Here is a 144,179-nt window from a genome sequence, read left to right on the forward strand (position 1 = left end):
GTGATTTCGGCTTAAGGCATCCGCAACCACATTAGCCTTTCCGGGTGATAATCAATGACGAGCTCATAATCTTTTAACAACTCGAGCCATCGCCTTTGTCGCAGATTTAAGTCTCTTTGGGTCATCAAATATTTGAGACTTTTGTGATCCGAATACGCATGGCACTTCTCACCAAAGAAGTAATGTCGCCATATCTTTAAGGCGAATACGATGGCAGCCAATTCGAGATCATGGGTCGGATAATTTTTCTCATGTGGCTTTAATTGTCTCGACGCATAGGCCACAACTCACCCTTCTTGCATCAATACGTAACCCAACCCAAGTAGGGATGCGTCACTATAAATGACAAACTCTTTGCCCGATTCGAGTTGCACTAGGATTGGGGCTTCAGTCAAATAAGTTTTCAGTTGATCGAAACTCTTCTGACATTTTTCCGTCCATTCGAACTTAACATCCTTTTGGAGTAGCTTCGTCATTGGCGTGGTTATCGTTGAGAAACCTTTTACAAATCGTCGGTAATAAGCGGCAAGCCCAAAAGCTCCGAACCTCGTAATATTTCTGAGGCTTCCAATTAAGTATGGCTGAAATTTTATTCGGTCGACTCGAATACCCGATCTGAGATATCACATAACCCAAGAAGCTAACCTCCTCAACCGAACTCACACTTCTTGAACTTAGCATATAGCGCTTATCCGTAAAATTCGCAACACTATCCTCAAGTGTTCAGCGTGTTCGGTCTTATTTTACGAATAGACCAAAATGTCATCAATGAAGACAACTACGAACCGATCCAGATATGGTCTGAAGATCCGATTCATCAAATCCATAAATACCGCAGGGGCATTAGTAAGCCCAAACGGCATCACTAGGAACTCGTAGTGACCATATCTCGTTCTGAAGGCAGTCTTGGGTACGTCCGAATCTCGAATTTGCAACTGATAATAGCCCGATCTCAGATCTATTTTTGAAAACACTGAGGCTCCCTTCAGTTGATCGAACAAATCATCGATACGCGGTAACGGATATTTGTTCTTTATCGTCGCTTTATTAAGCTGACGATAGTCGATGCACAGCCTCATGGTTCCATCCTTCTTTTTCACAAACAACACTGGCGCACCCCAAGGCGAAAAACTCGGGCGAGCAAAACCTCTATCCATCAATTCTTGCAACTGAGCTTTCAACTCCTTTAATTCCGTTGGTGCCATACGATACGGAGCTATCGAAATTGGAATGGTACCAGGTACCAATTCGATACCAAACTCTATTTCCGAGCGGTGGCAAACCGGCAATTCTTGAGGAAAACATCCGGTATTCACAAACCAGCGCGCAGATTCGGGTTTCTTTTCGACTCCTTGTCATCGAGCACATACGCAAGGTACGCCGCACCCTTTTCTTACATATTTCGGGCCAACATTGCGATATTACGGTGGCAACCCCTTTAAGTCCGTAGACTCAACCCGAATTATCTCGTTATTCGCGCACCTCAGATTGATAGTCTTGCTTTTGCAATTTACAACCGCATCGTGCATGGTCAACCAATCCAGCCCAAGAATAACGTCGAATTCGTCGAACGGAAAAAGCATCAAGTCCGCCGGAAAACAAGAACCTCGAAACACTAGGGGACTTTTCTTACACACCTTGTTGACAAGCACGTAATGACCCAAGGGGTTTGACACCCGAATTACAAACTCAGTAGACTCAATAGGCAAAGTCTTACTGGATGCTAAGGTTTCGCATATATAAGAATGAGTAGAACCAGGGTCAATCAAAGCAATCACATTAGTGTCGATTAGCTCTCACGCCCTCTGTCAATCTATTGATCAGCCTTGGACTATGAAATTGTCTCTTCCCTCACCATTTTCGGATACTACCTCGTGACTGAGCCCAAACAAGTTAGACTGTCTCTCCAATATAGTCCTAGACGGGTTAGAATCGTTAGGCCTAGAAGGAGCTGTCTGTTCGGTCTAGACCACCTGTTCATTATCACTGGTCTATGGTCTGAATATTTGACCCAATATTCTCCTTGCTACTAGTACCCCGTTCACCCGATTATTTTTAAAGGCTACTTTAGCAAGTTTTTGAGAAATGATTTTAAAAAGTGTTTTAGAAAAATGATTTTAAAATTACTTTTAAAAAGTTTGGTTATAAGATTTGAGTATTTAGTATTCTTTGTAAAAATATGCTTTTGAGAAATAAAATGTCTATTTTAGACATGGTATTATCGAGTAATAAATATGTATTTAAATAATGTTCAAATTAGTTAATATTATTATATTTTAGTAATAATATAAAAATAATTTATTATAACTTTTGTTAATATTTTAATATATGAAATATAAATTTTAAATATTTTAAGTAATAAATATTAATTATTTATAAAATTTAATTAGAATATATAAACTATACTTTAAATAATTAAACGTAACCATTAAATATTTGTAATTAGATATTAAGAAATTTGTATTATTTTTAAAAAATTATTTTAATTAATAATTTTAACACATTTGTAATTAAGCATCAAGAAAAAAAAGTACCATGTTTTTGGAAAGGTGAAAAAGTAATTAAGTACCAAAAGTTCTTTTGGTGAAAGAAAAGTTAAAAATTTAGCTTCTCCTCTTTAAAATTACTTTTTAAAATAAATTTTGAAAAGCTAAAAATTTTAACTAAAATTAGTTTGTTTAGCACAGCTTTTCTTTAAAAGTACTTTTCAAGCTAAGAGTGTTTTTTTTAAGCAATACTAAATAAGGCTTAGCACTTTTGGGATTAAAAAAAAAATACTTTTTTGCCAATTTTTTTAGTTTGAAAAGCACATTTTCTCTCATAAAAAGCCTCTTAGTTAGCAATGGTTTTATCCCAAAAAAGCTACTTAAAAGCAATGTTAAATTGACACCTCCTGCGAGAATATTACCTTCTATAGCAGCAATATTCCCTAACGGTATTACCTCCTTATTTATCTTCCTTATCTACCAACCAAGATATCAAATGGAGATTTTGAAGAACTGCCAATATCTATAATTACCTCTTTGCCCCTGACAATTTCCTTTTTTGATTTCTTTGGCTCCTCCCGTAACCTACATCTAAGAGCCAAAGGACAAGTTTTCCGGAGACGGCTCTGCAGTTGTAGAGACTGTTTCACCACCTTCTTCATCTGGAGAAGGCTCTTTTATCCACTATCCATCATTGAGATGTCCATAAAAACACAAATCACTTGTAAACTCTCGTATTCCACAATTGGAGAACACCATGCATGAGATTAGTGGTTTATTTTTGTTTGAATAAAATCTAAAAGATTGCCAATTAATTCTTTTATGGCACATACTTAATGATTTCTTTTATTTAATTAATAATATCATTTCATACCTTTTAGAAAATATATTTATTTCATACAACAATATTTACTTTTAATGTTGATTCACAACTAAGTGAGTGAAAATAAAATTTATATAACAAATATATTTACAAAATAAATGAGGCTTTGGTTGATATGGTATATTACAATTATTAAAATTTATAATGTTTTAAATTTCCAAATCTCAATGTGTATTTTTTTTAGGATAATGTCATATTTGATATTTATATTTTAACAGAATGTCTAATGTCGTACCTATATTTTAAAAATGTCTAATGTGACACTTTTTTTTTGAATAAATTCACTGATTATATTGAAACAAGGCCAAAACAAATTTAAGCCAATCAACATACAAAGTCTAATGCAAGAAACGGAAAAACAAAAAAACCAAAGCAACCCAACACAAAACAAAATATCCCCAAAGTCGAAAAAACAAAAACTAAAAAACCAGAATAACCCGATATCACTTAGTCTACTTGATCTCATAGCTTAGACCATGTAGGGTAAGGTTTTCACGGTAGATTGTACTGATTTCGGGTTCATATTTACCTAAATGACTTCTTAGTGTCGTCAATCCTAGGGTCTAATGTGGCACTTGAACTATCAATTTGTGTATTATTTGATATTTGTACTTTCATAAAATGTCCAATGCAGTACTTATACTTTAAAATTGTCCAATATGGTATCTAAACTAATAAATCTATGGAGTTAACACCCTTAGTAAATGCTAAACTAAAGAATGAAAATTCAACACATGATTTTTTTCTTCAAATTATTAATTTCACGTGGATATTACAACATTATGTGAAAAGGTAAATAAAACAAAAATGAAATAGAATTAAATTAAATTAAAAACAAATAACCAAACCTAAACAACATAAGTTTAACTTAAAAACATCAATTTTAACTCAAAATTTCTTTGATGTTTAAAACCTTAATTTTGAAATTTTTTAAAATTTTATACAAGCCAAAATTTCTCAAAATTTACCTTTCTTGCTTGACTTATTAAGCTTGAATGGGAGGTTGAATAACTTGATTTCAACTAGCATTTCCTTTTTTTTTTTAAATCTTTTCACATAATATTATATTTTTTATGTGGAATTGATGATTTGGAAAAAAAATCTACGTATAAACTTTCTTTGGTTAGTCTAGTGTAACGACCCGATAGTCAGGGATGTCGGAAAGTGTATTTCTGAGACTCCGTTACCGTAAATTGGACTCATAAACATTTATTAAAAATATTTACGAAGCTAGTTGTGTAGTTAATTAGATTTTGGTTAGGTGAATTTGTATGAATTAAGAGTAATTAGGTATAAATACTAAATTGCATAAAGGGTGAAAGTTGAAGTATAGATTAAAAATTAAAGGGACTAAAGAAGCAATTATGTCATTTTTCTTAAATAAGGCCGGATAAGTAAAAATATATGTAAATTTAATATATTATAATAAAATATATTTACTTAACATTTAAGTATATATATATATTATAATAATATATTAATGTATGATAAATCAGATAAATAAAGAATGAATAAATAAAGAAAAGAGAAGGAAAAATAGAAACGAAACAGAAAGAAAAGAAAAAAGGAAGGAGAAAGACAAGGCGGGGTTTCAAAGTTCCAAGTTTAATTGGCTAGTTAATTTAGTCTATTTTTCTTGTAATTTTTATATTTTTGGAATCCCGATATTAAAATATTACTTGACCCATGTCAAAATTTTAGAAATTATTGAGTTTTTAAGTGTTGTCTATATTGAATAAATTTAGTATTAGGGATTAATTGATAGATTTTAAGCTAGAAATGAAAAAGGATTAAATTGTAGAACAAATAGTTAATTTTGTGTAATAGGGACTAAATTGTGGAAATTTTGAAATTTAGGAATTTAAGTGAAAATAGGGAGTTAAATTTAGTTTAAAGTGCAATTTGTATGAAAATATAAGATTAATTGTGAAGAATAAAAATTATTCTCGGTTTAGGGACTAAATTGAAACTTAAGCAAATATGGAATAAAAATTGAACTATTAATTATGAGATTGAATGTTGTATTGATGAATTTTACTTGTTTTAATTCCGTAGCTAACTTTGTACCGGAATCCTCGACTAAAAAGGGAAAGATAAAGTCGACGAGGAATAGCTCGGAATTTTCTGTTTGTATTTCTATAATCCGAACCTAGTTACTAATTGTTGTATTTTGATTTAATCTTTATGGTATGTGGTAGAGGTGAGTATTTGGCATTTTTGTAACTGCACAAATTTCAGTGGTGTCGGAACAATGATTCAAAATCACTAAATCTGACATGTGAGATTAGTAATTTAGAATTTAATAAGTAAAAGTTTAGGTGTGATTTTAGAAATATTTTTGAATTGGTGAATTTTTGGGAATTAAAAGAAATTATTAGGTCAAATGAAATAAAAAACAAGGTATCGAGACCTCGAATTCATAAACCGAGCCATAAATATTTTTATAAATATTTATGGAGTGTTAATAAGATAGTATTAAAGTTTCGTTAGAAAATTTTAACATTTCGGTAATCAATTAAATAAAAAGGACTAAATTGAATAAGATGTAAAATTATGAGAAGTGATTAAATGGATTAAATAATAAATAAGAGAGACTTAAATATAAATTTGACCCAAAATAATATGGGCTGGACGGTTGGGTAGAAAATCAGCAAAGAAATAGTGTGAACAAGTCGTAAAATTGGAAAGGAGTAAAAATTATTAGGTTAAAAAAATGGGTGTAATTGGAAAATCTAGAGAATTCATCAATTTTCTTCATCTTCATCAGCTAAAAACACTATTAGAGAGCCTTTGAGAAGCTGGTTTTTATATTTACAGCATGTAAGTTCAAATCTTGACTATTTATTGTAATTTTTATGATTTCGGGACTTTTACAACTAAATCTTACTATTTAATCCATTAGTTTTTGATTTTATGAAAGATTTTAAAAGTTGTCATGAATAAGTGCTGGAATTTTATGATGATTTAGCATGGAATTGAAGCTTTAATTTTATTTTGTGATGATTTTATGGAGATAATTAAATAGAAATTGATTTTTAGGACCTAATTGTGAAAGTTGTTGAAATTTAGGTTTTGTGTTGAAATTTTGAATGTCAAAGGCTGTAAAGTAGTTTATAATGTCTAGATAAAGTATTATTTGAGAAGAATTAGTTCTATTGATGAATAAATTGAGCAGGGACCAAATTATAAAAATTAAAAAGTTTAGGGGTAAAAGAGTAATTTTGAGAATTAAAGGGCATAAAGTATGAAATAGAGTAAAATTTTGATAAATGCTAATAATTTAATGATCTCATAATTATAGATCAAGAACTCGAAGCGAATCGTAGAAAGGAGAAATTGTAAGGATAGTCCCTAAATTTTTACGACTTTTGCAAATTAGCCCAGGTAAGTTCATATGGTTAAAGTTAATATTTTGTTACAAAAATTTCATAAATGCTATGGTATATTATTGCATATGAATGATATTAAATTATGATAATTGTGAAATAATGTTTGGGTAAAAGTACAAATTAGGTGGAATGACGGATTTGAGTACTTTCGTTCAGTGGTTAAGATAAATTGACGGAAAAGACCATGGTTGTACCATGGCAACATGTGATATGTGTTTTCCGTATAAGACCATAGATAGGCTATGGCATCGGTGTGATGTGATTATGTGCTTCTGTGTAAGTCTATATTTAGGATATGACATCAGTGTGATATGTGACCCGTGTAAGACCATGGCCGGGCTATGGCTATGTGACTATGTGCAAAACCATAGTTTTACTATGGCATTCTGAAAACGAAGTACTCAATTCCAAAATCATTCCCTAATTTGATTAAGAAAGGTAAATCATAAATGAGCTTAAAAGATTAAAATTAGTTATTAAGTGACATTAAATTCAATCAAGTGAACTTATCACTGAATTTGTGATTGACAGGAGAACTTAGTGAAATTTTATATTATATGATTTTTATAAAATGTTCGGTAAGATTTATTTTCTATGCTTATGAGCTTACTAAGGTTCTATAAGCTTACTTGTGTATGTTTATTGTTCTTGTAGTTTGACGTATATACATTCGAAGGATCGGATCTACATCGATGATCACACTATACAGATTTACTTCGGTAGATTTTGTTAAGCAATTTTTTGATTTATATGGCATGTATAGGGGTTGAAATGATAATGTAATAGAATGAATGATTATGTATGCAAAGTAAATTAAATCGGATAATTGTGTTAGATAATGAAATATACATACTTTGGTTTGAAATGGTTGTTTGGTTGGACTTAATTAGTATATATATAAATGTGATTTTGTGCAGGAATATAGTATGAAGGTGAGAAAAGTGGTCTTAAATGGCCTATTTTCGTTCACACGGACAAACACACGGGCGTGTGTCTAGGCCGTGTGTGACACACGGCCTGTTATATGGGCATATGTTAAGGCCGCGTGTCCCCTGCATCTTTAAAATGAGAAACAAAATGTCCAGGATTCAACACATGGCCTAGCACACGGGCGTGTGGCTTGGCCGTGTGGCACACATAGGCTCCAACATGGCCGTGTGATATGGCTGTGTGAAGTCTGCACCTAAATGAGAAATTTTAATTACCACACAGCCTAGCAACATGGGCATGTGCTCAGGCCGTGTGACTTAAGTTTCTTCATGGATGCAAGTTAGAGAGGTACATGCCCCAGAGACACGGCCATGTGGGCTACATGGCTACGTCATACGGGCGTTTGACCCCTTTTACATGAAAATTTTTCTAAGTTTTCTAAAAAGTTTTCGAAATTCTCGGTTTAGTCATGAATAATTTCCAATACATGTTTTGAGCCTCGAAGGCTCATAATAGTGACAATATGTATGTTTTTGGAAAGTTTTAAATTTGAGTGGAAATTATTGTCTCAATTTTGAATGTTTGCTTGTAAATAAGTCCGGCAACGCCTCGTACCCTATTCCGGTGTTGAATACAGGTAAGAGGTGTTACAATTTTGATATTGAATTGAATTAAAGTTGATGGAAATTGATTGAATTGGTATATATATTATGATTGTATTGATTATTTGAATTGAATTGAATTCATATGTATAAGTGATTATATATATAAAAAAAATTGATACTGGATATTGGTTTATTTTGAAATTTGAAATTAAACCCTATTAACTGTATCGAGTTGAGTCGAATATAGATGACATGCCATAGGATTGGAAGAGTTCAGGGATTTCTTCGACTTCGAGTCAATGAGGCACTGGGTGCCAATTTACTTTGGTTTAACCGATGAGACATTAGGTGTTAATTTACTACTTCGGATTTATTCGATGAGACACTGGGTGTCAATTTATTACTTCGAATTATACAATGAGGCACTGGGTGCCAAACTGGTGTGTTTGGTTGGATCTGTGTATCTGTCCGAGTCTGAGTCGTGTTAATATGGGTAAATGAATAATAAAATTTTATAATTGATATTGAAATGGCACGGTATGAGAAATGGAAGTGGAATAGTGAATTGAAAATAGAATGTGAAATATGTTGCAAATATATGGAATATACGAGTTATATACTCATGAAATGAATATGGAATGGATAATGCAATTGTATAATGAAATGTGAAATAAATTGTGAAAAGCTATTTATATAGTAAGTATGAGAATTGAGACATTTGTGAAACAAATAAAATATGATATGGTTGTTGTAAAAAAATTATATATTAATATGTGTTTATATTTCAATTGTATATTTGTAATTTCTTATACTTAAATATTCGGATTATAGAAATACCACTAAGTTTTTACTTAGCATACAGTTTTGTTTTCCATACACAGATTAGGTACAATGATTTTGAAGAGTTGTAATTGAGGTTGTGAGCATCTATCTCATCACATCTCTAAGTGCCAAAAGGGTATATTTCAAAATTTTGATTAGAATGGCATGTACTTAGGAAGACCAAATGTGTTCCAAGTAGTAGGGACTAAAATATAAGTTATAAAAATTTACTTTTTTTTAATGTTCAAATATATTAGTGATTAGCCAAAATCACTTTGGCACCAAATGTAATATTCCTATATCAGGTTCCTTGGGCCAAACCGGGTATAACGGTGTTACATTTAGCATTTACTATAATCTAGGTGTCATAATAATACACAGATTGATAGTTTAAGTACCACATTGGACATTTTACGAAAGTATAGGTATCAAATGATACACAAATTGATAATTCAGGTACCACATTGAATAGTTTTAAAGTATAAATACTACATTTGAGATTTTTAAAAGTACAAGTACCAAATAATAAACAAATTCATAGTTCATGTACCACATTTAACGTTTTCAAATTACATATATCACATTAAATATTTTATAAAAGTACATGTACCAAATGTTACATAACCCTTTTATTTATTATTTTTTTAAACAATGGTTGGACATCTTTATTGAAGCAATAAAGCAATGTTTTATAAATGGAAATAAAAATTAAAAAAATAAAAACCCTAAGACTTAAAAGGAAAACATCAAAAGGAAAATATAAGTTCCCGCCGCAGTTAAGCTTTCATTGTCTAAAAACTAGAACATATACTAAGAAACTAAAAAGCTCCCAAACTCACCTCTGTCCACATCTGTTGTTAGTTGTAGACTATGGCAGAAGCATCTGACAACAAACAAGCAGATGGTAAGTACCCTATTTGTTGAGATCCATTCCAATCCTTCATCTCCCGCCACCATCACCCTCAAGCCTGACCTATTCATCACATCACCTCTGTCAACACTTTTCGCCGTTTGTTTTCTTCAAAAAGATCACGAACGGGGCCCCCTTTGTTGACTAGTATCTTGTCAAAGAGAAGATCTATACGCATCAATCAGTTGTCTCGTGCAAACCAACATTTTCACATAGATACGTATAAAGCTCTTTTGATACCACACATCTCTCGTGATAAATGAATGATGAGAGACCCCGACTCCGGCAAGATCCACCACTATCTGTTCACCCCCAATTTGCCATTGTTCTTCTCCAAGACAATAGCATCTAATCTGTGTCCATTCCTAGATCCAGTAGCAACATCCTCACAATTTGAAGTCCATCTGATCCACCACGACGCTTACCGATAAGGCTTCTCCTATAACCGATCCCCCTATCGTCCAACGTTGCCTCTCGCCAGCTTGTTCCTTGCTCGATTTCCTCTTCCCTCTCGTCGGAATTGATATACCACTCGTCAACTTTCCCACCCTCTATGGACAGCACCGCCAAAACCACCACCATAACCACTCAACAAATTGTTGAACCACAGCTTTTCCCTCTTTCTCTTAAACGTTTGGATAACTGAAAAAACTAACTCAAATTATTATGTTACAGAAGCATACAAAATTGTGCATAAAAGCAAACAAAGACGTTGTAAGAAAACTTGTCCTTTCATGAACGAAACAAAAACGAAAAGAACTATAAGTAAACGGCGGTTAACGACACCGGTAAAGACTTTTTAAGCTTGTCTCTGCCACTTTTATTTTCTATTAAGAGCTTTATATATTGTTTCTATAAATAATAAATCAATTCAAATTTTAGAACAAACCTTAAAAAAAGGTTAAAAATCTCAAAACATTTTAAAGCCGTCAATTAGCCAAAAAGAAATTGAAAAATTAAAATTTGTCTGTCTTTTTTCACCACAGTTTCTCCTTCCCTTTCTCTCCTCCGTGAAGGAGCCCTAGATTTTCTCGGCCTATCTCGCTTTTTCCTTCGCTTTCTCGGGAAAAAATGGTAGTTACTCTTCTCCTGAACTCTTTTTTTACTTCACTATTTTTGAATTATTCAATCTTTTTCTTTCAATTTCTTTTGATATTTTTTAAATAATTTTTGATCTTACTAATTAGGTAAATTTTCATGAAATTAGATTCAATACTACTCCAATAAAGAGTTCTATTACGTCTTGTTTAGTTCGCTTGATCTATTTTAAATGTTCGATTTGATCTTCAGACTAACCGTTTGACTGGTTCGTGTTTTATTTTCAAGCATTGAATTTTTTTCTTTTAATTTCTTATTGCGGTTTGATCATTTCGCATTTTCTATTTACTTTATACATAAATTTTGCCCTATTCATATTTAAGACTACAAATATATGATAAAACTTAGAAAGATTAAGTATATTTATGTCTAACACATACTGTATTCGACTCTTACCTTCAAGTCCAAGTAATATTTATAAGGTTTGTTAAGCTAATGGGAAAATACATTTTGCTTATACTTCTAAACGATGTAATTCACTCTATTAAACAGATAAGATTACATTTTCATGTCAAAATATGATTTAGCTGTGTTACTTGGAGGCAATTGTCAGAGTATATTAAGTTGTTTCTAAGTTTCCTTTTTCATAGGAGAGTTTTTGGAGAGCCATATTCCATCTTTATCTAAGTATGTGTTTGATACGAGTTTCAAATGGTATTACTTCATGAAAAATGAAGAGTATGATAAATATAGTTTTACATTTCATTAAGGCTTAATTATAAAAATGGCCCTCAAACTATACCATTTTTCCCACTTTTTTTTCCTTAAAAGTGGTACCTAAATGTCAATTTCGTCTCATTGTACCCAAAAAGTCAGCGTCCAGTAAGAGTGTGCCATGTGGCATGTTTTTACTAGTTGATATTGTGTTTTTGGGTAGAATGAAACTAAATTGATAATTTAGGCATCACTTTTTGCAAAAAAATTAAGTACCCAAATAGAAAAAGAGATATAGTTTGATGGTTAATTTTGCTTTTAATTCTTCCGTTAATTGTGATATGTAAATATTGTCACTGGCTCATTCTTAGTGATTTGGAAGCTCTTTTATAATACTCGATCTTTGAGTAGTTTTCTGGCTAACTTTTAGTTGGTTTAGTTGATTTATAGAGATTTTTGTGCATGTTTTGCGGGCAAATGCAGCTTCAGGAATGGCCGTGCATGATAATTGCAAGCTGAAGTTGTTAGAATTGAAAGCTAAACGGACTTATCGCTTCATAGTTTTCAAGATTGAGGAAAAGCAGAAGAAAGTTATTGTGGAAAAGTTCGGCGAACCTACCAATAGCTATGAGCCTTTCACCACTAGCCTTCCGGTTGATGAGTGTCGATATGCAGTCTACGACTTTGATTTTGTGACTGATGAGAACTGCCAGAAGAGTAGAATTATCTTCATTGCCTGGAAACATGAAGTGTCAATGAAATTGTTATCTTTGTTAACTGTTCCGGTCATCAATTGCTCTTGCTCATCTATTTGTTTTATGTAATGAAGGTCTCCAGACACATTAAAAGTAAGAAGCAAGATGATTTATGCAAGCTCGAATGATTAGTTCAAAAGGGAGTTGGACGGCATCCAGGTAGAGTTGCAAGCTACTGATCCGACCGAGATGGGTCTTGATGTCACAAGGAGCCGTGCCACTTAAAATGTAATATGTATAGCAATTTGGAACTTGCTTTGATATTTGATTATTGTTCCTCAGTTTATACTCTTTAGTCCTGTGTTTAGATTTATTATATATGTGGGTTCATATTAGGGTCAGTGTTGTCAGCGAATACCTTCGTTCGATGTATTTATATTAGTGTAAAGTTGGTTAACTTTATTTGATTTTACAATCTTGAATAATATTTTGACAACTTGACCATCAGATTTAACAATATGACTTTTTTAGTTAGTATTTAGCTTTTAAATTATTTTTTCACTTTGGTATTTATTTTTCTTTTCTTTTTTAAAGTATTCTTTCACTATAATTTTTTTTTGGTGATAAAAAAGATACAAGGAAAAAGCTTAGACCCTCAAAAGAGGATCTTCAAACAATCTTAAGTCTATTCTTTTATTACGAACAGACTTAGCCAGACTATCAGCAATTATGTTTTCTTCTCAGGAAATATATTGAATTTTCCACTACTCCATCTTCCTTAAGATAAGGTGAATTTTCTGAACTAAGGCAGAGTTGGAGCTCTCCGAAGAATCATCCAAAATTGCATTAATAGCTTCAGTGCTATCAGTTTGAATTAAGATCTTCTCGAAACGCCTATCCAAAATAAGATTCAGCCCATCTAGAATTCCCGGAGAGCTCTACCTCCAAAACAGTGCATTTACCCAAATATTTAGCGAACCCAATGATCCACTCACCATTATGATCTCTCACACAACCACCATCAGCGGCAAAGTCTTCATCAAATCTGTTTCGCCAATTATGATATGAGAACTGTGAAGTGGACGAATACTGTTTCGCCCAGCTGTAAGAGATTTTAATAATTTCATCAACACTCCAAGTAATACCTTGGAAAATAAACAGGTTTTGGTTCTTCCAAATACGCCACATGGTAATCCTAAAGAGAAAAGGCCAATCTATTCCATCCAGAGAAGTAAGATGGCTCTGAAGATTACTCCTCATCCAATCGGAAAAAGATCTAAAATGGAAACCAGAAAGGTTTTGTTGCGGAATAAGCTTGTCCCAAATGAGTCTGGCAGCATTACAATCTCTGAGTATGTGCATAAAATCTTCATAATCATGACCACAAAAGCTACAGGCACTACTACTCCCAAAGCCACGCCTTACCCTCTTAGAGTTTATTCAGAGATGGTGCTTTAGAGCCAACCAAATGAAGAAGCGAATCCGATGTGGGCCATGGAACTTCCTAGGTATTTTCCAGATCTGATCTTTTACATTGAAAGTGTCTTCACGAACCTTATCGTAAACGCTTTTGAGGGAGAAGTAACCAGTCGAGGTAGCGCCCCAAATAATTCAGTCAGGACCTGACAAATGATGGGGTGGTGAAACGCTTATTATTTTGTTGATAATCTCCTCCAGAACCCAAGGCCTGAAAAGATCTATATTCTAAGAACTATCACCTGCAACCATACTATTAAGGGAACAATTAAGAGAGGGGTTAGCAGAATAAGGAATAAACTTAAATAGGGGGCCACAATTAGGAACCCAAGGATCCTGCCAGTACTTGATGCTGCTTCCATCTCCATCTGACCAGATTAAGTTTTCACGAATTAAGGGTCATACCTTAGAGATGGATCTCTATAAGAAGGAACACGTATTCCTTAATAAGTCATCAGGTAAACCACTAAGGACTCTGTATTTAGAACAAAGCACCTAAATCCAAAAGGTATTAATATTAGAAATGATGTTAAAACTAACCTTCATCATGAAAGAAGTATTATGGTCTTTCAACTGTCTGAGACCAAGATCTCCGTGAGGCTTGGGTTGGCACACCGAATCCCAACTAATCAAGGCCATCTTTAAGCTTCCATTATGTGTTCCTCAGACAAATTTCTGAACAATGCACTCGATCTCATTACAAATACCTTTAGAAACTATCATAGTCTATATAAAGTAACTAGGAATCAAGAGAAGAACATATTTTGCCAAAGTAACCCTTCCAGCTAAAGAAAGCTGACTGGCATCCCAACTAGATAATTTATTACGAACCCTTTCCACCACGAAATTCAGAGTACTATTAGTGACTTTGTCATGTAGAAGTGGAACTCCATAGTAATGTCCCAAATTAGTAACTTTTTGAAAACCAAAGAAATCATTAATATGTTTCCCCAAGTTATCATCAACATCTTTAGAGAAAAATATATTAGTCTTTTGTGAATTAATTCGATACCCCGAATAATTGTAGAACTCATCTAAAATACTTTTGATGACTTGAACTTGGTTTTCATCCGCATGGGTGAAAAGTATCAAGTCACTGGCAAAGAAAATGTAAGATAACGGTGGGCCACCACGGGACAGCCTAATAGAAGACCAATTGCCAACATCAATAGCCTTACGAATACTAAGACCCAACCACTCCATGCAAAGAATAAAGAAATAAGGAAATATAGGACATCCCTGATGAACGCCTCTAATTGGTCAAAATTTGTGGGTAGGGACACCATTCCACAAGACCTACATAGCAGACATAATAACATTATGTAAAAAAATAGGAATACCTGTAGCATGGAGCGATGCCTTAATGAAATCTCATCGTACTCGATCAAAGGCCTTTTTCAGGTCTATTTTGATGGCAATCCACTTCCTGTTATTCTACGTACCCCTCATCGAATGAATAACCTCTTGAGCAATGATGATGTTATCAGTGATATTCCGTCCTACAACAAAACCAATTTGCTCGGGAGCAAGGAGCCTCAGGAAAACCACTTTAAATCTATTGGCAATGATCTTCATGGCTAGCTTATAAAGGATAGAACATAAGCTAATTGGCCAGAACTGAGAGAACTCCACGGGGTTTTGGGTTTTAGGGATAAGCACAATTAGAGAATTAGTCAAGTCTGAATTAATGCTTTTTCCGTTGAAGACTTCTTTGACCAAAAGTGCATATTGAAGTGCCAACATGATCCCACTGACTCCGATGAAACAAGGCATGGAAACTGTCACTCATTGGAGCCTTTAAGGATGCTATATCAAAAAGAGCTGATTTAATTTCCTCATCCAATACTTGTCTATTAAGAAAATTAAAATATTCATCTTTAAGGCGCGAGAAAGCAACAGATGGAAAATCTTACCTAGGCCCAGGATGCTCGCCATATAGATTAGAGTAGAAATTAACCGCTCCAAGCCTCAATTGATCATCATCCATTATCCACTCTCCCAAGCCATTTTTCAAAGCAATAATTCTATTTTATTTGCGTTTTCTAAGCGTTCGTGAGTTAAAGAATTTTGTGTTACGGTCTCCCAAAACCAACCAATCACATTGTGCTTTTTGCATCCAAAGGATTTCTTCATGGTGAAGTACATTCTCCAATTCCTCCCTCACATCCATATCTACTTGCTTAAGAAACATCGAGTTAGTTTTATCTCGATACGCTCTAGTTTATGAGTCAAGAGCTTTTTACGAGCGGAAATATGACCATAAACCTCTTTATTCCAAATCTTAACCTGGCCAGTGAACTTAAAATGCAGGGACAACATGCTTACAAACATCCTTTAATTCTCTTTAACAAAATTTGAAAAATATGAATATTCAATCCAACCAGCTAAAAATCTGAATGGACGTCCTTTCAATGAAGGAACCTTGGGTAAAAGAGATAATTTAAGAGGTCTGTGATCAGATTTGAGCCGAGGTAAGTGAGTAACCAATGAGTTCAGAAAATTTGCGTTCCAAGCAATATTGCAAATGGTTCTGTCCAATCGCTCAACAATCCCCCCTCTTTGCCAAGTGAACTGAGACCCTTAAAAACCTAAATCTTGAAGTTGGCTGGAATCCATTAAATTACCAAAGAAATGACACATTTTGCTTAAAACACGTCTGCCATTTTTCTCACTAGGTGAGAGGATGGCATTAAAGTCATCAATCGCCACCCACGGGATTTCTTTCATAGGAATAAAGCTTTGTAAAGCCTCCCATAAATGCCTCCTCTTCTGACTATTAGGATTGCCATACATGAAGGAGACTAAAAAAGGCTGCCGAAGGGAGCTATCAGAAACTTTGGCTAAAACAAATTGGGGGTGACTTTGGAGCACCTCTATGTTAACTGAATCCTTCCACCCAATCCGAATACCTCCTAAAAAACCGACCGCTTTCACATGATGAGAATTATTAAAGTCAAGCTTGGCAATAACCAAATATGTTTTCTCACCACTGACCCTAGTTTCTAGGAGACTGATCAAATCTGGTCTATGCTCCCGATTGTATTCTTGGAAGACTCTAACAAATTTAAAACTCGCACAACCCTGAAAATTCCAAGAAAATATAGTAAAATTCATAAAAATTAAAAATGAGAAAAAGAACTAACCTCATGGGGGCTATCAGTAACTCAAACACTGCCAGCTTTAACTTTAGATTTATCTGAAGAAATTCCAGCTTGCACATTAATGAGCTCTGCCATAGAACCCATAGCTTTAGGGAGAGAGACTCGTTAACTACTGGCACGTTTAAATTTCCCTCAACGTCCACGAATAGATTTAATTAAATATTTTATACTATGACCATTTCCTTTCCTGTTTTCGACAACATATCCTTTAGGAATATTTGGAGAGTTTACACGCACCTTTGATTTAGATTTAATATCTAATTTCTCTTGAAAAGTAACAGTCGTATGTTTTTTAGGATCAAGTGCATTCGAAATGGGACCAATTTTAGCCTCTTCGAATGTGGGATTGACATGAAGAGAGGTGGCCAAATCTTTGGGAGAAGAAATAAAAGCTGTTAGGTCTTTATTCACAAAGCCTGCTACAGCCTCCAAATCCAAACTGCTTACATTTGATGTCTGGCCCAAATTCTGGTGTGGTCTAAAGCATTCCAACGGAGACCCTGCTTCTTTATGTAGAAGGCCCAGAGCTGGATTAAGCCCAATACTAGCAGATGCCAGAACATGACCACTATGCATAGGGTCTAACACCAAATTGGACCCAGCACTGTCAGGCATCTGATCAGCAACACATGTTAAAACATAGGCTTCCGCTCCCAGGACCTGTCTTGCGCCATTTCTTTCTAGGGGCCTAGAGTTTTGGCGAGGCCGAAAATCACCAACAAGGTCCAACAAACTTTTTCCCCTATTTTCTTCAGCCATCGGTCTAGACCCTAGCCCCATGCTTTTGCCTTTTAATTTTTTAATAATATACCCTAGTGAAAACCTAGCCACTCCAATATTTTTAGAAGACGCCTCCAAATCCGGTATTAAGGGCTTAAAATCCATGGAATATAATGTTTCAAATCTGGGACATCCCAAGTTTCTTTCCATAATTTTGCTTTTTACCAACGAAATGGATCTTATTTGCACCTTGACTTGTGCTCAACCATCATCCAAGGGCCGAAGGCATCACCCACCGCCGACAGCGCAACCCCCGTCCTCGCCGGAGCAGTTTCAGTTCTCAAAGAGCCCGTGGGGTCTCCCTCTCCTTCATGACCGCTTCAACTTGTTAAAGAAGAAGGGCAAAAATTCTTAAAGTGCCCATATTTACCATACAAGAAACATACCTCGAGTAAGGGCTCGAATTCCACTTGTTGCAGTCGTCCATTAACAAGAACTTGAGAGGTAAGGGGTTTTTCTAAGTCTACAAAAATAGCCATTCTGGTGAATTGCCCTCTTTCTTTGTTATCAGTTTTGATGTCGAGTTTAACAACTTCTCCGACCAAGCTACTGATCTCCTCTAAGATCTTCTTTTGGTACAAGAATCCCGACAAACCTAGAAAGCGGATCCAAGCCAACACACCGTAGGGAAAGGGTCTTGAAGGGTAAAAATCCACAGTCCACAGTTGAACTGTGAGATAGTGCCCAAACACTGTCCAAGGGTCCAGAGGCTGGTAATTCGATTAAACAGAGCACCATAACCCATATTGCACCCAATCAACTTGACCGCCACAGTGAGTTCCATTCTTTTGATCAGAATTTTATTGGTACGATCTGAGAAATCAATGGTAGGTATACCATTGAGATTGGATCTACAAATATCACCCTCAACGAATTTTAAATCGATATTAGCGTCGCCATCTAAAGAGTTCGAAACCGAACCACCCAAAAGTTTGTCTTTCCATGAAACTCTGCTTGCTGGGGATGAGTCAACCGCCATGTTTGCCAAGGAGTTGTTATTTCTATCTTTAAATCAGAGCTTTTTGGTAGTAGAGTCTTCCCCTATTCCAATCTGGTCATGCCCTATTCCAATCTGGTCATGGGACAGAGATTCACTGTAAATTTTAATCCAAAAGTTAATGTTATTTTTCATGTCATCAATGATGAAATTGTTGACTATGACTGTTTGTTGAGTAAATGTTGATTGGTGGTGATGTTGACTATTGGTCGGTCCGTTGTCTAAATTGATAGGTGAATTTTCAATTTAATTTTCTTTTTGATGAATTACAAGTTAAAATTCGAACAACAAATACGACTAGCGCGACTCAAATCCAGGCACACTTGAGGCGGTGAATAATTTAATTTTTTGTATTTTTTATTTATAAAACAAGGTACATCCATATTTTAGAAAAATAAATAGTTTTGAATAAATTATCATTTTAACAAGTGGCATTGTTGTTTGATTTGACACAAGCTTTTATCTATAATCACTCAATCATGAAATCGAAATAAAAACATGATTAAATGTATATTCTCTTAAAGATTACAAAAATAATAGTACAATTGTTTTAAAACTCAAATGGCTTTAGTTGAATTATTCTTAGTCATTATATTTTTAAATTTGAATTTCAGTATTAATGCAAACGACAATTGTTGAATCTATTAACTGATTTTTGTGAGTAATATATAGAAATAATAAATTAACATAGCATTACACATTCAATAATATGTTCAACGCATCAAATTTTGAAAACAACATAACTTCATTTAATGAATTAAAATAGTTACCAGTTAGTCAAGACTAAAGTTTTTAAATTCTAAAAGTACAAAGATGGAAAATTACCAAATTAAAGTACATAAGCTAAATTCATAACTTATGCAAAGTATAGGGCCTGATAGCACAATTTAACCTAAAATTTATCACTCAACCAAACCTTAAATTTAGAAAATTCTATATAAAAATTCTTCAAAATAAAATCTCAAAAATATTTTTTGAAGATTTAACACATATGAAAAATAAAGAAAATTATAATTCAAGAGATTCCAATAACAGATTAAGAAATAGAATAAACCACAAAAAAAATAGATAATTATATGCTTCCTTAGTGTTTGGCCCCCATTTATTTTGTGTTTTCCTTGCTTTTTTTTTAACATTATAAGACAATGGTCAAATTTTAGTTTTGATCCCTATATTGTGTTGAAACTTGAGATGTAATCTATATACTTTATTTTTTTTATACATAATTTAGTCCATTTACTTTTATAATGTTATCATTTAGTCTGAAGAGTTAATATTGTAAACTATTTCAATCAAAATGTTGACGTCAAGTTTTTTAAGAACAATATTCCAACAACAAAAATTATCTACAATCCAACTAGCTAAGGATATTTCGTATGGGAGGAATATTGACTAGGTAGATAAGGGTACGATGAAAATCGCCTTAGATATGCTAGTGGGGCAAAAAATCGATATGAAGCCTATTGAGTCATCAAAGGAGCTACGACCTAAAAGAGGGGTAGGTTGTGTATCAAACTCTAAAGGAAAAGTAGTGATGCAAATTGGACAGTTGGAGCAAATAAATGCTATGAGCGAGGTGCATCTCAAACACTTTGGTAGTGTTTTACATTTTAACTTATCTTTAGCTTGGAAAAGACATAAGGGTCATTTTAGAGATCTGAAGTGGGTAAGCTAAGGACTTACGAACCAGAGTTAGTAACAAAACACAAGGTGAACTTAATCTTCAATGTGGGTATGCCTAAGCCTATTTATGTAGATCAAGAGGATCCCAAATGGAGCAAGTCACAATGAGGGCAAGTAAGAGCAGTGACCTCTTATGATCGAAATGTACAAGAGAGAAATACAGTTCGAGTTAAGTGACGACAAAGACATAAGCCAAAGTAAATGTTCCGATGTGCGAAACTACCCAATAGAGAGACTAGTTGGGAATCAGTCGAGACATCAAGACTATTCCAAGATAATTCAAACCAGTGTCATTCTGAGGATACTGTAAGAGCATTGCGAGAATGGATGAGGGAGATTGTCATGAGCCACGGATCAAAGCCTGTGACCAATGCGCATGCAACGTCTCATGGAGGTCAACAGATGAAATTGGGCTCATTCGACCCACTTGAACTGGCTAGATTTGTGGAACATATGTAAAAACCATCTACTTGGATCCTGGTTAAGTTGAAACACTCTAGTAAATTGTATTTTATCAGGATAGTCATCGTAAAATCCTAAAGGATAAACATGTATAGAATTTAAATCCCTTGAGAACTAATCTTAGCCGTTGATGTAAATCGATATGTACCGTTGGGCCTGGGAGAGCTCAACTATAAATAGAGATTTTCCCCTTTATTTATAATCACTTCATTCTTTCTGAGTTAATATATTGAGAGCATTTACTCAAATACTTTATGTGCACTTTCTTTTTGTGGCTTTCTTTGTTTGTAGCTTCTTCTTTTTCAGAGTTTGCTTCCGCTTTACTTCGGTGCCTTAGAGAATTTCTGCAAGAATTCTCAATTTTCAAGAATTAGGTTTACTTAGGCAAATTTGAAGCAAAAAAAAAAAAAATTGCCTAAGGCCACATGGATTGTGAGATGAAAGGTCTAGCTACGTGACACTTTTTTGATGTAATATCAGTCTAGTCAGTCACATTTATATCTCTATTTTCTAGGAATCATCTATTTGGATGCTCAAGACAAAACATCTCTCCAATTGGACTTGATAGACGACATATTAGTCTTTCAATCAGTTTTCTTATTTTAGATTAAACTAAGGACATGTTTAGGTTCTTCTAATAATATAAGTTGTCTTTCTGTATTACGATCCCACTACGTAATACCGCTTAATATTAGTTAAACATTAGATAAGCATTGAGCTAATATTTGCTTCTATTTTTCTTTGTATGCAAAAAATATACAAAGGTTATTGATGTAACTAATGGATATTATTATGAAACCAATTTGTTCAAAAAATACAAGTGTACATAGATAAAAATACTATGCTTAGGACACCAGATGTAACAGTCTGTTTTTAGTCAAATCGGAACAATGGTTTCGAGACCACAAATATAAAGTTGAAATAATTATTTTATTATTATTTTAATGTTTACAGCATGATTGAATGATTGTGTGAAAGTTTCGTTTAGAAATTTTATCGTTTGGGTATTTAATTTGACAAAAAGAACTAAATCGCGTAATGTGTAAAACTTGAGTTCTAATACCTAAAGGTGTCAAATAGTTATATAACTTAGAAGTAGAGGTTCTTGGGTGGTAATTAGACCATTTTTAAGATAATGGATGGTAGTAGCTTGGTTTTTGGTGTAAATAATAAGTATTTTTAAGGTTAAATGTGTAAATTGATTATTAAAGGTAAATTAAAGTAAACAAATTATATTTTTGTTTCATTCATCTTTTACAACCGAAAAACACAACCTAAATAGCCATGGGAGAAGCTTTAAATTCGGCCAAAGTATTTTTGCTCAAATAAGTATGGTTTTTGTCCCGTTTTTAATGATTTCTATGTTTTTGAGATTGTTGCAACTAGGTCTAGCTAGCCCAGGGACTAATTTGCAAAACTGTTAAAGATTTAGAAAGTTTACATTGATGAATAAGCATGTGTTTTGATGATTGATGATAGATTATGAATATTTAATGATAGTTATACAAAGTTTTGTTAAGTGATTTTTGGTAAAAATGCAAATTAGGGATTAAATTATGAAATGTGAAAACTTTGTAGTTAAAATGTGAAATAAATGAAAAATATGGGCTACTAGGGACCTCTTTGTAATTTTTCTAGTATGGGTTATGGTTGAATTTCATTAATTTGTGTTTTAAAGAAATAAAGATTAAATTGTAAAAAATGTAAAACATTAGGGGAAAATGTGTAAAAATGCCTTAAAGTGAATTTTGGATTAAATTGAATAGAGTGATGATTAAATAAGCTGAATTTGATATTATATAGATCAAGAAAAGTGAAATACAGACTTAAATCAGGGAAAGAACAATGTCTCGGATTAGTTGACTCGTGTCGTCGTTTTTACATCTAAGGTAAGTTTGTATGTAATAATTTTCATTGTAAATATATTTTAAATGCTTTGGTATTGCATAAACTGTGAATACGAGACTATGTATATATTCGACAATGATTCAGCATTAGAAATCCTGGTTGAACCTTAGGAATAGATTTGAATACTAGTGACATGTCATTAGGGGATTATTGTGATTATGTGATCCAGGTGCTGGTCCTGTACATCCTACCGGTGGCTGAGTATACCGGCATGTGTTGCGGTTACTTGACAGCTTGTGTGAGCAGCACCATGTAGCTACATCTCGACTGACAGCTTGTGTGAGGTGGCCAGTTGATAGCTCTAGTGTGAGCCGTATATATGATATGAGATTTAGTTGGCTTCGGGCCATGATATTGGTACTTAGGTGCAAGTTTCCCATGTATCTGATAGTATTCAGAATGGTTCAACGGGTAAATAGAAAATGTGGTTGTGTATGAGATTGATACGAGATGGTATAGGTATGTACATGAACCATTCAAGCTTAAATCGAAGAAGTTGCAAAGTTCATATATAATATTGTGATTGAAATGTGAAAGGTTTGTTAGTTAAATAAACTACATGTTGATATGTTTAAATTGATGATTTGTATATTTATGATAAGATTGAGTTTATTTCATACGAGCTTACTAAGCTATATAGCTTACTTTGTTTAATTTTCCATATTTTACAGTGACTTTAAAGCTAGCTCAGACTCAGGGATCGTTGGAGACATCGTCCACTATCCTACTATTACTTGGTACCTTTTGAGCTTATGTTTTGGGTATATGGCATGTATAGAGACTTGGTCATTTTGGTATATTTGGTAATGTATTGTGCCATTTGAAATGACTTGTAAATGTTTATATTTTGGTTTGTATATATAGCCATGAGTGATGGCTTATTTTGGGTTATTTTGGTATGTTTGAATCATATATATATATATATATATATATGCGTATGTGGCTTGTGTGATGTTTTGAAAGTTGGACATGTGATGCTTGTGGATAGTTTGCATAATAGATATTTAATAGCCAAATTTTGATTGATTAACATGCTTGAGAAAACAGATCAAATGATGCATGCTGATAATGGTCATATTGATGAAATGAGGAAGTAAAGTTTGGTACAAATAGTATAGCATATTTTGGTGATTTGTGTATATGTAAAATGGAAGTATAAAATGTGCATGATTTACGTTTGAATTGGCTGGTTTAAATGCCTATTGATGCTATGTATTGGTGCATTTGAGTTTGATGTAGGTGAGCATAAGTTTGGGTGGAAAAATGGCTTGGTAAATAGCCTATTTTTGTCCACATGGGCAGAGATATGGGCGTGTGTCTCAGCCATGTGTGACACACGGTTATGTTACACAGTTGTGTGTCCCTGGTGTTGAAATTGAAATCAAGTCAGTATGCTCCACACGACTTCACACACGGGCATGTGACTTGGCCATGTGGCATAAGTCAGTATACTCTACAGGTTTGGCACGACCTAGCACATGGTCTGGCACACGGGTGTGTATGGCCATTTTTAAGGCACACGGGCTAGCTACACGGGTGTGTGTGTTGACCGTGTGACCTAAGTCAGAGAGTTACACGGGGTCGGACACGGGCTGGGACACGGCCATGTGCATCCATTTCGAATGTCCACAAGGCCTGTGACATGGGTGTGTCTGTTGGCCGTGTGAGACACACGGCCGGGCCACATGAGCGTGTGTCCCCTGTTTTGAGAAAATTTTTTTAAGTGTTCTATGAGTTTTCAAAGTTATTGGTTTAGTCTCAAACCATTTCCAATACATGTTTTGGGCCTCGTAGGCTCGTTTTAGAGACATATTGATTGAGATTGAATAATAATTGCATGAAATGTGAAAATGTATGCAAAGTGAATGCTTAATTGTTTTATAAGTCCGGTAATGCTCCGTAACCCTATTCCGGTGTTGAATACGAGTGAGGGCTGTTACACTAGATCTAACAATTTTTATAATTGAATTATTCAACATAGCTAAAGATGACGTCTGGTCATCTCGAAAGAAAGGAAATACGAGAGTCGTAAATGAGTGAAAAAAAATACGATTTGTACTTTTATGATTTGAGTTCAATATATGTATATACATGATATATTACAAATTGATTGTTTGAGGTAAGTATTTTCCATGTCTAATAATTCGGTTGGCATATGATGATTTAGAATGTCAGGAATTGAATTAAGTTGAGCATAGCATAAATGAGTATGATATGAACTATGATAAATGAATATGAATATATATGTATTGATTCATTAGTTATGCTATTAACTATCTCGGGCAGAATCGGGTATAGTTGGTATGCCATAGAATTACTGTATGAGATATACTTCGTTTTATACTGATGAGGCATGAAGCACATGTTATACTTCGAATATCCATTGAGGTGCAAAGCACGTTTTACTTCGATTATACCGGCGAGGAGCAAAGCACAATTTATACTTCGAACGTTCTGATAAGGCACTAGGTGTCGAATTATTGTGGTGATTGGATGATCCATGTATCTGTCTTGAGTCTGTGTTCGATTAATATGGATTATAAAGCATGAACTTTGTTAAATGATAGTTGTTATGAAATGTTAATGAAAATGGTATACCATATATATATATGAAATATGACAAATGAAAGCATGTGAAAGATCATTCAAAATGGTTAACACAAACCTTGAGTGCCAATATTGATATGAAATTAATCAATAGATTTGGAAATGAAATGAGATTGAGACATGTTGTGACATATATGAGATGATGATGGAATGTATAGGAGTGTATATATGAATGTGACATGTTAAATAAAGTTTGATATAAGTTGTGATACATGAGACATGATATATTAAATGATGATAATGAAAGCTAAATTGTGTTTTGAATGTATCTCTTGACATGTTACTTTGATTATAATATTGACTTGAATCATGAAAGTACCACTAAGCTTTATCACTCAACGTACGGTTTGTTTATTTCATACGCAAGTTTTCGTAGGTTTCAAGATTTCGAAGAGTGAATAATCATCCATGTCGTAGCTCTCGACTCAACAATGTTTGTATAGTTTATTTTTGTTTTCAATACAAGGCATGTACCTAAGGTTGAGTCATTTTGTATCGTGAATTCATTTTGGTACTTTGGATAGTATATGTTAAATTGAATATAAGCAAATGAAATTGCTTAAGGTATATTTATAGTAGTAAAAGGCTTAAATAGTAAAAGGCTTAAATTGAACACATATGCTAAGTTGTTGTGAACTAATGCTCAATGGTGTTGTAATTTTAGTAGGTGGCATTGAAATGACAGACCCTTAACGTCGCGACTTTGGTTGTGGTATTAGCAATCTCACCAAATGAGCAACAAGCCAAAGCATTGCTAGCTAAAACAAAGAATCTTAAGATATGTTAAAACTTTTGTTTATTAGAGATTTAGGTGTTGAAACTTCTTTTGAGCTTTGTTCTAAGCTTTTATGAATTCTAATGATATTTCTCATTCCATTTGAGCATTTTTATTCTACAATGCCTAGAATTATTTATAACCCCTCCCCAATTTAAGAAGGATAATATGTTTTAGGGCACTCGAACTCACGTCCTTCTGCACTGGCAACAATGCTGATGCTAGCTGAGCTTAAGAATCAATTGACAACATTTGAGCATTTTTAACTATATGATTAAGTTTATTTATAATTTGCATGCTTTTAATGAAAACTTTATTGAAAATATTTGTTGCTTGATTTTGTAAAGAGCAAATAAACAAATGAAAAATTATAAATTTATAGGAATTACAATTGTAATTAAGGAAATTAAAGTGAAATTGCATTGTTAATGTCTTATGAAATTGTCAAGGAAAATTGCTAATGAAAATTACTCTAGACCTTGACATTTGAGATATCAAACATTTATAAAGCATCCACGCAAGCAATATTATAAACAATTATGATAAAAAAATTATAATAGTTTGACAATTTGTTATAAAGTTATTTTTGTTCATTAATGTTGTTTATTGATTTATAATTAATATTCAAATTTAGTTTTATAAATTAATTAATGAAAATAGATATTATTTAAATGTGAAAATATTTATGTGTTATTTGTTAAAAAACTATTTTTGGATAAAACTTTTAGTAATTTTTCTAAACAGTAAAAATGTTTTACATAAATTTAATCAAACATTTGAAAATATAATTTCTAAAAATCACACGAAATCAAACAAATCTTAAACAACATTTCCCAACCCATTTAATTTTTTAATTATATTAAATTTTTTATTGGTAATATGTATTATAAAAATATTATAAAATATCAAAAATATTTTTATAATTAAATTTAAATAAAAATATTTGAATTTGAGATTAACCACATGAGTTATGTTTTGAATTTAGCCAACTGTCAGACCCAGATTAACTCATGAGTCTAAATTTTATGGAATTTTTTAATTAATATTAAAAATACAATTTAAATTAAAGTTTGAACAAATTATAATAGAGATTAAAAATAAGTAGGAGAATGGAGTATATCTTTTATTAAATAAATAAATTTTTAAAAATAAAATTTGAGCTCGAATCACAAATTTCGAATAAAGTTAGATTACATCCTAATGACACATATTTGTAAAGGAAAATTATCAAATAGGGTAAGATTGATGTGTCCTAAGAGAATTAAAATAAATTATCATATATTAAACTTTGCTTGTAAATTTAAAAAAAACTGAAGCTAACTTATTTTTAAATATATTAAAATAAAGTATTTTACAAATATTAACTCGTTTTAAATATATTTAAAATTTACAAATTCTAATTAAAAAACCCTAAAAGGAAGTTTGAATTTATCAAAAAAAAGAAATGTTTGAATTAACCAAAACCAAACATTAATCATTTTAATCTTTAAAAAAACAAAAAAAAAAACCACAAGGAAATAGAAAAAGAGGTTGCCAGCTCATAATACATTTCCAATTCCAGAAATAAAACAAAGGTTTAGGCTTATACAGTTATACTTACAGCTAATACTCACTTACTTTTCTTCTCAAAATCACTTTTTTCCTTAGCCAACTTTAAAGGATTTCCACAATTTTCTCTCTTTCTTTGTTCTCTGTTCAAATGTAGTAACGATTGAATCGAGGAGGAAAAAGAAGATCTTAATTGCTTAAAAAACTCTTTGTTTTTTTATTAATTGGACTTAAGTTTGACAGACGGTTGTGCGTAGATTCGGAGTGCAACCTAAGTCCGATGGCTACAACTTTCAGTCCGGGTCGGAGCCCGGGGGGTTCTAGGCTTCAGTTAGGAGCAGGCAGTGGAGTGTCGAGGCTTAGATCTTCGTCGCTTAAGAAGCCACCGGAGCCGTTACGTCGTGCAGTGGCAGATTGTCTTTCGTCTTCTTCGCCGGCGGCGGTGGCTGGAGGAGTTAGCTCGCATCACCAAGGGGGTCCTTTGGTTTTAACTGAAGCTTCGAGGACGCTTCGGGTTCGTAATTTTGGTTGAATTTTAAATTTTTTTTTTGTTTGTTTGATTATTAGATCTCGAATCTTTATTGTTTATCTTTGTCTTCTATATACTTAGGATTTTTTGAATGCTGTGTGTTGAACAATAAAAGGAAATATATATATAATTCTTTTTAACGTTTATTTAGGTGGCAAAGCATTTAGGAAATTTGATTTGTTATATGAAGCTAGAGATTTTATGTGGTTGAAAAATGGTTATATATTAGTGAAAATTGTGATTTTTCTTCGTAGCTTTGCCTTCGTTGTTCTTTAATTGGCTGGAAATCGTATTTCATTAAGAATGAGAATGACCAAATTACTGAAATGTTGCGTTTATAACTAACAGTTGCATTTTGTTATATGCATAAGTTGAACTTTAAATTTGAGTTCTTTAGTAATTTGCTTTTTGCTTTGAGGAATCACAAAGCAAGTAGTCAAAGTAATATCTTGGCAGTGTTTCGGCTGAGCAAGTAATTGTTTCTTAGCATTGCTTTACTTACAGTTACAGACTACTTTAATTAATTAAGAATCAACATTAAGTAGCATCTTAATATCTCTATTTTCTAATATAATTTATTGTAAGCGTCTGTTGCTTAGTCAAAAACTAAGCTGAGTCTACTATGATCTGAGATGACAGTTCACTAACAATGTGTAGAGGTAGGAAAGGGAATTTCATAATCTCGTATTGGAACAATGGTAAAGTTCCCCTCTGTTCCAGGGTTCCAAATGTAACCCTGAATTTGCTTTCCTTATTTGAATCCAACTTGAATCAGCATTGTTATTGTTAAAACACAAGGCTGCTACTGAAGCAAATCTCAGTTCACAATATTACACGTGTAAATGTTGAGAATTTCTTTTTAGAAATATGCACTATATATTGGTATTAGAAGTTCCTTTTGCTTCACATGTGGAATTTATATGTGAATCTTACGGTATCTTAATGTCATATTTTTTGGAGTGTTGATTGAGTGTATGTATATTTTAGTATTTCAGTACTAGGACTTCCTTTTAACCTCAACTTTGGAATTGGTATTTGAACTTATAAAATCAGAATGTCTTCTATTTAACAATGACAGGACTATCTGGCAGCTCCCTCAACAACTGACCAGGCTTATATCGTTATTTTAGAGCATACAATTGCAGAGAGAGAACGCAGGTAATTCTTTATCTATTACATTACCTCTGTTATTTTATACCATTTGTCATTCTAATTTATCCCCATTATACAAACTATTCTGCTAAATGATCATATGGTGCCATTATTATTTTTATCCCAGAGAGGATTGTTTATACTTTGAATAGCAAACTTTGAACCTCAAAGAGTTTCTGAAAGCAATGAGGTTGTTGACATGTATGGGTGGTAAATAGATTGGAGATATGTTTTAAGGATTTATAGGTAATGCATATTGCTGATTAATGATAGTTTGGTAGTAACTTAAATAGTCCGCACTGATAGAAGGCTTAAAGAGATGGGATTGTTGACATGTATGGTGGAAAAGAGGTTGGAGATGTAGATTTTAAGGATTTATAGGTAATGCCTATTGGTGATTAACAATAGTTTGGTGGTAACTTAAATAGTTTGCACCAATGAAAGGCTTAAAAGAAATTTTCTTGATGTGTTGACTGACTATTGAAGGCTTCTGATGCTTCTTGCATATGAGTGTTGACACTGAATTTATGCATTGAGTTTTAGCTGAACATGTCTTGTATGTAATTCATTCTAGAAACACCAATGAATCATGTTTGGATGAAGTATTTGGAAATTTCTTGGCAATGGCCTCAGAAGAATATAATATTTATTCCAATATAATTAGACAACTGAATTGCATATAAATTGAAAAGAAAAGAAAAACATAGAAATAAGAAATGGTACACGATTGTTGTGCTCATTGTTCTCAGGTCCATAATTGTTTCACATTTGGTTCCTGATTTGATTATTATTGCTTGTCATGCATGATTACTTACCTTTTCCTTGTAATTTGAGCATTATTCTTGGTGCAGTGTTTGTCTCTCTTTGCTGCTAATCTGAATATAATTTGTGACAGCCCAGCTGTGGTGGGAAGGTGCGTGGCACTCCTGAAGCGGTACCTTTTAAGGTATGTTAGTCTTGCTGTGAGCTTGTGTTTTCACTATTTGTTGTAGAACAGGAAAGTGTTGGACTGTTTTTTTTGGCATATGATATTGATATGTACCAGAATTGACACCTACGAGGTGCTCATAAAATTAGGTTAGTCACTTTGTAAATTAGGACCTGCTGTGGTTTCTATCCAGTTTCAGACTGACTGGAAATATTTATAAAGACCCGAGGTTCTTAGATTTGTAGATTCTATTTTATATTGTTCTTTTGTTTTTAGGATTTCATTGTTTGTTCTATTGGCTGCAGATATAAGCCCAGTGAGGAGACGCTGCTGCAAATAGATCAGTTTTGTGTAAACTTAATTGCTGAATGTGACATTAGTCTAAATCGACGGTTGCCGCCTTGGTCTCGATCACTAAATCAACAATCTATTTCATCAACAACATCAACATCATCTGCAAGTTCTTCGCCTTTGTTGCCTGTATCTAGTTTTGCTTCTGTGGCACTTGTAAAATCGTTAAATTATGTGAGATCCCTATTGGCTAAACATATTCCAAAGCGGTCATTCCAGCCTGCAGCCTTTGCTGGAGCTACCTTGGCTTCAAGACAGTCGCTTCCTACACTTTCATCTTTGTTGAGTAGATCTTTCAATTCCCAGCTATGCCCTGTGAACGGTGGAGAATCTTCAGAGAAGAAAGATGCTACAAATTTATCTGTTCCAAACTTGTTGAACGTTGAGGAAGCTGATGGAATAGAGAATCCTGAATATCTTGCAAATGATGTTCTGAAATGGCGCTGGCTTGGGGATCATCAGTTGTCATTATTGTATTCTGAAAGGTAATTGATTTTGTGCATACCTCTATTGCTGAAATAGTTCGTTTTGGCATTATTTTCTCCCTCTATAAGTCACTTGTATGTTTTAGCTATTGATTTTTGTTCTTTCATGTGTTCCTTTGCTTCTAAGACAAATTTAACGCTTGAAAAGTCTGTATCAAAAAACAGTGATCGGTCCGTGAATATTCAAGACATGAGAACATATAATTTTGTAGAAGTAGGAGCTGCTGCTTTACTTGTTGGAGACATGGAAGCTAAAATGAAGGGTCAACCATGGAAATATTTTGGCACTGCTGATATGCCTTATCTTGATCAACTCTTGCAGCCCTCATCAGTCACAACAATTACCAATTCTGCTGCAGCTCACTCCCACTTGAGAGCAATAACAGCATTAAAACGCAGTAAAGGAGGACCTCGTCAAATATGGCATGCTCTTCACTTCTCTCAAATTATTGCCGTGACAGCTTTATTTTTAGTCTCACTTACCATTATATTATTCACACCATGCATATGGATCCTTTCAATTTTTATCAGTATGACTGATATGGTTGTGCTGTGCCAAACGTAACTTAGTTGAATTTCAATGGCTGGTAAAGGTGGTAAACGGGGTAGCTTTAATGCAGTGGTTTCAAGAGACCGGATTTTCAAGTTAAATGTTAAAGAGTCTTCTAGCTGTCAATAAACTTTTTCCTATACCTAACTGTATTATGACTGTTTTTACTGGGGTTTGGTCAATTTGGTTAAGTTGGATAGCCTGAGACATAGCAAATTAGTTTTGCATATTTTAAGTCTTAACTTTGAATAAAGTTGTGTGACAACAATTTGGATTCTTGCATTTGATATTTCTGCAGGGATGATTCTCCAGCAAGCATGTTTCGCCCACGTGCCCGGCCACTTTTCCAGTACCGTCATTACAGGTGTGCAATTTGACATCCTTTAGTTGGTGATGGTTGTATTTATTTTGAAATTTCAATTCACAACATTGATGAGTTGCAAAGTGAAAAGTTTTGGGATGAGCTTTCTAAAATAAGCTTTCCATTAGCTCCAACTACACAAAACATTACCCAATTACACAAATTATTACAACTTTTGTAATGTTTAATTGCAGAAAATATTACCTAGTTACACAAAACGTTGCTCTATTTCAAAACTATTAGAACTTCCGTAATATTTTGTGTAATGTTTTGTGTAACATTAGAGCTCTGGAAAGCTCATATTGAGGAGTTCTTTTTAAGAGGTTTCCAGCATATGTTTATTTTGTTTCCTCATAGAATATGTTTGTGTGCTTTAGTGAACAACAACCTCTGCAATTAAATCCTGCTGAGGTATCTGAGGTTATTGCTGCTGTCTGCTCTGAGACATCTTCCAGAAGTGCTAATACCTTGACAATATCTTCTAGATTAAGTTATAACAGTGGAAAGCAGTCAATGGATGTGGCTGTGAGCGTCCTTATTAAGCTGGTCATTGACATGTATGTTTCTGTTTTTTTCTTTTCTTGGACCTCTTTTGTCCTTTATTTTGGCCATACATTTAACCATCTCTCTCTCTCTCATGCCCTGCTTATAGACACATTATTAATGCTACAATAGTTGTTCCAGTTACTTTCTGCATATTAGATCTGGTTGGTTGATGGTGCTGATTTTAGCCTGAGGTGCATAAGTTATGTCAAAACCATCCCTGTTTGGAGGGTGAAAAACTTGTTTTTCTTTTATCCTGCAATCACAAACGCATGGTATCATGATGCACTTGGAATTTTTCACTAAATCAATGCTATTTAACAATATTTTTCTGTAAAATAATCATTTAGGTGTTAACTGGGGTAAACATCCTCTCCAGTACGTAAAATATAGTGGAGATTTCTCTATTTTGTTGAAATATGATTCACCTTAAAATTAATCTATGGTTCAAATTTAATTTAATGATTTTAAATTGAATATGAAGATAAATGAAAATTAATTGAAAAGACAATACTATTTGAAGAAATATTAACCCAAGATTTAGTTGAAAGCGCAATAATCACCTTTGGATAAGTAGTGGAAATCTCCTGTACTTTTAAAAGTATCGTTGAGTTTTCTTTCCCAGAAATCTGATCCATTACAAGAGTAGGTTATTATAAGTATCACCAAGGGGTTGGTCCTGAATTTCAATTTTTATAAATCTTTCTTTTTTTCCTTTCTATTCATTTAAATATGGGGATGAATGAGTAAAATAGCAGACTGCTTAAAGTGAATAAGTAAAAAAAACTTTAGTGATTGATTTTGTTTCATTTTCTTCCTATGCTTGTTTTTATCTTTTAAGTTTCTATCTGGTGACTAGTATGGAGGCAGTTGTTGAAAATTCTGTTTTTAGGTATGTCTTGGATTCTGGAGTTGCTGCTCCCCTTACTCTGTCTATGCTTGAGGTTTGTGTCAATTACATTTTCAATTCTTTATTGTTTAAGAATTTTTAGAGCATCTCTTAATTCTTACCTTTTTATAATGAAATTTCTTGCAGGAAATGCTTAGTTCTCCAAGAGCAGCTTGTAGGGGGCGGGCTTTTGATTTAATTATAAACCTTGGAGTCCATGCTCACTTGTTGGAGCCAATGGTAAATGATGACAAATCTTCAATTGAAGAAGAGTATGCTCAAGAATTGCTTTTAAATAGTGAAGATCAGTTTACCATGCAAGGGATAAGAAAAATAGATTCTGCCAAGAAGTTGGGCACCTCCTCAGCCATTGATAAATTTGAATCTTGGATTTTAAACATTTTATATGAGATACTTCTTCTTCTTGTTCAGGTACAGGCAGTCTTTGAACTGAATATTGTTTGCTTTGGCTGCTTTGATTTAATGAATGTCCCATCCATGCACCTTTTTTTTTTATAAAGAAAAAGAAAGAAAGAGAAAAAAATTACTATTACCATGCTTTTGTATTTATCCTCAGTATTCTTTATGGTCTTATGCCCTTAATACTTGTTGCAGACTGTAGAGAAGGAAGAATCTGTCTGGGCTTCTGCTCTAAGCTGCTTACTGTATTTTGTCTGTGATAGAGGCAAAATCCGGAGAAATCGATTAAAAGGACTTGACATTAGGGTGAGTCAGTTTACCCTGCCTAGCTACCATATTGTTTTGCACCTTGAGTTAACCAATGAGAATGTTCTCTGTGTTTGTGTGTGTCTGAAAGTGGAGGAAATTTGGAAGTTCACTTGTGTGTAGTATATGTATTCCATATTTGAAAGCATCTTGTCCTGTAGAAGTGGCAGACTGGCAGTATCCTTAAACATAAAAATGAAAAAAATTGAAACACCCTAGTCGACTTATTGATCTTCCCAATTGATATTAAGGTTAGTATTTGGTACACTTGCAGTGTATTATTTTTTTTTCCACAAGCAGCCTTAAAAAACTGCCATGCGTCTTTTTTTTTAAAATATTTATTTTATTTTAATATTTTACTATACGCCTATAGGACACTTGTCAACCCCCTGACCCTGCTTGGGGAGTCTAAAAACTCTGCCGGCAGTGTACCAAATATTATTCCTTGATATCATACCACTATTGCTTCTACCATGTTGAACTTCTGGGGCATGCTTTAGCTGAGCCAAGTTCCTCACAAGATAGTTTAAACTCTTTTGGATGAATTATCTTCTACCGCCAATCTATGCAATATGTAATCTTAGCATTAGAATTCCTCTGGATAATCTTGATGCCACTTTTTTCGGATCATGCATAAGCAATTTTTCTCTCTACATAGTGGTCTTGCATGACTGGAGGCTTGTAGGATTTGCTAGATATGTGATTCATTTCTATCTGTATGGGTTCTGAGAATATTGGGATGGGTATTTCGTATCTCTCACTGGGTAGAGAACTCATGTCTTGTTCAAAAATTGAATATGCTGAATGAGTTTATTGACCCTAGTTAGTTTCCACTTTTTCTTTTGCATTATGCACCCCCAGTTTGGAATGGATATTTGGTTTGCCTCATTGGAAACAGAATCAGTGTCATAAAAAGATTTAAGATGTTTTTTGGAATTTGTGAAAAACAAGATATTTTCTATTATTTTCCACAAGAGATTACATACATATTTATACACATAGTTAGCCTAACTAAGGTAACTTTACGCTAGGAAATGAATAATTGTAGGGATCTTGTATGACCTTAAAGTTAGGGATAGAATATTTTAGAATCATATTTGATATACTCAAATATTCTCAAATCGACACTCCCCTCAAGTGGGAAGTGCATATCATCCATTCTCGACTTGCTTACTAATTTCAAACAACTTCCTAGACAATCCTTTGGTAAGTATATCTGCTAGTTGTTCATTAGTGGACACAAATGGAGTGCAAATTAAGCCACTGTCCTGTTTTTCCTTTATGAAATGTCTGTCCACCTCAACGTGCTTCGTTCGATCATGTTGAACTGGATTATGTGCGATATTGATAGTAGACTTATTATCGCGATACAACTTCATTGGACCTTCCCACTTGATCTTCAAGTCTTCCAATATAATTTTTAGCCATAACAACTCACAAACTCCAAGAGCCATTGCCTTAAATTCAACTTCTGCACTAGATCTAGCCACAACGTTTTGTTTTTACTCCTCCAAGTCACAAGGTTGCCTCCTAGGAAAGTGCAAGAACAGACGTTGATCTTCATCAACCATAGATCCCTGCATAATCTGATCGGTATAGGCTTCAAGGGTTAAATTTTCTCCTTTTTAAATAAGATTCCTTTGCTGGCGTGCCTTTTAAGTCATGTAGAATCGATATACAGCACTAAGATGTGATTCCTTAGGATTGTGCATAAACCGACTTACAACACCTCTGCATAGGCAATATCCGGTCCGGTATGGGACAAGTAAATAAGCTTCCTCAAAAGTTTTTGATATGACCTTCTATCAACTCTCAGATCTTCTAATACATCTCCGAGTCTGTGGTTCATCTCTATGGGTGTCTCTGCTGGTTTACAGCCCAACTTGCCTGTTTACGTCAACAAATCAACTATGTATTTTTTTTGAGATATGAATATTCCTTCCCGAGAGTGTGCCACTTCAATACCAAGGAAATATTTTAACTTACCTAGTTCTTTGACTTGAATTCTTTTACTAGGCATTTTTTAACTTCTCCATTCCTTCTAGATCATCACCAATCACAATAATATCATCAACATAGACTAATAAAGCAGTCACTCCCCGAAGATGAATGTTTCTGAACAGAGTATGATCTCCTTGACTCTGTTTATACCCCAACTTGAGCATCACTTTGGTAAATCTTCCAAACCAAGCCCTCTGGGACTGTTTTAGTCCATATAAAGCCTTTTTAGTCGCAAATTGCACGTCTCGTATTTGGACGGATCCGGAGGAACATCCATATAGACTTCCTCCTCAAGGTCACCGTGTAAAAGGCATTTTGATGTCAAATTGCTGTAATTTCCAGCCTCGGTTGGCAGCTAGTGACAACAACACTCTTACAGATGTTCATCTTTGCAACAGGGCAAATGTCTCAAGATAGTCTATCCCATACATTTGAGTGTACCCTTTAGCAACCAACCTTGCTTTGTACCTCTCCAAAGAACCATCGACTTATATTTCACTGTACACCCAAATGACATCCCACCGGTTTCTTTCCTTCCGTAATTTCACTAAGTCCCATGTCTTATTTTTTCAAGAGCTTCCATTTCAACCTTCATGGCATTTCTCCAATTCTCATCTTCTAATGCCTCGAATACGCTTTTAGGAATGGAAATAGAATTTAGGCTAGTAAGAAAGGCTTTGTGGTTATGGGATAAGTTTTTGTAAGACATGAATAAGTGCAAGGGATGTTTTGTACAAGCTCTAGTCCCTTTCTAATAGCAATGGGAAAATCATCTAAATCAGTAGTATTAGAATTCAAAGTAGGTTCAAGAATTACCTCAGTCGTATAGGAGAAGAAGATGATTGAACTTGCACGGTGCCTTCTTCCTTGAGTAAACCAAGAATGTGACGAGTAGTGTCCTGAAATCCTCTTGGTGATTTGGGTGTACTAGGCTCGATTTCAGGTTGTATAGGGTCATTGTTTCAAGTTGGGCGGGTTGGGTAGCAGCAAGGTCCGAGTGAGAGTGTTTGATTGCTGGACGGAGCCGGAATGGGAGTGTTTAGAGCTGGAATGAGAGTGTTTGGTTGCTGGACAGAGCTGGAATGTCAAGAAGAAAGAATTATTTGTCCTTATCTTCGTGAATAAGATCTCCCTCAAGATAAGGACGAGTGAAGAAATTTTCTTGTTCATAAAAGTAACATCACCTGTTACAAAAAAATTTTTGTGGTGGATGATAGCACTTGTACCCCTTTTGAGTGGGAGAATATCCAAGAAAGACACACTTGACAGCCCGTGGACCAAATTTCCTCTATTTTGAGAATGAACATGGACAAAGCGACACGACCAAATACTTTGGGAGTAAGATTACCTGGAGGTATTGAAATCAGGAAAAATTTGGCTAGAACTTGCATAGGACTTTGAGATTCAAGGACCTTTGTAGGCAATCTATTTAACAAATGAGTAGCAGTTAGAATGACCTCCCCCAGATTGTTTAGGGACGTTTTTTGGAACAATAGGGCTCTTGTAATGGCTAAAATGTGACCATTCTTTCTTTTGGCTACACCATTTTGTTGGGGTGTACTAACACAAGATGACTCATGTATAATGCCTCTTTCTTGAAAATATGTTGAGAGGAATTGATTGAAATAATCCTTGGCATTGTCGACCTAAACCTTTTATTTCGCCCCAAATTGTGTTTTGATCATGTTTTAAAAATTGGAAAGACAGACCTAACATCAGATTTTTGTTTTAAAAGAAAATCCAAGACACACAGTACAATCATCAATAAAGGATACAAACCACCGAGCTCCGTAAATATTTGAAATAGTGGATGGCCTCAAACATCACTATGAACAAGAGTAAAAGGAGTGGATGTTCTTTTATTGCTTATTGGAAAAGAGGTACGTTTATGTTTTGCAAGTTCACGATATCACAATGAAATTTTTCAATGATTAATCCTTTGAATAGTGAAGGAAACATAATTTTAAGGACTCTAAACGATGGGTGACCAAGGCGAAGGTGATAGAGCCAAATTTGGTCTTTATTGGTTTTAATAGACTTCGGATATGAGAGATAAAGGTGAGGAATTCAGAACACTAACTTCTTCTTTGGATTCTTCAAGATAGTATAGGCCATTTATTTCCTTAGCATGTCCAATCATCCTCCTCGATTCTTCTCTGAAAAAGACACCAATTGTGATAGAAAACCACTTTACGAGTTAGAGTCTTTGGTAATTTTTTAATGGATAAAAGATTGGTAAATAATTTTGGAACATGAAGGACATTTTTAAGAGTAAGGTTTTTGTTTATAACAATATCACCTTGACTGCCATCGTGATCACAGAACCATCAGCTCTGTTATTTTTCTACTACTAGAACAAGGTGTATATGAAACAAATTTTTGTAAGGAGTGGGTCATGTGGTCTATAGCTCTGAGTCAATGACCCAAGAACTTTTGGTATCTATATTTGAGACTTTAGAACTTTGAGGAGAGGATATACCGAAAGGCCAAACTACAAGTACTGTTGAAGAAGTTTTTCCAATGATCCCAACAAATTTTTAACTTCTCAATTTCTTCTTTATTGAATTCAATAGGTAATTCACGAGAATTGTTTTTTTTATCTAGTTGTTTAGCTGTATTTGCTCGTCCTTGTCCCTTTGATTGTCCACCTTTTTCTGAAAAATTTTTGTTTGTTGTCTGTGTTCCCATGGAGTTTCCAACATCTATCTTTAGTGTGACGAGCCTTTTTGCAGTAGGTGCACCATACGGAATCCTTGTTAAAAGACTTTGTACGTTCTATCTGTCTATTATCTTCACTAGTTGGCTGCTCCAAGCCAAATCTCCTCTCATTTACAGCATTAGTAACCAAGGCTGAACTATCCACTTGATTGTTCTCCACCATAACTCCTCTTCTTTCTTCCTCAGCACGAACAATTGCAATTGTTTCATTTAGTGATGGTAGTTCCTCTTTCCAAGCATTTGAACTCTATCGCATCAAACTCAACATTCATCCAAAGAAGAAAATCATAAATTGATCCTTTTCAACAAACCTTTTCAGAGTGCTGCATCTTCACCGCACTTCATCTGAATGCACTGGTAATGATCCATCTCTTGCCACAAACTTTGCAACAGATCGGAATACTCCGTGATTGATCGACTTCCTTGCTTGGTGGATGAAATCTTAGTCTTGATTTCATAGATTTGAGCAGCATCTCGAACTTTAGAATAAGTCTGCTTCACAGCTTCCCATATTTCTTTGGATGTGCTAAGAAACATGCATGTATCACTGATTTCTGGCATCATAGAGTTCCATAACCAAGACATTACCATAGAGTCTTGTTCATCCCAAGCATGAAACTTAGGGTCCCCTTCTTTAGGTCCAGTTCCGAGTAAATGACTTAGCTTTCCTCTAACTTTCAAGAAGGTACGAACCAGTTGGGACCATTTCAGATAATTTTTTCCATTTAGCCTGTAGGGTACTTGGATATTCTGAAACTCACTCATTGGATTTGAGTTGTTTACAGAAATTTCTGAGCCCTCCCCAGTGTTACTGGTCTTGACAGTTTCAGTCATGTTGTGTCTGAACAAGTTCTATATACTTGAGGACTGGTTGGGAGTCAAAAAAAAAAACAGGCTAAAGAAACCGGCTAAAAAATCCCAGAAATCGAGCTAAATAACAGGCTCTGATACCATGTGAAAAACAGGATATTTTCTATTATTTTCCACAAGAGATTAGATACATATTTATACACATAGTTAGCCTAACTAAGGTAACTTTACGCTAGGAAACAGAATAATTGTAGGGATACTGTACAGCCTTAAAGTTAGGGATAGAATATTTTTAGAATCATATTTGATATACTCAAATATTCTGAAATCTGACAGAATTGATTAATGGTAAGTTTCACTTTTTCCCCCATTATGCTTCCTGTCCACAATGTCTCTCTCAAAACCATACTACTACTGTCTTCCAATCAAATCTGACTTAATATTTGGTTGGACATTCTTTTGAGGAAATTTTAAGACAGTTACAGTTGTCTGTTTAAAAGGTTTTAGCTTAACATATTGTAACTTAGTATTATTATGGCAATAAATCCATCTCATTACGATCTCTTCATTTGTGTTTGTCTTTAGGTTGTCAAGGCACTTGTAGAGACTAGCCGGTTTAATTCCTGGGCTGAACTTGTTCACTGCAAGCTTATTTCTATCCTAACAAACATGTTTTATCAAGTACCTGATGAAGCTACTACATCCATCATAAGTGCTGCAAGCTTTCTTGTTGACCAGGTTGACCTGATTGGAGGAATTGATTTCATCTTCATTGAGGTATGCTGATTAGTTTGATATGGTCATATATAGAAATAAGATCGACTCGCAATGTGCTTGTTTACAAAGTTGTTGAACCTAGGAAAGATTGATGATTGTCAAATTTCCATTATGAGTTTCCAGTACTTCACAAAATATGGAGGTCAATGAAATATGTATAGGTGGTCTTAAATCTTGATCGTTATTTATATTTCCTTTCATTGTATTAATACTTTCGAAAACTTATCCATATTGATTGAGAAATATTTTAACATGTATGTTTTCTCTTTTAAATTAACATGTGCAGTATTCATTGGCAACCACAAGAGAAGAAAGAAAACATCTATATTTGGTGCTTTTCGACTATGTTTTGCATCAAATAAATGAAACATGCATATCAACAGGAGCTTCTGAATATAGTCATGATGAGAGTCAGCCCATTGCTACGCTGCTTGCTTTGGCTGATGCACCTGAAGCTTTTTATATTTCTATTAAGCTGGGGGTGGAAGGCATTGGGGAGCTTTTGAGAAGATCAATTTCTGCTGCATTGTCTAGATACCCTAACAGTGAGCGATTAAATATGGTAATGTCTCATGAATATTTTTGCTATTTTCATTAAATATCATTTAATAGTGCAAAATTGGGAAAATTTTATAAGTATGATGAATTTTTAGGTTTAATTAAATGTTTTTAAATGCTTTTTTTAATTGAAATTGATAGCTAATCAGGGGGAGGGGAGATCCTTTTTAGAATTATCATGTTAAATCTGCCTCTGGCTCTCATCATCTCTACTTGCATTTTGCAGAGTTTTGATAAATTGATAATTGACCTTGTATTGAAAGTATGCTTTCTGATTATTTTTTGTTTTCCTTTGCAGCTGTTGGGAAATATTACAGAGAATTTGGATGCAATAATAAGTTCATTTACTCATTTGGACAAGGAGTTCTTGCATCTGAAACAGATAACTAAATCCAACAAGTTCATGGATGATATTGAGGGTTCATCTGTGCAAAATGGTGCTGGAATGAAAGCAAGGCTTGCTTGGACCATATTGCATTCTCTTCTTCAGTCTGATAGAATCTCTTATCGCCAAAATGGATATATCTGGTTGGGAGATCTGCTTATTGCTGAAATAAGTGAGTCAAGGAATGGGAGTATATGGTCTAATATCAAGAGCTTGCAGAATAAAATTGCTTATGCTGGTGCTCATGATTTCTGTGATCATTCTGACATACCTTTGTCTATTTGGCTGATGTGTGGTCTTTTGAAGTCAAAAAACAACAATATTAGGTGGGGCTTCTTATTTGTTCTGGAAAGGCTTCTCATGCGGTGCAAGTTTTTGTTAGATGAGAGTGAAATGCAAAAGTCAAGCGATACAGATTTTTGCCTTGATCATAGTGATTCCCGACTTGAGAAAGCAAATGCGGTGATTGACATCATGAGCCGTGCTTTGTCCTTGGTAGCTATAAATGAAACAGACCGCATAAACATTTTAAAGGTATATAATTATAAATTGCTTGGAGAACTTTAAACCCATCTCACAAAATTTTAGTGAGTTTTTTTTTTTTTTTTCAAATGATTAAACAATGTTTAATGACGGGTAAGAAGATCCATCTTGGATATTTGTTGGAGTAAAATGCCCCTCATGCTCTTCACTTTTATCTTTGATCAAAATCCTGATTGATTAGCTGGTTTTATTGTTAACTTCACTCTCACAAAATTTTAATGATTTTCACCATTATTTATGTATTGTGATTTATATGTAATACCATTTCCTCTTTAGCATCTTTAAGAGTCACTATTCTCTTCTCTTTGGTGAACAGATGTGTGACATTCTATTCTCTCAATTGTGCTTGAAAGTTCCCCATTCAACTGTGATGCCATTTGGTGAAGGAATAAAACAACCTAAAGTTCTCATCCGCACAGATGAAATTAGAAATACTAGTACTTCTGAGCGCTTACCTAAACAAGCAAGCTGTAGTTGGGACGAATTAATGGAAGAAACTGATAGCAAATCTGGCTACCACGGTAATTCTCCAATACATGAGATAGCTTCTATGGCTGCATCACTACTCCGAGGACAAGCCATTGTGCCAATGCAATTAGTTGCACGTGTACCAGCTGCTTTGTTATATTGGCCTTTGATTCAACTTGCGGGTGCTGCAACTGACAACATTGCTCTAGGTCTTGCTGTTGGAAGCAAAGGAAGAGGGAACATACCTGGTGCTACTTCTGATATTCGGGCCACCCTTCTTTTACTTCTAATTGGTAAATGTACTGCAGATCCTAAAGTTTTTCAGGATGTTGGCGGAGAAGATTTTTTCAGGTAAACTCTATTTCTTTGCTCTTTAGAGTGAACTGACAGAAGCTTACCTAATGGCATGCCAGAATTATGCATTCTTTTTTGTTCTTTCTTTCAGAGCACTTTTGGAAGATACTGATTCCAGGGTGGCATATTACTCTTCAGCTTTCCTATTGAAGGTAAGAAAGCTGTATTTTGTGTCCCCATGTATTTCTGATTTTCTTTCTGTTCCTCTTATTTTCCCTCCCACTCGTGGTTATGCTTTTGCACTAAACTGTTCAAGTATGGGAACCTCGCAGAGAATGATGACCGAAAAACCAGAAAAGTACCAACACATGCTACAGAAGCTTGTTTTTAAAGCTCAACAGGTACGTGAGTCCTCTATTTTCAGTATAAGTCACTTTATCACAATTAAAAAGCACTTACGTTTGAGAATGTATTCTGCATGAATATGGAAGGTTAGTTTGGTTACAAGTTCCCTAAAATGGCATGTTCCACTGGAAAGAAACACTTCCATTACATTTTCCTTGTCTAATTAATTTCAAATTCGATTAAACCTTATGTAAGAAACAATATTTTTGCCAACTACATTTCTACTTGAATCAGTTTCCTTGTTATATGTATAGATTATGGTGGGGTCAGCCAATCCTTGTGCCAGTAGTTGGTTTGTTTTTGCTGTACTTTTTGTTAGATAACATGACTGCAACATATAGTTCGCTTATGTTCCAGTTGAACATTTTATTAGTGTCCATTTCTTGAAGTGCTGATAGGAAAGGTTGATTATTTATTTTATCCATTGTTTTCTGAATGCGGTTTACATGCTTTATTGCAATGACTATTAAGTTATCTGTTACTGAAGTCTTTATTTTGTGTGCCTAATCTACAGAGTAACAATGAAAAGCTGCTTGAGAATCCATATCTTCAGATGTGCGGGATATTTCAGCTGTCAAATGATCTTTAAGCTCGGTCATAGTTGATGATTCTTTGCCAATTTTAATACACATTCCTGCATACTGCAGTGTTCATTAACCCAACATTCCTTTGCTTGTGGTTTTTCAAACCGGCAACATTTGGCCTGATTTTTCGAGTCCATTGTTGATGCATGTGATTCTGTTAACCTGCATAAGATTGTCTGAAATCATGAGGTAGTTCAAAACTTCAAAGAGCAAAATTTTCAAATTTAGGCTAAGTGTGAGAAATTCCAAGACTGGCTTCCTTACAATTAAAGTTACGAGCTGTGATCAGATGTCAGAAAGTCTTCGTACAATGCTATTTGTGCTCCTAGATCTGCTATAAAAGTAGAGAAGGTGAGACTTTTAGTGCCTACTTTATTTCCATCTACAATTTGAGACACTATTTAATGCACTTTTAGACTTTGTAGGTAATATAATGATTGGTGCTAATTTTGAGACCGTAAAATTGCAGGAATGCCCGGGAAAAAAATGGAGTGACTGGAGCTATTAGTTTCATGGCATTGAACACATCTACAGGTATTACCATCTAAGTTTAGTCACTATAAAGTTGTCCATTCATGCATATTCATTCATTTATTTTGAAAGTTTGAATCAAATAATGCCTTTCCGTCATCATACAGTTATTGCTAAAATATTTAAACCATCCTTTCCTTCCTGCTCCTTAACTATGGATTTTAGATCAATAGTTGTTTCTCAATTATTTGGAATATCGGAGATCAAAATTTGAAGACTAGTTCATTTTCAAGTCACTTGAAATAATCCCTGAAATGCACCCTGTGTTGGTTGCTCATTGTAATAATATATATTGATTCATTTTGAACAGTTATTCATGTACTTGACACAAAGCCGAAGAATTTCTGGGCAACTAGAAGAAACTCCTCCTGGTTCATGGTTAGATTATGCATGGCCTTCCTTTTTAACTTCATATGGTTCATGGTTGGCTACTTTTTGAAGGCCATCCTTAGTGATAAAAGAAAACCTCGACTTAACTCAGGAAGGCCTGTCACCGGACAAAGGATACTTAATTTCCATTAGATATAGGATTGAATTTCGACCTTGAACGCTATCCCAGTTGTAGTGAAGGTATCACCTTGGATGTCTGTTTTTAAGGTGCATCTCCAAAGTATACCTGTTAAGTGTTTTACATAATTTTGACAATGTAAGTATGTGAATTTGGCTGTTATTGTAAAATTTGTTCTGCGAATTTTGCTTCATGTATTAGTTTTGATTGTTATATTCTATGAGTTGTTTGTATAATAATCTTCACTGAAAATCATTTCTGTAAAATATTTCCCTAATCTCTTTGAAGAATTTTTAAATTCCTGCATTCTCATCCATCATTTTCATTATTTATTTGTTAAATTATGTGGAATTGTATGTTGGTGTAAAAGAAACTCGAAAATGGTATTAATGGAAATTTGTTTAAATGCTATCAGGTTATATTTTGCTATTATAATTATACTCAAGGGTGTGTAAAATTGGCTATTGTTGGCATTAATGGTACTAGATTTTGATTTTGACATGAAACTTCTTTTCTTTATTATTTTAATAAATAACATATTAAACTGAATTATAATTTTAAAAATTAAAAATGAGAATTTATTTGAATTTGAAGTAATCATGGATAGTTTCCTTAAAAAATTTAAGTGGTAGAAGAAAATTTGAATATTGAATTTAGATTATAAAATGGAATAATATTTGGTATGTAAAATATTAAAAAAGATATGTGATAATTTTTAAAATTGTTTGTAGAATAAAAATGCGCTGTTAATACCTACACTAAATGTTTATATACTAAATGTTTATATGGGTTATTATTTAATATAAGTAATTTATAAAAATAGTTACTTTTGTTTGTCTCAAGTTACATTTTAGTCACTTATGTTTAAAATGTTACATTTTAGTCACTTATATTATTATTTTGTTACGAAGTGATCACTTTACTGTTAAGTTTCGTTATCTCTCTAACAGTAATCCTAGGCTGTAGTCCAATTGGATTTTAGGTGCCAACTTAGATTTCTAAATGGGCTGAAAATAGATTTTAATTAAAAAATTTAATTAATTAAAATTTTAAACTTAAACTTTAACTAAAAAACTGTTCATCTCTTCTTTTTAATTTTCCTTCATCTCTTATTTTTTTTCAATGGGTTTTTTTTTCATTTGACTAAAAAATTATTATTAAGATTAAAATAGTTGAAATCAGCAACAAGAAAGAATAATCTACAATACCCACAAAGAGATTGTGAATATACAAATTGATTCAGATTAGAAAAAATTTAATTGAGCAACTAATTATTCAAGAATTGTGAAAGAACTAGAAAATATAATAATTAGGAACAATAACAGTGAAAGTAACAATCCTTTTCTAAAAATTTTAAAATTAGCTTGAATGAAACATGTTCATGAAAACATGTTTCTGGTTGTATTTTATGAGATGTCTACAGACACAAAATAAAATACATGTTTACAAACAATTTCAAAAAGTAGAAGAAAATCTTTGTAGATTACAAAGATTAACAATCAAAAGTGACTAAAATGTAATATGAGACAAACAAAAGTGTCTATTTTATAGATTACCCTTTAATATATTAACAATCATGTTTAAGAAATATTTTAATTTTAATCTTTTATAATATCAGTTAAAGACATTTTTTCATAATAAAAGATTCTATCAAATTATTTTTAATTAACATGTAAAAATTAAATCATTAATTTTCAGAAGATTTGAGTTTTTAATGATATACCAGAACTTAATAGAGTTCAATAGCGTATTTTGATAAAAAGTCCATATAAATCAACCTTGCGACAAATGATAATTTTATTTTTAATTTTTGAGAATAACAAATGATAAATCTAAAACTAACATGAAAACTTTTATTTTTGGTTAAAATATACCATAAACTTTTTCATAAATTTGAATTTCCTCTATATTTTTATTTCCTTTTACTGTTAAAATTATTTTGTTAAATTCAAATTTATTACATCATTTTTTTAGCTGCAATATTACAAAAATTTTCTTAGTTCAAAATTTTGCATTAATAAATTTAAAAATTTAACAGTAGACTTGAATTTTGAAATCTAAGAAATAAAAAATTAAATTCCTAAAATAAAATATAAAGACAAAATTCTAAATTTCTGAAAATTACATTTAATTACTTTTTTTTAATACAAACAAGAACTTATCCTAGTGAAGTCGAGGAAAATAAAAAACACGAGAGAATCTGCACTTTCAACATTCTTAATGTCAGTGACCATTTTCCAACCATATACCTCTTCTTTTTTCCCCTCAAGAACTAGAGTAATCGAACAAATGAAATAACCTCTTCTGTTTTTTTCCCCTCAAAAACTAAGAGTAATGGAACAAGCAAAATATCATCATTTAATTCTTGTAGCTTCTAAATGGTACCTGTCCAAATCAGCATCAAGATCTTCTGCAGATAATTTCTTACCAATTGGTCCATCTCGTTCATGTTCATGTCCACGTCCTCGACCAAATCTGCGGCTGACACCACCACGAACCCATCCCCTTCCAACACCAATCTTTTCTAGATCCCTGTCCCAAGGAACAAACAACATCATATTTTAGTCTTAACTTAATCAGTATTGGCATACCCTTGCCCAAGTCCAACTATCATATTTGACGACGAATAACCAAATATGAGTATGAAAATATGAGTCTTCAAGGACTCTTCAAATATAAAGAACAACTTAGTAACAAATTAAATATATACTTTCCCATATTCAACATTCACCCAAATCCAAATCCAAACAACATATCATGAAAGCGAGTTTTCCATGAAAATTTTCCAATTTTTTGCCAAACCATCCTTTAGTGCCCATCTCATCTCTCTGGTTTATTACCTACCATGTTATCTGGCATTCCAAAACTTTTCATTTTTCTTCAAATACTTGCATCTAATACCAATATCCAAAACATACTAAAACATGGGTATGGGGGAACAATCCTACAAATACATGGAAAACAACTGACCATATTTCTATCATACACATTCTTGTATCCATCACTCACTCACGAGTCTGAATAAGATGGGTTGCCTAAGTTAGCACATGGACGAAACAGAACATTCAAGGTACAATCAAGTAGATTCAAGATACCAAGTTAATTAATGAAAAGCAAGACGTATGACAATGATTATCATGCAAATAGCTACAAAAAACCCTTGCAAACCAGACCTTCTAGAGGCCATATTTGGTGCTCTCAGAATGCCGCTTTTGGTCGGAGGGACGGACGCAGACATAACCACATTAGCTCCCACAAGTTCAATTGTCATTGGTTTTCCATCAAGTTGAACATTGTTGTATCGCTTGATAGCTGCCAAAGCATCTGCCTGTCTGAAAAAGACAACTTCTGCAGTTCCCTAAAATAGATACTAAGCATTTTCAGCAGTAAAGAAAAAAAGATTGGGCAGGCTAGAGATCAGCAACTATGAAACATTTCAAAATGGCTTCAAACTTGAACAACAGTAGATACCTTTGATCTTCCACTCTTATCGTAATTAATTGAGTACCTCTTCAAGTCACCAACCTCAGAGAAAAGCACCTACAAATCGAAGAAGCCACTATGACAAAACCAGACAAATAACTATAAATCCTCTAATTTGCAACAAACAGAACAACAACAAAGGTAAACCTTTTCTCAAAAAGCTGGTTGGGAAGAAAAATAAGCCGCAGGATAGGTACAGTACATTGCAGAGAGAAGTTTCTAGCAGCATTTCCACTAAAATATGCATAGATAGACCATAAAAAATGGTTTCAATCAATTCAAATTCATATTATCATAATTCATCTCCTAATCTCAACTCCCATATTCCTCGTTCTGCAGCACCATTTTTATCTTAACTAGCAAACAAACTTCTGAAAGAAGACTGCCAACTGTTCCTTGTACCAGAATAACATTACAGAGGAAAGATAATAGAAGGAAACATAATACATTCAAAAGACAATTGAAGTTTCTAGCAATGTTTCCAGTAAATTAAGAATGGACAGTTTCAAAGAATTCAAATTCATCTTTTTGCAACCATCTCCGCAATCTCAACCTGCTATATAACTGAGTCCCAATACATTACTATATTGAACTGTCAGAAATCACTAACACCACCTACATTACTCAGACTTAAAAGCAAGCGTTGAATACAAATATATATCAGAAAAAGCATTGAAGCTTCTAGCCATATTTCCACTAAAATATGCATCAATAGTCTTTAACTGACAGTTTCCATGAATTTAAATTTATATTTATCATAACGATCTTCACAATCTCAAGCACCATACAAGCCAGTCCCCTTGCATTACTTAACCAAACCATCTCAGATTGCAACAAACAACTAAACTGAAATATTAGTATCATAACTAGCAACCTTCACAACCCACTTTCCTTCTGCCCGAACCATACTAGGGAAGTACTAAAAAAATACTTCGACTCAGCTCTCATGATCACCTTTATTACAAATTCCACATCACCATGCAACATCGACCTCTACTATTTTTCACAATAAAAACTACTAATCCAAATCCAATGATCCTGAATCATATTGTTCTAACAACTAAACTCACAAATCCACAACCTTGTTTAACAAAAACATGTTTTCAAGATAACTCATCAGGATCACCTAGTAGTCAGACTCCATAGGCAAACACCCATTATACAGATTCTCCATCACCATGCAATATGAACCTCTATATAATTTCTCACAACCAAAACAACTACTCTGTTCCGATGATAGCCTCAATCATATTCTTTTAGCAACTAAACACATCAATCCACATTTTTCTTTAACCAACAAAGCATCGCAATTGGAAAAATACAAGAGTAAGTATAACAACATACTGATAATAAACAAACACAATTGAAAACAGGAAAGGAAAAACAACCTTAATATCCTCATTAGAAACACCGTAATCCAAGTTCGATATATATAGCTTCGCCTCCACATCCAGTGCTCCACTCGAAACCAACTGTCCCTGCCATGCGGGCACCTCTAATTGCATCTGCAGTTGCAGCATGGTGCGCGCGTGAAGAACACGCGTTCGCAAGCGCGTATAGACTTAACAGTTAAATAAACTTTCATAAATTAGAAGTTAAAACAAGTGTGCGTGTGTCTGTGTGTGTGTGCGTGTGTGTGTGTGTGTGTGTGTGTGTGAGAGAGAGAGAGAGAGCCTGCATCCCAATATTCAAATAACTGGTTATTTATCAAAAATGTTATCGCAAAATTCACTAAAAAGCTTACATTTTCAATTTCCATCAACGGAATATATGTACATACGTAACAAAGTAGATGTTGTATATTTATTGAAAAATAGTACTTAAAACTACATATTTTATTTGTTTTTGTCATTGGAGTGTAGGAACTTACTGGTCTGACTGGGTACGGGTTGATTCTTGGCTGGTCGCGGATGGGGCCACGACGATCAGGTCCTGGGGCGGGGGCACGTGGCTTGCGTCGGGAATCACGAGAATGCCCTTCGGATCTGCTTTTATTTCGGATGATGTCGTCGAGGGACATGTCCAGTGAACCGGACATTTTCAGAATTACACGCTGGTTTTGGCTTCTGGGAAATGCTGTTTAGGGTTTGTCGAGGTTTTTTAAGAGTGGAAGGCAGAAGAGTGAAGATTTATGGAGGGGGTGTAGAGAGTGAAAGCAGCGTGAATAGGGTTTTAGGGAGGCACCAAAATCTCGTCCACCCTCTGTTATTTGGGTGACACATGGAATTCAGTAGGCCTTCGGTTTGGGTCCCGCTTTTTTCCTTAGTGCAGCCTATTGGACTGAATTAAAGCAGCCTCTTTTTGGGCTATATTACCGATTCAGTTGGATTAAGAATACGTTGAGTATTAAATTAATTGGTATGAATGGGTTGATTCAATTAAAAATTTTATTATTGAGTATTAAATTAATTGTTATGAATGGGTTGATTTAATTAAAAATTTATTGAATCAATAATCCTAAAAGCATTGGTAAAAAAAAAAAGCTAATAAATTAAACATTTATTTATAAATTTCTTATAAGAAAGTGAATCACTTTAATTTGTCATAATTTAATAGATGTATATTACAAAAAAAAATTCAAAAGTTAATCTATTTATTAGTCAAGGTTGACTTGAACTGTTAATTTATAATCACTGAACTGAAGAATTTAGTTACAGCCAGACAAATCTAATCGCAATTTGCCCATCTACATCATTCCTGAAGGAGGCTGATCAAATCTATAAAGACCATGTAGTCTGCTGCTTGATTTGATTCTCTGTAGATTTTGCAGTTGGTGACCTCTTGTGGTCTATTCCTTAAATCATGGATGCTCCTAATCATAGTGAGAGGAGTATTGATGGCATTCACATCCCCCAGTACATCCCAAGTCCCAAGCCAACTTAATCCCACCTGCAATACTCTATAATTCAGCCTGTAAAGGTATACAGGAGCCAATAGTTCTGCTAAAACCAGCAATCCAATTTCTGTCACCCAGCTCCGGCTACTTTAATAGATTATAAATTGTTGAATTGTCAAGGGCAGGGTCAAGGTCAAGGGCAAGAATTATTATCTAATTCAACTAACTTTTCAGTTTTTATAAATTACGATACAGAATTTTGGCAAATTAAAGTAGTTTCCATAAAATAAAATAAAAAGAGAAAGAAGAAGTTGTCCTCTCCTTCAATCCATGCACCAATCCCCTAAACTCTCATATAGCCTTGGTAAATCATTCCATCTAAATCACTTTGAGAGCATTACCCGTTTGAGTAATGGTTGAATTAGAGGATAAAATAAGGGAGAAAGCCATGTTTTGAGTCTTGAATAATAATTAGAATTAAATACAATGACTAATGAGAAAATTAACCAGAAATCTAAACACACACAAGAATTCAAAATCCATTATATGATAGAATTTATGGATTGAATTGCAAAGAATTAGAAATATAAAGGGTCTACTGCGAGAATTAACCAAATATGTATTTGAGCCGGCATATGTAATCAGTTTTATTTTAGGGTTTTGAAGAAATCTTTATTTTTTTTATAGGGGTGGGGATGGAGGAGTAATAATAATAAAAATAATAATAACAGAGTTAAATGAATTAGGGTGAGTTTGGATGGGCGATGCATTAAATGAATTAGGGTGAGTTTGGATGGGCGATGCATTTACTTGCGATTAGTGTAAAAATAGCGGTAGCGGTGAAATTAGATGCTATAGCGATATGAGACAAAAAGTAAGCTAAACGCACCACACCACACCCAATCACCCATCCAAACCCACAGTTAGTCTATATAGATATTGAAATGGTCAATTTATTGTTTTATTGGGACTATTCCTTTAAACATAGATTTTTTTGGGTAAAACTACAAAAATAGTCACTTTTATTTGCCTCAAATTACATTTTAGTCACTTATGTTTGAAATGTTACGTTTTAGTCACTTACGTTATCGTTTTGTTACGAAGTAGTCACTATATCGTTAAGCTCCATTACCTCCCTAACAATGGTCCTACATGGCAGTCCAAATGAATTTTAAATGCCAACTTGGATGTCCTATATGGCAATCCAAATTAAATTTATTTAATTAAAAACCTTTTTTCATTCCAACAACCGGACATCCAAGTTGGCATTTAAAACCCATTTTAGCTACCACGTAGGACTGCCGCTAGGGAGGTAACGGAGTTTAACGATAGAGTGATCACTTCGTAACAAAACGATAATGTAAGTGACTAAAACGTAATATTTTAAACATAAGTGACTAAAATGTAATTTAAAACAAACAAAAGTGACTATTTTTAAAGCTTATCTCTTTTTTTCTCATTCAGTTTGATTTGGATAAAACAAGTTTCACATGGACAAACTGAATTTGAATTGAATTGTGCGATTTGGGTGATAAGACCAACTCGAAAACGAACTAAACAATACAAAACTCGAGTCGAACCGAATACATCGGTTTGAATCAATTTTTTGGTTTTCTCGATTTCTTTCTTAGTCTTAGGGGTAACGCAATTCGAACCAGTGCTAAACGGGTGTTCGACAAAAAATTTAATCATCACTCCTTACAAAGTCAAGACAAATCTTCTTTTTCATTCATTTCGTGGCATGTAAAAGAAGGGTTGAATTTGATGATAGCCCTTATATTTATCAATTTGTGCATTTAGTTCATTTACTTTTATTTGCTTAAAATTGGTCTTCTACTTTTTGATTTGCTCACTTTCAATCTATTTGTTGATTTTTACCGTTAACTTTATTAAAAATTTAGGTACAATAAAAAATTTAGCTCTTCAATCTTTACATCTGTTATCAATTTGATCTATACTTTTTTTCCTTATAAAATTTATAAAATATTTAAATATTAAAAATATATACTAGTTAATTTTTTTTATAAATTTTTTAAATGTGTTAAGAAATTAATGATACAAAACACCAAATTTTGGTATCAATAACTAGATTGGAGATTATTATTCAATTAACTACAAATTTATTCTTACGCAATTGAAAAACTAACTTTCTTAATAATATTTTTTTATAAAAATCCATCTCTTTCAACTCTTCCCACTTTCTTCTTTCATATTCCCTCCACTCTCTTGACTTCCCTTCGTAATCCAAACTAACAAACAGAACATCCACTCTCTCTTTTTTATAAAAAGTAGAAACTCAAAAAGGAGAAAAGAGAAAATCTTCATGCCCTTTTTTTTTTTTTTTTTTTTTTGCATGGTTTTCTCTAATTTTCTAGAGGCCCACCACCTTCTTTGGTGCAAGGGTCTTGAAAACCAATGAAACACCATTTTCATTAAAGGTAAAATTTTCATTTTCTTTTATTTTTAATGATTTATCTTTTCTATATTATTTTTTGAAGTATGTATAATAATCACCTAAATGATATCTTATTAATTTAATATTAATCTAACATTTATATTTAGTGTTAATCTAATATTTATCCTAATATTGTTATCCACACTAAAAAGAAAAAATAAATAATTGAAACTCTATCTTTTCACCTAATCAAACTTAAAAAAATATATCTAAAAAATTATTTTAAAATTCTAATTAGGTATGAATTTGTTGACATGTTAAAAACATGTAAATTAGAAATGTTAATTTAATTATTTCATTAAAATAATTTAACAGTGACTTAAGTTGAAAATAATTAAAATCAAATGATGTAATTTGATTGAATACAAAGTTTATGATTGATTTGAAAGTTGAAGTTAAATTCAGTGGTTTATAATCTAAATTACTTATAGACACGTTACTTATTGTTGCTAAATGATAATTACAAGTTAAAATCTATCGATAGTAAATTTTGGGAATTTTTCTATCTTGAATTTGTTGCCACATATGGAAAAAATTATAATTTTTCAATTTTTCTATATATATATATATTAATAATTAAAGAAAAATTAAGAAACATGAGTTAAATTGATAAAATTGTAAAAATTAAGGGACTAAATTGTGATTGTACCTAATTTTGACCAAATTAATTGAAAAAATTAACGAAGAATTGGAAATAAGCAAATCAAAAAGTAAATGAACCAATTTTGAGTAAATCTGCACAAATCGATAACTAGTCTTAACGATTTCTTTGCTTTAAAAAATATTTTAAAATAAAAATAAATTTAAAAATTGATAAGTATATTCTTTTTCTAAAAATAAATTTAAAAATATATATCTAAAATTTCTCAAAAAATGTAAAAAATATAAAGAAAATTACAATAAGAATTCTAAAAGTATAAATAAATATTAAAAATAAAAAGTCTACTCCACAATTTCCTTCTTTTAAAACAAAAAATCTAAAACTTTTCAACTACCCCCATAGAAAAAAAGGAAAAACTTCATTCATGAACCACACATCACTCAACCTTCGTCCACATACCCATCTCGTCTTTGAAATCAATTTTGTGGGGTTTATTGTCTGACGAATATTAACCAAAAAAATTTCTTTTTTCTCATTTAGTCTCACAATCAAAACACATCTTCATGTCTATCCCTTTAGCAATAATTCTTCAACCCTTCCTGATTTCCTCCCTAAGGCTTTATTTATTATTAAAGTTGAAAAAACTAAAATATTGATAAATATATAATTTTATCAAATCAAATTACAATTTTACTCAAATTAATATTTTTATTTTGGAAAAGGCTTTTTAATGTAATTACATTTTATTCATCATTAATTTTTTTTACAACATCATGTCTAAAATTAATATTTTATCTACTCAAAATTACTTTTATAAGGCAATGCTAAACACGATCAAAACTTTTCAAAAACAATTTTCAAATTTATTTTTAATAACGATATTCAAAAGCACTTTCAACTTCAATGACAAATTGACCCTAAAGTAAATTTCTACTCAAATCTATTAGTTACATTTAAAAATAAATAACGTTTCAATTCCAAAATTCTATATAACGATGCTTGCGAAACGAGATCGTAAGTTTGTCTAAATCGCAGATTTGATTTAGGACTCTAGATGAATGAAAGGAAATTTGGAGTTCAACTCAACCTGAATCACATACAATACAAGTCAAAATTGAAAAGGTAACAACAAAAATCAAGTAACAATAGAACAAGGAGAAAAAAAATTAAGAATTAGGGTTTTTTAGAATTAAGTGACCCAAATTTTTATTTAAATAAAATACGATGGAAAATAAAATAAAAGTAAAATCCATATAGAACTAGACTTCTTTTATTTTTATTTTAGAATAAGGTGTTTAAACCTTATTAAACTCCATCTATTTTATATTGATTAGGATGAGGTGTTTCAATCCTACTAGAATATGACTTTGCAAGCCTATAAATAGACATAGTCTATTCCTCTTGTATTTTGAGTCAAATTTTTCGACATAGTGAATTTTCTTCTCCTCTGCCCGTGGTTTTTTCCCGAAAGGGTTTCCACGTAAAATTTGTGTGTTCTTTATTTTATTTATTTTATTTTATTTTTCACAAATTGGTATCAAAGCGTCCGGGTTATTCATTTCGATCACGGTAATGGCGTCTTTGAAGTATGAAATTCCGCTGTTGGATCGCAACACCAGATTTGCGTTGTGGCAAATTAAGATGCAAGCAGTTCTTGCAGATGGATCTGGAGGATGCCTCGCTAGGATAGATAAGATGCCTTCGACATTAACAGATGAAGAAAAGAAGCGTAAGGATCGAAAGGCATTAACACAATTACATCTGCATTTGTCCAACGAAATTTTGCAGGATGTGATGAAAGAGAAAACTGTCGTTGCATTATGGAAGAGGCTAGAACAAATATGTATGTCGAAAACTCTAACAAGCAAGTTGCATATGAAGCAGCGTATTTATGCTCATCGTTTGGAGGAAGGTGCGTTTGTACACGAACACTTAACAGTGTTTAAAGAAATTCTCTCAAACTTAGAGGCCATGGCGGTTCAGTATGATAAAGAAGATCTAGGGTTGATTCTACTTTGTTCGTTACCTTCGTTTTATTCAACCTTTAGAGACACGATTTTATATAGCCGCGAGTCTCTCACAGTTGATGAGGTTTATGATTCTTTAACCTCGTATGATAAGATGAAGCATCTTGTGGTTAAACCCGACTCTCAGGGAGAGGGTCTCATTGTCCGTGGGAGACAAGATCGGAATGCTGATGATGATCGTGGTAGGACACAGGAACGGAATCCTCGTGGTAAATCTAAGGGTAGATCGAAGTCTTCAAACAGAGGTAAAACTTGTAACTTCTGTAAGAAGAAATGGCACATTAAATCTGAGTGCTATAAGCTACAAAATAAGATTAAAAGGGAGACTGTAAATCAAAAGAGAAAACAACCAGAAAATTCCGGTGAAGCTGATGTTGTAGAAGACTACAGCGATAGTGAACTTCTAGTCGCTTCTGTCAATGATTCTAAAGTAAGTGAGGAGTGGATACTTGATTCAGGTTGCACCTTCCACATGAGTCCCAATCGGGATTGGTTTACAACTTACGAAACAGTTTCTGAAGGTTTTGTTTTGATGGGAAATAATGCTTCGTGTAAAATCGCAGGTTTTGGAACAATTAAAGTTAAGATGTTTGATGGAGTTGTCAGAACACTTAGTGATGTGCGGCATGTTCCAGAATTGAAAAGAAATTTAATTTCGTTGAGTACTCTTGATTCAAAAGGGTACAAATACACAGCTGAAAGTGGGGGTTTAAAGATTTCCAAAGGGTCCCTTGTTGTGATGAAAGGGCGAGAAAGATTGCCAAGTTATATGTTTCTGAGGTTCTATCATTATTGGTGATGCAAATTGTCGCTTCCTCTTCCTTGTCAGATGATGATATTACTAAACTTTGGCATATGCACCTAGGGCATATAAGTGAGAATGGCATGGCAGAATTAAGCAAAAGAGGACTTCTTAATGGACAAGGAATTTACAAACTGAATTTCTGTGAGCACTGTGTTTTTGGGAAGCAAAAGAGAGTTCGATTCACTAGAGGAATCCATAACACGAAGGGAATGTTGGAGTATATTCATTCTGATCTGTGGGAGCCATCCAAAGTGCCTTCGAGAGGTGGAGCTAATTATATGCTAACCTTTATTGATGATTTTCCGGAAAAGTTTGGCGTTTTCAAGCGTAAAAGCGATGTGTTTTCCGCATTTAAGTCTTGGAAAATTATGATTGAAAAACAGAAGGGAAAACAGATAAAATACCTTCGCACAGACAATGGCTTAGAGTTTTGTTTTGATAAGTTTAATAGATTGTGCAAGTCAGAAGGGATCATGAGACACTTGACAGTTCGTCATACTCCACAACAAAACGGCGTTGCAGAACAAATGAACAGAACGATCATGGAGAAGGTTCGATGTATGTTGTCAAATGCCAACTTACCGAAGGCATTTTGGGCGTAAGCGGCCTCATCTGCATATTTTTGATCAACCGATCTCCATCCGCTGCCATTGAGAAAAGACTCCACAAGAGGTATGGTCCAGTAATCCCGCTAATTATTCGATTTAAAGATTTTTGGGTGTCCTGCGATGCTCATGTTGATAATGGAAAATTGGAACCGAGATCTATTAAATGCATTTTTCTTGGTTATAAAGCTGATGTAAAAGGGAATAAGTTATGGTGTCCTGAAAATAGAAAAGTTGTGATTAGCAGAGATGTTATTTTTGATGAAACTGCTATGCTACCTAACTTATCTCTTAGAGACTCTTCCAATAAAGAAAATCAAAAGCAGGTGGAGCATTAGATTAGTACAGAGTCAACTCCTCAAGCCAGAATAAAAATTGAGAATAGAGTTGCTTCTTCACCACAATATTTTATCGCCAAAAACAGAATTAGAAGAGAAATTAAAAACCAAAGAAGTATGCTGAGGTTGATCTAGTTGCTTATGCTTTAAATGTGGCTGAAGATATAGATGCGAATCAAGAGCCATCTAATTATTCGAGGAGGTTAGAATGTGAAGACTCGAAAAGTGGATGTTTGCTATGCAAGAAGTGATGGAATCACTCCACAAAAATGAACATGGGACCTTGTGAAACTTCCTAAAGGTTAAAAGGTCATTCGTTGTAAATGGGTGTTTAAAAGAAAGAAGGGACTCTAGGAGTTGAAAACCCGGATATAAAGCAAGGCTTGTTGCAAAGGGTTACAATCAAATTCGAGTGGACTTCACAGATGTGTTCTCTCCGGTTGTTAAGCATAGTTCAATTCGAGCTTTGCTTGGTATTGTGGCCATGCATGATTTGGAGCTTGAGCAGTTAGATGTAAAAACTGTATTTCTGCATAGAGAACTTGAGGAAGATATTTACATGCAACAACCAGAGGGTTTTATAGTCTCAAAAAAGAGGACTATGTTTGCTTGCCGAGAAAGTCCCTTTACGGTTTGAAACAATCACCAAGACAAGTGGTACAAGAGGTTTGATTCCTTTATGACTTCTCATGATTTCAAAAGAAGTAGTTTAGACAGTTGTGTTTACTTTAAGAAAAAAAGTGATGGTTCTTTTGTGTATCTACTTCTTTATGTTGATGACATGTTGATAGCAAAGAAAAGATAAAGGAGAGATAAGAAAGGTTAAAGCCCAACTAAGTGAAGAATTTGAGATGAAAGATTTAGGACCAGCAAAGAAGATACTTGGTATGGAGATTCTCAGAGATAGAAAAGCAAGTAAATTGTACCTAAGTCAGAAGGGGTACATTGAGAAAGTTCTTTGCAGGTTCAATATGCAGAGTGCTAAGCCTATTAGTACTCCTTTAGCAGCCCATTTCAGACTGTCATAGGCCTTGTCTCCTCAATCAGATGATGAGATTGAGTACATGTCAAATGTTCCATACTTTAGTACAGTGGGATCTCTCATGTATGCTATGGTTTGTTTATGTCCAGATTTATCATATGCAGTCAGTGCAATTAGCAGATATATGGCAAATCCCGGTAAAGAATATTGGAAAGCAGTTCAGTGGATTTTAAGATACTTACGAGGCACTACTGATGTTTGCTTACAGTTTGGAAGAACTAAAGATGGAGTTATAGGGTATGTTGATGCTGATTTTGCTGGAGACCTTGATAGAAGAAGATCTCTCACAGTTACGTCTTTACAATCGGAGGTTGTGCAATTAGTTGGAAGGCCACTTTGCAAACTACAGTCGCTTTGTCTACCACTGAAGCTGAGTACATGGCGATTACTAAGGCTTGTAAAGAAGCTATTTGGTTGAAGGGACTATTTAGTGAACTCAATGAAGACCTTCAAATTAGCACAATATTTTGTGACAGTCAGAGTGCCATCTTTCTTACAAAAGATCAAATGTTTCATGAGAGAACAAAACACATTGATATTCAGTATCATTTTGTTCATGATATTGTTGCTCGTGGTGATATTGTTGTGAGCAAAATTAGTACTCATGAAAATCCTGCAGATATGATGACTAAGTCACTTCCTATAACCAAGTTTGAGCATTGCTTAGACTTGGTTGGTGTTCATTGTTGAAGTTAAACCCTTAAGGGGTTTTATGGAAGAGGTGGAGAACTTGTTCATTGAGAATTTGTGTCAAGGTGGAGATTGTTAGAACTAAGTGACCCAAATTTTTATTTAAATAAAATACGATGGAAAATAAAATAAAAGTAAAATCCATATAGAACTAGACTTCTTTTATTTTTATTTTAGAATAAGGTGTTTAAACCTTATTAAACTCCATCTATTTTATATTGATTAGGATAAGGTGTTTCAATCCTACTAGAATATGGCTTTGCAAGCTTATAAATAGACATAGTCTATTTCTCTTGTATTTTGAGTCAAATTTTTTGACATAGTGAATTTTTTTCTCCTCTGCCTGTGGTTTTTTCCTAAAAGGTTTCCACGTAAAATTTGTGTGTTCTTTATTTTATTTATTTTATTTTATTTTATTTTTCACAGGGTTCTTTAAGTGTAACACCCTGTTACCTAACCCGCTCATGGGATCCAAGTTATAAGGTGTCATATTCGTTTCCGGAGCAACTACAATCGATAATATCCAATTCAATGTCAATATATATTTAAATTTAAGTAATTCATGCTAATTAAACAATATATCATTATTTCCAAGCCTTATACAAGCATACGAAGACTCTTTTATTAACTCGGGGTCAAAATGGATCAAATTGTAAAGAATACAAAATTTTGAATTGACGTCGTGACTTCAGGGGGTTTCCTAGTTGTGATGTGACTATTGATTTGCCACAATTCGTTGTGGCAAATTAGAGTCTTTTCAACACTGAACGAGCTTGTTTTCTAATCATTTTAGATTAGTTTGTTACATTTTCCATTTTTAGTAGCTTATATTTAATTTTAGTAAAATAAGTGTTTTTACACATATTTTGGCTATGGAATGACCTAATGGGCCAATACGGGCCTAAGGAAGGACTAACATATCAATATAGTGTGTAGGATACCATTTTTAGGCTAAAAATGCGAAGGACAAAGGCAACGTCACAACATCAGCATGTGGTGTCGCAACACCGCACTTCAAAGCTAAGGAAGTCACCCATGAAGTACAGTATCGTGACACTGATCCAGTGGTGTCGCGACACTAGAGCGACATGATGCAAAAATAAGTCAAGGGTGTTTTCATTTGCACAACATTTTTTATTCAACTTTAGGGTTTGTAATTGACCTAGTTAAGGCAGAACATTTGGCTATAAATATTAATGTTTAACCTAAGTTTAGTAGACTTTATTCTAACTTAGATTCAATTTGGATCCAAGCTTTCGTTTATTGAGCTTTTATTACTTTCTTTTTTGTTCTCAATTGCAATCGACATTATCTTCACAATTGTCAAAGGAATTTCGGCTTTCGCATGCAAATCGATATCGAAATAGATCAATTTCTTTATTCCTTTTTTGTATTTAATTATTTGCTTTGCATGTTTAGTATGAATTTAGGGAAATTGCATCTAGATCCACGAGCAACTAATTTCCTTAAGGAGATTAACGATCGAATGTGGGAATAATTAACAAAAGAATTAGGGTTTGATTCCGAGTTAGTTTATTTAAATTATGTGTGATTAAACCCTAGGATTTTAGGATAAATGAGGTCGAAAGATAAGTTTACCAAATAAATAATAAATTATCCCGATCAAGAAAGTGAGATCGAAAGATAAGTGATTATTGGTCAATTAATTAATTAGTTAGAGGCCGAAAGGTAATAATTGGTTAGTTAAAAGCTAATTCACTAAAACCCGAATTCTGAATTTAATTAGGAACACTAATGTGAGTTAATCTTCTGCTTATTTGATTGAGTTAATTTCTATTGTTAAATTGTCTTCTTTAGTTTTATTTAATTTATGTTATTTCAGTTATTTAATTTCAATTTGATTTTCGTATTATAATTTTAGGTTATTACTTGGTAATTCGCAACAAATGTAGGATTCTATCATTATCAGTGAATTCTTTGTACATATCCCGTACAACACGCAAATAACCCTTTTGGCATGCCAATTGTATCCTATCCTTTCTTATGTTCATCCGATCACATTTAACACATCAGATCAATTCTTTATAATTTAGTCCATTTCTCACATTTTTGTACTCATTTGTATACAATTCAAAGTACATTCACACAATATAAATTTATAATTCAAACACATACATTTCATTTACATATAGAAATATACCATATGGACTTACCAGACAAGAACAACAATGTCCAAAGTGTCGAGAACTAATCCATAATTTTCTCTATTCCTTGATTATCTTCTAGCTGAATCAAATCTCGATCTATACAATAATTTATTTTAATTTATTAGTTTAAATTACCTTATATCATCTTATTTCGTGCATATGAAATTTTAATTTTATTTTACAAAAGTTCCCTATAGCTTAACATTTTATTCAATTTATCCCCTAAAACTGAAATTGCCATAACTTTCAAATTTGAGCTTCGATTTCAAAACCGATCTCAATATCATCCTTTTAACCTCTAAAGTCTATATTTGCATAAAATTCATATAAATTTTGAAATGTTTACACTTTAGTCCCTAAACTCAAAACTAACACATTTTCACTTTACAAACTAGCACTTTTTCATATCTAAGCTTAAAATAAATCAATTTAGTACCAAAAACTTCAAGATTCAACAATAGTAACTTTTAGAAATTTTAAAAATTTCAGAATTAATCCTTAGGCTAACTAAATCAAGCTCCCAATATCTCAAATATATAAAAATTACAAGAAATGGACTAAAAATGACTTACCAATCGAAGATATAAGCTAGGACGTTCAAACCCTCTTCTTTTCTTCTTAGAAATGGTGTGAAGAAGATGGTGGGAAAGAATGGATTCCTTTTTCTATTTAATTTTATGTTATACATTATGTTTTAATTATTTTAAATAAACAAATAATATAAATTAAACAAAATTTATAAAATTAAAGGCCACCAACCGTCCATTATACTCATTAGTGTCCTAATTTCTAAACCAATCCTTGATTTTTAATATTTTTCAAGCCTTTTAACCAATAAAAAATCAATAGGGATTAACTTTTACAGCTTTTACGATGTAGTCCTTGTATCCTAATTAACTATCCATTCAGTAAAATTACTGGACCAAAATTCAATATAAATTATACTAGGTTCATAATATTATACAACAATATTTACGGACTCGATCATTAAAAAATGGGGTTTTGAAACCACCATTGTCGGCAGCACTGAAAAATAGGCCATTACAACTCTCCCCCTTAAGAAAATTTGGGCTAGTTTAGCTTTGCTTTTGAGAATTGCTTTTAAAAAGTTCTTTGGAAAGGTGATTTTGAGAAGAACTTTTGAAAAGTTTGGTTTAAGATTTCAGTGTTTAGTATTGTTGTCAAAAAGTGCTTTTTAGAAATAAAATGTGCATTTTAGACATGATGCTATAAAGTAACAAATAAACATTTAAATAATGTTCAAATTAGTTAATATTTTGATATTTAAATAATAATATATAAAATAATTTATTATAATTTGTTTTTAATATTTTAATATATGAAAAATAAATTTTAAATATTTTTAAAGCAACTAACTAAAGAAGGGAAAGTACCATGTGTTGGAGGGGTGAAAACGTAATTAAGTTGTCAAAAGTGCTTTTGGAAGAGAAAAGCTAAAAATTTTAACTTCTCTATTTGGGGAAAAGTTATTTTGAAAAGCCAAAAATTTCTTTCAAAAGTTGCTTGTTTAGCATTCCTTTTTGCTTCAAAAGTATTTTTCATGTCAAAAGTGCTTCCAAAAAGCACTACTAAACATAGCCTTTGTCTTCAAATTTTTTACTTGAGAAAAGATTCGGGTACTGTGATCTCATAACTTCTTTTGTTTCCCACGTAACTTCCTTAACTTTGTGTCGATGCCACAATACTTTTACCAGATGTACTCGTTTATTTCAGAGTTTTTTATTTCCCGAGTCAAAATATTTACCAGTTCTTCATTATAGGTCAGATCAGGCTATAATTCTATCTCATTTGAACTAATTACATGGGAAGGATCAAAATGATAACAACGTGGCATCGATACGTGGAAAACATTACGAATGTTCTCGAGCTGTGGAGGCAAAGCTAGTCTGTAAGCTACTGGACCAATTCTCTCTAGAATCTTATATGACCTTATCAATCTCGGACCAATTTTCTTCCAGGGCGAGACTTTCAAAACACTTTGTCATCCATCTGAAACTCAATATCTTTCCTCTTCATATCAGCATATGATCGTTTACGGTCTGAGGCGACTTTTAAATAGTCCCAAATAACTTTGACTTTATCTTCAGTCTTACGAATCAGATCAGTTCCTGCCAACTTTCTCTCGCTTAACTTGGATCAACATCTAGGTCTTGTTGCAATTTACCAATCATGTTCTCGAACTTATCATTAACTTCAAAAAAGGTCTTGTTGCAACTTTGTCGTGAAACTAGCAGGGTTCTTCATGGTAACTGATGGCTTTTCACTTGGATAATCATTCGTTTTGCTATTACGAGTATTACGAGTCATTGTGTAAACCTGAAAAAGACACTACACTCAAAATGAAAAATTAAGCAAACCTCACTGTTATTCACTCAGAAATAAAATCAAACTCTCAATGAGGTAATAGTTATGAGTCTTTTAAAAGTGTTTATCAGAATGTGTGAGAATCAAACTCGCAAAGCAAACCTAGTGACACTAGAAGTCCAAAATAGACTAGATACCGAAGAATTATGTTGCACGGAGAGAGCAAACCTACTAACATAAGAAACAATAAAGTATTAGAATGCGTAAAAGAGCAATAAAAAGCAAAAACAAATGAAAACATAATGTTAAGAGTTAATGAAAATCGTTGAAACTCGAAAACTCGAAAATTGTGGAGCAACTTGATTAACTTTGTTTGAGGTGTTCCAGATTTCCAAAAATCACAAAATTTAAAATGTAGCCTCCTTAAATAATGTAACAACATGTGGTAGCTTCATATCATGATATCTAACAAGCCTTAATAAAAAAATATATTTTAAAAAATATATAAAATTATCTCACATTAAGAATAAACCTTTGTAAATGGTTGTCCAAATTTAGATAAATCAATATCAATTTCTTCACATTCATTCTAAAAGTTGTGTTTTTAGTAAATTTATATATTCTAATTTTTTTATAAATTATCAAGTTTTTATATTATTATTTTTAAACTAAAAATAATACAAAATTTTAAAACAAGTATATGATTTTATAAAAAATATAAAATTTATTTTATGTAAAAATGAACTGGACAAATTGTTGTCTTGATTCAAATAGGTAGTAATAACAATGTATCTAGATACATTTTATAAGTGTTTTTTTTGTAATTATATATATATTTAAATTTTTATAAAATTTTAGGACTAATTTACCTAAAAAGGCCCATTTCCAAGCATATTTACGGAAATGGGCTGAGTACACAATTATTTACCGAAAATGAAACTTTTTGCAAAATGCGCCTACATGGCTGTGTTTAAGGGGGAAAATGCTAACAAAGCACGCCCCTAGGGGAGCGTTTTTTGCCACGTCAGCAAAACGCTTCTACGTAAGCGCATTTTGCTGTCGTGGCAAAAAAATACCTCGGGGGCATGCTTTGCTGGCGTTTTTTTCAAACCCAACGGCTAATTTTTTTTACCGTTGTGGGGGTTTAACGGTAAAAAAAAGTATGAAAATTCCCCCTCCGATTATTTCACACATGATTTATTCACAATTTAGCAAAAAATCTCTACAATTTCTCCCTAAAGCTCTCAAATTTATTAATAAATTTCTCAAAACTCTTTATAATTAGTTATTTACTTAAATTTTTTTCTAAATTAGTATTTTTTTTATAATTTCAAAAATATTTGATCGTGTTAGCAATGGCGGGGAATTAATTCGTCTCAATCATAAACATATCTCCGTCGAACAAATGAAAATGGTAACGATTTATTTTAAATTTGGAATATTATTTAATATTTTTTCATTTATGTAATTTTAATTAATTTTAAAATTTGAATATTATTTAATATTTTTATTTATGTAATTTTAATTAATTTGTATTTTATAATTTTTTATAACAATCTGTAGATTGGGTATTACAATGTTATATCATAATATGTCTAGTCCGCCATCACCGTTGATAGAAAATTTCTTGAGGGAAGCAGGTTTTTGGCACGCGGCCACTATAGGCCGGAGGTGCAAGTTGGATCCAAAACTCATTACGCGTTAACAGAGAGGTGGAGACGGGAGAAGCACACATTCCATCTTCCATGTGGAGAGTGTACTATCACTTTGGAGGACATCCAGTTACAATTAGGATTGCTGGTGGATGGGGCCGCACTTACTGAGTCCATTCAAGCTGTTGATTGGAGAGTCATATGCTACGATCTTTTGGGTGCAATTTCGAATAATATTTACGGAGGTCGGATCAAGATAGACTGGTTAAGAGACTCATTCCTAGAGATGAGGAATGATTGGACTGAAGTAGAAAGAATACGATATGCTCGGGCATACATCCTTAAGATTATTGAAGGTTATCTGATGCTGGACTTGTCATGAAACCTCGTACATCTGAGGTGGCTGCTGAAACTTGTTAATTTTAGAGCAGCTAGCGAACTTAGTTGGGGTCTGTCGTGTTGGCAAGATTGTACCAGGAGATGTGCAGGGCGACGCCACTAAATAAAGCCAAAATTGGAGGTTGCCTATCACTACTACAATCATGGGCTCGGTTGCGCTTTCCATTTTTACGTCCTTGAGTGAACCACCCATATACATTCCCACTCATAACAAGGAAAATTTTTTATTTTATTTTACAATTATTTCATAAATTTAAAATAAAATTGTATGCTGAAAATTTATTTAATTAGGTGGAACCATCCGATGAGTTATGTTGGAATACCTACCGCTCTTGAAGATATACGGCTTCTATTAGACTAATGGTCGGAAGCGCAAGTAAGTATTAAATAATATATATAAAATAGTCTTTCCATATTTAGTATTTAATATTTAGTATTATGTATATAACTAATATTTTTATCCCGTTCATATAGTTTTAATGGACACCATACGAGGATCCGACAATACGGGCTATAATTCTGGAAGAATTCTTTCAAAATTCGAACATTTGGCATGTTAAGGTCCCATTGGTGAACTATGCTATTGTCAAGATACACTAGACAGATAACGGAAATTTAAATTCTGACAACTGATTCCTGAGGAACTTGAGGTACTCGATGACCAGCATAGAATCAACTTAAGTAAATGAATACGAATTGGCCGGTATTCTGGTCAGAATATATCAAAATTTGAGAAAACTGGTATGATCATATACCTGATCGTGAACCGATCATCGTCCTAGAGTTAGCGTGCACCTCAGATTACATGACATAGTTTAGGATCAATGGCAAGCCATATTTGCTATCGGAAGAGCAGAGGCGTCGGCAAATCAGTGTGGAAAAAGAACGACGGGCCCTTTAAATCCAATGAGAAGGGATGAAGGCACGGGCCCATCAACAGCGCCCATACAATTGCCTGGCCCAATGACTCAACTGACGACACCCACATCACAGCCCCTTTAGATTATGCCAGATGAGTATCGTAGCCCTTATATGTATCCTAACCCTTATATGTTTCCTTTTCTCAGTCCTATGCCAGGTTGGAATGCATGGCTCGGTGCATCTCCTTTCCTGATGACTCCTACTCAATCGATTATATATAGGCCATCATCGCCGTAGGGATCGCACAAGACACCGTCGGCTAGCTAATCTCATTACCATTCCCTATCGCCTTATGGGATTCAAACACCTCCACATTCTTTATTCTACCAAGGTGGGTCATTCTCCCAATACTTACAACCGAAGAAACCACAACCCCTACCGAAGCAACCACAATCCCCGCCAGAGCAATCAAGGAAGAATCCAGCGCGTAATAGTCGTCCACCCCATGTGGCACTGATTCCGACCAATATATTCATTGATTTTTTAAATATATTTGTAGAAGTTGTTTCTATATTATTTCATTTAATAAAAAAGAAGTTATTTTTAATATTCTAATAGTAAATTAATTTTATATTTTTAATAAATTTTAAGTTCTTTTGAATAAGGCAGAATAGAAATAATGCAATATCGTTTCATAACAGCAATTATCAACTATTTCAGTTTGGACATGATCAAATTGTATGAACTGGGTTCTTACACCATTCACACAACTTTTTTTGGTTCGTTCTTTCTCGGATATCCATATTATTACGTATTCTATGTAACAGCCTAATTTTTAGTGGTGTCGGAACAGTGATTCGAGATCACTAAATCCAACAAATGATTAGGAAATATTATTAATTTAGTGAGTATAAGTTAAATGTGAAGTTAGGAAAAATTTTGAAATAGTGAATAGTGTACTAAAAATAAATACTAAAATAATTAGAATAAAAAACGAGGTATCGAGACCTCAGGAATTTTAAATCGAGCCATAAATATTTTTATAAATATTTATGGAGTGTTAATAAGTTAGTATTAAAGTTTCGTCAAGAAATTTTAAAGTTCTGATAGTTAATTGAACAAAAAGGACTAAATTGTATCAAATGCAAAATTGTGGGAAATGATTAAATAGCTTAAATGATAAAAGAAAGAGGGTTTAAAAGGCAAATAGACCTAAGGTCTATTTGGGCTGGACGGCAACAGCATGAAATCAGCAAGAAAATAAGGAGAATTAAGGGTAAAATTGGAAAATTGCAAAATTTACTTAATAAAGCTAGGACTAAAGTGGAATTATCTAGATTTCTCTTTATTTTTCTGCATTCTCATCAGCAAAAACGCCATGGAAGAGTTCCCTTAAGCTGGTTTTTCATATTTTTACTTCAAGTAAGTTCAATTCTTGATTATTTCTTGAAAGTTTTGTGTTTTTATGACTTCTACAACTAGGTCCACTTGTTGAATTCATTAGTTTTTGATTCTATGAAAGAAATTGAAAGTTGCTATGAATATGTGATGGAAGTATATGATGATTTGGCATGGAATTAGAGCTTCAAATTGTTTATATGCTGATTTTTTTGAAAGAATTGAATAGAAAGTGAATGTTTGGGACCTAATTGTAAAAGGGTTTGAAGTTAGAGTTTTATGTGAAAATTATGAATTTCAATAGTTATGAAATAACTTATAATGTCTAGGAAAAGTATTAATTGAGAAAATTATCTTAATTGATGGGTTAATTGAGTAAGGACTGAATTGTATGAATTGTGAAATTTGGGGCAAAATGGAAATCAACATTTTGCACTAAAACTGTTTTGGACAGCAGCAGTAGTCTAACTTTGAAAAATCACCAAAAATTGTAGAAATGGAATTATAGGATGAATAAAATATAGAATTAAAGGTTATTGAGTCTAGTTTCTTATAGAAGAAATGATGTAAGCAATGGAATTTTAAATCATGAGATATGATGAATTTTATGAGACAAGGTTAGAATGATTTCGGGTTCCCCTGTTATGACTTTGTAAAATCATAAAAAAATGGATAAAAATAATTATGGGATTAAATTTATATGTTTAGAATCCTGAATGAGTCTATTTTCAATAAAAATAAGTGAGGACATCATTCAAATCTTGTACGAGAAGATAATTAGTTTTTAGTGAAGAAGGGTCAGAACTGTCAGACAGCAGAACAGGGGAGACTTCAATGAATAAACTGTATTAATTGGCCCAACCAAAAATTATGAAATTTTTATGGTAAGAATACATATGAGTCTAGTTTCTGGGAAAATTTATGGATATTAATTTGGAGTTCTGTAGCTCAAGATAAAAATAATTTAGTGACTATGACACAGATGGGCAGCTTGAATATTCACATAAGTAGATAGTGAAAATTATGGATAATGTTACCTACAAGTGTGTTGTTTATACTAAGGATGTGGATGGAGAGGAGGAGGAGGAAAATATATATATATATATATATATATTAATGACTCGTGTATAAATTGATCACATGCCCGATTTTAATCGATAAGTGTTGAATTAGAAATGATATAATGATTTATTTGGAATATTTATTATGAAATTATGATTATCATTGTGAGTTTATATGGCTAAAATTTTAGTGATTATTTGTTAATTTTATGAATTTCATGATGTGTTATTTCATATTTATTGATGATAAAATCGTGAATAATGTAAAAGCATGAAAATTGAATAAATGATCAAATTGAGCATTTCAGCTCAGTGACAAGATGAATTGAAGGAAAAGACCATGGTTGGACCATGGCAACAAGTGATAAGTGATAGCTTCGGCTACACTTATCTGATCAATGACAAATGACAAGTGAAAAGTGGTAGCTTTGGCTACCTGATCAGTGAAAAGTGGTAGCTCCGGCTACCTGATCAGTGAAAAGTGGTAGTACCTGGCCACCGATCGATGAATAGTGGTAGCTTCGGCTACAAGTAACAAGTGATTTCCGTACAAGACCATATCTGGGATATGGCATCGGTGTGATATATGCTACTGTATAAGACCATATCTGGGATATGGCATCAGTGAGATATGTGATTCGTGTAAGACCATAGCTGGGCTATGGCATCGATATGTGATATGTGATTATGTGTAAGACCATACCTGGGCTATGGCATCGATATATGAATATGTGTAAGACCATAGCTGGGCTATGACATCATTATGTGAAGATGTGTAAGACCATAGTTGAACTATGGCATCGAGAAAACGAAGTACTCAATTCCGTAAGATGTTCACTAATTTGAAGAAGTTTGGTAAGTATTACATGGAATTATGCGACATAAGAAAATACGAGTTGATGAGACATGAGCATAAAACTTGGTTGATGAATGAGTTCATTTGTGATTATATATTTCTACGCCTTGAGTGTAATATCTGTATGAATTGGTATTCCAAATGAGTTAATGAGAAAACTTCTAGTATGAAATAATCTGAGTTCGAAATGAAATATCATGAAAATATACTTGAAATACATTGGTATGTCTTGTATATGCTATTTGAATTCATAAATGTAGAAAGTAAATGTATGTGGAAATATGAGATGATGATATCTGTACATGGAATTTATTGATGAATATGTACATCCAAATTTATATGATAGATTTTAGTGAACATTGAAATTGGGCTCAATAAGTGATTTGGCAATTTAAATCGTGATTGGTAGGAAGAGTTAATGAATTGCATATTTATGAATTGTTACACATATTTGTCTGAAATACGAGAAAGTGAGGGTAATTGATACATAGAAATATGAAACTATGATATATATAAAAACATGGAATATGTTTGATAAATGTGTTCATTCATAATTATGGAATTATGTACCTCATGTGTGCTATTTGCATAAAGATGATATTTCAAATACTTTGGTGAATAAAGCTTAAATATGAAATAGTATGAAACCGAAACAAATTGTTATGAAAATGTATTTAAATTATCTGTAAGTGTTTCGTGCTTCTCGATAATGCCTCATACTCTATTCCGGCGACGGATACAGGTAGGGGGTGTTACATTCTACTCGAGTAAGGTCGACCTTTTGGTTTGCGACACAATTCTCTATCCAGTAACAACTTCAACGAAGCAAGCGATACAGATGACCACTTACGTTCATTTGGACCGGTGAAAATACGTGTCTCCATACATTGTACATGTATTCTATTTTGTACACTTTGTCGACATATCTCATGGGATCCAAACGGAGATTCTGACAAGCTACAATTGCATGAGCACATGGATAACGAAGTGCGTCAAACGTCCCACAATCGTAAATCCTATTTATCAAGTGTACATGATATTGCCCGCCAGTAATACATTGGCTCGGTCTGTTAAACTCCGTCACACGAAACTATAGGTTGTCGTGATCATGACACACAGTGTCCATCGTGTTGGCCCGCGCCTTCGCCTTGTTAATTTCTTGCAATACCTTCCGTAACCATACATGGCCTCCCTACATTTGGCCTTTATAACTCGCTGCTCGCTTTGAAAATAGTGCTGTCAAACGAAAATATGTCTCTCACACAACCGAGGTTATCGGTAAATAACACGTTCCTTTTAGAACATAATTTATGCATTCAGTCAGGTTTGTAGTCATATGACCATATCGTAGGCTGCCATCGTATGCTTGTATCCACTGTTTGAAAGGTATGTTACAGAGGTAGCCTGTGCCTTGATTATTAACTGAACATAAATTCCCCAATATTTCATGAAATCGGTGATTATTGATCTCGTACCCTGCCAATATAAGTTGATAGCGAAAATTGCATACCAATATTCCATTCAGAATAAATTGAATATTACAATCGAAAGTATATTAATAGAGATTAAATACCCATATTGGTCACTTACTTTCGTTCAGTCGTAGACCGATATTTCTCGTAGTAGTTGGATGCAACGTGCCTTAGACAATACCGATAGTGTGTGCGATCCCATAAGCTTCCATTTCGCTCAATTGCGGCTAGTATTCCAGGCCCCGATCTGATATAACGCAGATATTAGGTTAGGGGCATACATGCCTCCTTAACCTAGAAAGAAAAAAATCTTAGTCATCAGCTGACTCCCCCGGTGTTATTGCAAACGCAATTGGAAGGATTTTCCCACCACCATCCTGTGCCACAACTAGCAATAGTCGATGGGTATATCTACCATATATGAAGGTACCGTCAATTTTTACTAATGACTTGTAGTATACAAATGTGTCCCGACATTGCTTAAAGCTCTAGAACAGACGTTTGAACGCTTGGCATCCATGGAGCAATAGGTCGTTGTAGTACGCAATGACCGTTTCAAGATCTGTTATGTAATCTGAGACATACCTCTCCAGCACCTGACACTGCTGCCAAACCTCATTATATGAAGCGTGCCACCCACTATGCATATTTTTCAACACCTTTTACTTAGCTATCCAAGCCTTGCGGTAAGAGGGCGTTTACTTCAATTGGTTACGAATACTGAAAATTATGCAATACACAGAAGTCTTGGGATCTACCTTCAACATCGGTAATATTAAGCTAGCTATCATGCCTGAATCCATCTTGGGATGATATTGTGAAACACCTGTCAACGAAGTACGTTAAATAATGCAACATTAAGTAATAACATTATTATTCAAAACTCTAAACACCCAGTGATATTGTATCAGCAACACATGTATGTGGACCTTTGTACTTTTTTAATGTGGACCTTTGTACTTTTTTATCTCTCATAAGCCTATCTTTTTCCTAAAAGAAGCCATGATTTTTCATGAACATGTACCGTCTTGTACTTCACACTTGGCCTCGAACTTCTCAGATTTGGATTTAACCATATTGTAGTTAATCTCGTGATTGATGCTATGTTGTTTCAAAGTACCAAGAAAACTATCTTTACTGGAAACTCCTTACCAACTTCCAAATCACTCGAATCCAATGTCAAACCTGTACGATCACGCGTTCTGTGTGGTAGATTTGGAAACTCCAACACATCATCTACCGATATATCGACATTATGCATGTGAGCTGGAGGGGAGTACGTCCTGAATCGTGGATCTTCTTCTTTTTCACCTGAACCCCTTTTAATGTCTTCAGGTTCAGATGGAACAGGCTCTGGTTCAAAAAATAATGCAACTTCTGCACCATCAGAGCCTGGCTCTTGAGGTGGATCCACATTAGACTCATCATCCAACCCACCATCATCTACAACGTACGAGGTCCCCTTACTGGTAGACGTCGTAGGGAGTACATCATGCTTTCTTGTGGATGTTTCGTAACATCCTCAATCAGATGTGGATTGTCAACCACTAGAAGTTGATGCCATTCTCCGATACGTATGTCTAACATTGAACATTGACCCACCGATGTGCATGTCCCATTCACTAACCGAGTGTCGTGTAGGAGTTGTGTTTTTCATACTTCCACCAAATACGGGTGTTTCTGTGTTCTGCCCTTACTAACAGAGTGTCAGCTAGGGGTCGTGTATTCCTCTTGAATAACAGTTAATGTTGAAGTCGCAAATGTTTCATTTGGTGATGAAAATTGAACATATAACTCAAGATAAGGTGATCCACTAGCGAGATGAGTCAGCACCATAGCCTCAAAGTTACAAACACCTTTGATATCAAATGAGTCATATGTCATAGGATCAATCGAAGCACAAAATCGATACTTAATAGAAAAAACCCTATTTTGCGTCGTTTTGAAGATTTTGCGCCTAATTCTTTTATGAAATTCTATAAAATCTATACTTTAGTTAAAAACCATTCGCGCTGTGTTCTCTGATAAAAAAAACAACACCATTTTTTGTGTCATGAACCTCACCATCATAGTAAATAATAGCATTAATACGTTCACTCGTCTTCAATTTCTATTGTGCTTAGCCTCTCTAATTTTTCTTGCTGGAACTTATGCATCCTGAGAATGAAATTTGCCTCGTTTATAACCTAAGACCAATTATGAACTACTGTAGAAATAGAACATCCACGTGGAGCTTTTTTCAGAAATTTTGCTGACATTGCATCCTATTTGAAGAGTTTTTGACACTATTTGTTCAGAAACATCTTCTCAATTTTATTTTTTCAAGAAATACAGTAGAAAAAAAGTGTCCACGTGGGAGCTTTTTTTCTGTAATTTTGCTGACAGTGCATCCTGCTTGAAGCATTTTTGACACTATTTATTCAGAAACTTCTTCTCAAATTTATTTTTTCACGAACTACTTTAGAAAAAGAGCGTCCACGTGGTAGCTTTTTTTCGGAATTTTTCTAACAATACATCTTGCTTGAAGCGTTTTTGACACTATTTGTTCGGAAACATCTTCTCAAAATTATTTTTTCAGGAACTATTATAGAAAAGAGCGTCCACGTGGGAGCTTTTTTTTTGTATTTTTGCTGACAGTGCATCCTGTCTGAAACATTTTTGACACTATTTCTTTAGAAACATCTTCTCAAAATTATTTTTTCAGGGTAAAAATAGTCAATTTTGTTTAAAAAAATAAACACAATGTCATTGAAAAAACTAAACCCTAATTTAATTAAATTTAATCTTAAACCTTAAACCCTAATTTAATTTATTTAAAACCCTAGAACCCTAATTTACTTAATTTATTTAAAACCATAAACCCCAATCAATTTAATTAAAGCCCTATTTTAATTTATTTTTAAACCCTAAACCTTAATTTATTTAATTTATTTAAAACCATAAACCTTAAGCCCTACTTTATTTAAAACTCTCAAAACTCTAATTTACTTAATTTGTTTAAAACCATAAAACCTAATTTAAATAATTTTTATAAACTAATACTAAATCCTAATTTATTTTTAAAATCTACTAAAACTCTAAACCCTAACTTGTTTTAACAAAAACCTAAACACTAAACACTAAACCTTAACTTATTTTGGCAAAACCCTAACCTTAAAAACCCTTAAAAACCCTAGGGACTAAACATGCAAATATCTCTAACATATAAAAACACGGAGCAAAGCACGCCTCTAGGGGAGCGCTTTTTGCCACGTCAGCAAAATGCTTCCATGTAAGTGAGTTTTTTGGCTGACGTTGCAAAAAACACTCTCCCAAGGGCGCGCTTTGCTGGCATTTTCCCTTTTAAACGTGGCTATGGGCTCGTTTTGCAAAAAGCGGCCCTTTCCTGTAAATAATTGTGTAATCGGCCCATTTACGTAAATATGTTTCGAAATGAGCTTTTTTAGATAAATTATGAAATTTTAGGGCTTTATATTATGATTTTGAAATTTAAAAATATATAATACATAAAGGATGTGTGTTTGGTACATTGTTAGAGTATTATTTTTTTATTCGAAGCGATTTTAAAAATTAACATATGTTTATTTTAAAATATTTTTACTTGTCAATCATTAATTCTACTTCGGAGCCTAATACTCCACAGTAGAGTAGCAAATATTTTTCCATACATAAAACCTATTTTTTAAATATATAAAATTATAAAAAATATAAAAAAATTTATTATACATAATATAACATGAACAAATGGATGTCTATATTCTAATAAACCTAAATGCCACTTTGTCCAAACTCATTGCAGACATATTTTTTTAGTAATTTTATATATTTTAAGTTATTTATAAAAATTGATTGTACAAATGTTTGAAATATATAGAATCGAATAATAACATATTGATATTTTATAAAAACTCAACGAATTAAAAAGTCATGACAAAATAATATATAAATAATAACAAATAAAATGATAAACTTACTGAAAGAACATGTACGGCATGAAATTGGACAAAATGAAAGTCCAAAATCATCTAAATTCAAGCTTTCATTTGTTCATGTTATTTTCGATGTGAAATACTTTTTTAATTTTTTATAAATTTATATGTAATTAAAAATATTTTATATATTTTAATTAAAATATAAAAGTAAATTCATAATAAATCCAAAGAAATTGATGTTAAGTTCATTTAAATCTAGATAACTATTTGTTTAGATTTATTTTAGACGTAGAATATTTTTATAATAATGTTATAAATTTTTATATTTTAAAAATATATTTGATATGTTTTATGTATTTTAATTTCATAATAATATAAAACTTAATATTTTAGTAGAAAAATAAAAATATTAAAAAGTAAGTAAATATCACATGAATATCAAAGTATTTATATATTTTTAAAAATATTTTTATTAAGGTTTGCCATATTTTATAATACGCATGTTATCATATTATTAACTGTTAATATCATATCAATATTAAAGTACGATGAAATTTAAGTTCAGGTCTGAATTAAATTAAAAAATTACCAACTAAGTGATAAGTTTATGTGACCAAATTCAAGCTAATATATATAATCAAAATTGAAAGAAAATGTAAAAAAAAATGTTGGCTATAAAATACTAGTTTCCTCCAATATATATATATATATATATTGATAAATAGAAATTTTCATGTTGTAAGCTCACTGGTTTACAATGGGAACAACTTTTCGTAGCTGAAAAAGAAGTACGATAACCGTCATCCAGCAGCTGTTACAACAAAAACCCAACGAAATCCATACAGGTAATCAAAACTCGAAGCATGAATAACTCCAATTTATGCTTTGAATTGGCGCTCAATTTCTTCTCCTCATCGATTTTTAGTTCAAGAGTTGCAGCCCCCCCAGTTTTGCACCTTTTTTTCTTCTTCTAGATTTTAGATCATCATCTCTTTCTCTCACCATTGTTTTGGGTTTTCAAAAGTCTATGTATATTTTATCATTTGTATACATTTTATTGTAATTTTTAAAAAATCAAAACAAAAAATTTGTTGATATTTTATTCATTTTTGCGATTTTTACGTATATATTTTATTTGGAATTTATTTTAAATACTTTTTGAATTCTTTTGTGAGTTTTTAATTATATAAATGTTGAGGATTAATTTTTTTAAATTATTGATCAAATTAATATAATTTATAACCATAGAAATTTGTTAATATGTTAATTTTAAAACTAGGTCATCTTTCTATTGTAAAGTTTCCAACAAATAATGAAATAAAGAAAAACTTGATTAGTTAAGTAATTATTTTATAATTTTTATAATTAAATAATTAAAAAGAAATTTAAGTATAATGGTACTACTAACAATGCTATTTACCCTTTTATTCATGGTTAAAATATGTTTTAAGTTGTCGTACTCTTTATAAATTTAGAATTTAATTTTATATTTAAAATTTTAAAATTTAATTCTACTTGTTGATATCACTTTAAATTTATTAATATAATATTTTAAAATTAAAAAATATTCATTTAATGGTAATATAATAAAAATAATATTACAATAAACTTAAATTTAAACCAGGTATAATTTTTGAAGTTGAGAAAGTAAAAATTAAAAATTTTAAAATAAAAAATTAAATTCTAAATATACAAAATTAGATTTCATCTATTTATGACGTGGGTGCTTAGCGGAGTTGTCTGTCCATAAAGAGAACAATGCACTGAAGAACGGAAGTCCCCCTGCACGTAAATTAATAACAAGATTAAGGGTAGTTCCGTATTTAGAAAATTACGGCCGCCTCTCGATTCTTTCCCACCTTCACAATTTTCGTCTACACCCCGTTTCACCGTGACGTGACGCTTTTTTTTTCTTTAACCTCTTAATTGAAAGTTGAAACAGCGAAGAAAGTCAAGAAAAAGAAATTATTATTAAATTCATGGATGATGAGCTTAAAACCAAAGCAATGGCTTCAAATTCAACGAATGTAAACCCTAGCAAAGATATCGAGGCATCTAAAACTAAAGAAGAAGGCAAACTCTCTGATTCGTTTGACGACGTAATCGCACTTTCCCTCTCTTTAACCCTAATTTCCATTTATTTTTCTTCCTTCTTTTTTACTGGTTTTTGGCTGCTGATGAAATATAGGAAAGTGTTCATATCTATGAATATTTGTTTGTCCAACTTTGTCGATTTATTGTGAATATATGTAAGCTTTTTGGTGTTCTTGAACTTTTGATTATGGTAGCGGGTTGTTTGTGCTTCGTTGCTGCGAAATCGAGGGGAAGAAAAAGAAAACAATTTCGTCTATTTCGATCTTAAATAAGATAAAATGAAGGCTGGATTCTTCTTTTTTCATAGTTTAAATTTTTGCAGATTTAAAGACATAATTTGTATTGCTCTTAAAAAAGCTAACTAGATTATAGTTGTATATTTTACTATGCTTAGTTCAATTTTAGCTTAGAGACCTGTTGTTGCTTTGTAAAATCATAGAGCTGAACCAGAGCTTTCAGTGAGAATTTCATTTTATTTGAATTTTACTAAGCTCTGTTTTGGTGTTTTTTTTTTTTTTTTGCTTTTTGTCTATTGTTTTGGGTTCTTTTTTTTGCTTTCACTTCGTAATAAACTTATGTCCCAAAGAACATAAGTAAGTGTGCGACTTATTGTTGTGTTATTTTCCTTTTCCAGGAAAATCTGGATTGCTCCACTGCTCAGTCTAGTGGTACTATTGCCCCACCTTTGGGGCCTAATTCAGTGCCTTCTGCAGTGAAACCCATACCACCAAATCTGGCTGGTAAGTCCTAGAGGCTAACATCGAGATTCTTAAGTAGCTTTGATGTTTCCAACATATTTGGAGCTTATTTTGTTGCAGCTGAGTTGACTATTGAAATGTCCTGTTTGTATATTGAAGTATTAAACTAGTGCTTAAAATGTACTTTGACGAATGCACTATTTGGTTGCTATTTAACGGTACACATTCAAACTTCATAAGGGGCATTTCTAAGTCTTTTACTTGCTTAGTTTTTGTAGAGATTTTATTTTATGGTCTACTGCCTTCACTGCACTATCTGGAAAATGTCTTTTACCTGCAAAATAGGATGTTTTCCTAATATTGTTTAAACATTTTTCCTAAATTTTAGTATTATATTATAATGTTTCTGCTGATATACAGGGAATGCTATTGCTGGTAATAATATCGCTGGCGCTGTTGATGTTCTTTCACAACAAGCAATTCCACCAATGAGTCAGAAAAATGTTGAGAAGAATCAGTTGCCAGTTAAATCCACTAATCGTAGTTGGTATGCTCCTTCCCGAGGTAGCAATAATCTTGTAATACGCTTCTCAGATGATGATAGTGGAAGTGACTCAGAAGAATGCAGCCGACAAAAACCTGTTGAAAATAAATCCAACTCGATTAGGGATGGCACTCAGAGACCCTTAACTTCATCTGCACCAAAGTTGAACAAGTTAGGACAGACTTCAACAAATACTGCCAGAGCAATTCCCAAGAAACCTTTAAGCCGTAAATTTATCTCATCAATGACCAAGATCAATGGTGGGGCCAATCCCAGGGTTGCTGTTTCTTCGGTTGATCAGGGATCACAAATTAGATCTTTTAATCCCCGCAACAAAAGTTTGGCATGCCACGATCTTTTTTCTGAGCAAGGTGTAGTTTCCAACAATAGTAAACTACAGGACTTGAGGCAGCAGATTGCACTTCGGGAAAGCGAATTGAAGCTTAAAGCTGCCCAGCAACATAAGGAAATAGTTCTGACCTCAACTATGAACCTAGACAATAGTGGAGGAAGGAAGTGGATTGCAACTTCAGCATATGGTTCAGTTGATCCAAAAGAACCAGACAAGAAACGCTTGAAACTTGGAGATTCTAATTTTGCCCAATCAAATTCAGGTGCTCAACCAGAGGTGCATCACGTAAAATCTAATTTAGTGTCAAAAGACCAAAAATTGGAGACAAAGAGTCTGCAGAGCAAGGATAAGGTTGATCATAGCAAGAAAGTAGATCCAGTAAGCAAAACCAAGTCAGGCATTAAATGGAAAAAGAAAGATGACAAGCTGGTTGACGTTTCATTGGAAGATGCATCAAAAGTGGTGAAGGATGGTAAACTTTTTTTTGTATCTTCTTTACGTCTATCTTATGCAATCCCGTGGATGCTCTGACTGACATGGTTCTTTCATCCTGCAGGTGTTGACATGCATAAAAATTTGCATCAATCCAAAAGGACCAGTAGGGAGGTTGATCCAAGTGTTTTAGCAAATCAGACTGTAGCTTTAACAAACACAAGTGCCAGTGTTATGCAAAATAACTTGGTACGTTAATGTTTTAGGGTGCTCTTTACTTGTAAATGTTTTTTAAAAATAATACTGGCACTGTATGGTTAACATATTAGATCTGTTTTGCACTATCTACTCGTGCCGAAGAAAAAGATTGACCTTCATTTTGGTGCAATTGGTATTTCAAGGATTATCTGATTAGTGAATATCTTGTTCTAAAGTTATTGGTGCTAAATTATGGACGGACAGAAATGAGTTTTATCTTCATAAAATTAGAAGTCTTAAAAAAATCAGTTTCCAAATGATTGTCTTTGTATATCATCTAAGCTTTTGGTATAGTGGTTAATAGTTTTGCAACTTGCAGAGATACGTGGAATTAAATCATCCTACTAAGGTTGGTTTAAGTAATCCACGAAGTTCTTCACCAAGCAAAGCAGTGAGAGAGCTGAATTTATCAAAAGGGAATGATTACCGTGAAGTCACATCTGGTGATAAAACACTTGATCCCCATTTAAGCAAAAGATCTCAGGTTTCTCTATGTCTGGTGATAAAATAATTTTAACCTTATTTAGCCTCATTATGACTGTGCTGAGACTTGATTAATGTTGCATTTCAGACTTCTCAGGATACTGCAAGTCTGTGGAACAGTTTGGGTAATGTAAATATCCCTGGTCATTCTAATGTGGATGTAGATATACATTCTTTAGTTGAGATTGAGGAAAAACTGGACAAGGAGCTAGAGGAAGCGCAAAAGCACAGATGCTTGTGTGAAATTGAAGAAAGAAATGCTCTTAAAGCTTACCGGAAAGCTCAGAGAGCTTTAATTGAAGCTAATGCTAGATGTACAGATCTTTATCGTCAAAGGGAACTTTGTTCGGCACACTTCAGATCTTTACTTGTGGATGATCCCTGTTTATTATGGTCTTCCAGGCAACATGAACACACTAGAATGGGATTGGATGCCTCAGACAATGTGCCTGAAAATATGGACCTTGTACCAATATCAACTCATAGATTACTGCCTGCCTATGACAGTCTTAATCAACCAGGGTATGATGCAAATATCCAATGTATCAATATAGCTCGTCAAAATTTGTCTCCACGGCATGATAATGGGCGAAATTTGGGTTCTGAACCATGCAGTGAGCAGGATGCTAGTACATCAGAGCCATTTCCTCATAATAGCAACAATGCTGCAAATGGAGTAAGATCTCCGTGCAGTCCAATTATTTCTGCAGATGAAGATGAAGGGACCTCTCTAATGGACCATGATTCTGTTCAACCCAGTCCTGAATATCAGCAAAAAAAAAAAAACTCTGAAGTAATTCGTAAGAGTGCAAATAATGAGTCTAATAATCAGGATTCTTTGCTTCTTGAAGCAACATTGAGGTCTGAACTATTTGCGCGGCTGGGAATGAGAACATCAAAGAACATTGATTCATGTTTCAATGAGCCTTCTATGGAACGAGGGGCAGAAAATGATGTTGAAAGTGAAAAGACCCAGATTAGCAATGGTAGTGTTACACTCTCAGAGGCAGAGAAAAAGCATCAATTTGATGTTTCAGGTAGCTTTTTCATCACAAACAATGTTTTAGCAGTGTTATTTTTGTTTGTTGAAAAATGATTAAACAATAGACATTTCCTGATTTAGGCCCTGAAAAGCCAAATGACGTTATGCCAGAAGCTTTGGTGCTCCAGGAAAAAAATAATATTCCAAAGTTTTACGCTTCAGCAAATCCAAAGGACAATGGAATTTCTGTTGGATGTCAATTTTCAGCGACATCTATCATATTTGCACCTTCTTCCATTTTGAGGAGTGCAATGGGCCATTTGAAGGCCATGGCCCCTGTTACTAGACAAAGAGCAAATCATGTCTACAGTGAAGAGGTTGCTTATGTCAACATTGATGAAATGGAGCAGTCTGGTCAGATAGCAAATTCTTTAGAGGCAATTTGTGATTTATCTAGGAAAGGAATGGGCTCCTATACGTGCAATATTGCAATTGACCCATCTTGGCCACTCTGCATGTATGAGCTCCGAGGAAAGTGCAACAATGATGAGTGCCCCTTTCAACATGTTAAGGAGTTGTCTAAGAGAAATACATACATGAATGGAAATGATGATTCTGACAGTGCTGGTATGAATGTCATTTTACGTCTTTGGAAACCTGTGCATTGTTGCTAACCTAGTTGAAACCATCCATTTGCAGATTCTCAGCTTGTTCTGGCATCATGTCAACAGCGAAGTAATGGTCCAACAAAACCTGTCAAATATAATGATGTTTTCTTTTCACCAACTTATATAGTCAGCATAGACATTTTGAAAGCTGATCCACTCGAATCTGTTGTGCCTTGGGCAAATGCACACTCCTGGTGGAAGTATTTCAGTATTTGCTTAGCTTTATCAAGCTTTTTCCAGAAAGATTTACCTACGGATGAGCCTTTCTTTCATGGGGATGATGGTCGTATTGAAGTGCGTGGCAGCTGGAATAGGCAATCCTCATATTTCCAGAGTAGAAATGGAATAGCGGTTTGTAATCATACATTCTGTTTTATTTTTCTACACTTGCTCTTTTTGGGTTTGAGCTCTATAATCTTTTTCTTTTGTGTTTTGTACTTTACAAGTTTCTGGCCTGATATTTATGTACAGATGTTTACTTTCAAGTATGTCTTGTTTAAGTCCCAAGAACTGTGAGCATAAGGTTGACCTTCCATTGAGTCATCAGTAATCTCTTGTTAATTGTAAGATGTGTAGAAATTGGAAAGCCTTTTTTATTTTTCTTAGAATACATTCTCTATCTGATTTCCTGTTTTCTTTATACAGTTTCCTATGGTTATACTCTGTAGTCTTGTCATGGGAAAAACCTGTGCTCTCTCCAAGATGGTCAAAAGCAATGCTCCTTGTATTTTGACTTTGAATCAGCACCTGCTTTCACTCATTTATGTTTATTTAATACCTTGAGATATGTTTGCAATTTTTTTTCCTGTATTACAAATGACAAATTGGCATATTGTGTTGTTTACATACATATTCTAATTAGGACACTCCTTTCATGGTGTGTACTCAGAAAAAACTCAGCCAAAGCCAAGCTTCAGATGCTAAGGCCCAGTCCTTGGAGATGGCTTTGCTTGTCCTCAACCAGGAGGTTAACAAAGTGGAGGGTATGAAAAAGGTAACCTTGGCCACCTGCAAGATAACTTTTGGTTCATATTCACTTACTAACACTTCTGTTTCTGCCTTCAACTCCACTTTTTAACTCGCAGGCTCTTTCTTTACTTTCACGGTCCCTTGAGGCTGATCCGGCTTCAGAGACTCTCTGGATGGTTTATCTGCTTATTTGCTATAGTCGTAGGCTGTTTGTTGGGAAGGATGACATGTTCTCTTTTGCGGTATGTAAATTTATATGCATGGTTATGATAATTATTTGGACTCTGCATGTTGGTAACATTTAGATTGGAGGTATGGTATTGTTTAAATTGTAACTATATGCTGACATGTAAAGGTTTCTGTCTACTGGTTATTCTTGGTTCTCTCTACTAATGTTAGTTCATATGGACACTAGCAGCTTTGGTTGTCCATAGAAGTTTGCTTCATTTGGAAACTAATTATATAATCCATTGTTTTATGCATGCTTTCTCCTAGGGTCACTAGTTTCCATTAGTATTTTCATCACTTAGCCACAATGGGAATGGAATAGAAGCAGAAGGGCTAAAGAAATTACTAGGCCAATGATTGCATGCATGGGAATGTTACAGTAATGGTAATTTCGGGATTGGGTAAATTGTTTGGGGGAATTGAAAAATATCTGTGAGATTGTTAGTATTGTTTTGATTGTGTGCGAGTATTTGTTCATTTGTCATTCTTTTCAGTTTGCTTAAGATATTCCCTCCTTTTGTTCCTTTCTTAAGTATTTGTGTGTTTTCAAGTATATCTATTTTGTTCTTCTCAATATTTATTCTTTTAATGTAAAATATTTGCTTTGCATTGGCATTAAATTTGTGTCCTATTCCTACTTAGGTAGCACTTCCCATCTTGGGTATTCCTTTCCTCCTCACACTAAAACAAAGCATGTATGAATGTAAATCATGTGTATGAGTTTGAGACATAACACATATAGACATGCATCCTTGTTCCTCCCTTCAGAGAATTCAGATAAAATTCAAACATTTTGTTTGGGCGTACTTCTTATCTTGGTCTTCAGGTCAGAAACAATGAAGGATCGTATGAACTTTGGCTTATGTACATCAACAGTCGAAAACAAGTGGATGATCGGTTGGGTGCATATGATGCGGCTCTTTCAGCACTTTGTCGTGGTTCATCTTCCCCTGGAAAGGATGTACTGCATATGAGTGCATGCATCCTAGACCTGTTTTTGCAGATGATGGATTGTTTATGCATGTCTGGGAATGTTGAGAAAGCCATCCAGAAAATATATAGACTTTTCCCTGCTACGACAAATTCTGAAGGGCCTTGTTCGATGTTTACTGATATCCTCGCATGCTTAACCATTACTGACAAATGTGTATTATGGGTTTCTTGTATTTACTTGGTTATTTACAGGAAGCTGCCAGATGCTGTGGTCCAGCGGCTAGAGCGTGAGAAAGAACTTCTTCCGGTCAAATGGCCCTCTGTTGATCTGGGCAACAATGAAAAGAAAAGGGCTATGCAGTTGTTAGAAATGGTAGTAAGTTGTGTTGACTCGTACATCAATACCGAATCATTTAAGAGTGAAAGTGATCTCAGATCGGCACAACTTTTTGCTCTCAATCACATGAAGTGTTTGGTTGCACTCAATAGCACTGACTGCTGTCAAAGCATGTTTGAAAAATACAGAAAAGTTTATCCATCTTGCTTAGAACTTGTTCTGATATCAGCACGAGTGCCAAAATATGATTCTGAGAATTTGAGTTTTCTTGGGTTTCAAGAAGCCCTTAACAACTGGCCAAAAGGATCCCCTGGAATTCACTGTATCTGGAATCAATATGCTGAATATGCCCAGCAGAATGGAAAAGCCGATCTTGCGAAAGAACTCATCACATGTTGGTATAATTCCGTTTGGAAAGTTGAGTACCCTGAAACTGAAAATTTGGAACCCATAGATGGTGGGAACTCTTTTGTCTCTTGGGGAGCGAATTCAATGTCAAATTCCAGCGTTGTGGTACCTAATGCAAACGAGACAGATACAATGTTCAGATATCTTAATCTCTTTCTTTATAACTTTTTGCAAAATAATAATGTTGACGCTCGCTCAGCTATTGACCAGGCATTGAGGGCTGCCACTCCCATGGGTTTCAATCATTGTGTAAAGGAGCATGCCCTATTTTTGCTCAATGATGAGTCTCGAAAGGGTGATGTTCCTATTAGTTGGCAGATCAATACTTTGAATATGTATTTGGATACTGCTCGCTCTTTCCAAGTCTCTGAGCCACTATCTAGACATTTTATTACCGAGATTGAAAAGCCAAGAGTCCAGCAACTTGTTCGAAACATTCTCAGTCCAGTCTCGTCTGATTCTTCTCTTGTGAATTTGGTCCTTGAAGTGTGGCATGGCCCATCTCTTTTGCCCCAAAATCTAACTCAGCCGAAGGATCTAGTCAATTTTGTGGAAGCCATCTTGGCATTAGTGCCATCCAACTATGAGTTAATGTTTTCCGTGTGTAAGGTGTTAAGCCAAGGTGACTGCTTTAGGGATGTTTCTCCCAGTCTTATGTTTTGGGCTAGCTCAACCTTGGTCGATGCATTCTTTCACGCTGTCCCCATTGCACCCGAGTTTGTATGGGTGAAGGCTGCCAATATAATGGACAATGTTCCGGGCATTGAGACCATTCTTACAAGGTTTTACAGGAAGGCTTTAGCAGTATATCCATTCTCCCTAACGTTGTGGCAGTTGTATCACGCTCTAACTGATAAGACTGATGATCGGAACGTCATGGAAGAAGCGAGAGAAAGAGGTATTGTACTTGACTGAAGTCTCTTTTCATTAAATTGAGTGTATACTGTTAGGTTGGTAGTTTCAGCATTTGCCACAGAAACAATATTGGCGAGTCTTACTTAAGACGAATTGGTTTTTGAGGAAATTTTTGGCTGGGTAAATATTGAGCCAGTTCATGTGTAATAGGAGAGATTGATGTGTAAGTAGGAAACACAAAAGAACATACAAATTATAGGAACTAAATTGAAATAGGGATTTATGTTTTGGTGGGATACTAATCTGAAATAGGTGAAGATTTGTTTAGTTGTAAAACAAACCCAGTTGTTGCGCCCATTTTGCCTTGGATTTTATGTTGCTTTTTTCCTTCAATCAATGTAATTGCTCATATTTTGTTTTCATTTGCGATTTGAGTAAATATTGGTTCATTTTGTTTTGTTCCACCGCTTGTTGGATCCTCTTTCTCAGCGTAAAGAGGAGAAATAAATAAATCAACTTATCAGTACGAGGGTATGATTATTAAATGTCTAAATAACTTTAAAAGATTTTAAAGTTAAGCATATTCGACACTTAACCAATTAGGATGGCGTTTAGTAGTATTAGTTGGATTTGTGCGGTGCCTGACTAATGCTGCAAATGTGGAAATCGTTCAAGTAAAAAATCATAATAATATGATTTCACCGAAATAATTAACTTATAGCAGACTAACTGAAGATGCAATGTGGAATGAAAGCACAAATGAGCGGTGCAAGCACATACAGCATCTAAAAATTGGATTCAGGTGCGTAAAAAAAAAAGAATAAATATTGAGGGCCCAACCGGGTTCGAACCGGTGACCTCTTGATCTGCAGTCAAATGCTCTACCACTGAGCTATAGACCCTCTGTGATCTTATCATGCTGTATTAATATTTATATAGACTCTAAATTTATATGTGAATCAATTTTCAACCTATCTTATCATTTCACACTTTTTTAGAGAAAAGTTTATATAACACAGTCGATCACTTGATGCTATTTTATTAATTTGTCAAATATCAATAACATCTAATATCAAAATTAGTGACATGCCATTCGTTACTAGTCTGATGATTTAATTAGTAAAATAGTTGAGGTGGTGGGTTAATTAGAGAAATAGACGAAGTCGACACTTTGGGGGTCTGATTTTGAAAACTTCAATACAAAATTGGAAGTCGGTCCCTGGAAGTGTCGACTTTAAAGTCGAACCCCTGGGTGACCACTTCCCTAATTTGTCATTTTTTTTTCACGCAGCAGCAACTCATGAGCTTGCATGAAGATACAGGAAAATACAGGAAAGAAAGGAAACCATAGAAACCCGTGGCAGCAAGCATGAAAGCAAGAAAATGCAGTGTTTCATTTTCATGTAGCAGAGCAAAGAAATAATGGACCCATGAACAAGCATGAATGAAAGAAACATAAAAAATATCCTAGCATGCAGAAGTAAAGGAATTATTGAAGCATGCTGAGGTAAGCAAGTATGGGTTAATTATTATTTTTGAATAACTGTTTTAAATTTTATGCAATTTAGTCATTTTGGTTTTGTGTATATAAATGAACAACCACTCTTCTCGTATTTTCAATCAAAAAAAATTTCTTCTCTCAATTCCTCCCAATATCTTTTTCTTCTCCCGTTATCTTTCCAACACAACATATGCGTAACAAATTCTCTACAAATTCCTCACTAATAAGTAAGTTATTTAAAAAAAAACTTTTTAGTTGATAAATGTGAAATTTAGAGATTAGTTGAATGTTTATTGTTATATTTGATATTTTTGTTATTTTAGATGTTAATATCTTGCTAGATTGTTATATTTTAGTATATTATTTGTTTAAAGATTGATTTATTAATAATTATCATTTTTAAATTTGTTTAAAATTTGAGTTTATTTTTATATAAAAGGAAAATATTGGTATATTGATATATTACAGTTTATTATTAGTTTGTTTGATTGAAGGTTAATATATTGATATAGTTTATTAATTGTTTGTAGAATAGTTGGTCTATTTTTTGTTTAAATGTTGAGATATTTTTAAGTTTTTGTATATTTTGTTATTTTTTATGTTTATTTTATTAGGAAATATAAAGAATATTTTAAAGTACGAAACTTTTATTTGTAATGTTAGTTATTAGTATTACTTTTGGGATTATTGTTAGTTTCAGTATTAGTATATTGGTGTGCATATATATATATATATATATATATATATATTATTTTAATTGTTTGAAAAATATATAGTTTATTATTTGTTCAAATATTTTTTTATGTATTTTTTTAAAGTTTACAGTAAGGTGTTTTTATTATTAAGTATTTGAAAAGATAATTGTATTTTAATTATAAATTTGGTTATAGATTTATATTTATGGAATGATAGATTAATATATATTGTTTGTTGAGTGCTCGTAAAAGTATATAGTTTATTGTTAGTATATTAAGATATTTATTTAAATGTTATTTTATTGATATATTTGAGTTTATTGTCAGTTTAAATGTTAGTTACTAATTGGAGATGAATTAAAAATTTTGTAACAATGACCAGTGGGGGAAGTTTGTTGAAATGCAAAGGTAGACATATTTCATCACGCATTGATCAATCGGTAAAATCTTACAACTAAAAACTTTTTCGTATGCAAAAAATTGATTTTTAAAATATATATATTATGAAGTTTTCTTTATTTTATTTAAAAATTGAAAATAACTAATGTATCTATTTTATTATAGTCATCGTTAGAGGCAGATGGAAGGAGCACATCATTCGACATCGAAATTTGGGTTTTTCAATGCGACTCTCGCACAACATTGGAAAAAGATTCTTGCATTGGTTGCAATGTTGGTTGAATGTTGGAGGCTTGAAACACACACATTCCACTTTTCGTGTGGAGAATGCACGATAACATTAGAGGACTTGGCGCTACAACTTGGCCTCCTGACCGACGGTCGGCCTGTGATTGGAAATGACGTTGTCAGGTGCAACATTTATGAGATTTGTGAGGAGTATTTGGGCATAGCTCTGGAGAGTTAATACATAAAAAGTCTTCGTTTGAAAATAACATGGTTGGAACAAAATTTTACAATGAACGAAAATTTGAGTTTAGAGGAAATTGAGGAAGCTAAAAGAGCATATGTTCTTGAAAATAATAGGGTAAAGTCACAAATACCATTTATCAACATAAGAGAATATATATACATGTCATATCACATTTAGAAATGAAATAGGAGAACTACTTTTATTCACCCTCTACTTCCAATAATATAGAAAATATAACACCGGGACATTATTATTTAAATCAAAACTAAAAGGAAATTAGGACTAAATTGAAAGGATTAATAAATTGTTGGAACCTACAGGCTAAATAAAAAATTTTGGTGGCTAAAATTCGAATAGTTGTATCTCAACCTTGGTTCAGTTAGGATATAACCAAATGGCTCCAAAGTGGGAGACATAATAATTAGGATTGAGTGGCGGCAATGGTTTGTAGAGACCGTACCGAGGGAGTATATATTTGTGTGTGGAGGAACAAAATTCCTCTCAATTTTGCTTCCCAAATCTTTTTCTCTAAGCATCGTCTTCTTCAGTTGCCCTGAAGAAGAAAAAGATGTAGTTGAAGGAAGTTTTGCAAGTTGCAGCCATCGTGTGGAATTAAGTCTAGAAATCGAAAGATTGGGAACTAATAAATTTCCTTATCCCTCTGAACTTGTGGATTGAAGAAAAGAAATAGAGTAAGAAAATTCAATGTTTCTGGATAATTGTAGAATCTGGGTCTTAAGGGTTGAACACCTTTAGTTTAACTGATACATGGTTGTCATGTTTAGCTGCCAAGATGAATGAGGCTCTAGGGTTCAAAGAAGCTAAGATAAGGAGGCACAAAAACAAGGTGAATTTCCACTCTCCATTTCTGGTATGCTGTATGTTGATTAGTGAAGGTTGAAAGCATAAAGATGAGTAGGATTATATGTATCTGCCGGCATATCGTTATTAAAGTAATGGTTATGGATTCCATGAAATGCATGTATATATGTGCATAAATGTACTGAGGAATAATATAAGGGATTATTAAAGGGTTTAGATGAAGTTAAGATTAGGGAATAAGGGTTGAATCTGTTAGATACCTTTATACAGTATTGTTGTATACACCGTTGATGGGCGAAGCTCTAGGCCTTGCGGAGGGGACACTTCGGAGTTTGAACATCAAGGTTAGGATAGTGATTGGAGGAATGGATGGAATGCAATAGGAAGAGTAGATAAAAGATCATGGCTATGCCATGGGTCCAATCGGAGGCTATAAACCGAAAATGAGTAAGACCATAGCTGAAATATGTTATGGCATCATGATAAAAGTGAGAAAGACCATAGTTGAAAGATGTTATGTCATCATGATAAAAATGAGTAAGACCATAGCTAAAAGATGCTATGATATCATATAAAAGTACGCCATAACAATAATAGGACTAAGACCATGGCTGAAAGACGCTATGACATCCTTTGATAGTCATCGGGATAGTAAACACGAGGTTAAATTGTGTAAGACCATAGCTGAAAGACAATACGACATCATAGGTAGTCCACTGAGACACTAAACACGAGGTAGTCCACCAAGACACTAAGCACAGGGTAGTCAGCTGGGACTGTAACATGGGAAGTTTGCTAGGGTGTAAAAATATGGGGATTGTAATTAGAAAACCTGCGGTTCATGAAGACTGTCAAGAGTGAAAGTAAAGTTCGCAGGTGACTAGATTGATAAGTCATCAAAAGAAATGAGTTAGTGTGGCTAAGGAATATAGACCACTGGAATAATGAGTGACGCCAAGGTTATGTCTCAACCTAGATAGGGTGAAGGGAAGAAGAGGCCCCTTAAATAAGGAAGTACACCTAGTAAACACTTTATTAGTCTGCCAGAGAAGTTGCGAGTTCCACACAATTTAAACAGGCACAGGTTAGTCCGCCTTAGGATGCAAGCATGTGACGTAAGTTGATAAAAGTCAGCTGAAGGGTTTAATGAACAAATCAGGGTCTTCATGAAGGCATGTCCAAACGACTAGTAATGCCCGTTTGAGGATAGTGGAAAGAAGAGGTTAGACATCGTCATAAAGAATGGCAGAAACCTTTGTGGATCTATTACGGGTAGAAACTATAGGTCCTGAGAAGCTTCATTGAGAAGAAGATCTACATAGTAAGGGATAAAATGTCGTTTAGAAAGCCTTAATACTTCCGGGCAGTGAAAACATTGAAACCTGATGCAGACAATAGGTGTAGAAACCCTAGGTAATCACTAAGCGTCGCTGCCTAAAAGTAACATATGCAATTGTCAGAGAGATAAATTTTATGCTGAACATCTCACCCCTTCTCTAAAATTTTATATGTGAAACTCACTAAGTTTCCTCAAACTTATAAGATTTCTTCTTGAGTGCATGTTAGTTAAAGAATTAATAAGTGAGAGGGACCAAGCCAGACTCTACTTGGTGCTAGGTGAAACTCTGTAGTTGGGCATGTGTATAGAGGGGCACTCGTAGAGGCTTCATCTCAGAGTTCAAGTCGTCTACAAGTATTTTCGAGTCTCTGTCCAAAATTTGTAATCAATCATAGGAATCGAGATTTAAAGTTTTATTTTTAGTATAAAACGACTTGTAAATTTAGTTAGTATAAAACGACTTGTAAATTTAGTTAGACTTTCGAACCCACGTTGTTTAAGTATGTAATTGAACCCGAAATAGAAAGTTGTGTAAGTAATTCTGATTAGTGTAGCATTCAATATCTAGATCTGGTGATTGGAACATACAGATCATAAATGCCCAACTTGCTAAGATAATAATCACATTATTTTTTTTTTCCCAAAGCCTTTGCAAGTATATCTGCCAATTGATCTATAGTAGAGACATAAGAAGGAGAAATAAGACCCTCTTGAATTGCATCTCTAATAAAATGACAATCCACCTGAATATGTTTCATACGTTCGTGATTAACAGGATTATGAGCAATATACAGAGCAGAATGATTATCACAAAACAAATGAATAACTTTATGGTGATACACCCTGAGACTGAGCAACAAAGCCTTCAACCATTTCAATTCACAAGTAACAGAGGCCATAGAGTAATACTCTACTTTAGTTAAGGATCGAGAGACAATGTGCTACTTCTTAGTTTTCTAGGAGACAGTCAATTTTCTAAGAAACATGAGCTAGCCAATTAGAGACCGTCGAGTAATGGGACATGAGGCCCAATCCGAGTCACACTAGCCTTGTAAAGACAACTCATCATCTACATAGAGGAAGATACCCTGGCCTAGAGCATATTTTAATTAACAAACTACTTGAATTGCCTCGTCCCGATGTTCTTGCTTTGGATGTAGCATAAATTGAGATAACCCATGCAAAGAGTATGCTAAATTTGGACGTGTAACAACCAAATATATAAGGTGACCCATCAATCACCGATAGGATTTTGGATCTACAATTAATTCTTCTGTAACATGTGCTAGTCCGTGGTTTTGTTCAATCGGAGAGCCAACTGGTTTGGCTCCTAATAATCCTGCTTCAGAAATATTATCAAGTGCATACTTACGTTGACACAAGAAAAAACCTTGAGCACTATGAGTAACCTCAATACCCAAAAAATACTTTAGTACTTCGAGATCCTTCATATGAAAACAATTATCGAGATAGGTCTTAAAAAACTTCAATGAAGTAGAATCGTTACAAAAAATGATCAAATCATCGACATACAAAGCACATTAATCTGTACAACACCTCTAGTATATGTAAAAAGGGAATAATCAGTGAAAGATTGTAGGAAGCCATACTCTTTTAGAGCCGTAACGAGTTTTGCAAACCAATAACGAGGTGCCAACTTCAAACCATACAAAGATTTTTGAAGCCTACGCACCGTGCCCGGATCCAAAAGGGCAAACCTAGGTGGAATTTTCATATATACCTCCTCATCAAGACCACCGCACAGAAAGGCATAATGAACATCCATTTGATGAAGCACCTTATCTTTGATGCAACGATGGCCAATAAGGTTCGAATAGTCACCATATTTTCCACTAGAACAAAAGTCTCATTATAATCAATTCCTTCAATCTGATGATTGTTGAGGACAACTAAATGGGCCTTCAATCTTTCAATGGTACCGTCGGAGTTGTATTTGATCTTATACACCCATTTGCTACCTAGAGTTTTATTTCTAGGAGGAAAAGACTTTATCATCCATGTGCCATTAGCCTTTAAAGCTCGAACCTCCATTTGCATAGAACTACGCCACCCTGCATTTTTCACAGACTCCTTAAAAAATTGTGGCTCCATTCCTGCAATTACTATTACAAGAAAATTTCTGTGTTTCATGGTAAATTTGTCACAATTAATATAATGTGCTATAGGAAAAGGCATACCTAAGGAAGGAAAGGAAGCGAATGATATGTGTAACACCCCTCACCCGACTTGATCATCAGACCCGAGTTATAACATGCTACTATAGTTAATGGAACTATCACATGTAACCACAACATTAACTTATTCAATAATTTACTACTATCATAAATACATGCACAAAATAATATGAAAGCAAATCAGATACCCAATCAAGCTTATAAAAGCTATTAAGTCGACTCGAGCATAAATGAGGACCAAAGTGCAAACTCTTCAAAGTGTGAGCATAGGTATGGATACCCAAGTCAAGTACTGACACCATCTTTTGCTTTGATGTTTCAAAAATCAAGTTAAAATACAAAAGTATCGATACCAAATTAGATATCGATACCATTTTGGCATTCCACCATTTTAAAAATTTTGGACACAAGTGAACTTATATCGATACCTTTATAAAATGTTAATTTTTGAAGATGAGTACCGATACTGTATATTGGTATCAATACCAATTGGGCATTCTGTCATTTTAAACTACTGTTCATTTGGTAAAGAATCGATATTTCCATATATAGTATCAATACATTTTACCAGAAGGTCAAAAATCACATGTTTTGGTATTCTTTCATGCCCAAATCAAAATCAAACATAAGTGGTGCCTTTAGGCACACTACAACCTACATAAAACCTATTTCAGCATATACCAAAACCTTCAATTCACCAATTTCAACATAACTCATTTTGGCACTTATATCATCTCTATTAAACTTCTATCTAAGAAAATCATACCACTTGAATTATGCACTTATTCTATACATGGAAATTTCCAATACCAACCAAGCATACAATTGGCCATTTACAAGTCAATCAAACCATTGAATGTCAAATAAGTACCTTACTAGACATATCAACCTAAAGAATCATTAACCATTACTCACATAGAGGATGCCATTCACCATCAACAAGTATTCAAACATCATCATTATTCTTGCCATTCATAGGCCTCAACTAAATTTAACATATTGTCATCATGCACACTTATAAACATAACATGTAAGCATCCAAAATTATACATCATTTATGATTCAAACTCATAAAATTCAAAGTAAAAACATATGCCAAACATCTATTATATACATTCCACATAATCGAGTCCAGAGAATTTAAAAGTCTACCAAGTTAAAAGCTAGATAGTATGAGTTTTGAGATGATCCGATCAACATGTTCCGCAAAATGACCACTACATAAACAGAAAAAAAAAGAGAAAATAATAAAATTCACCTCTATTCATAATTAACGCAACAAATTAGCTAACTATACAACTTTCTCGTCATAACATTTCACAACCGCAAGTGAGTTCATCACATATGAGTCTTATAACATTTCATGTCAGATCCCAAATCTGATGGATCCGAGAAGAAGGCATATAGTTGTAAAATCATATGTTTGGCGTATTATAGTAGTGTTGTCAGCCATTAACAAATTTTTGGCGAACTAATGTTTGGTGCATAGAGTATCAGCCCATAGAAGTATTTAATGATTTATTCTCTTAGTATTCCTCAATAGAAGAAAGGATATGACAAGTTAAGAGTACGCCTCAGAATTTCTGGTTGAGTATAACATGCCATATTTGAGTTATCACCATAGTTCTGGTATGCCTGGTTTGTTCGAATGAGATGTATGTGGGGTTTTGTAATGTGATTGGTAGGATCAATTGAATGGTTTGATAGGTCAAATAGCATCGACATCAGATTTTCTTTTATATTTTCTCTGATTTTTGTAAGACAATAAGGGGACCACTTCTGTATGCATTTGACACTTGTAATAACCCATTTTTCAGTGGTGTCGAAAACGGTGGTTTTGGAATAAAAAATTCAAAGAGTGAGTTCGAATAATTAGTATTTAAATTATATGAGTCAATAATAATTTTTGTATTGAATTTTGATTTGAGGAACTTTAATTAACTGAATTAAAAGTTACTATAAGTGGTTCGGTTCAAAAGTCAAGTGGTTATTGAAAACGAGGTATTAGGATCTCATTTTCGTAATTTAAGGCTGCAAATATTTTTATTAAATATTTACAGAGTCGTATTATATGTGAATTGAAGTTTGGTCTAGTAATTGTGATGATTTCTTGCTTTAAAAGAGGTAAAAGTTAATTGATATAGATTTAAAATAGTAAAAAGGACCAAAATAATAATTAAACCATGGTCAAAAAGTCCAAGCAGTGGTGGATATGATTAATCCACAACTTTTGGGTTATTTGTTCATTTAGTCCTAATTAGTTCAGGATTAAATTGAAATAAAGTTTAATTAATTAATTAATAAAAATAATTGAAGGACCAATTGTGGAATTAAAACCAAATTAGACGGTAATTATACCATAATCTCATTTGACGAACAAATATGGATATGATTTAATAATTTCATAAGTTATATTTAAGGGTTAATTTAGTAAATAGTTAAAAAGGTAAGTTCATTTAATTAAAAGTTAAAATTTAGCAATTTCCTTTCTTCTTCACGAGGAAAGAACCGAAATACCATAGCTAGGGCATGGGAGCTTTGGCCAAACTTGAGTTCTTTGATTGGATCAAGAGCGAATGAAAAATCAAGGAAGAGAAAATTGTTGAGTAGTCTCTGTACCTTGATTGTTGCTGCGAATTAGTCTGATAAGTTCGTTCAGTTTAATTTTTTAAATGTATTATATGAACCTAATTGCATAATGTTAGATTATATTGATTTGTGTAAATGAAAATGAAAATGAAAATGAAAATAATGAATTGATATTACGTCGATCACTGATTGAGATACTTTGAGTCATTATAGGAAATTAGTCCTGTAAGTTCATTTAATATGAACTCAATTATATTTCTAATTGTTTATGAATGTTAGAGCTTAAATTATATAAAATTACTAATATTAAATTGATTTGATAATAGAATTGGAATTGTAAAAGTTATGGGAATGATAATTCCTGATATCAATGGAGACAGGCTACATTCGTACTTAAGACCGTAATGAGGCTATGGTAACTATTTAGATGTAAGGCCATGGTTGGACCATGGCAGTGTATATATGTAAGACCATAGTTACGTTATGACATTCTGATGATGAGACCATAGTTGGGCTATGACATTTTGATGATTAGACCATAACTGGGTTATGGCACTATAGACGTAAGACCATGGTTGGACCATGGCAATGTATACATGTAAGACCATAGTTGGGCTATGGCATTCTGATGATGAGACCATAACTGGATTATGGCACTATAGACGTAAGACCATGGTTGGACCATGACAGTGTATACATGTAAGACCATAGCTGTTTATGGCATGATGATGAGAAGACCATAACTGGGTTATGACACTATAAACGTAAGAATATGGCAGGGCCATGGCAATGCACATGTAAGACCATAGTTGAACTATGACACAATATGAAACATGTACCAGGGTTTCAATCATCTTTACAGTATTCATCGGATGAAAACAAATGAGGATATAAATGTGACGTGTGAAACGATAAGTGGTCTATAATAGTATTTATGTGTAAAAGTGGTAAATGCTGTACTTTTATATGTTAAATAGATTATGCATTGTGATAGTAAGAAATGTGAATGCTATTGAAACATTGAAAATTGATTTGAACTAATGTTTGAGAATTACTCACGTGTTGGGAGCTGTGATTGACAGGAATTCTAATAATAACCTCGTTGACAAGAAATCTATTCATTAATCTTTTAGTTGAATTATCATTATGTTTGATTCGTTAAGCTTTATCTTTTAATTGAAGAATTTACTAAGCTTTATGAAAGCTTACTTGTAACACCCCTAACCCATATAAGTCGCTAGAACAAGGTTACGAAGCATTACTGGAGTTTAGAGAATAATCATAAATAAATCATGTCATTTACTATTCATTTTTAGAAATTAATCATATCGTCCCTTGAATGGGCCTTCAAAGCCCAATTTAAGGATTAGAAATGAGTCATGACTAAATCGGGAAATTAGAGAAATTTTTACGCAGAATTTCAAAATTTTTCCTTAGTGCAGGGCACACACGCCTGTGTGACCCTTTGACATGCCCGTGTTTCAGGCCGTGTCCTACCCCGTGTAACTCCTTGACTTAGGTCACATGGCTAGCCACATGCCCGTGTGGTTAATTTATTTTTCAAAAATTAGGTACAGGTTTCACACGGCCAAGTCACGTGCCCATGTGATAGACCGTGTACCTTACACGGCTGAGACACATGCCCATATCTCTACCAGTGTGCCTGTTTCTCAATTTTAAGATGTAGGGGACACATAGCCAGACTACATGCCCATGTCCATGGCCGTGTGTCACACATACCCGTGTCTCTACCAGTGTGGACAAAAATAGGCGATTTTAAAGCCACCTTTCTCACCCTTTTTACCATCAAACTGCACACAACACTTTCATATACCAATATAATCCAACCAAGCAACCAATGCAAGCCAAAAATCAAATTTTAGATCTAATGTGTTATTACACAACTCATTTTCATAAACGTACCACAATAACTCTATTCATTAATTGCTCTAAGATACTATTAAATAATATATATGCATTCAAACATCTTATATGTATATGTGCTACTCAAAACTATATTACAAGTTTACTTCCTTTCAACTCAACCCTATACATGCCATATAAACCTTAAAATGCATAACAAAATCTACCGGAGTGAATTGGATAATGTGGCTTGATGTGTTGATCTGATCCTCTGATTTCACGTTAATCTACAAAGAACATTAAACACACAAGAGTAAGCTTATAGAAGCTTAGTAAATTTATAGGCTTTAAAGATAAATCTTACCAAACAATCTATAAATAAACATTAAATAGAACATTTCACTAACATCTCCTGCCAACCACAATTTCAATTCATAAGGTTCACTTAATTGAGCTCAATATCAATAACTACTAAAATTCAATCACATTAAACCACATAACACTTACCAATACTTGTCAAATTAGAGAACGTCTTACGGATTTGAGTACATCGTTTTCTTGATGCCATAGTCCAACTATGGTCTGACGTGAATATTGCCATGACCCTGTCATGGTCTTACACTCGTAATGCCATAACCAAGTTATGGTCTTTTCATCAGGATGCCATAGCCCAGCTATGGTCTTACCCATATATTTACTGCGATGGTCTAACCATGGTTTTACGTACACGTTGCCATAAACCAGTTATGGTCTTTTCACTAAAATGCCATAGCCCAACTATAGTCTTACATTTAAACATTTCCATGGTCCAAACATAGTCTTATCCGTCAATTCCTCTTGTAACACGAAACGATCGTACTCAATCCTACGTTCCACTTGATTTGAACTTTCAATTCGATTTTCATATTATTACAATAATCATAATTCAATAACAATGATATGAAATAATACATAAAATCATTCCTAAATTAACAATTAATCATAAAAATTCAACCATATGAATTTACCTGGGGTAGATTGTAGAGGTTTTAGCAATTTCAAGAACTATTCTGCTACTTTCTCTTTTTCCACGTTTATCTTCGATTTCTTGATCTATAATATAAAATTTTCCATTCATTAACATCTAATTCAATTCTAATTTACTTCAAAATTTATGCCCTTCAATTTTTGAAATTACACATTTCCCCAAATTTTACAATTTTTACAATTTAGTCCCTGATCAATTAACCCATCAATTGAGCTAATTTTTCTCTATTAAAACTTTATCTAATTATTTTAGACTACTATAAAGCCTTTGATATTCAAAATTTCATCACCAAACCCTAATTTTAAACTTTTTCATAATTAGGTCTTAAAAATCAATTTCTTAGGTCTTAAAAATCATTTTATACTAAAATCACTTGATAAAATCATCATATAATAAAATTAAAGCTTCAATTCTATGTTAATTCATCATAAATACCCAGCACTCATCAATGGTAACTTTCAAAATCACCCATAGAATCAAAAAATAATGAAATCAATAGTTGGACCTAATTGTAAAAGTCTCAAAAGTATAAGAATTATAAGAAAAAGGCAAAAATTGAACTTGCATAGTGCAAAAATATGAAAAAAAAGCCTACAGGAACTCTCCTATGGTGTTTTTATCTGAAGAATGATGAGGAAATATCTAGATATTCAATTTAGTCTTTGTTTTATTTGTTTATTTTGCAAAATTTCCAATTTTGCCCTTATTTCACCCAATTTCTTTGTTTTTTCTGCTTACTTTAGGGCTAATTTTCCCTTTAAGTCCTTATTTATTTATTACTTGAACTATTTAATCATTATTTCTTTAAATTACAAGTTTTGTACCTTTTTTAATTTAGTCCTTTTTAATTAATTAACTATCAAAACATTAAAATTTTCTAGAAACTTTAATACTAATTCACTAACACTCCATAAATATTTATAAAAATATTTACGGCTCGGTTTATGAAATCGAGGTCTCGATACCTCGTTTTCAACCCAATTTACCTAATAAATTCTTTTAATTCACAAAATTCACTAATTCAAAAATATTTCTAAAATCACATTTGAATCATAAATATTAATTTATTAAATTTTTGATCCTACTCATTCGATTTAGTGATCTCGAATCACTGTTTCTGGCACCATTAAAAATTAGGCTCGTGTTATTTGTTTTATTTCTTGTAGATACGTTTCGTGGATCGGAAGATCGGATCATCTTGAAGAATCACACTATCTGAGGATCATTTAGTAGCTTTTGAATCATCTTGGCTTATATTGCATGTAATAGAAGAATTTGATTATGTTTGTAAAGGTTTATAAGTACCTATTGGTGTTGTTGTTAATGTGCATATGATAATATGGTATAAGTAGCTAAGTGATATGTGCATACTTGATTTTATGTTATGAATGTGCTTGATTGTATACTTAGTTAAGGAAATGAATTGTGTAAGTACTTGAAATGTGGTGTCATTGATGGCACATTGGTTAGACCTTAGGATGATTGTTTGGCATGTTTCGGGTGTCACTGAAATGCATTTTGAAGTCTTATAATATTGTGTTGAGGATTGGTTTAGGTACCTAAGCATTTTGATGTGAATTAAGTATGTTTTGGGTCATTTTTGGGAACACACGGTCTAGGACACGGCTGTTACACAACTATGTGTCACACATGGGAAACTCACTCAGGCGTGTGCCCTAAACGTGTTAAGTGTAGTTTTCACACGGGCTAGTACATGGTCTGCGACACGACCGTGTAACCCAACATCGAATTGAACACGGTCTAGCACATGGCCTGTGACATGTCCGTGTGAGGTTATTTTGAATGCTACACAGTCTAGCACACGGCTTGCAACATAGCCTGTGAAAATATTTTGAAGGGTACATCTCGGATAACTGAAAAGTGTGTGAAATATTGTAATGACGCTGCATGTTCATATTTGAAGTAAATGAGTTGTATGAATAAAATGATGTGTGATGTAAACACATGTGAAATCAGGTATGGAAAGGTGAATTTTGTTAAGAGAATATGAACGAGTTAGGTATGAAAATGAATCAGGGTAAGTGTATATTGTGTTGGATAAATCAACAACCATTTGTGATGCCTCCGGTAGGGTAGGTACATTACTAATCGGAGTGGCAGATCATGATGATAACAAGAATACTCATGGTGATGCCTCTAGTGAGATGAAGACTGGACTGGTAGATCACGACATGATGATGTGTAAGTCCATGTGGCTAAGACCCATGGTATAATATGATAATGAGAATATTCATGGTGATGCCTTTGGTGAGCGTCCAACTAGATACGCTTTCTCTTTTTCTCTCCTAAAAACAGTCAATTTCCCTAATTAAAAAAAATTTGACATTTAAGCCTAATTGAGCCCAAAAGAAAAGAAAAGAAAAGAAGGAAAAAATATATTTCTTTAGCTTTAGAAATTCAATGGTAAAATTGTTACCATATCCCAGATTTGACTTGATTGATCATTTTTAGAAAAGTGTCTCATGGTAGTATTTTAGTAGTCCCACTTTATACTTTAACACTAACAGGTTTAAGTAATTTTTCAAAAGACGAAAACAAAATATAAGAGATCCGTTGACATTTAAAAACTTTAAATACCGTATTGAAAAGTTTATTAAAATATGAAAGACAAATATCTCATTATCTCGTAAGAAATTAGCAATCAATTAAACTTTTAAATTTAATTTTTATGGTATCTAATATCCATTATATAATGATGTGATATTTGATGTAGAAAAATGATAATGCATTAGTTGGCATGAAAAAATACTGTCATGAAAGTTAATAGGTTGGCCTGAAAAATGATAATTATATACACGTAATTAAATATTTTAAAAATAAAAATTTAAAGAAATTTAATTTTTCTTAAAAATCATGAAAAAGTTTAAGAAATTATAAAATGAAAAATAAAACTTAAGGAAAAAAACAAAACCAATCAACACAAAATTTATACAACCGTTTACCCTTTTACATTCCATTTGCAACAATAATAATCCGTACACGACGGAAACCAAAACACGCAACAGTTTTGGCTACATGAGATCTTCCCTCAACTATGTGACATATGACAAAACAAACTTGGGTATCTCGGACAGCATGCAACATCTTAAACATAATTTGCAATTACTTAAATCGTTATACTTGTTTAGTTGATTGAAATGTTTTTACAGTTTTTTAATCATTTTCTATAAAATGCGTGTGTGTTTTTTTTTTTACCTTTTGTAAATTTTATATTTTTAATAATTATTATTTCTTGTTAATTTTTACATTCTATTTTTAATAATTTTATAGAAAAATATATGTTGTTAGATTAAATAGATCATCATCAATTATTTTATTCACCGATCAAATTAAATATGATTCAAAATTACTTTAATTCTCTTCCAGTCATAAAATTCTAAAATAATCAAAAGATATAATTAGTAAATTTTTACAATTAAAAGTTTGACAAGTATGTTTAACTAAAAAGCTTTAAGATGAAGGTAAATATGGTAAACCATAGGGCAAAGATTCTTGTTTTCATTAACCCAAATTATTTTCAAAACCAAAATGATTCTACTATAGAGAAGTACTTATATATGGTATTTGTAGTTTCTACCAAATTGTTTGCAAGCATTACGTCCTAGGGACACCCAGCCTCTGCCGGAAATCATCCTCCATAAGCGGAATTCATTCGTGCAAGTTCACCTTCGGTTCCCATCCTAACACCTCCTTTGCTTTCGTAATGTCTGGCTTCCTTTGTCGCGCATCATCCAGTGTGTTTTCCACCTCTGATATTTGTACCTCCGGATTTATAAGCTGCAACCAATCAGCATTCCATTATGTCCTTCCTTTTCCTCTCTATATCAGTAGCATTATAAAGCAATAAGAAACCAACCTCCTGCACTGCTTTTGCAAGTTCCTTCATCGTGAATTCACCTAACATGTACAAAAATCCACCCCAACTTAATATCGGAAATAATTAAGATGAGAAAATGAAGATGAATGGCGCACCTGGATTCCCAAGATTGATGGGTCCGGCGTCCGTTCCTTCCATAAGTTGATTAAGGCCATCTACCTTCAGTCAATTAAAAACCAAAAATGAAACATTCACTCACATGTCCTAGAAACAGTTTGTTTGATTGACATTAACAAGAAGTTGGGTTGGGTATACCAAGTCCGAGACATAACAGAAGCTCCTTGTCTGTGTTCCCGGTAATTGAACTGTCAATGGCTCATTACTGCACAATTCCACGCTTAAAAAATCAGTCAGTATAAGCATACAAAGGAAACACCCAAGAAAAACGAAATTTGTTACCGGATTGCTTGAGCTATAAAATTGCTGACAACACGCCCATCATCGATGTTCATGCGCTGTCCATAAGTATTGAAGATTGTAGCAATCCGAATCTCTGTTATCATGTAAAAAAACCCTAAGAAATTTACACGAATGAAACCGACACAAGCACTTCTTACCGATGCCATATTGCCTGTAGTAATCAAACATTAAAGTTTCCGCCATTCGTTTTCCTTCGTCGTAGCAGCTCCGAACTCCTGCGAAGTGATATACAAATAAATCGATTCCGACTCAAGTTGTAGAGCTGCATTGTATAATACACAAGGGGTCGAGAATAGAAAAAAAAAAAAGTACCAATGGGGTTAACATTCCCCCAATAGGTCTCCTTTTGGGGATGCTCAAGTGGATCCCCGTAAACCTCTGAAGTTGAGGTAAATAAAATCCTGTTTGGACAAAAATCGTACGTAGCATGAGAATGCCGGTGAACATATTCCTAAAAATCTTTATGGTAGAGAGAAGCGACCTTGCTCTGAGGCGTTTTGCAAGTCCCAACATATTCAATGTACCCATCACATTCGTCTTTATCGTCTGTTTAATATCCGAGAAACATAGTTTCCGGTTAGCAGTCGATCGCAAAGTGGTGTCGACTCTTACGGTCTTACCTTCACAGAATTGTATTTGTAGAAGATTGGAGAAGCGGGGCAAGCTAGGTGGTATATCTGATCGACCTCAACAAACAACGGCCAGCTAATATATGTATGATACATAGATGAAACACCAATATTCGAACATGAATGTACCATACTGGACATAAAAAACAAAGTTGAATACCGTGACGAATAAGTTCGAATCTTGGGTGTCCGATCCATTTCTTCAGATTGTCCTTGGAGCCAGTAAAGTAGTTATCAGCAACAATAACCTGAACAAATGAAATCATTCCGCATTTGGAAATCGGAACCAAGACCGAGATATCCGAATGCAAAATTAGACATTGGATTTCACATCAGAACTGACCTCATTCTTTTCCTTCTCCATCAACTTGTCGACTAGGTGGGAGCCGATGAATCCGGTACCTCCAGTAACCAGAATTCGCATGTTTGTTCGACTGTCTGTCCGTAAGACAAATGATCGGATTATGTTAAAATGCAGAAATTAATGATATGAAATCTTGAATCCAAGGTCGTAGATTGAATGGCATCATTGTTGCATTTTATTTTATCATGCCCCGCATCTGTAAACTAAATAGTGTCACCATCACATTCATTTAAACACGGGATTCATCGTATATTCCCGTAGGTGAGAATTGAATACTAAATACTCAAATTTTTTCTAAGTATTTTTCATATATTTCGATGAATATGTCCATGTATGTGAGGTAACATAACATCATTAGCAACAACATCCATGATCTTTACTCTTTAAAAGATTTTCTTTTTCCTTTCAAATAAATTAAAAATAAAGTATGGATTGCCAATAACCTCAATATTAAACTCGAATTCCTGGTAAGACTTGCAAAATCTCTAAGGAGATGGACTTGGTGGCTTCTTCGAAGCAGAAATGTAAGTTCCATTTGTGACATATTTTTCAGGTACTTTCTTGAAATCTTAAGTACACACACAAAAAGAAACACTCTCAAGATTCCCATAAAACCATCCAAATACATACATATGAATATGATTTAAAATAAAAAAAAATACTTAAAACTCAAAAAAGAAAGGTTTCTTTTTCAGATCTTAATATGGACCCATAAAATTTTGTTTTTGAGGAAAAAAAAAAAGGATAATACCTTGGGAAAAGCTTTGTTTAAATTAATGAAATATTGAAGAAATTTGAGAAGTTTAACTTAGATGGTAGTAGAACTTAGGACGAGAATAATCATGAGATAATAAGGTGGTGATGACGTATCAAGGCGTTTTATTTTAGGTTTTGCCACCCCTAGTTTTCGACGGTTTTTACTCGGGGATCAGTCAAATCTTTTTAATCTCCCTAGATTTATACTCCCGCTACCCCGGGATTCAAATCATTAATTAAAGGATATTTCAATATCTTTTTATATTTTATGCAAATTTTAAATTGAACTTGAATGGTAATTAATTATTTTAGATATAAGTTAAAAGGAATAAATTATATTAGAATGATTTAAAAGTATAATCGTAATTAAATTTTAAATATAACAAAATATTATTATATATTCATCTATATTTACTATCTTCTCCAATTTAATTAAACTTCAATTAAATTACTTAAAATAATTAATTTTTAAATTATAAACAAACATCTTTTCTTCTTTTACAAATTTTAATCATTTTGTTTTTCTATAAGTTAATATTTTTCTTTTTGTACAACCAATTTTAAAAAAAATAGAAATTTTTTGCAGTTTTTTATGTTATTGACACATAATTTTTGTAATTATTTTACCTTGAACCTCGAATCTTGAACACGAACTCTAAAGTTCAAGGTTTGGTTTGAGGTTTTTGATTTGGGATTCAAAGTTCGGGTTTAAGGGTTTGGGGTTTAGTGTTCGAGTTTAGGGTTTAGCGTTCAAATTTAAGGTTCTAGGTTTTAGGTTCAGGATTCGAGATTCTAGATTTAATGTTCAAGGTTTTGGGTTCAAGATTAAAAAAAAAATTACCAAAATTATGTGTCAATGACATAAAAAAAAATTGTTAAAATGTCATTAAATAATTGTAAATGAACCATGAATAATGTGATGAGAAGGTTCCATAAAATAATTTCTCTATGGATGAGTATACAATAATAATTTCATGTCTTTAAGTTTTGATGACATGGCAAAATTTTATGGGTGCCTAAAAGTCTTAATTTTTAGGATCATCCATGTAAGTTATTCCCATAAGTTAAATAGAGATCGAAAAACACAATAAATGAAATTAAAACACCATTTGAATAACATAATTTAATATTAAAATTAGAACAATTAAATAATACTAACATAAATTGTTTAAATAACATCAAGATTTCATTTTTTTCTCCAAATTGAGTACATTAGTTCCAATTTAGTCTCTAAACTTTTTTTCATATTAGTTCAAAAATTTTACTGTTGTTTTTCATTTTGATCTTTGAATTTAGATTTTGTTAAGATGTAATGGCATGACACTCTAAGATTGTATGATGTCAACACCTAAAAATTTTAAAGATATATATAATCTAAAAAACAAAAAGATACATAATTTTTATATTTTTTTTAAAATCAAGTTATGACATAACACAACTTAGTGGAATCCAAGTTTAAGGACCAAATTAGAAAAAGCTGCCAAGTTCAGAGACTAATGTGAACAAAAAAAAATTTAGAAATCTAGTTTTGAGGATTTGTCAAATTGGACATTGAAGCCAAACTCAAGTACAAAATTAAAACAAAAAAACCCAAATACCGATTGAAAAATCAAACCAAATAAAAATGCCAAATAATATATTAACCCGTTAATAAATAACACAAAACAATATATATATATATATATATATTTTTTTTTTTTTCTTCCTTTTCTCATTCTTTTGTACTTTTTCTTTTCTCACCCATCATCCCATGCCAAAAAGAAAAAGCCAGCTATTTAAAATCTAAGGCCTCACATCTACAATGTCTTATGTATACTCTTTTTGTATATAATGTAGACCTAATTTTTAACCCGGGCCCATATATATACAAAAATAAAGCATAAAATAGCCCAAAATATTGGTCCAAAATACAATAGACCAAATTGTAGTGGCCCAACTCTTTAACTGGCCTAAATGGCCTGAGCCAATAACACAAAATTCCAGCAACCCTAAGGGTTCTGAAAGCAGTTGGCGCCGTAGCCCCCCACGATCACCTCCGCCACCCACGCATGCCCTGCTCCACGTTCACACCCACGTCTTCATGACCTGCAAGTTGAGCAAAAATAGCCAAAAACTGCTTGTATTTTGGCTATAAAAGCCTTTGTTTTTAAGTGTAAAAGGGGGATGTTTTTTCCTTTCTTTTCAAGAGAAACAAAAAACAGATTGTATACAATACACAAAAATCAGTAGAAAGCAACCAAAAAATATTTTCAAAGGTGATTATTTATTACAATTTTGTCCTATTTTTTCCTTTTTTTTTTCTTTTCCCATTTGGATTAACAACACATACGAAGGATCGGAGAGAGGAGAAGAGGCTTACAGCGCGTCGTGCTCGCACCGTTGGAGAGCCTTGCTTCGTCGGCTACAAGTGGGCAATTGGAGGCCTGGACATTAGTCATTCGGCTGGAGGTTGAGAGAACATCTAAAAAATTTTAGGGTTTTTTGTAAATGAAAAAGCTTTGGGGTTCTCTAAAGGTTTTTTTAATGTTTTAAGGAAAAGAAATAAAATAAGGGTTTTAGTAAATTTTAAAGCAGTGCAATGCGCGTTGACTGATCCATGGGTTGGATTTGCGCATTTCCACCTTAAATGGTTAATTTGCGCATCCAGTCCCATGCAATTTTTTATTTAATTATATCCTGTTTCTTACACTTTTTCCTTGAATTTTGCGCGCCTTTCCAGTTTTGTTCGCGCTTGTGTCACGGGGCTAGACCTTTCGTCTCACAATCCGTGCGGCCTTAGGCGATTTGCTCGTCCAAACTCACCAAAATCAGCCTTTACTCGAATGAGAATTCCTTAAGAAATCCTCCAAGGCACCAACTCGTACAACGGAAGCAAACTTATGCCAAAAAAAGCTTATAAAGAACAACAGAAAGGGGTACTCGCAAAGTGTTTAAGTAAATGCTCTCTATTCTCTTATTCACAAAGAATAATGAAACAATGAATGGAGTGAGTACCAATGAGGGGGAGGCTCTCTATTTATACTTGAGCTCCTCAAAACCGACGGTCAAGATACAATTATATTGACGGACGAGATTAACGATATCCCATGAATTAAGGGATTTACAAGATATACCTTATCAAATCTAATCTAATCTTTACAAGATATGATTCTCTTTATCTTTTAAGATTAGTTGCCTAAAATAGCCTAAGTTGCCATATCTCCGCTATTGGGCCATCCAGGCTTCTCCAACAAATCTTTCAATCGGGTCAGTTTTTGTGGGCTGAATGATCCCCATCTAATTGATCAACCTCCATGGGTCGCATCTTGTGCCATGGTCACAGGCTTGGAACTTTGGCCTGTGACATTCTCCCTTACCCATTCTCGCAACGCCCTCATTGCGACTTCTGAATGACACTGGCTTGATTCATCTCGAAACTCTCTCGTTGCATTGGCTTCTTCCTAGTTTGCTTTGCAATCGAGTAGTCCCTTTCTTCGAAACTTTTGCCTCGACTTCCGTCGCCTCTTAACTTGAACCGTTGCACTCGTGGGTACATCTCATTGGCAAAAAGTCTCCACTTTAACTTGTCCTAATTCTGACTTGGTTCCATTGGAATCCCCTCGATTCACACATCTTGGCTTCATTCCGCCCACAATCCCTCGGCCTTCTTGCTTACAAACTTTGAAAGGGCCCTTACGATCTTGCCAAGCCAACAAGTCAAAAATCAAAACACTATCAGTGTGTTTGCAATGTACCTTACTCATGGCATTCACTCGTCTCGATTGCTTTCGCATGACTTCTTTCTTCTTGAAGTCTGATGCACAATCCACCTTCCCCAAAGGTGGCGCTTCTGCAGTCGACTCTACAAGTCTCATATCAGACTCACGCTCCACTAACTTTTTCGAAGGGACTTTCGTAACATTCTGTTCTTTCTAGTTAATGCTTCCCCCATATGAAACATCTTCGACTACGACAACACCTTGGTCCCAACCTTCATATCTCGATGCACTGGCACAACAATCTTTGATGACAGACCAGTGATAATATGGATTTCGTCGACCCATGAAAACAGAACTGTCTGAATCCTGTCAAGGAAGTTCAAACCAATCACATAATCGTAATCATCTAATTGGATTACCTCAAAGTTTTCCTTGCCTTTCCATTCACCGATTTGTAGCTCTACATTACGAGCTATTCTCACAGTTGGGGCTTCCTCGGAATTTACTGTCTTGATCTTTTTATTTGATTTCCTAATCGGTAGACCAAGCTTCTTGGCAGCCTTTTATGATATGAACAAGTTCGACGCTCCCGTATCAATAAGAGCACTCCGCTTCTGACCTGCAATGTTGATGTCCACAAACATCAACCCCTTTCTACTATTTCTTTTGCTAGGAATAAGAACCATCAAACCGACCCTCGATGTTCTTCCCTCTATAGGCTTCGCCTCTTCTTTCAGCTTAACTATAGTCGACATCATCGATCTCTTCGGACATTTTCCCACAAGAAGTTGTCCACGTCTCTCACGGACCTTGCACCTTTGAACTTCTTTGGTTTGGGAACATCCATTGCTTGTTGCTTCGGCTTTGAAGACAACATCCCATTACTCAAAGCAGCTTTGTAAATCGTGAGCTCCCCTTCAAGCTCTTCGATCTCTTTCTTCATGGTTAACATCATATCATTGAGATTCTTATCTCTCTGTGCCAGCTTTTTCGTAATGGAGTTCATTAACTCATTCAGCTTTTCTGCATTGGCACCGAGAGAATCTAACACAAAATCTCTGAGTTGCTCTTCCCTTAAGTCAAACCCATCTGTGCATCCCTCGGCCAACTCAAGCGTATCCTTTATGTTCCCTACGGATTCTTCGAGATTAGCAACTCGATCTTCCAACGCTGACAACATGTCCTTCGAGCAACTTACTTTTCTACCCCTTCCACGGGTCTGCATCGGCTCATTCTGATCAGCAACTTCTTTTGACATCCCAACAGTGCCTTCGAACCAATAGCTCTGATACCACTTGTCACGGGGCAAGACCTTTCGTCTCGCAATCCGTGCGGCCTTAGGCGATTTGCTCGTCCAAACTCACCAAAATCAGCCTTTACTCGAATGAGAATTCCTTAAGAACTCATCCAAGACACCAACTCGTACAACGGAAGCAAACTTATGTCAAAAGAAGCTTATAAAGAACAACAGAAAGGGACAGTCGCAAAGTGTTTGAGTAAATGCTCTCTATTCTCTTATTCACAAAGAATAATGAAACAATGAATGGAGTGAGTACTAATGAGGGGGAGGCTCTCTATTTATACTTGAGCTCCTCCAAAACCGACGGTCAAGATACAATTATATCGACGGACGAGATTAACGATATCCCATGAATTAAGAGATTTACAAGATATGCCTTATCAAATCTAATTTAATCTTTACAAGATATGATTCTCTTTATCTTTTAAGATTAGTTGCCTAAAATAGCCTAAGTTGCCATGTCTTCGCTATTGGGCCATCCAGGCTTCAATCTGACAGGCTTCTCCAACAAATCTTTCAATCGGGCCAGTTCTTGTGGGCTGAATGATCCCCATCTAATTGATCGACCTCCATGGGTCCCATCTTGTGCTATGTCACGGGCTTGGAACTTTGGCCCGTGACATTCTCCCCTCTCCATTCTCGCAACGCCCTCGTTGCGACTTCTGAATGACACTGGCTTGATTCATCTCGAAACTCTCTCGTTGCATTGGCTTCTTCCAGGCTTGCCTTGCAATCGGGTTATCCCTTTCTTCGGAACCTTTGCCTCGGCTTTCGTTGCCTCTTAACTTGAACCGTTGCACTCGTGGGTACATCTCGTTGGCAAGAAGTCTCCACTTTAACTTGCCCCAATTCTGACTTGGTCCCATTGGAATCCCGTCGATTCACACATCTTGGCTTCGTTCCGCCCACAGTCCCTCGGCCTTCTTGCTTACGAACTTTGAAATGGCCCTTACGATCTTGCCAAGCCAACAAGTCAAAAATCAAAACACTATCAGTGTGTTTGCAATGTACCTTACACGTGGCATTCACTCGTCTTGACTGCTCTCGCATGACTTCTTTCTCCTTGATGTCTGATGTACAATCCATATTTCCCAAAGGTGGCGCTTCCGCAGTCGACTCTACAGGTCTCATATCAGACTTACGCTCCACTAACTTTTCCGAAAGGGGCTTTCGTAATATTCTGTTCTGTCGAGTTAATGCTTCCCCCATATAAAACATCTTCGACTAGTTGAATTGACGACAACACCTTGGTCCCAACCTTCATATCCCGATGCATTGGCACAACAATCTTTGATGACGGACCAATGACAATATAGATTTTGTCGGCCCATGGAAACAGAACTGTCTGAATCTTGTCAAGGAAGTTCAAACCAAGCACATAATCGTAATCATCTAATTGGATTACCTCAAAGTCTTCCTTGCCTTTCCATTCGCCGATTTGTAGCTCTACATTATGAGCTACTCCCACAGTTGGGGCTTCCTCAGAATTTACTGTATTGATCTTTTTATTCGATTTCCTAATTGATAGATCAAGCTTCTTGGCAGCTTTTTCTGATATGAACAAGTCCGACGCTCCCGTATCAATAAGAGCACTCCGCTTCTGACCCGCAATGTTGATGTCCACAAACACCAACCCCTCTCTACTATTCCTTTTGTTAGGAATAAGAACCATCGAACTGACCCTCGATGTTCTTCCCTCCATAGGCTTCGCCTCTTCGTTCAGCTCAACTATATCCGACATTATCGATCTCTTTGGACATTTTTGTAACATGTGTGGTCCTTGACAAAAGAAGCATTTTATTCTCTTTCTCTTGTCCCTTGGGTTGTTGGATCCCCGCTTCTCATCTCGTGGTTTCTCATTTCCACTTGTGCTATCAGTTCCTCGCTTTGCATCTCGTGGTTTCTCATTGCCACCTGTGCTATCAGTACTGTGGCTATCATCGCTATGTCCCTCTTCATCTTCCTCATGGTTTCTCTCACCATTGCCCTTCCCAATGAGCTGAGACGATTCAAACTTGTCTTTCGTTAGACTAAGTTCAACAAAGGACTCTGCTTCAGCCATGGCTACAGTAAGTTTGGTGATCCTTTACCTACGCAACTCTTGCTTTGCCCACGGCTTTAACCCATCCTCGAACCAATAGAATGCTTCTTTCTCGCTTAAGTTAAAAATTTGAAGCATCAACTCACTAAATACCCGAACATACTCCCGAACAGTGCCTTGTTGCGTGAGACGGCACAACTTAGCCCGAGCCTCATTCTCAGCATACTGTGCATAAAACTGCTTCTTCAACTCTCTTTGAAACTCCTCCCAAGTCCCAATTACGTTCCCTCCACGTTTCTCATCCGTGGACCTACGACGCCACCACAAGAGAGCCACATCAATAAAATAGATTGAAGCAGTGTTGACCTTAATTGCATCATCCTCGATGCCCATCGCTCGGAAGTATTGCTCCATTTCTCACAAGAAGTTGTCCACGTCTCTCACGAACCTTGCACCTTTGAACTTCTCTAGTTTGGGAACATCCATTGCTTGTTGCTTCGGCTTTGAAGACAACATCCCATTACTCAAAGTAGCTTTGTAAATCATGTGCTCCTCCTTAAGCTCTTCGATCTCTTTCTTCATGGCTAACATCATATCCTCGGGATTCTCATCTCTCTCTGCCAGCTTTTCCATAGTGGAGTTCACTAACTCATTCAGCTTTTCTGCATTGGCACCGAGAGAATCCAACACAAAATCTCTAAGTTACTCATCCCTTAAGTCAAACCCATCTGTGCATCCCTCGACCAACTCAAGCATCTCCTTTATGTTCCCTATGGATTCTTCGAGATTAGCAACTCGATCTCCCAACGCTGACAGCATGTCTCTCGAGCGACTTGCTTTTCTACCCCTCCCACGGGTTTTCATCGGCTCATTCTGATCAACAACTTCTTTTGACATCCCAACAGTGCCTTTGAACCAATAGCTCTGATACCACTTGTCACGGGGCTAGACCTTTTGTCTCGTAATCCGTGCGGCCTTAGGCGATTTGCTCGTCCAAACTCGCCTAAGTCAGCCTTTACTCGAATGAAGATTCCTTAGGAACTCCTCCAAAGCACAAACTCGTACAGCGGAAGCAAACTTATGCCAAAAGAAGCTTATAAAGAACAACAGAAAGGGACGCTCGCAAAGTGTTTGAGTAAATGCTCTTTATTCTCTTATTCACAAAGAATAATGAAACAATGAATCGAGTGAGTACCAATGAGGGGGAGGCTCTCTATTTATATTTGAGCACCCCAAAACCGACGGTCAAGATACAATTATATAAACAGACGAGATTAACGATATCCCATGCATTAAGGGATTTACAAGATATGCCTTATCAAATCTAATCTAATTTTTACAAGATATGATTCTCTCTATCTTTTAAGATTAGTTGCCTAAAATAGCCTAAGTTGCCATATCTTCGCTATTGGGCCATCCAGCCTTCAATCTGACAGGTTTCTCCAACAAATCTTTCAATCGGGCCAGTTCTTGTGGGCTGAATAATTCCCATCTAATTGATCGACCTCCATAGGTCGCATCTTGTGCCATGGTCACGGGCTTGGAACTTTGGCCCGTGACACTTGGGTGCTGTTCTTTGGGATTGGGAAAATTTTCATTTTTAATCCTCAGACATTTGTACGCGATGCATTTTAATCCTTAATTTTGTTTTGTAACTTTCTTTATTTGTAAATTGTCCTCTGGGTTTTATTTTTACTTCAGTTGAGTTTTTTTACTTCAATTTATGTTTTATTCCTTATTTCCCCTTCAAAATTTATTTGTTATTTATATTTAAACATAATATCTTGGGTTATTTCATTAATTTTGCATGGTTCTCATTATTATTTCCTCTATATTTTTTATCGGTGTATTTTGCGATTTATTTATTTCAAATCTTCTTTTATATATTTCTATATTTAAAGATCTATAGATATTCATCTCAATACTATTATACATGTATGTACATAACTTATCTTGAATTATTTTTATTCTAAGTATACATTATTGATTTCCTATTATTTTATGTAAATATTTTTATTATTATGTATATATATTATTGATTTTATATTATTTTGTGTATATATATTTCTTCTAAGGACCCTATTTTAAATGGTATATTTTATTTATTTTAAATACTTTCATATACAAGTACCTTTGTTTTTTTATATATATATAAAATGTTCATTTCAAGTATATTATTTATTTAAATTGACAAATACTATGTTATATGTTACTTACTTTTTATATACATTAAGTATTTTGAAATTTCATTTATATATTATTATTTCATATATTATTTTTATTATTATTATTTTGAGTTATTTCGAACTTTCATGTATGTTACCTTAAGATTTTTATATATATTTGTTTGTTGGCATATTGATGATTCCAAATTGCATTTCTTCTAAATCATCTATGTTATTTGTTTTAAAACTTGCCATATGTTGTCCGTGTTAATTTGCTTGGAATTTCTTTAAATTTATTTTTAATTCATTAGCCTTCAAATGTATATTAGCGATTTTATAATATATGGTATGTAGCCATTGCATGTGCCCTAATTCGTTCCTTTGTGCTTTTTTTCGTTATTTATTCATGTCATATTAGTGTTTTTACCGTTAGACAAACCAAAATAAGTGTATTTCGATTCGGTTTTTATAATTGTTTAGTGGAAAAATTTCCAAAACAAATGCGATGTTAGATGTTTTGGAAATTTGGGAAATCGTGCCCTAACGTGCTGGGTTTTAATTTTCTGTTTGCCCAAAATAATCGAGCATCCCTTTAAAATTTCATCCGTGTTTTCTAATTTTAAAACAAGGCAATGTTTCGTGTTTGGAAATTCGAGAAATCGTGCCCTAACGTGTTGGGTTTCGATTTATCGTTTGGCCAAATAACCAAATACCTCTTTTTTTTTAATTTCGTTGCGTGTTTTAAACTTCATGAGGTGATCTCAATTTTTGGAGGTTTAAAATGTTGTGTCCTAACGTGCTGGATGTGATATTTTATTCCTTTGGAACGAGTGAATCTTGAAATCCAATACGAGTTGTTCACACATTTTTAAGGGATCGTGTTTTAACATTTGTTCTTCAAGTTTTTCAACGATAGGACATTAAATAATTAATTGGTACCAATTTTGGGCGTTACGAGGGTGCTAACCCTTCCTCGTGCGTAACCGACTCCTGAACCCTTTTTTCTCAATTTTCGTGGACCTAAAATTATTGTTTTAATAAATCAAATGCTTTGTTAAAATGATCAATCTCAAGGTGATCCGATTGCACCTCAAAAAGATCGGTGGCGACTCCATAATTCTTTTTTTTTAAAGTCGATCCCCTTTTTTTTAAACTTTTAAAAATGGTTTAGACATATTGTATATATAGGTATGGCTGATTTCAACAAATATGTTGTTTTCATAAAATAATTAAATATTTAGATAGATTTTTTTGAAATTTACTGATATTTGCTATTTTTGGAAAGAAAAAAGACATGTCCTACAGGGCACTTTTTTAGGAGAGAAATGAAAACGCGCCCTGTAGGATGCGTTTTCACTTTGTTGAATTTTTTTTCTTGCGATTGGAAATTAGAAGTTTATAGATTTTTTTTTGTTTATGTTTGATATATAAATTGTTATTGTTTTAAGGTATGTTTGAATTTATGATGATGCCGTGGAGTTTAGTGACCTACAAATTTCATCTGTCATGTGAGTATGGAGTCATTACCTGAGAAGTCGGATTACATTGCAACTTAAGGTCCCAGTTGATAGTGATTATATAGTCTCGGTTTGAAGTGTAACTAGGGCTTCAAGTTTACAAAGGTTATGCTATCAAGGAATGGAGGATAAATGGGGCCCTAGTTGACAATGGTTATGCGTCCATGGTAACGAGTTTCACCTCATCAGAGGAGGATATTTTATAAAATCCATACAGAAGTTAAAGAAAAAAACACAGCGGCCTGTCAATATAATCAAGTAATTCATTTTGTCCATCACCACCAAAAGCGGTGATCCCGTTACTATAACTTGTGATAGAGTTGGGGGCAACAAGATTTCCAGAGAGAACGAGTTATCGTATGGTGCAGAAAACATGAAATGCGAACAACCACTTTCGCCTAGATTCTCATGTCATCTTTTCTGCACCGCACAATAACTCGTCCCCACCAAAAATCTTGTTGCCCCCAACTCTATCATTGGTTTTAGTAACAGGGTCATCGCCTTTGGTGAAGATAAACAAAACATAGTACTTGATTATACTGGAAGGCCCTGTGTTTACCGACTTAGACTTCTATATGAGTTTTATAAAGCATCATCTTCTGATGGGATGAAACACATTGTTGTGCCCGATTGCCATTTCCAATTAAAACCCTAGTTATGCTCCATCCATAGACAGCATAACCTTTGTAAACTTGAAGTCCTAGTTACATTTCAACCCAAGACTATATAATTATCATCAACTTGGACTTCGAGCTGCAATGCGATCTTGACTTCTCAGGTGATGGCTTCGTCATCACACAGTAGGTGAAATTTGTAGGTTACTAAGCTCCATGACATCACCGTGAACCCAAACATAACTTTTCTCGTACCTTGTGAGCAAATAATTTCTTTTTGAAAATATTGTAATTAACAAATGGATAGAGAAAAACTTAAATGAAAAAGTAACATAAATGAAAAAATGATTCGTACTAACCATACGATATGGTAGAAAATAAGCCAATGTAATAAATTTGTTGTGTAGATTGTAAATAAGTGTACATTTGAGATGTAAAATAAAGTATACAATTTGGTGTCAATGAAAGTGGAACAAGCAGATTATGGGTGGAAACATTTATTACAACATGGATTAAAATTTAACAAACTAAAGAATGAAGTATTTGAGAAAAAATACAAAAAAGGTAATCATCGGTGCCTCGAATGTGTACCACAATCGGCTGGGTGTTGGGTACGCCTAGGGTTCCATTAAACAACTTGAGGTGGCGACTCCTCATCGTCTTCGTCTTCGTCTTCATCTTCATGTGCACCTCGATGTTGATCTCCATATTCATCTACTTCCTCCATTGTTGACTGTGTCTGGGTCTTAGCCGTCTATTGTACATCCCCCTATATTAATAGGCTGTTGCGAAGATGGCCCACCTCAATAGAACAATGATGTTGGGGGGTCTTTGCGACACTGTTGGTAGATAATTGTATGGTGTCACATAACCCAATTATAGATAAAAGGTGGGAATTGACGATGATATCGGGCGCATCGGCATTGCTTGAAGCATCAACATGTAATATGGTACAGTGGGTGGCGGTAGTGTGAAATATAAACTTGGAGAAAATGTTGATTTAGTGATCGATCGTGCATGATGTGGTGTACACTTGTTCATAGGCTGGGCCACCTGGTCCTAAAGCCCGCCTAAAAAGTTAGAGGGTTTGGGCAAAAATATAGGCCCAAAAAATGGATTTGGGAAAAAATAAGGCTCGTTTAAAAAACGGATCGAGCCTTGGGTAAGGAATTTTTTGCCAAGGCTCGACCCAAATTCACAAAAGGACCAAAAAAATCTACTATTTTAATGCTATTTTCTTGTTGTTTTCTCCTTATTTTGCTATCATTTTACTATTATGTTGCTGCTATTTTGTTATTATTGTTTAGATATTGTATAACACTTGTTTTATTGTTAATTTTGTTATTATTTTGGAGCCATTTGCTTATTAAGTTGCATCTATCTTAGTGTTATTTTAAGTATACATATTTTTAAAATTTATTTTCAATTTGTTGGGAAATATTTATTTTAATGTTTTGATATTTTGATGTATTATATATATTTAAAAATTATATAAAAATTTAATATAGGCGGTCGATTGGGTCCAGGTTTTATAATTTTTATTTGTGCCGGGCTTTGCAAAATTTTTGGCCCATTTTTATGGTCGGATAGGGCCCGAGCCTAGTAAATGGGCTTAAGACTTTAGTTGGGCTAGACTCAACCATAAACACCTTTATTATGGTGCTTGTGTAAAATAAATTGGGTTAACACAAAAAATATATGAACCATACTGACTGGGAGATTGCACGACAATCGAGTCCTCCTGTGGAATTGGAGTAGATGTTGATCCCCTTGCGCCATCTTCTCCCGACCTAGGATTGAGGGGCCCTCGTATTGGCCTCCTACAGTGACGTGCCTGCTCTTTTTCGCATCTGGTAGTAGATACGACTTATTGTTATACTTGAGCCAATCAATGCAATCCGGAGATGTTGCCAACTCCGATGTGAGAAATGATTCACGCATTGGCAAGTAATCTTACCTATGCTGCCACATCTCGATATAGTTATTGTGGAATGCTAACTAATATCCTCGAGTCTTTCTCGTAAGTCGATTTTGTGCAGGTCATCGAGCTCCTAGGGTGGCAGAAACATACATTGTGTACACCCGAACTGTCACATCATTCAGTTAGATTCGTGCATATCAACCATTGCAAAAATGATCAATGGCACTTTGATGTGCCAGATATTGCGATTGGCCAAAAATTCGGCTAGGATGTTTTGAATTCTCGGATCCGCACATGACATCCATACAAACTGCAATATGAATTTATAAATTTTAGCACGTGCCTAATATTTAATTTCAAATGCTAGATTAAATATTATATAGCTTTGAAATTCATAAACTAACCTCCTCTTTAGTTTTTTAATCTAAAGCTAGTTGATATCCTTGAGCTTGGTTGTTATACCTATATGTCTCATGCGATTGTTCCACTTATTCAAATAATATGTTATTTCAAAATTACTAAAACAAAAAATTATAACGCTAATGATATTATCAAATGAACTTTACCATATTACGAGTGAGAATTCATATAGGGGTCCACCTGAGGGCTAAAAATGGTAGTCGATACCATGCCCATGACTGTAGAAAGAGCATACAACCTCTAATATTAAATTTTTCTAGTTTCGTCGCTTGACACATTTTTCGGTACAATGCCGCCAACACCGTTGATCCCCAACTAAGTTGTCACGCTTCTTCCAAGTCAACTAGTAGTAGTAGCCACTTTCAATTTACCAGATTTCGAGATTTATCTTACATAAGTAGACCCCTAATCAACCTCAAGATAAATGCATGCGCAAATTATTTTTTTCAACATCACTCGTAGAAGCCTTGATAGTTTTAAAGTTGTCCTCCAACCATCCCATTTCTGTAACAGCCCATTTTTGGGTTAAATCAAAACAGTGGTTTTGGGACCACAAATATGAAGTATAAATATTTATTTTATTATTTCTTTAAGTTCTATAACATGATAGAATAATTGTGTGAAAATTTTGTTAAGAAATTTTATTGATTGAGTACTCAATTTGACTAGAAGAACTAAATTGCAATAAGTGTAAAATTTGAGTTCTATAGGCTAAAAGTAGTAAATTGTTATGAAATTCTAAATTAGAGGTCCTTAAATGGTAAATAGACCACTATACTTTAGGATGGACAAAAATGGATATGGAGTAGGAAAAACTTCAAAGCCTAAGTGAGGGGTAAATAGGTAATTTGGTAAATAAAGCCAAAATAACTAAATAAAAGATTTCATTTTCTTCAATTTAACCCCTTATAGCTGAAATTTTGGGGGAAACAATAGCTAAGGTTTTGGCCAAGCGTTCGAGCTCAATTGTAAGTCCGTTCTTGTCCTGTTTTTGATGATTTTTATATTTTTGAGATCGTTAACTTGATTTAGCTATGTCAAGGTCTGATTTGAAAGAAATTTAAAGTATAAAATTTTACCCATCTTGGATGTGCATGTATTTTGATGTTTGATGGTAGAAAATGCATGATCGTTGTTAGTTAAACAACGTTTGCAAAGTGATTTTCGGTAAAAATATGAAATAGGGACTTATTTGTAAAAGTCTATAAAATGTGTAGAAAAGTGTGAATAAATGAAAAATATGGGCTTTTATGAATACAAACAACAATTGGCTAGGCTTGGATTGTGAAGAAATTGAATGCAATTCATTTTACGAGCCTAGAGACTAAATTGTAAAATGTTGAAAAGTTAAGGAAAAAAATGTAAATTTGGTCATAATGTTTTTTTGGGATGAATTGAACAATGTGATAATTAAATAAGTTAAATGTGGTATTATAGATCAAGAAAAACGAAGTTCGAGTCTAGATCGGGGGAAAAACAAAGTAACTAACGAATAGATCCTTTTGGTCGTTTTTGTAACCGAGGTAAGTTCATATATTAAATAAGCTTTACTTTAAATGTGTTTTAAATACTTTAATATATGCATGAGTTTTGTAATCAACCTTACGAACACATTTGACGATGATTTGGCAAATGAGAAATCCCAATCGAACCTTAGGAATAGATTAGGATACAAGTGACATGTCACTAGGGTTTTATGTTATGTGATCCGGGTGCTGGTCCTGTACTCCTATCGGTGGTTGAGCATACCGGTATATGTTGCGGTTACTTAACAGCTTGTGTGAGCAGCACCGAGTAGTTACGTCTTAACTGACAGCTTGTGTGAGCAGGCCAGTTAATGGCTCGAGAGTGAGCGTTTATGTGTTATGAGATAGAGGTAGCAATGGGTACATATGTGGCACCTTGTGTGCAAGGTTTCTCGAGTATCCGAATTTATTATTCTGAGTGGTTTATTAGGTATGACAAGGATGAGAATGTGTATGAAACTATTTCGAGATGGTACATGTATGTACTTAAAGCTTATGATTATTAATTCGTGATATGATGATTTTAAGGTAAGTTTGTGATGGCAGTGATTTTTGATCATGAGAATATGGTAAATTGCATTATCTTAAGTTATGTTATTTTCATGTTAATGTATGGTAAGGTTAGCTTATTTCTTTCATACGAGCTTACTAAGCTATATAGCTTATTCCGTTTTATTTTCCATGTTTTATAGCGTCACCAAGCTAACTCAGATTGGAGATTGTCGAAGTTCGCATCACACTATCAACTGTCATTTTGGGTATCGATGATCTTAACATTTTGAGAATATGGTATGTATAGGGACTTGGTCATTTTGTTAATGTGTCATTAAGAATTTGGCCAAATGTATTGGCTTGTAATTGACAAGGCTTGATGTGGTATTTGGCCATGAAACTTGGCTTATTTTGGTTGGATTGGTTGTAAGCTTATATATATTTATATATGCATGCATGTGCAATTATCTCTTATCTGATGTGGTTTATAAATGCTTGGTAAATGGTTGAATGTGGCTTAATGGTTTTGGATGATGAATGGTTAAGATTGGCTCATTAGGGTGCTAGGAAAACTAAGTAAACTTATGCATGTTATTGGTAGCCATATTGAAACTTGTAGAATGTGAGTTGGTATGATTTGGTTTGACAAAATATGATGTTGTAAAAATGTTGAGTGTGGATAATGAGATGACATGATTTGGCCTTGTTTGTGAATGTTTTGGTTGTCTAAATATGCTATGATTTATGCCATTGAACTTGTGTGTGTCTAGGTGGAAATGAGGGTGACAAATGACTTGGTAAATAGCCTTTATTTTGTCCACACGAGTAGACACACGGTCTGCTCTATGGGCATGTGTTCCGACTGTGTGTCCCCTGCACCTTAATTTTGAGAAACAGAATGCTTAGAATTAAGCACACAGGCAGAAACAAGGGCGTGTGCCTCAGCCATGTGAGGAACATGACCTTAAGCACGGGCATCTGTCTCGGCCGTGTGAAGTCTGCACCCATTTTATGAAAATTTCATTAACCACACAGTCTAGCACACGGGCGTGTGACTTGGCCATATGACCTCAAATTGTTCATGCTTTGCAAAACAGAGAGTTAACGGGTTAGGGACACGGGCATGTGTGACCACACGGCCTGCCCGCACGGACGTGTGACCCCTGTTCATAGCAAAAATTTTCTAAGTTTTGTAAAATTTTCCTAAGTGCTCGGTTTAGTCCCGAACCACTTCCAAAGCATGTTTTGGGCCTTGTAGGCTCGTATTAGGGACTTTATGAATGAATACAATTGGTTTTTAATTTGGATGCAAATTTATAACTCGAAATTGTATGTTTGTTTGCGATGTAAGTTCGGTAATGCCTCGTACCCTGTTCCGGCATTGAATATGGGTAAGGGGTGTTGCAATCTCGATTTTGCTGCCCTAAACTAGGGGTGAACAAAACTTGATTCGACTCAAAAAATTAATTTTTTTCGAATTTCGAGTTAAACAAATTGAGATATTTGAATTAATCGAGTTATTCGAGTCAACTAGAATTTTTTTTTGAATTTCAAGTTCAAATCGAATTTATTTTTCAAATTTGAATAACTCGAATAATTTGAATAAACCGAATACTAAACTATAATATTTTATATTTTTACCCCAAAAATTTTTACTTTATATTTTTACCCCAAAAATTTTTACTTTCACCTTAAAACTTTTACTCCATCCCACTTTCCCCTCAAAACTTTTACTCCCCTTCTATTCTACCCTCTATCTACCCCAAACTCATTTTGCCCCCAAAGTTTACCCTCTATTTACTTTTCCCCTAAAATTTTAGTCTCCCAACCCTTAAAACTTTTTATTTTTTTAACTTTTACTTCTTGCCTTTTACCCCCAAAAAAATTATCCAAAAAATCTCTAGACCTAAATAATAATAATTTTATTTATGTCTACTATTTATATTATTAAATTAAATTTCACATTTTGCCCTATTTATATTATTGAACTGGTTAATCATATTAAATCTTTATAAATTTCGCTAAAATTAAATTATTGATGATGTCATAAAATATTCATGTTAAAATTTTATGTTGGTACAAATTTCACATTTTATCGTTAAGATAACTTTTATAAAAAAATCACATTTTTACATTTCATAATTTTTTTTAATTTCAAAATACATAGTGACAAGAATCAAAATACAAATTTGAATGTAGAGTGTGACAATAGTTAAAAGGACCCGAAGTCTTTTTTTGAATTTAACTCGAAGAAATATATCCGATTCGATTCGAATTTCATCTCACTTGACTTTATTCGAGAAACTTTCAAATCGAGTTAGGATGATAAAATTGGATTTGTCAACTTAATTAACTCAAATTTTTTTTCATTCTGTTCGATTCAATCGAACACTCACCCCTATCCTAAACTTATTCGGCACTTTCCTTAGTATTTGCTCGCATGTTGCACTCTAATCGATACTCGCCACTGGCCCTGTAACGACTTCCTCATCAATCGGTAGATCAAGTTATAAACCAACGTCCTTGAGTTAATTTTACACTCACAGCAAATAGGGGTGAGCGTTCGATCGAATCGAATGAAAAAATTTCGAGTTGATTGAGTTGACGAATCCTATTTTATCATCTTAACTTGATTTGAAATTTTCTCGAATCGAGTCGAGTGAGATGGAATTCAAATTGAATCAAATCGAATATATTTGTTCTATTTAAAATTAAAAAAATGATTTTGAGTCATTGTAATCACTGTCACCTAACGTAATTAAATTTATTATTAACTTCCATCCCCTCATAATTTGTTTATTAATATTTTATATACGGGTTAGCTTCTTTGCTTGCTTAGTTGCTTCAATTACTCTGATTCTTGTCACTGTATATTTTGAAGTTAAAAATATATTAAATGTAAAAATGTAATTTTTAAATAAAATATAAAATTGATACCAACGTAAAATTTTAACACGAATAGTTTATAGCATCATAAATAATTTAATTTTAACAAAAATTATAAAGATTCAATATGATTAAACAATTCAATAATATAAATTTTACAAAATGTGAAATTTAATTTAATAATATAAATAGTAGATATAAATAAAATTATTACTATTTAGGCTTAGGGAAGTTTTTTGATGATTTTAATTTTTAATTTGGGGGTAAAAGGTGAGAAGTAAAAGTTTAGAGGGAAAATAAAAAGTTTTGGGGGTTGAGGGAATAAAAGTTTGAGAGAGAAATAAATGGGGGGAGTAAAAGTTTTGGAGGAAAATGGGGAGGGAGTAAAAATTTTGGGGAAAAGTAAAGAGGTTTGAGAGTTAGGGATAAAAATGTAAAATGTCATAGTTTGATATTCAATTTATTCGAATTATTTGAATTCGAAAACCAAACTCGATTTGAACTCGAAATTCAAAAAAAATTCGAGTTGACTCGAATAACTCGATTAATTTGAATAACTCGATTCTTTTAATTCAAAATTTGATTTTTTTTTAATCGAATCGAATTTTGCTCTCCCCCTACCCGCAAGGAAGATGAAATATGTGTAATATCCCGAAAATTTTTACAGTAAGATATTATCCTTAATATAGTAAAATAAGAAAATAAAGTGACAAAAAGGGAAAATTCTGAGTTATGTCAACATTGGAAAGTATATTATGATATATTAATTCAAGAAAGGACTAAATTGTAAAAGTGAGAAAAGTTTTGTTGCACAAGAGTAAATACTTAAAATTTGAGGGGCTAAAGTGTAAATATGAAAAATTTGAAGGACTAATAGTGCAAATATTTTAAGGGTGGAATGATCTAGAACCTAAGGAAAATGGATGAATTAGGACTAAACTAAATAGGAAAAGAATTATGTGATGATTCAATGATGAAATTTTAAAAGATCACGAAGGGTAAAATGGTCAATTGAAAGAGAGAGAAATCTAGAAAGTAATGATGATGTTGATGATATTTTATAATTATTAATTAGATAAATATTATTTTATTAATAATTTAATAAGATATTTTGTTATTTTATTATTATTTATTAAGTATAAAAGGAAGGAAAGATGAAAAATTTTCATTATCTTTCCCATGCAAACCAACGTGAGAAGAAGGGAGAAAGAAAGAAAGTTTTACTTTTTTTTTTACAATTTGGTCCTTTCACCAAAATTCCACCATTTTCACCTAGAAATCAAAAGAATTTCCATAGCCATCAAGAGAGAAAGATCATAAGGAGACTATGGGGAGCTAGAATATTAAGTTAAATTCAAGAAATAGAAGTTGAAGGAGAGAGAAAATCAAGTTAAAGATTGAAATCAATGGAACAAGGTAAGAACATCAAGATTTCAATATATTTTTAAGATTAATGTTATGGAAAAAGCATGGAATTGATGTTAATGTAGAGTTTTCTTATATATGGTCTTATGCTCTTGATATTTTAGTGAAGAGAAAATAAGAGAAAGTAATGAGAAATAGTGTAGAGAAAGAAAATAAGGGTGTTATAAACATGGTAAATAAACATCTTGCACTAAAACAGTTTTGGACAGCAGCAGTAGGCTAATTTTGAAACATCACCATAAATTGTGGAAATCGAATTAGAGGATGAAAAAAATATTTAATTAAATTTTATTGAGTCTAGTTTCTTATAGAAGAAACGGTTTAAGCAATGAAATTGTGAATTGTGAGATATAATAAATTTAGTGAGACAAGGTCAAAATGATTTCGGGTTCCCGTATTCTGACTTTGGAAAATCATCAAAAATTGGATAAAAATGATTAAGGGCTTAAATTTATATGTTTAAAATCCTTAATGAGTCCATTTTCAATAGAAATAAGCAAGAACATCATCCGAATCTCGTACGATTAGATAATTAATTCTTAGAGAAGAAGGGTTGGAACTGTCAGATAGCAGAACAGGGGTAAATTTAAAGTGGCATAATTGTAAAAAAGCCCTCAACCTTTGGGGGCTTTTGGATATATGCCCCTAACCTTTTTTTTTTTGAAATCAGCCCTTAACGTAACGGATTTTTTAGACATCAACCCAGTTGAAACGGTAAACGTCAGCTGACCGTTAGTCAACAGCCGATCAAAAAAATTGGTCTACATGGTGTTGCTGTTGACCGATAACGTGGCTCACATTAAAATAAATAAGCTGACATGGCAAAAAATTAAACAAATTTAATAATCATAAAACCAAAAAAAAACCCTAAATCTCCAAACCCCCAAAATCATTTTCCCAAATTCTAAAATCCCCAAATCGTGAAATTCCTTAAATCCCTAACCTGTGAAATCTTTCATTGAATCCCTAACAATCTTCAAGTCCCTAAATCTTCAAATACCTAAATCGATAGCATTCCTAAATCTTCTTGAAATCCCTAAAATTTTTACGAATCAAATCGTTGAGAACGAAAAAACATCAACAATCGTGAGAGTTTCCGCAACCCAAAAACGAAAGGTAGGTGCTTTCTTATTTGGTTTGTTGGGAAAATAAATTCCATTTTTGGTTTGATTAGTTGGTTATTTGTGATTTACTATTGCAATTTGAGTGCGAAAATGTAGGGTTTGTTTTGTCGATTTTTGATGTGATGGTAGTCCTAATGTTGTTGATAAAACTGTTGTAAAAATTGTAGATGGTTAATTGTGATTTATTATTGCAATTTCAGTGTTAGAATGTAGGGTTTGTTTTGTCGATTTGTGATGAGACAGTGGTCCCGATGATGTTGATTTCTGTTACCCAAGCAAAAAAAGATAAAATTGTAGACATGTGTTACAGTTTTGTATTGTATTCAAAGAAGTGGTCTCGATGTAGGTAGTGAGTTCTATTTTATTATTTTTTAATGTTTTCTGCTTAGAAAAGTGTTTGTTTATTTAAAGCAAATTGCTTTTGCTCAGAAAAGATTTTAAACTGGTAGTAGACTTCTGTTACTGCTTTGTATGTTTTTTAAATGTTTTTTGCTTACAATGTGTTACTGTTTTTTTTATATGTCATCAGATGATGAATATTATATTATTTTGCATGTGGGTAGGCACTTTGTAAAGGATCCATATGTTAGATATATAGGTGGGGAAGTGATTAGGCTTAAAGAAGACCCAGACACAATATCTTATTTTGAATTATGTAAAATAGTCAAAATTGGGTTAGGGTTTAACACTGTCATGTTAATCTATTTTCATGAGCCTGGTACAGTAGGGTTACAAAATAATCTAAGGGTGATTTATGATGACACTTCAACCATAGCTATGTTGGACTTTTGTTGAACATGAGGTTGATAACCCAATAATTGTAGATGAAATTTTTTTGTTGACTACTGGAGAGGGTGATGTTGAAGGGGTGGAAGTTGATGGGGAGGGTGATGATAAAGGGGTAGAATCTGATGATGAAGGTGATCTAGAAAAGGTAGAATCTGGTGAGGAGGGTGATGTAGGAGAGGTACAAGCTGATGGGGAGGGTGTGTCTGCTACTGGTATTGAGGTAGATGAGGATATCGGTATGGAAAGTGGTGGACATATTAGTTTAGGGTCTACTGTTGGAGAGGATAATGATAGTGAAGTTGCTGGTAATGAATATGCTAGTGATTTTGCAACATCAGATGGAGTGGATAATGTTGCTGATGAATATGTTGGTGATTTTGCAACATCAGATAAAGTGGATAATGTTGCTGATGAATATGCTGGTGACTTTGCAACATCAGATGGACTAGATAATGTTGCTGCTACACGTAGTGGAGAAAAGGAGGATGGAAATGAGACTGAGATATAGGACTTAGATGAACACGGAAGCTTGGTTGAGTCCGATGAAGATGAAGAACATGAAAATGGTGAGAGAAAGAGGAGCAAGTTTCCCGTATACAATGATAAGTTAAATTTTAGTCTGGGAATGTTGTTTAAGGATGGTAAACAATTTAAGAGTGCAATTCGAAAGTACTCTAAAGAATGTAGATGTGATATCCCGAATTAGGGCCTAATCAGAATAGTGGTTTCGGGACCACAAATCTGAGATAGAAATAATTATTTTGTGATTATTTTGAGGTCTATGATATGATTGCATGATTGTGTGAAAATTTCGTGAAGAAATTTTATGCATAAAGTGTTTAATTTGAAGTTAGGGACTAAATTGAATAAGTTACAAAACTTGCATTCTAGAAGTTTATAGTATGAAATTGCTTTGAAATATTAATTAGGAGGTCTTAAATAGCAATTTGACCAATTTTTAAGTTTATGGACAAAAATTCCATGTGATATCCCGAATTAGGGCCTAATCGGAATAGTGGTTTCGGGACCACAAATTTGAGATAGAAATAATTATTTTATGATTATTTTGAGGTCTATGATATGATTTCATGATTGTGTGAAAATTTCGTGAAGAAATTTTATGCATAAAGTGCTTAATTTGAAGTTAGGGACTAAATTGAATAAGTTACAAAGCTTGCATTCTTGAAGTTTCTAGTATGAAATTGCTTTGAAATATTAAGTAGGAGGTCTTAAATAGCAATTTGACCAATTTCTAGGTTTATGGATAAAAATTGGACATGGATGGAATTTTTGAAAGTTTAATAAGGGAGAGCATTTTGGTCATTTTGATATTAAATGAAATAAAATGGGAAAAATAACACAAAAAAATGATCATCTTCTCCATAAGTTGCTGCCAAATTTTTCTCTCCACCATAGCTAGGGTTTCAACACTTTTAAGCCTTGATTGTAAGTGATTTCTATGCCCGTTTTTAATGTTCTTTACATTTTTGAAATCCTCGTAGCTCGGTTTTTCTGTTTCTACCAATATTTTGAGCTAGGGTTTATATTTAAAAATTTAACCATGAATGATATGCATGAATTTTGATTTTTTATGGTAGAATATGAAGCTTGAGATTGTGTTAAACAACTTTTGCTAAGTGATTTTACGTAAAAACAAATAAAATGACATAATCGGTAAAAATACTTAATGTTCATAAGTACATGTTAGAGTGAGAATTGGATGTTGCTATAGAAGGGAAAAATGATCAGCATGTCATAAAACATAAGAAAATAGGATGATATTTAATTTACGAGCCTTGGGGAAAAAGTGTAAATATGTGAAAGTTTAGGGGCAAAATGGTAATTTTGCCAAAGTTCGTACTAGGGGCTGTTTTGATGAATGTGTGTATTAATAAATTAATTTGGTATTATAGATCAAGAGAAAAGAGATTCGAGTCGAGATCGGGGGAAAAATAAAGTTTACGAGGAATAGGCTCAACTATTCTCATTTTGTATCGATGTAAGTTCATATGTAAATATTGTAACACAACCGTTATTTTAAATCATTTAATGCTATTTATACGATATTATGATTGTTATCATGCAATTCTATGCTTTGTGGTCATTGTTGGATAACATGCAAAAATTTTATGAATTATGTGAAAAATGTGTAAGACTACCGAAGTATCGTCATTAGTATTCCAAGGAGAATGGTAAAGGAGTGCGAACGAGGAAAGTCCCATTGAACTTTAGGAATAGATTAGGATATTTGGGCAACCGAACTCGTTGAGTTGAGTCTGAGTTCGTGAGATGTAACTAGGCATCTGAACTCGTTGAGTTGAGTCTGAGTTCACTTATGGATGCGAACGTCCGAACTCGTTGAGTTGAGTCCAAGTTCGTGAAATGTAACTAGGCATCCGAACTCATTAAGTTGAGTTCGAGTTCACTTATGGATGCGAACGTCCGAACTAGTTGAGTTGAGTCTGAGTTCGTGAAATGTAACTAGGCATCCGAACTCGTTGAGTTGAGTCCGAGTTCACTTATGGATGCGAATGCCCGAGTTCGTTGAGTTGAGTCCGAGTTCGCTTATGGGCGGGTTACATGGTAGCTTGGCTACATATGTGGCACTTATGTGCAGACTTTCCATGTATCTGAGTTATATTCCAATGTGTTCAATGGGTAAAATTCTAGTGAAATGGAAGAATACTCAAGATGCAAGTGACGTATTGGTAAGTGTTGTGGAATGGGCACTTTGGACAGGTGTGTACTTAACCCTCGGGTTGAGACTTGATACGACAACAATAATGTAGTAAGACAATGAATGATGAATAGAAATGTGATATATGTTTTGGTGATATTATGCTAATGTTGGTTGGTATAATTGCTTTGTTAAGTTATTTGTTATTTTCATGTGAACTTACTAAGCATTTATGCTTACTCCTTCCCTTCAATTCCTTGTAGTTTTGACAAGCCAGTTTAGAGATCAGGACAGTCAGAGGCACGCTCACACTATCAACGGACCATCTCGGTATTGTGGCTTGCATATTTTGGGACTATGGCATGTATAGCATTATAATTCTTTTGTGTATATAATCTTATGATATAGATCATGGATGGCATGGAAATGTTTGAGAATGATTAGATGTTGGAGTGGCTAATCGAGATTATAATTGATAACACGTATGCTTTATGTGCTAACTAATCTATGGAAATCCATAAAATGGTGAAATTGGTTATAAAACAGAATCACACAGCAGCAGTGACGTGAGTTTGAAAAATCACTAAAAATAGTAGAGATATAATTAGATGATGAATAAAATATGGAATTGAATATTAATGAATCTATTTTCATGTGGAAGAAACAAAATAGGTAAAAGAGTTGTATTTTATGAAATATTTACGTTTTGGTGAAACAGGGTTAGAGCAATTTCTGAATCCCCTATTCTAAATTTAAAAATTCACCATAAATTTTACAAAAACAATTAGGAGTTGTACCTTAATGTATGAAATACTTATTGAGTCTAGTTTTGTGAGAAACAAACGAATAGTCATTGAGACTCTGGATAGGGATATATCTGATCCATAATACACAGGGGTCAGAGTAGTTGAACCCTGAAACAGGGGAGACTTTAAGTAATAAACTATACTAATTGGCCTAACAAAAAATTCTAGAAAAAATTTATAAGTAGATATATGAGTCTATTTTCAAGGAAAATTTACGGAATTGGATTTCGAGTTCCGTAACTCGAGGTATGGATTTTTTAGCGACTGTGACGCAGTTAGCCAGCTTGTCTGGAAATTCTAAAATAAATTGTTTGAGCTGTTTAATTAATGAATTAAGTTCGTTAACACCTCGTGCTCGACTCCGGTGATGGTCTCGGGTACGGGGGCATTACAGTAGAAGACATTAAGAATGAACCGAAAAGGGTTTTTGTGAGGTGTATTGCTTCCCCTAACTGTCCATAGAGAATTAGGGCTAGCTACAGTCTTGTTGCGAAATACTTGCAAATAAAGACGTTTCAAGATGAGCACCATTGTTCGGTTAGTTTTAAGAACAAAATGGTGACTGCTGCTATGGTTGCCCAACATTTTGAAGCAACTATCAAGGATCATCCTAGGATGAAGCTGAGGGAAATCTAAAGAAGATGTGCTTCTGAGATGCATGTAAATGTGACCATTGACTGTTGTTATAGAGCGAAGAAAATAGTGAATGAGAAAATGGCTGGGAATCATAAGGATGAATTTGGTTTGCTATGGGACTATGCTCATGAGTTAAGGTCAAAGATACCAGGAAGCACTATAAAAATGGTTGTTCAAAGGGTGACAGCAGACTCCCTTCCACATTTTAAGAGGTATTATGTGTGCTTTGATGCACTAAAGAGAGGCTGGAAAGTGGGGTGTAGGCCACTCATTGGATTAGATGGTTGCTTCCTAAAAGGCCCATTTAAGAGTGAATTTCTCACAGCTGTTGGAAGAGACGCAAACAACCAAATGTTCCCTATTGCATGGGCTGTGGTTGAAGTGGAGTGCACTGATTCATGGGGTTGGTTTCTCAGTCTCCTATCAACTGATTTGGGCTTGGAAGATGGGTATGGGTACACAATTTTCAGTGACCAACAAAAGGTTAGTAAATATGCAATTTTAAGCTTGATATTGTTTTTTTTAATCTGTTATTTGTATTTAAATAAAATTTTCTAACAATCTATCTCGTTCATTAATTTGACTTAGGGCCTTGAGATTGCAATTTCTGACATACTACCAAGGGTGGAGTGTAATATCCCGAATTAGAGCCTAATCGGAATAGTGGTTTTGTGACCATAAATTTGAGATAGAAATAATTATTTTATGATTATTTTGAGGTCTATGATATGATTGCATGATTGTGTGAAAATTTCGTGAAGAAATTCTATGCATAAAGTGCTTAATTTGAAGTTAGGGACTAAATTGAATAAGTTGCAAAACTTGCATTCTAGAAGTTTCTAGTATGAAATTGCTTTGAAATATTAATTAGGAGGTCTTAAATAGAAATTTTACCAATTTCAAAGTTTATGGACAAATATTGGACATGAATGGAATTTTTGGAAAGTTTAGTAGTAAGGGCATTTTGGTTATTTAGGGGTAAAATGAATTAAAATACAAAATTAAAAGCCAATTTTGCTTATCTTCTTCACCATGGACGTGTATACCAAGGGAGACTCCATGGCTAGGGTTTCCAAGCTTCCAAGCTCGATTGTAAGTCCGTTCTAGCCTCGTTTTTAATGATTTTTACGTTTTTAGAGTCCCAGTAACTTGATTTAGCTTATGCTAGCAATAATTCAACCTAGGGTTCATATTTGGAAAAATACCCATAGGTGAAATTTGTATATTTTGGTGTTTCATGATAGAATATGAGGTTTTAAATTATGTTAGACAACTTGTGCTACTCGGTTTTAAGTGAAATCGAGCGAAAGGGCTTAATCGGTAAAAATATCTAATAGTCATAAGTACATGTTAGAGTGAGAATTTGATGTTGCCATAGAAGGGAAAAATGATCAGTGTCATAAAACATAAGAAAATAGGATGAAGCGTAATTTCCGAACCCTAGGGCAAAAGTGCAAATATGCAAAGGTTTAGGGGTCAAAATGAAAATTTTTAAAAATATGATTTTTGGACCCGTATGAATAGTGTGACTAATTATTAGGCTACATGTGATATTATAGATGAAGGAAATTGAGATTCGGGCTTAAATCAGAAAAATAAAAGGTTATGGGCTAAAATGGTAAATTGTTGTTTCTGGATCGAGGTAAGTTCGTATGATAATAATAATGCAATGTTATGTTTGAATTATATTTCTTACTATTATTACATATATTTTAAGATTTAATATATTGGAAAAGTTGATGGAATGGTGTTTATGATGTGGAAATATGACATGAAAGAATGTTACATGAAATGCAAGAAAATGGTGATACATGACAAGTGATATATGAAATATGTGATATATGTTATGTAAATTCTTAAAAGCTGATTTGATATTTGAGTTGTGTCTTATTATACTATGAATGGACAATTGGTTCTATGGATAGTGAGATCGACACTTCGAGTAAGTTCGTACATAAATAATCTATCGATTCTTTTTATGTTATTATATTTTGATATCATAAGAAATGTGGCTGCCTATTAAATGGTTATTTGATATAAATTATGAATTTAAATTGATTACGGACAATTTAGTAAAATGTTGAAAAGTGAGGAATTTCCCGATTGAACCTTGAATAAAAACGATCTGAATGATCTATTGTGAGGTCGCATGTGTAGTACTAAGTGCGAAGCTAATATGCGTGCACTGGCTGTGATCACGTGTGTAGTACTAAGTGCAGGCTACTACGTGTATCAGATGGTTAGGTCACGTGTGTAGTACTAAGTGCAGGCTATTACGTGTACCGGATAATTGGTCACGTGTGTAGTACTATGTGCAGGCTACTATGCGTACCAGATAGCTTTGGCTACAAGTGTGAAAATATGTGCAGGCAATTGAGTATCAGTTATTATTCCGAAGAGTTTAACGAGAAAATCGATTAAGTAAAAATACAATTGAAAATGATTTTATGATGAATAAGTGTAGGTATATGTTTATGAAAAATTATGAGCAATGTGCTCGATAATTGGGTGAATTTTGATAAGACAAAATGGATTAAGTGGAATTATGTAAGAATGAATTTTAGTGGTAAAACAGTGTTGGACAGCAGCAGTTGCATGACTTTGAAAATTCACTAAAAATTGTGGAAGTTGAATAAAAATGCAACTGATATATGAAAATAAAGCTTAATGAGTCTATTTTAACATGAAAGAAACAAGGGAAGCAAAAGAATTCTATATTGTGTGATGTTTGAATTCTTGTGAAACAGAGTCTGAATGAATTCGAGATTCCCTGTTCTGAATTTATAAATTCACCATAAATTGTAAAAAAATTATTAAGAGCCATACCTTACATGGATGGATTCCTTATTGAGTCTATTTTTAAGGGAAACAAACTTCATGGTCGTTGGAATTCTGTAGAGGGATAAATTTGGTTCGTAGTGAACAGAGGTCAGAGTAGTCATACTCTGAAACAAGGGAGACTTTAACTAATAAACTGTACTAATTGGCTAAACCAAAAATTCTGTAAATTTTATGGAAGAAATATATATGAATCTAGTTTCAAGGAAAATTAACGAAACTAAATTTGGAGTTTTTTAGCTTCAGATATGAATGATTTAGTAACTGTAACTCGATAACACATCTTAACCTGAATATGTGTAATTGTACAATTATAGTGTTTTATCTTGAAAAGCATGGTAGTAATTGCTTATTATTTTCATATGAACTTACTAAGCGTAAAGCTTACCCATCCTCTCCATTTCTTTAGTATTGGCAGGTCGGCTCGGGGTTGGAGATCGTCGGAGGCAAAATCACACTATCAAACTATCATTTTTGGGAAATTTAATTCAAATATTAGAAATATCAAGTGAATGGCATGTATAGGAAGTTGGTTTGTGATATGTATTTTTATTATGATTTTGACCTTACGTATCAGACTGCATTGAGTTATCGTATATGATCATGAGATGTGGTCCTTATCCATTATGGTTTATAAGTTTAATTAATCGTGCCATGTCCTACGTTTTGATGTGATGATATAGTTAGCTTTGTTTGTTATGCATGTGTTTGAAAAGTTTTGAATTAAATGAAATTTTATGGCCCCGTTTTTGTCTATGTGTATTGTTAAGTCTGGTAATGCCTAGTATTCTGTTCCGGCCTTGGATACGGGTAAGGGGTGTTACATGGAGCATAGGAATTGTGCGAGGCACGTGTTTACAAATTGGTCAGGGAGGAAGTTAGGGAAATCTTATGAGTGTGATTTCTGGCAGATTGCAAAGTGCACGACTGAGAGGGAGTGGGAAGATCTATGTTTAGCACTGGAGAAGAAAGATAAGGATGTTTACAATAATTTGATGAAAAAGTCTCCAAAGACGTGGACTAGGGCATTTTTGGGGACTACTTGTAAATCAGATATAGTTGATAACAATTTGTGTAAAGCATTCAATTCAAGTATTGTCGAATCTAGGTTCAAAAGCATTATCAGAATGCTTGAGGATATTAGGACCAAGATGATGACTAGGATAGTACAAAAAAGGAAGTTATGTAATGGATGGAAGCAAAATTATGGTCCATTGGTGAAAGCTAAGTTTGATGCCAACAAGAAGGACTGTGTAGAGTGGCAACTGATATGGAATGGTGAAAATGGATGTGAGTTGAGGAAAGGAAGTTATCAGTATACAGTGGATCTAAGTCAAAGGATATGTAGTTGTAGAAGTTGGCAAATAAGTGGGATTCCGTGTTCCCATGCATGTGCTGCCATGTATCACCTAGGGCTTCAACCAGATGAATATCTGCATGAATATTATCACATTGATACCTATAAGAAAGCTTACTCTTTTCTGATGTAGCCCATAAATGGGCCACATGATTGGGAAAAAACTGGTATTCAGCCTGTGCTACCTCCTATTGAAAGGAAGATGCCTGGGTGGCCCAAAAAGAATAAGAGGATGGCTAAAGATGAACCCAAAAAATTGAAGCCTGGTCATTTGAGTAGGAAAGGTCTACTCATGACATGTACTCAATGTGGCCAACATGGCCATAACAAGCCGTCTTGCATAAATTCGAAACAGGTACAGTGTTGTTCTTTAGTTATAAATATTGAGTACATTTTTTATTTTAAAATTTTTTTAATTTTGTTTAACCAATGATTATGTTTAATTTTTTGTAGCAAGATGCCCAACCACCTAAACAAAAAGGGAAATCTTCCATTAAAAGGTCAACTACCTTAGATAAATCTAAGGGAAATCTTCCATTTTTTGCAGTACGTTTCTTCCTTTTACTATTGATATGAGTTATTTTATATAATGTTAATATTAATATAAAATGCTCTTGTAGTCTAGTAGAACCACAAGGAGCATGACGACAGCTTCATGCCAATATGGTACTGGACAAACTTCTTCAACACCCAAGTTGCGAAATAACAAGCGAAAGGCTCCTCTCGACCATCTGGGAACACAAGAATCAGTTGCAGGAAATACGAGTAAATCATCGTTGTTTTATTTTGAATGACTTCTGTTGTTTGTCTTGTGATTCACTATAATAACTTGCTTTCGAACTTGTGTTGTATATGTTTTCTATTTAACAGAACCATCTCGTGACAGCTCGTGATCTAAAAAGTACTGTGTAAGGTATTTTGCCTACAACATTTTGGCTTTGGAACAGAAGATGGTAGTTACATTTTGAGCCTACAACATTCTGGTTTTGGAATTTCCCATTGTTGAATGTTATTTTGTTGTATTGAAAACCAATATGTTGGTTTTCATTTTGGTTTATGTATAGCTCATTCACATTTTGGTTTTTGGCTGGTATAGCGTTGATGATGTATAGGGTGAATGTTGTATAGACTAATCATATGCTCACTACAGGAAAATAGGGCTTTAGCGGCATTTGAACAAAAAACGCCGCAAATATTATACATTAGCGGCGTTTGCAATAAAACTCCGCAAAAAACTGAGCAATAGCGGTGTTTTTGGTCCAAACGCCGCTAAAAACTGAACAATAGCGGCGCTTTTGGAAAAACGCCGCTATAGATCGAGGTTTTAGCGGCGCTTTTGGAAAAACGCCGCAAAAAAGTAATTTAGTTTATGGGTTATGGTTTAGTGTTTAGGGCCTAGAGTTTAGGATTTGGGGTTTGGGGTTTGGAATTTAGAGGTAAATATGGTAAACTACTTAACTTGTGTATTTTGGATTTTTTTATAATATAAATCTAAATAAGATAAATATAAATTATTATTTTAAAAAATATATATATCAAAATGGGTTAAATCCCAAAAGTATACATGAACAATGGTTTAGTGTGCAATAGGTTAAATCCTAAAAGCATAAATTATGAACACAATTATTGATATAACATCATTTTATATTTATATATTGCATACATAAATATTTATATTTATTCAATATAAAAATATATTGATGTATTTATTTTTAAAATGTGTATGATTAAATCAAAATTAAAGTTTCAATTATACATTTAAACCGCAATTAGAATTTCACATCTACAATTACACATTAAATCGAAATTCATATATAATTTGATATGTATCCCTATCAAAATTTAGGTGTATACATATAATTAAATATCTAATTATGGTTTAAGAGTTGGGGTTAAGGGTTTATGGTTTATGTTTTATGGTTTAGAGTTCAGGGGATAGGGGTTATGATATAATGTTTATTATTTTGGGGTTTAGAATTTATGATTCAAGATTTAAGGTTTAATGTCCATGGTTTAAGGGTTTAGGGTTTATGATATAATGTTTATTGTTTTTGGTTTAGAGTTTATGGTTTAGAGTTTGTGGTTTTTTGTTTTCTGATTAGGATCGTAGTACTGTTCATGGTTTTAGGGGTTAGGCTATTAAGGTTTAAGAGTTAGGATTTTGATAAGATAACAAAAATCAAATTATTTTTGGGTTTAGGTAAGTAATAAGATTCTTTTTTAATTACTTTTATCCCTTGTAATATATATATTTAGGGTTTAGGATATAGGTTTATAGTTTGGGGTTTAGGTTTAGGGTTTATTGTTGGAAAATTGAAGCAACATTTGGATTTTATTGAGAAAAATTTTAAAAGTAAAAATATAGAAAAACACATGTCAAAAATGGAAAAATAAAATACTATTAATTAAAATAATTTTAAAGTTATTTTTGGGTATATGACTAATTTTTAAATTTATATATTAATTAATTTCTTATATAATTATAAAATGATAATATTTGTTTTAATATATTAAAATTATCAATATAGTTTAAATTATTTAAGAGATAATGATAATGTTTATATATATTAAAACAAAATAATAGATTTTTAGCAGAGCAAAACGGCACCATTTTGTATAAAGGGAAATGACTTTTTGCGGCATTTTTAAAAAAAACCCCACAAAAGATAAGCAATAGCGGCGTTTTTTATAAAAACACTGCAAAAAATCTTACACAAAACGGCGCCGTTTTATTACCCAAAATGCCTTAAAACTTTTTCCCTAAATCGGTTCCCCCTTCCCCTCGAAATCCCAAAATCTCTTTTTTTTTCCCTCCTTTCTTTTTCCCAAAATCGGTTCCCTCCCCCCTCCCCAAAGAAATCCCAAAATTTCACCTGAAATTAGTAGAAGCAATGATCAAAGAAGCAATGGAGTTTATGTAACCTTCTCTACTTCACTTATCGAATAGAAAAAGAAAAAACCCTAGCGGCTACACTCTTCCCTCACTTTCTAAACTTGAATCCATTAATCATTTAAATCAATGGCTAAAGAAGTAGCAGTAGCATCGACGCCGCCTCAATCATCTGCGCCACCATTGGGATCTACCGTTATACCATCACAAAAAGAAAGTAAGATTTTTTTCTTTTGGATTCTTTTTTTCCTGTTTCTCTTTCTCTCCTAATTGAAGAATATTTTGATATCCTTTCTCAAAGGTGCATTCGGTAGCCTGGAATTGCACCGACACCAAGCTTGCTTCCAGTTCCGTCGATCAAACCGCTCGAGTTTGGCATTTGAGCCTCACGGTCATGTAAGCTGTCACCCCTCTTTTTTTAATTTTCTTCGTTTTTCATTGTTTCTTTCTCTTTTGGGTATTTTGAATGTTGCTTTTTTATTACAGCACTAATAATGAATTGGGATTTGATTCGAGATGCGTCTTCGTGCACTCGTTCTCATGGGCATCCTTTTGCTTAGGCTTTTAGGATACTCAAAATAAATCTTCTTATTTTTGGATATAAAAAATCTTGTTTCTGAGGTTGCTATGATTGCATTAGTATATTGATGAGAAATTTTGATGGAAAATACTAAAGATATCAACGATTGGAATATGATTTTTTAATGGAAAAAGTAAGAAGATAAAATCTCAAAATTCATTCAAGTAAAGTAACTGCTTTTAGGATACACATACAGTAATACAAGCAGTTTTTAGATACCTTGATAGCTGGCGTCTAAGTCTTTTACATCCGTTTTTATTGTATCTTCTCCAAAAGCATGTTTCCTGTTGCACAATTTATCTGAAATTGATTTGGTTTGTGTCTTGAATGTTGGAAATTTAATAAATTCCCTGTTGTTAATAGTGATTTTCTCTAATGTCTGGTGTAGGAAAAGGCTAAAGATATCGAATTGAAAGGACACACTGATAGTGTGGATCAACTATGTTGGGACCCTAAACATGCTGATCTCATAGCAACTACATCTGGTGATAAGATTGTTCGTCTATGGGATGCTCGAAGTAAGTAAATACTGTTTTATGTTATTGTTAGAAGATCGAAGAGGAACTACTATAGCTTGTACAACCATGATTATTATGTTGAATACCATGATCGGGTAAGGTATTCAATTTTACAGGTTTTGTTATGTTAGAGCCTCCTAGTACTAGTTTTACCAATTTAAATTGCGATTGTTGCATTGCATCTTGGTGAGTCCCGTATATTTAAATTTGTTTATGATTGGTGGCTGTGATATATGTACCGCATGTTGGGTTTTTAATTTCTTATGTGATTCTCCACTATGTTTACTTAGTTGTTACATTCTTTGTTCAAGTCCTTTCAATAGTTCAATCTATGGTATGCATCAATTTGTGAACTGTATTTGTTTCATTAGTTCAGTATTGGAATTTGAGCATTACTTCTTTGCATTTTTTAAAGTTGATAAAGTCTTGAAAATGACTCAGACTAAATCCTTCTTTTATTTGTTTATAACTACTGATCATCTTGAGGTTAGCTTCAATCAAATCTGAGGTGTTCTCTTTACTGCACCAAGAAGAAACATAAGTTATTTTCCTTAGTTTGCAATGAAACATCCCCATAGCATGTTGCCTTTATTCCCACCACCTGCTGCTAATCATACACTTTATCATGTTGCATGATCAAACTTTGAGACCGTGCCATTATTTCCTTTTGCCATATAATTTTAAATTACATTTCTGCGTGCTTGGACTCTTGAGGATGGAATTATTGCTTTCATTTTGTACCCACCTCAGCTCCAAGCCTAGCCCCAGACCTTATGTGTGCCTTTTACCAATATCCTAGTTTCTAATGTACTTTATTGCAATATTGCAGTGGATAGAAGGGAATAAGTCATAAACTATTGGATTATTCCAGTGAAATAAAACAAAAATAAAAATGCGATGCATAGGCTACTGCATCTGCCTACTAGCACTAACTTTTACAAATCTTGGCCAGAAAAAAAATTTCCAGTTTCTAAATTGTTTTGTGAAAATGAAAAAATTGCTTCATATTAAATAGTTTTAAATATTTATTATGTAAAATAAATAACAAAAATATTACAGTAAGATAGTATCTTGTTCAATTATTACATCTATTGTATTATCATCTTTAAATGTATACATTGAGTCAGCTTTAAATATATAAATTCTTGGGAAATTTTACACAAGTAATATATGCAAGTTTTTTTTTATCTTTGTCTGTTTCTGCTAAGTTGTATGGTATAATTCGTGTCGTGAACTTTGCAGGACAATCCAATAACTGGACCATGGATAGCTCAGGGAGTGCTGTTGGTAGGAAAGAAAGTGGAACAGTTCCACCATTAGATAAAACAGGAGGTGATGAAAGTTGTATCATTGTGAATGAAGCTGAACTTCATTGTCATCCTCATAGGCAAGGCAAACAAAAATTGAAAACTACAGTCTTTTAAAAAAATTGTCAATTTTGTTATGATCAGGATCAACAAAGCAGAGAGCTGTCTCAAGATCACATATCTAAGCGATCCAAGAAACTAAGAATGAAGGTATGGCTGGGGTGAAATGTTGGTACTTTTACTGCTATGTCGCATGTATTAGTCGGTTGTTGTAATTTTTCAGTTAATTTTTGCGTTCAACTTAGTAAGAGAAACATAGGAAGAGGCAATAAGGAAACATAGGAAGAGGCGGTGTTGAAGTGGAAGTCATTTCCCTTTGTACAATTGGATATTCCCTTATTAGACAAGTTAGAATAAGCATCCTTAATTTATACGTATCTCATGTACATTTATGTAAGATGTTTATGTATCTAACATCGCTCTGTCTTTTTGGAGCAGACATATGTAATCTTCTTGGCAAAGTGAAGAAGCCCCAATTTTCACCAGACTGGACATATGTAATCTTGATCTTTGTCTCTTTGAATTGGACGACATTCCTTTGATTCTTTGGCATTTTCTTCCATTTTGTTACTTTGAATTTGGTATGAGCTTTTTGTTTTCTTTCTTTCCATAAATGTAAATGTGCTTAAAATTTATCTAAAAATTCTCATCGACATAAATTTTCATAAATTGTATTATCTTTTCATTCTTTGGTAGATTGCCCATTTATTTAAACATAATATTTAAATTCTAAATTTAAATTCATCAATTTTATATTTAGTTTTAAAGTTAAAATTTTAATAGAAAATTTAATTTAATTAATATTTTTATTTATCCTTAAAAGTATATAGTTTAAAGTTTCAAAAATAAAATATAATATAGAAAATAAATATTATTTAATAAAAATATATATTTTTAAAGGTTACATTCTTTAGCGGCATTTGTGAGAAAAGCGCCATTAAAGGTTTGTTCTGTAGCGGCGTTTGTAAAAAAAAGTGTCGCTAAAGGTCATGGTGTTTAGTGGCATTTGTGAAAAAAGCGCAGCTAAAGGTCATGGTCTTTAGCGGCGTTTTCGGGAGAAGCGCCGCTAAAGGTCATGGTCTTTAGCGGCGTTTGTGAAAAAAGCGCCGCAAAATTTTGCGACGTCGTCTATAGCGGCGTTTTTGCAGCGCTTGTGAAAACACCGCTAATAGTTTTAGTAGCGCTTTTAAACGCCGCTAATAGTTTTAGCGGCGCTTAAAGGCCAAAAAAAACGCCGCTAAAAGTCTGTTCTCCTGTAGTGGCTTTTGTAAAGTACATTTATCCAAATCATATGCTTAAATGATCAAATTTATCCTTTTAGTCTTATGTTTATTTTCACTGCATTATTTATTAAGCTAAATTAAATTAGGCATAAACAACAAATATTGGTCATTACTTCCAAGCATAATGTTAAATTACATAAAAAACAACCAATATTTTTCAATCAACATTTGCAACTGCTAGTTGCATATGCCTCTTACCAGTACTGCCAAAAAAGAAACCTATGGTGATGCATACAATACATAACATAGAGAAAGAAAATAACATCTTATACATTGACTTCTCTTTCTTGATAACTTTAATTTTTTTGCTTCATGGTCAACATTTTCTTCCTTAATGCTACTTCTCCTTCAACACCACAAATTGATCTACCTCCTTCAACCTCAATGTCAACAGCACTACTGCCACCATTATGGTTACCATCAAATGCAACCAAATCCATAGCATTCTTTCTAAGTGCTAAATTATCCTTCAAAAGATTTCGTTCACTATCAGGCATTTGACGCAGTAACTCAGTCGCACGGTCACACATTTTCCCATCGTATTACTTGAAGAAATCACAACCACCATCCTACAAACAAATCCCAATTCAGCCAAATTGAAATAATCCAAAATGAAAACAAAACAAATACTGAGATTTATAAAATCATCAAAATTGAGCTCAAGCTCAATTTGCAAATAAAAATTCTTTACTTACCCGAAAATCTGAACAACCATAAAACCTCCTCCCCGAATTTAAATCGCTCCATGAAGTGTCTCTTGGAGCTAACTTATTGCAGTGACATTTTACTGCTGGTCCATCGTATGCATACTCCTTCCACGATGAAGTAACAACATTTGCATATGACGATTTTTTCTTCGAACCATGCGTTACCCAACCTTTAGGCTGACTATTCGAACTATGTGAATCCATGATTTTAGACGGCAATGAAGAAAAATAAAAATTTCTGGAAAGATTAAGGATATCACAATTTGGTTCTAAGGGATTTCACGATTTCGTTCCTAATAGTTTTAGGGATTCAACGATTTGATTCGTAAAAATTTTAGGGATTTCAAAAAGATTTCGGAATGCTATTGATTTAGGTATTTGAAGATTTAGGGACTTGAAGATTGTTAGGGATTCAATGAAAGATTTCAGAGGTTAAGGATTTAAGGAATTTCACGATTTGGGGATTTTAGAATTTGGGAAAATGATTTTGGGGGTTTGGGGATTTAGGGTTTTTTTTGGTTTTATGATTATTAAATTTGTTTAATTTTTTGCCACGTCAGCTTATTTATTTTAATGTGAACCACATCATAGGTCAACAGCAACGCCACGTAGACCAAATTTTTTGACCGACTGTTGACTAACGGTCAACTGACGTTTACCGTTTCAACTGGGTTGATGTCTGAAAAATCTGTTACGTTAAGGGCTGATTTCAAAAAAAAAGAAGGTTAGGGGCATATATCCAAAAGCCTCCAAAGGTTGAGGGCTTGTTTTACAATTATGCCAAATTTAAAGAATAAACTGTACTTATTGGTTAAACCAAAATTTCTTAAAATTTTATGGTAAGAAGATATGTGAGTCTTGTTTCAGGGAAAATTAGTAGATCTTAATTTGGAGTTCTGTATCTTAAGATAAAAATAATTTAGTGACTATGACATGGATGGATAGCTTTGAATATACATATAAGTTAATAGTGAAATTATTAATGTTACTCATAAGCATGATATATACATCAAGGATGTGGAATGGAAAGGAGGAGGAGGAGGAAACATAGATGAATATTTAGCTAGCATGGCTAATTTGCATATTTTAGGCTCAGGGACTAAATTGAATAAAAGTAAAACTTTATGGGCAATTTTGTAAAAATTTCAGAAGTGACCAAAATTGTATCAAATGGATTATCTTATTATTTAAATTACAAAATTGAATGAAATTATTAATTTAAATCAAGATCGGGTGATAACATGTTTTAGGGATTAAATTAAAAAGTGTTGAAATTATTGAAAATTTTGTTATTTTATAGAATTCATGGGCTGTTATCAATATATATAAGAATAATTAGGCTCGAAACAAGGATTAAATTACAAGAACTTTATTTTTTTTGAGCCTAAGGATGAAATTGTCATTAATCGAAAGTTTAGGGG

General features: G+C 33.7%; 6 protein-coding genes, 1 non-coding gene and 1 pseudogene across 8 annotated transcripts; 4 read left to right on the forward strand and 4 right to left on the reverse strand.

The window, feature by feature from the left end:
* The first annotated feature begins 12,247 nt into the window (after positions 1-12,247).
* On the forward strand, positions 12,248-12,757 carry LOC108459896 (actin-depolymerizing factor 2-like; annotated as a pseudogene).
* A 15,082-nt stretch (positions 12,758-27,839) lies between these two features.
* LOC108460372 (uncharacterized) lies at positions 27,840-45,263 on the forward strand. The gene is made up of 19 exons (XM_017759846.2): positions 27,840-28,383; positions 29,477-29,556; positions 30,446-30,496; positions 30,784-31,314; positions 31,480-31,737; positions 32,163-32,228; positions 32,603-32,782; positions 33,661-33,712; positions 33,805-34,089; positions 34,273-34,383; positions 40,498-40,689; positions 40,976-41,251; positions 41,546-42,166; positions 42,492-42,994; positions 43,089-43,149; positions 43,270-43,338; positions 43,857-44,277; positions 44,396-44,460; positions 44,768-45,263. Exons 1-17 carry the CDS (start codon positions 28,150-28,152, stop codon positions 43,929-43,931), a joined length of 3,645 nt encoding a protein of 1,214 aa, XP_017615335.1. The 5' UTR covers positions 27,840-28,149; the 3' UTR covers positions 43,932-44,277; positions 44,396-44,460; positions 44,768-45,263.
* Positions 45,264-47,069: 1,806 nt separating this feature from the next.
* On the reverse strand, positions 47,070-50,674 carry LOC108458272 (THO complex subunit 4A-like). The gene is made up of 5 exons (XM_017757604.2): positions 50,319-50,674; positions 49,837-49,953; positions 48,437-48,505; positions 48,139-48,323; positions 47,070-47,497 (listed from the first exon to the last, which is right to left on the reverse strand). The coding sequence occupies exons 1-5, from the start codon at positions 50,484-50,486 to the stop codon at positions 47,320-47,322; spliced, it is 717 nt and encodes a 238-aa protein (XP_017613093.1). The 5' UTR covers positions 50,487-50,674; the 3' UTR covers positions 47,070-47,319.
* A 27,063-nt stretch (positions 50,675-77,737) lies between these two features.
* On the forward strand, positions 77,738-86,634 carry LOC108460320 (uncharacterized). 2 transcript variants are annotated; one of them, XM_017759767.2, is made up of 11 exons: positions 77,738-78,070; positions 78,700-78,805; positions 79,184-80,131; positions 80,216-80,340; positions 80,669-80,833; positions 80,921-81,869; positions 81,956-82,441; positions 82,514-82,833; positions 83,372-83,476; positions 83,568-83,693; positions 84,506-86,634. In XM_017759767.2, exons 1-11 carry the CDS (start codon positions 77,951-77,953, stop codon positions 86,270-86,272), a joined length of 5,217 nt encoding a protein of 1,738 aa, XP_017615256.1. In that variant the 5' UTR covers positions 77,738-77,950; the 3' UTR covers positions 86,273-86,634. The 2 variants fall into 2 exon arrangements, with proteins under 2 accessions (XP_017615256.1, XP_052882984.1); XM_053027024.1 differs by lacking the exon at positions 78,700-78,805 and having other exon boundaries at positions 77,950-78,070.
* A 408-nt stretch (positions 86,635-87,042) lies between these two features.
* TRNAC-GCA (transfer RNA cysteine (anticodon GCA)) lies at positions 87,043-87,114 on the reverse strand. The gene has a single exon. It is a non-coding gene; the product is annotated as a tRNA-Cys (tRNA).
* A 2,693-nt stretch (positions 87,115-89,807) lies between these two features.
* Positions 89,808-93,552, reverse strand: LOC108458570 (uncharacterized mitochondrial protein AtMg00820-like). Its single transcript, XM_017757985.1, has 2 exons — positions 93,182-93,552; positions 89,808-89,832 (listed from the first exon to the last, which is right to left on the reverse strand). The coding sequence occupies exons 1-2, from the start codon at positions 93,550-93,552 to the stop codon at positions 89,808-89,810; spliced, it is 396 nt and encodes a 131-aa protein (XP_017613474.1).
* A 9,231-nt stretch (positions 93,553-102,783) lies between these two features.
* Positions 102,784-104,485, reverse strand: LOC108459540 (UDP-glucuronic acid decarboxylase 5-like). The gene is made up of 11 exons (XM_017758925.1): positions 104,405-104,485; positions 104,222-104,309; positions 104,053-104,144; positions 103,914-103,978; positions 103,745-103,833; positions 103,570-103,647; positions 103,412-103,505; positions 103,268-103,334; positions 103,108-103,171; positions 102,992-103,032; positions 102,784-102,912 (listed from the first exon to the last, which is right to left on the reverse strand). The coding sequence occupies exons 1-11, from the start codon at positions 104,483-104,485 to the stop codon at positions 102,784-102,786; spliced, it is 888 nt and encodes a 295-aa protein (XP_017614414.1).
* A 26,811-nt stretch (positions 104,486-131,296) lies between these two features.
* Positions 131,297-136,306, forward strand: LOC108458569 (uncharacterized). The gene is made up of 6 exons (XM_017757984.1): positions 131,297-131,701; positions 134,968-135,444; positions 135,547-135,768; positions 135,867-135,959; positions 136,034-136,178; positions 136,284-136,306. Exons 1-6 carry the CDS (start codon positions 131,297-131,299, stop codon positions 136,304-136,306), a joined length of 1,365 nt encoding a protein of 454 aa, XP_017613473.1.
* Positions 136,307-144,179: the final 7,873 nt, after the last annotated feature.

The sequence above is a fragment of the Gossypium arboreum genome, chromosome 4 (genome assembly GCF_025698485.1).
Source record: "Gossypium arboreum isolate Shixiya-1 chromosome 4, ASM2569848v2, whole genome shotgun sequence".
Classification (NCBI taxonomy): Eukaryota; Viridiplantae; Streptophyta; class Magnoliopsida; order Malvales; family Malvaceae; genus Gossypium; species Gossypium arboreum.

What these genes read in the sequence shown, in the direction of transcription:
- LOC108460372 (XM_017759846.2), top strand. Translation starts at nt 28,150, where the DNA reads ATGGCTACAACTTTCAGTCCGGGTCGGAGCCCGGGGGGTTCTAGGCTT. An exon ending in ATTAAGCTGGTCATTGACAT is followed by an intron (nt 32,783 to 33,660) that starts GTATGTTTCTGT and finishes TTCTGTTTTTAG; the next exon opens with GTATGTCTTGGATTCTGGAG. An exon ending in CTTCAGCTTTCCTATTGAAG is followed by an intron (nt 43,150 to 43,269) that starts GTAAGAAAGCTG and finishes GGAACCTCGCAG; the next exon opens with AGAATGATGACCGAAAAACC.
- LOC108458272 (XM_017757604.2), bottom strand. Translation starts at nt 50,486, where the DNA reads ATGTCCGGTTCACTGGACATGTCCCTCGACGACATCATCCGAAATAAA. An exon ending in TTTCTAATGAGGATATTAAG is followed by an intron (nt 48,506 to 49,836) that starts GTTGTTTTTCCT and finishes TTCGATTTGTAG; the next exon opens with GTGCTTTTCTCTGAGGTTGG. An exon ending in ATAAGAGTGGAAGATCAAAG is followed by an intron (nt 48,324 to 48,436) that starts GTATCTACTGTT and finishes TATCTATTTTAG; the next exon opens with GGAACTGCAGAAGTTGTCTT.
- LOC108460320 (XM_017759767.2), top strand. Translation starts at nt 77,951, where the DNA reads ATGGATGATGAGCTTAAAACCAAAGCAATGGCTTCAAATTCAACGAAT. An exon ending in TCTCTGATTCGTTTGACGAC is followed by an intron (nt 78,071 to 78,699) that starts GTAATCGCACTT and finishes TTCCTTTTCCAG; the next exon opens with GAAAATCTGGATTGCTCCAC. An exon ending in AAGTGGAGGGTATGAAAAAG is followed by an intron (nt 83,477 to 83,567) that starts GTAACCTTGGCC and finishes TTTAACTCGCAG; the next exon opens with GCTCTTTCTTTACTTTCACG.
- LOC108458570 (XM_017757985.1), bottom strand. Translation starts at nt 93,552, where the DNA reads ATGGAGCCACAATTTTTTAAGGAGTCTGTGAAAAATGCAGGGTGGCGT. An exon ending in GCGGTGGTCTTGATGAGGAG is followed by an intron (nt 89,833 to 93,181) that starts GTATATATGAAA and finishes TTTCTTCTTCAG; the next exon opens with GGCAACTGAAGAAGACGATG.
- LOC108459540 (XM_017758925.1), bottom strand. Translation starts at nt 104,485, where the DNA reads ATGCGAATTCTGGTTACTGGAGGTACCGGATTCATCGGCTCCCACCTA. An exon ending in TGGAGAAGGAAAAGAATGAG is followed by an intron (nt 104,310 to 104,404) that starts GTCAGTTCTGAT and finishes TCATTTGTTCAG; the next exon opens with GTTATTGTTGCTGATAACTA. An exon ending in ACAAATACAATTCTGTGAAG is followed by an intron (nt 103,979 to 104,052) that starts GTAAGACCGTAA and finishes GATATTAAACAG; the next exon opens with ACGATAAAGACGAATGTGAT.
- LOC108458569 (XM_017757984.1), top strand. Translation starts at nt 131,297, where the DNA reads ATGGCTGGGAATCATAAGGATGAATTTGGTTTGCTATGGGACTATGCT. An exon ending in TTTTCAGTGACCAACAAAAG is followed by an intron (nt 131,702 to 134,967) that starts GTTAGTAAATAT and finishes GATTTCTGGCAG; the next exon opens with ATTGCAAAGTGCACGACTGA. An exon ending in ATCAGTTGCAGGAAATACGA is followed by an intron (nt 136,179 to 136,283) that starts GTAAATCATCGT and finishes TCTATTTAACAG; the next exon opens with AACCATCTCGTGACAGCTCG.